The sequence below is a fragment of the Cyprinus carpio genome, chromosome A23 (genome assembly GCF_018340385.1).
Source record: "Cyprinus carpio isolate SPL01 chromosome A23, ASM1834038v1, whole genome shotgun sequence".
NCBI classification, from domain to species: domain Eukaryota; kingdom Metazoa; phylum Chordata; class Actinopteri; order Cypriniformes; family Cyprinidae; genus Cyprinus; species Cyprinus carpio.
The window spans coordinates 2032329-2176507 of NC_056594.1; the positions used below are offsets into that span (position 1 = coordinate 2032329).

The 144179-nt window shown below is 37.3% G+C and overlaps 1 protein-coding gene across 1 annotated transcript; it reads left to right on the forward strand.

Moving 5' to 3' along the window:
* Window positions 1-6999: 6999 nt before the first annotated feature.
* prdm5 (PR domain containing 5) lies at window positions 7000-78593 on the forward strand. Its single transcript, XM_042712587.1, has 16 exons — window positions 7000-7271; window positions 13049-13132; window positions 16147-16269; window positions 22835-23009; window positions 23809-23986; window positions 24064-24159; window positions 24597-24718; window positions 26639-26718; window positions 34571-34655; window positions 34748-34905; window positions 36203-36296; window positions 38166-38326; window positions 45208-45301; window positions 65153-65238; window positions 70869-70973; window positions 77816-78593. The coding sequence occupies exons 1-16, from the start codon at window positions 7173-7175 to the stop codon at window positions 77978-77980; spliced, it is 1905 nt and encodes a 634-aa protein (XP_042568521.1). The 5' UTR covers window positions 7000-7172; the 3' UTR covers window positions 77981-78593.
* Window positions 78594-144179: the final 65586 nt, after the last annotated feature.

Genomic DNA, 144179 nt, shown 5'->3' on the forward strand with positions numbered 1-144179 from the left:
GGTAATGGCTATTATATGGTATTATATGGTAATATGGTAGGTTAAGGTTTTAGTATCTAGTTATTACCCCTGCAGTTATTGTAACTCCTATAATAACTACATAATATGTACACGCGGAACAGGACTGTAAAATAAAGTGCTACCTGCATTTGCATATAATGTATTTACACAGTAAGTATATTCCCATTATCTTTCTCACTGTAAATCTCTCTATTTCACAATCACTTGTACAAATATAGGGTTGAATTTTTGCACAATGCTCAAACCAAACTGTACTTCTCACTGTCAGTCTAGCGTCTTTCCTGAGGAGTTGGGTTTGAGTCCCCTTCACAGCCTATCAATCACCACAGACATGGCAGAACCTTGTCTGTTTTAAATTAGCCTCATTGCCGACCTTCTATAATGATGAAGAGTACTGGGAATGGATTGGGAATGCTTGAGGCAATGGTTTGGGGAATGCCATGGATGGCCCTTTACAGAGAGGCTAATGAGAACAGTCAGCAGGGACTGTGTGTGCAAAGCTCACAGAAAGATGGTCATTTGGAGAGTGAATGTGTTTTTAATAAAACCAAAATTCCCTGGATCCCAAGACAATCAAAAGAAGAGGTGGCCAAAGCATTCACATTTTCCTTTCTTGTTTCTTTTCTTTTTTTTTCTTTTCTAAACCAAACCAAACCCTACTGAGTGGTCTTGTCCACTACTGGCCATTTGCCTTCTAACGATAGAGTCCATAATGAAATAAACCCTTATAATTGACTTATTTAGTTTGGTAGCTACACTGTGCATCACCCAAATAGTGAAGCACATGGTAGACAGCCTCACATAAACCACACCAGAGACTTTAAAAGAGTTTGACATTAGGATGTTGCTAAACGTACCAGAAACATAAAATAGCATACGATTCTTATATATGCCAAATTTGGCCACAATCTGCACATACACATATATGTAAAGGCAGATGTGAATATTTGGTCAGTTCAGCAATATCTAACTTGTATTTGCATTATGAGCTGTTGGGTAGCTATCTGTGTTTACAGCCTTAATAAGCATAAAAATACACTGGACATAAATATTTAATAAAAATGCAATTGAATTAAGCTATGTTTATCAAAACTTTTAAAAATTGAATAAAATATTATCCTATTTATTATAAATGTTGTGAGTATTCAGGTGCTTCTTCGAAATTGGATCTCCATAGGATCCCCAAGTGATCCAATTGGCTTAAATAACTTTTAATGGGTGCTCTCTTTAGCGCCTGGTTACTGTTACAGTTAGAACTACATTATAATGAAAATGAATGTCTGTTTTTGTAAGCTCACATACTAGCATAGTCGGCATACTCTGATAGCTTAGCTGATACTCTGTGCATTTGCATTCATCTGTTCAAAACCATCTTTATTTATTCAAGTATATGAAGTGAAAGAAATTACATTATGTCCAATTCGTTTTATTATGCACCATAGAGTAAGCTAATGTTTTTGATAAATTAATTTTGTAATTAGTAACTATTAATGATAGTTGAAGACCGAGGGAGGACAATATTTTTCACAACACCAGCATTTCTCTCAGCTTTTTTGAATAGATTGTTTTACTGAGCTTGTCACAATGCCTTCTGGAATAGCTTTATTTCATAAAAGATACCTAGCTAACAAGGAACGTTCTCACAACTTCACTTATGTTTCTTAAAACTTATATACATGCACAAAACATGGAACATACATTTTTGATATACATTCTCATAACGTTGCGAGAAACTTTCTTAGAACAACATTCTTGGAACATTCTTATGATGTTGGTGAATATTCTCATAATGTTGAGAGAAAACCTTTTTAGAATGTCATATTTTGGGTAAAAAATGAAATTAGTAGAATGTTGTAAGAAAAAATTTAGTAACAAGAAGACTGGATATTTTAATGTTCTTTGAAAATTAAAAAACTTTGAAATAACGTTATATTTTGGGCGAAAACAAAGTTATTAAAACGTTATTAAAATAATAAAAATACTTATTATTATTAACACAAATACTGGACATTTAAACGTTTTAGAAACATTTTAAAACAATGTTCCCAAAATGTTTTTATCACCTAAATTTGTTACCTGGGTATGTCTTATGCTGCTTTAGTATTTGGCCAAAAGAAGGGGTCTCAAAAGGCAGCATAGTGTAACTGTACTGCATATTGAACTGTCTTGTCATTGGTTGCACATCCATGATACTTTAAAATGCTATCAAATTGGACAGCATAATAGACTTTAGAACAAAGCTTATGTTTGTCTTTCGAACACGTCTCTCTCTCTCTCTCTCTCTCTCTCTCTCTCTCTCTCTCTCTCTCTCTCACACACACACACACACACACACACACACACACACACACACACACACACACACAAACTCACACAATCCATTTACTTTATTATCCAATAAATATAGAGGGATGGAAGCTACCTCTCTGAGTGATGGGTTTCAGATTTTAGCACTGAACTTTGTTCTGCTCTTATCTGATTTTCGGCGTGTGTGTGGGTCTGTATGAATGAATGCATGTATATGCATGGCTTGCGTCCCAGTTCCTTAGAACTCTGTGACACTTTTGAAGATAGTTTGTGAAGAAGGATTCTGAAGTTACTCTTTCACACACACACATATTCACTCAACATCCACATACAAACTCTGTTTATGACACTTGTGTGTGATAGTGCTCATAAGACAGAAATACTGATACCAAGGTCTCACCAACCGCAGCCCTGGCAGCTCCTCTGAGGTCAGACCATCTGTACCTAAAGACCTCCTCACGAGGATCAAAAACCACCATCAAAACTCCCTCTAAAGTGGTTCATCATCATGACAAATATGAGAGAACAATAAATACTGCTAGTTTGGCTGATACTTCACAAAACGCTTCCCAAGGCCACTTTTTGGAGGTAGGGTGATTCCTAATTACTTTAAGCTGACTTGATTTCTGGGTATCATAAATAATCTTTCGAGGTAAGTAAATGTATGTAGCTATAACTCTTAAAAATAAAGTTTCCAATTAGATCCAGATCCAGAAAGTCTGATGCCACAGGAGCTTATTGATGTACTGCCACATTTTGTGTCAGATCTCTAGTCAATGATTTCAAACACCATTGATTTCCATGTGTCATGTGACTAAATGTGTAAATGGTAAGTGATACATGGAGACATAAACTTCAAGAAAAGTCACAATATCAAAAATCAATTAAAATAAAATAAAAAATATTTACATCAGTGGAGAACCTTTAACATCCATAGAACCTTTCCATTGCACAAAATATTTGCAAAATTTATAATGGAAAAAGGTTCTTGAGATTATTATAATCTTCTTTAATCTAAGAAAAAAAATGTCATTTTAAGAACTGTTCACTGAAAGGTTCTTTGGGGAACCAAAAATGGCTCATCTATGGAAACACTGAAAAAAAAAAAAAAAAAATTTGGAAACAGTGTATATGCCACCTTAAAAGTAAAGGGTTTTGCACTTTATTTTTCACCTTTATTTTTAAGAGTTTATACTAGCTATTATTGTCTCTGTCTGAATAAAGGGAGTACAAATGAATAAATGGAGACAGCGTTTTGTTATGCCCTCATAAAGGGTGGTCTGGTGTCTGTGTTGTCCTCCATCAGATGTCTGTTGTTAGTGGCAGTCGTTTTCTCACGCTTTATCTTCACTGTGATCTCTCTGTCTCTCAGGACTATTTCTCTACCCACCCTCTCATTCTCTCTCTATCAACGCTCCCCATCCTGATGGCCCTCAAGAAGCAGCGGGGGCTTGACAAAGTCAAACACAGTAACGTCAGCAGTGCAGGACAGGCCAGAAACAGCTTTCATTGGGATGCTGGTTTGGAGTGAGGTTTGGATGATGGAGACACCTCAAGTTTGAAGAGATCACTCAAGTATCAAGTTTTCAGAAATGTTTCTGCAATATGGTAAAACACTGGGGAAAATCCTCCATGAAGGCCGTTGTGTGAACTGCCAAAATGAGGTTTGTCTGCAGAGAAAATATTTGCACAAAGAAATAGAGACCCTGACTAATGAGAATGAAAGAGAGCTTATTTTGGAGGCACTCAGTGGTTAGGATCTGGTAGCATCCTCAGTCTGACTGGTTGTGGAGTCAGAAAGAGATGCAGAAATACTTCGGTTCGGATGATTTTGTATTATAAACAACAATCTAGATAAAGTTAGGATGAACTGCTGTGGCTACATCTACCTGATAGTTTAAACAAAAGCAAACAAGATACAAATGTATTTGCTGAAGCAACCATGCCATTTGTGCCTGTTTTCTTTTGTGCTTTTTTATCCTGACTTGCATCGAATACAATGCTGTACCAGGTGTGCTACCAAGCAAGTTTACTATGTCAAAAATGCCATATGAAGCTGGCTGTATGATGCAAATGATAAAATGTAATAGTTTTCAAATCATGCACTATAGTAAAAGTCATAAAGTCAGTATTTTGCAAGGAACTGTGCGAAAGTAAGTATTTATTAATTGATAATCTGCCCCTTAATCATAAATGAGTAATAAGTTTTTTTTTCTTTTCTTTTTTTCCCCCAATGAGCCTAGGTGGAATTTAAAGAAATAGTTCACTTAAAAATAAAATTGTGCAACCCTTTTATCATTCCAAACCCATATTACTTGTTTTTAAGAAGGTTGTTTTTTTGAGGCTACTATTTTTTATATACCAGGATCTGTAAAACTCCAAAAAGGATATATAAAAGCAAAAGCTTGTGATTAAAACCCACCATTTTTACTTATTCTGGGAAAACAGACAACATATTAATCACTTTGTTAATCAATATTTATTTTGGTCCAATCAATACTCTTTAACAACAAGCATGTACTTCCCCCAATACCACCTGCCGCTGCCTAACAATAGCTAGTAGCAAATCATGGCTTTGCTGAGCTGAGATGTAAACTGATGTCAATTGGCTAGTTACACACACTGTTGAGCTGTTTAGTTCAAACGTGTGTGTTTGGGTGTGTTTTGTGTGTGTGTGGTCAGCATGTGATCAGCGACTCTAGCTGAGAGAGTAAAAGTTGATGCTCAAGTGTGTGTGTGTGTATGTGTGTGTGTGTGTGTGTGGATGTGTGTAGGGTCAGGTCAAGGGTCACTGATTCCTAATTGACGCAACTCTCCATCCACAGACTCCTCACTGCTGGCATCATGGCAGCAGGGGTCAGCGGGGTCCCGAAGGTTACCAGGGGTCAGAGGACGGAAGAAGATGGGCCACACAGAGACTTCTGTCACTCCAAATACTCTTCATCTCTTCAGTGCATTCAGTAACCTCTCAAAGACCCCATGAAAAGGTCTGACAAGCAGTTTTTTTCTCTTTGTTGACATATTTCCTACTGAAATAGGAAGTTGAGCAGGGATGTATTGATAAGTTTGATGGCCCTTCATATTAGATTTTCCATTCACTTTCGTTCAAAGGAAGTTGAGCAGGGATGTATTGATAAGTTTGATGGCCCTTCATATTTGCAGATTTCTTTAACTATTTTTTTTCACATTATTTTTGTTCGGTTTCCTCAAAAGAGAATGATATAAATATGCGTATTTATTACAAGTTAATTTATCATACTGATGGCCTGAAACTTGACATGAATTAGAAGCCACTAAAACTATTTCTTGGGATGCAGTAGCTACACAAAAAGCATGTTTCCCTACTGATGGTTCCTATTTAAAAATAGCAATAGTCTAACCATATTCTACACAACATATAACCCACATATATCCCAAGTATTACTACAGATCAGCTGCCAAATAGGTACTAAAATGGACTCTACAAATATGTACCTTTTGAATAGGTACCGCCCCAGTGACATCTGTAGTACCTTTATTTCTGAGAGTGTAGGATATGATATCAATAGAAACTGTCACATGACCCTCCAAGCAGGAAGTCCTTGACAAACAACTGGAAAGCTACAAACAACAAAAACTGTTATAATTTGCTATTTTTTTTTTTTTATGTTGTTCCGAACTGAAATAATGAAATGGAATAAACTGCATTTTACTTCATTGACTGTTGCCCATGTTCCTCAATGTACTTTATTGAGGTGAGTCTGGAAATGACCACCCTGTTTCATATTGTACAAACTGTATAAAATATACTAAGAAATCACACAATTTACCCACAGACAGTGGTTTTAGTCTAATGGCCATTGGTCTTAAAAGCCCTGTGTGTCTGTATGCCCATCTTCCTCAGATGTTCTCAGCAGAAACCTTAATACATCCAGGCTGGTAGAAGAGCCATGACACAGCATCTAAACGTGAGGGTCACAAACACTGAGCTGGGATTGTTAACGGCATCTTATATTCACATCCATTCTCCATTCAGTGCATTTGGTTGTAAAACCAGGTTGTTTATAAAGCAATAAATCAAATAGTTTATTAAAGAAAACACAACGTGTACATAAAACAGGGACCACACAGACAGACGAGAGGCTAATGTTCATACTGAGGTACATTAGCTTTGTTTGGAAGTCAGATGTAAATATAACATGTCAGTTAAATGGCAATGTTCATTTAATTTAATGCTGTTATATGTTTAAATCTGGACCACCGCTTACATCAATACTGTGTGAGGCGATTTTGTTATGGGATGTCCCCCCAATGAGTTATATAACAGATATAACAATATAACAGAGGGCATTAGGCCTCACAGAAACTGGATTTCCCCCACAAATCTTAATAAATAAATAAATAAATAAATAAATAAATAAATAACGTATTATAAAATGTATACTATACTGTATTATTATTAGTTACACGATTATTATTTTTGTTGATATTATTTGTAGTATGAGTGATTTTTGTTCAATTTCGTTTTTCTAGAATAATATAATGAAATTTCCCGGGAAAGTAAAATATGTAGCTCACGGCAACAAACTTTGCACCAATCAGATTGCAGAAACCAACTCCGTTACTGCCACTAACGTGGAGTTTCAGAAACTTTCCACCAATCAGAGCGCAGAAACGCGTTCCCTGTACGTCCAACAGCCAATGGGAGCGCAGAGCTAGTCTCCTGCACAGACAGTAACATGGAAGACCAGACTGGACTGAGATTTACAAACACTGCGAGCAAAGAACATTAAAGCAGCTCCTAACCTGTGTTTCCGAGCGCGTTTCGTCGGTTTTATTTTGACGAAAGGCGTTTTTCTGAAGTAATGAGAATGTTGGGCATGTATGTGCCGGACAGATTCGTGCTGAAGTCCTCCAAAGTTCAGGACGGGATGGGGCTGTACACTGCCAGAGCAGTCAAAAAGGTTCGTGCATATAAAACAAACTCTCAGCTTGAAAGATAAAGTATGCGTAGTGCAGTAATAATAAAAACGCTTCTTTTTTCGCCTACTGGTATTACTCTGCACATAATGTATTTAGTATAAGCGCCTGGTTGTAGCTGCATTCCTCTGTGTATGTGCTTACGTGTGCTGCCACGTCCCTTACAAACAATCACCATGGTAACCATCGTTTCCGCCAAAAATTTATCATGCCAACCACCATTTCCGCTATAATATACAGCTACTGGAGATATTAATATTACACTGCATCTGAACTGGGAACGTGTTATTAGCACGCTATTAGCATATTAATATTTGCATATAATTACACTTGTAAAAAGTACTTATTATGGAAAATATACTTTACAATAATATATTTAAGAGCAAACTAAATGTAATGATTTCAGACAGTTTATTGCATGTTATTTAAAGCATGACAAAAGATCATTAAACTATAATGATTTAAAGTGTACTTTTATGTAAAACTTTTTTTAAAAATGTGTTAAGAAATGTAGTCATGAATGTACTTCCTTTAAGTACACTAAAGGGGCCTTTAATGTAATCAGTATTATATTAGTATAATTTAAGAGTACAATAAGTACAAGCACATAGTTTTTTTTTATACTTTTAAGATTTGAAATACACTACAGTTTCAAGTAATGTATGGGAATGTATAAAACAAGAAAAAAAAAAACACTTAGAACTTGTTAGCAAATTTCACAATCATTTATATATTATTTATTTATTTATATTAATTGGACATTAAACAGCCTTCTGTCTGTACAACTTTTGCTTTAATTCTCGGCACTGATTCATTCGCTAAACTGAACATCCAATCAGAGCTCTCGCACTCACCGATGGCCCCGACGCCGATTCAACATGTTGAATTCACAACATCTGCACAAGCCTTTGGAAATGTCATCTGAAGATGTCAGACCATTTTATATATACATTGCATGTTTTGAAACTGTATCTTAACATGTCTGAGACTTGACTGTAGTGCTGGGCTATATACTGGTTCAAACCAGTTTGAATTATGCATTTAAAAAAAAAAAAAAAAAAAAAAAAAAAAACGGCATGAAACGTAGACAGCATTATGAATTGAGAGTTAACTGTTACCCCTGCCAGATTAAGCACCCCCTAGTATTGGTAGGTTTAAAGGTAGACTGCATTATTAATTGAGTATTTTATTATTTTATTATATTATTTTATTATATTACTATAGTTTTTTTTTTAATTTTTTTTTTAAAATGTAGTGAATTATGACATTTTCCCACCCTGTTTCTCATCCTTTGATTCAAACAGTCTGTTTTTGGGTTGTTTCCCCTTTAAGAGTTCAGTGTTAACGCCCACTGTTATGATTGGCTAACGACAGTGCCTATGGATCAATTATTAACCCCCCCAGCCAGAACATTTGCGGATTGAGCGTAACTGTTTAGTAGCGGGTGATGCATTCGAAGCGATGGCTCTTGCAATTATAAAACCTTATATGTTTGAGCACATCTGCGTGGCATTGTAATTTTCCTGTACACAGACCCACTCACTGTCCGTCGACTGAACACTTATGAGGCGCGCGACAACGATACGAAATGAGCGTAGTTGTCTTGTGCTGGAGGCGGTCATATGCAAATGGTTGGAACCTCACTTCGCACCGTGACGTCACTTCTTACCATGGATCCAGAACGAGCTGTATTTAGAGCTTGATTAAATAAATGGCTCATTTATAATGGGGAGGACGTCTTAAGCTATGAAACTTGCAGGCCTTTTTAATGGTACAAAGACCTCTTATATTCCAAAAGATCAAGGCAAATTTGGTTTCTCATTTCATGACCCCTTTAAAGGTAGGGTAGGTGATTTCGGAGAGGCTAGCAATATCAAGCTAGCTTTGAAAGCAAAATCTCACTCTCCCTGCATAATCACGCCACGCCTCCTACAGAACACATGGACATGCACAAGAAGAGCAGAGGCTAACCAGCGACACGATGAGAGACGTTGTTGGTGGAGGGTTGAATGCAGCACTGTCAGATTAGCTGATGTCTCATTCAACATTGAGAAAACATTACAGTACAAAGCACATAATATTACAATAATAACACCTTCCTTTCTTGCTCGATCTGCAGTAGCGTAATGGACCGCGCTGATGAAGTATCATGTCTGGACAGGACAGCCTATCATAGTCTTCAGACCAAACATTTTGATTGGACAAATGTTTTATGGAACTACTCCTTCCACAGACGATATAGCCTGAGCAAAGCATTTTATCCAGCTGAAAACTAAAGGCTAAAGGCCGGGACACACCAAGCCGACTTCAAAGAACTAGCGGTGACGAAAGCCGACAGTGTTGTCGCCTCGCGTCGGCAGCGCTGGACCAAAAAGCTGCGCTGGAACACACCGCACAGACTACACACGATGGCAAACTAACACGTGCGTTCTGTGCATGCGTGAGAGGAATGAGCTATTAATAGTATTCGTCATTCAAAAGGAGAAACCGAAACAAAGATATACGAGATAAACGCAGATATACGAAATGTAAACAAAGTAGCGCTTGCTTACCATTTTGAATATCAGTAACGTTAATAACTTTAATCATTTTAAGCAGCTCATGTTGTTATGAAAACATTTGCGTGTTAGAATGATTGGGAAAGATCACATAACGTAACATTAAACAGCCTTCTGTCTGTACAACTTTTGCTTTAATTCTCTGCACTGATTCATTCGCTAAACTGAACATCCAATCAGAGCTCTCGCACTCACCGATGGCCCCGACGCCGATTCAACATGTTGAATCGGGCAACTGCTGCCCATGTGAGCCCGATGAGTGGAACTCACCAAACAAACTAGCCGGACCGATGATCGGCCGTTTGGATTGGTGTGTGCCGGGCTTTAAAAGTGACAGTGATCAGTGCTGCGTTTTACCCAAAGTTGAACATTCTTTAACTCTCAACGCTCAGAAAAAAACACCCGAGCGCTTAGCATGAAAAAGACGCTCAGCGCTCGGCATGCTCCTGGTTTTTTAAAAAAACACACCACTCCCATTGAAAACAATAAAAAAAGACACCAGCCTCGGGTAAAAACACTTTGGTGGACACGCAGCCTAAATACATATAAATACATTTAGATCACTTAGTGATTGCTAGTATCAGGATGTGAAGAGTCTTTCAACAAGCATAACAAAAAATGTTTTTGAACCAAATCACCTTCCATGCCTTTAAGAGTAGATGTGAGGGAGAGGTTAAGATTGGGGCTGGGGTTAGGATTAGGCAATCAGGTAGTGATTTCAACAAGAGGTTAATAATCTGGCAGGGGTGCAGAATTCCTCATAATACCGGCAGCCTCAGATTATTGTTGTTACTTGATCTGAACAGACTGCGTATCATTAGACAGATTAAAGAATCCAGCTTCGATATTTGACCATTGTTTATGATAAAATTCAGCTGCAGTGATAGTAATTTCTTCATTTATGTCAGGAATGCAAAATAATCAATTGGTAATGCATGATATTTTGAATACAATAACAACACACATTAATATTTAGTCACGTCTACTGCGGTTTATTTGTGTTCACATAGCTTCAATGAACAGCGTCCATTAGAACTAAAGTGTGCATCCTTGTAGAAATATTGAAATATTTACATGTTTACTTAATATTTCTTTAGACAGAATCACAATTTTCAAATAATTTTGCCACCGTGAGGTGTCATACACTTGGTTCTGGAGGGCGCATAAGTCTGAACTATGCAGCCTAAGCACCCGTGGTTTTCTTGTAGGCAAACATCAATTTGATGCAAGCGGTTATTGGCAGCCAGTGCAAACTGATGAAGAAAGGTGTGACGTGGACTTTCTTCGGCTTGTTGAAGTCCACTATGGCATCTGCATTCTGGATCAGCTGCAGAGGCTTGATAGTACATTCTGGAAGGCCTGCCAAGGGTGCATTACCATAGTCCAATCTGGAGAGAACAAGAGCTTGGACAAGGAGTTCTGAGTTCTGTTCTGATAGGAAGGGTCTAATCTTCCTAATGTTTTATAAGGCAATTCTGCAGGACTGGGCCGTTGTAGCAATATGGTCTGTGAGGTTTAGCTGATCATCAGTCACAACTCAGTTTCCTGACTGTCCTGGAAGACGTTATGGTTGACCCAGCTGTGTAGAGAAGTTGTGATGAAGTGCTAGGTTGGCTAAAACAACGAGCAGTTTTGTCTTAGCAAGGTTGAGTTAAAGGTTATGGTCCTTCATCCATCCAGAAATATCTGTCAGACACGCTTTGATGTGAACAGCTACCATTGGATCATCTGGTTGGAATGAGAAGTAGAGTTGAGTGTAATCAGCATAGCAGTGATAGGAAAAGCCATGATTCTGAATGACAGATCCTAACGATGACATGTAGATAGAGAAGAGAAGTGGTCCAAGCACTGAGCCCTGAGGAACCCCAGTAGCAAAAAGTTGTTATTTGGAAACCTCAGCCCTCCAAGTCACCCTGAAAGACCTACCTGAGAGGTAAGACTTAAACTGCTGTAGTGCGGTTTCTGAGATGCCCATCTTCATGAGGGTGGACAGGAGGATCTGGTGGTTAACTCTGTCAAAAGCAGCTGACAGATCCAGCAAGATGAGTACTGAGGATTTGGAAATGGCTCTTATCAGTTTCAGGGCTTCAGTAACCAAGAGCAGGGCAGTATCAGTTGAGTGGCAGCTTTTGTAGCCAGATTGGTTGTTGTCCAGGAGGTTGTTCTGTGCAAGAAACATAGAGAGTTGGTTGAACAAAACTCACTCAAGTGTCCTTGCAGTTAATGTAAGAAGGGATACTGGTCTGTAGTTTTCTAAAAGTGCTGGATTTAGAGAGGGTTGTTTTAAGCCACGCGATATGCATGAGAACAAAGTCGACTTGAGCACACGATTACCACGGTAAACACAGTAAGCAAAACAGAGTTCCCTAGCAATGACAACTCCGTTAAAATCTAATGAGAAAAGAAACAAAACGCTTACAAACTGCTGTCCTCTTCTGTTGCGTGACTGCTTCTTCATATGTCAAATAAATAATGATAAAACAATATTGAGGATTATGTCTCATACCTGGCAGAGGTCGCAATGCAAAGAGGAGAAAATACTGTAGCAGGCAGAATAAGCTCATTATGTGAAAATGGTGCTCACAATGCGAAACACTGGATGAAAATCCCAAACACTGATTTGGGATTGGGGCTTTATATGAATGTATCTCTGAGGCGAGCTGACTGTATTCAGAAAAGTTTAGGTATTTTCTTTTCATGTTAATATAATGCATATTAAAGTATAAAGTAGTGTTTATAAGCGCAGCACTGCTTTGTTTACAATGGTAACCAAGGAAACGCTGTATCACTGCGGGTCTATAAGTGCCAGCTTTTTTTTTTTGCTTCAAAATGTGAAATTATACAGTCTAATTTAAACAAAAAACTGCTCATGCTAGCATATTTCTTTGGAACGTGATTAAAATGCAGTCGTTCTGCAACTGCTTCATGCATTCTGATTCATATAAAGGTCCAGTCAGGGAAAAAGCATGATTAACTGAAACCGCCACAATCCTAAAAAAAAATTACAAATAAAAATCGTGGTATTGATTTTTTTGTCAAACCGCCCAGCACTATTTGACATCTCTCTTAATGTGTGTGAATGGAGAATCAACCCATAGACTCTTAAAGATTCCACAGAGTCTTTCCTTGATCATCTTCAGATACCACACAGAAACTGCTGGATATGACATCAAAGCACAAACACACTCGCTCTTTCTTTACAGGGTGAGAAGTTTGGTCCATTTGCAGGTGAAAAGCGGATGCTGAGTGACTTGGATGAAAGCATGGATCCACGATTGATGTGGGAGGTGGGTGACTAGACTCAACAATCATTCCATTGCTTTACCCACAATGCATTGCTATACGTTTTTTTGAGTTTGTGTCACTTTGGAGCACTTCAGAGGCTCATATCTTATCAAGCATTTATAAAATGGCCGTTTTATGACTGCAACATTTGTTTTTCTGAAGAGAATGTGAGTGGTTGCCCATACAAACTCACCATGACTATGCTAGGCTGTTTGGAGTGATTGTCCGAGTGTTCATAATTCAGTTGCTATGGTGTTTTGACAGGTTTTTAATTTGTGGTTTGCTAGGTAGTCGCTAGAGATTTCTGTCTCTTGAGAGATTGATCACTTTATATGATGAACAAATTGAATTTAGGCTTTTATTCACATATAAACATTAATCAATGCACACATTAGTTATGAGGTTCAGTCTTGCGTATTACATTTGAGCTTCTGTAAGAACCGGTGAGGTTTGTTCTTGCATGTTAAGCAAAAATAAAAATAAACTTCTGTTTATGTTTGCCAATCAGTGTTTAAAAAAGCCTAAATTAAATCTGTTCATCATATAAAGCGATCGAGTCTCTTCAGAAAATTTGAACTGAAATGCTTGATTCATATGGATTAGTTTTACGATCTCTTTATGCACTTTTTGAATCATCAAAGTAGTAGTTGCATGAACTGTCAGTGGAGTGACAGAAATCTTTTAGATTTCATTAAAAATATCATAATTTGTGTTATGAAGATGAACGAAAGTCTTACAGCATTAGAAAATTTCCGGCAAATTTCAACAAACTTTCCAAAACTTTCTGAAAATTTCGAAAAATTTCAGCAAGTTTCCAAAAAACCTCTGGAAAGTTCCCAGAAATTTAACAGAATTTACCCCCCCTCCCACCCTTCCCGCCCTTTCCAGGTGGAACGGCATTAGAGTGAGTAAACAATGACCAAATTTTCATTTTTGCGTGAACTATCCCATTAAATCTATATTTTTAAAAGACTTTTATTTAATATAATATTAAAGAAATTAAAGGACACTTAAGTGACTTAAAGAGTGTTTGCTGTCATGGCTATTTTAATTAATACATAAGTGCACTTTTACCATATTTCAAAGACAATATAAGTAATTCTGAAAAGATTCTGATAAAAATTCTGATAAAGATGTGCTTAAGTCCTACTTAAGTTCAGCTAACTGCGTTTAATATAAATTTAAACTATTATACATTTTCAGTAATTTGCAGTTAGTATCTATGAAATATTACATTCATTTTGCACTTAATTATATTCTGTTAAAGTAAATAATTTCTGTAATAAGTACTCTTTTTAAAGGCCTGCTAAAGTTTGCTTCTTCTTCACAAGGGTGATTTGGCTTAATTCTCTCATTCATTGTAAGTCTATTGCCTGTTTTATTGTTCACCAGACAAAAACACCTCTCAACAAGTCACATGATTTGCGTTTTCATTCATGTCTGTCTAGCACAAAACAGTGCGGGATGAGTTACAAACCAAAGTTTAATACTTGGGGTTAGAGCTTTGTTCAGACATTACTAAAACTAATAGTGATGTCTTTGCAGAGACTACTAAAATGGTTTTCAGTTTGTATCTCTGTGACTGAGATTATTGAGGTCTGACTGAATTTTAACCATCTTGGAGAAGTTGCTGCCCCTCTTGTTCAGACAGATGCATCACTGCTCATCTCCAGGCAACCATTAATTGGACGAGACGTGCCAGCATGAACTCCACTCACGCTGACTCTCCCATGCCAGACACGTCTCCCAGTGCATGCCGTATCTAATATCCCATCAAATATCTGCTCTTGAAAGATTTGGGTTTATTTTCGGCTGCACAAAAGTTATTATAACGCAGACAAGGTTGGGTTCAGCCACATTAGACTTGTGATTTATTAATCTGCCTGCTCTGCTGACACTATTCTGCCTAAAGTATAGTAAGCTTAAGTCTTAAATTACACTCTTGTGCATATAATTATTATAATAGATCATCTTAGTATACTATCTTTCACTGTGCCGCTCTTTCATCCTGCGTGTGTGTTGTGATGCAGGCAATTTCAGGGAATTAACCTTTTAAGATTAGTCAGAATAAGTCACTATTAGTCAGCGTTTCAGTAAGTTGAGAATGAGAAATGTCTCAAAATAATAATTTGTATTCAAAAACAGTGGGACAAAGGTACTTGTAAGATTTGGGAAAAGAGCATTCCTGTGGGAAGTGAGCAATGTTCCCGATTTAAGGCTGAAATTGTGTACACTGCAGCAACTGGTACTCTCTGGTGTAATATTGTTGTTTAAGTAAAATTGTTAGTAAAAAGTGCTTGACAACTGCTGTGTAGGTACATTGAAATTTACAATTTCTGTCTAAAAAATAAGAAGAAATTAAAAAATAAATAAATAAATAAAAAAACACTAAATACTTAAATCGAAGTGAATTTATGCATCAGGACATTACAATGTGCAGAATGAAAAAATAAATCCATTATCAGATTTTATAAAGATTGCAGGGTCTCAAGACACGGTTCATAAAAGTTTAATTTCTTTTAACTGTAGCTCCATGCAGTGAAAGATGCACTGATCAAACACATCTGTCTAGTGCATGTTTACATAGAAAAACAATGCAAATTTAGCAGAATGGAAAAACGTGTGTGAACGGCCCCTTAGTGTTTTTAAAGATTATTATAAGTAAGCCTGCTTTAATGTACGTGGATCTGTGGGTTGGATTCAGTGGATACACAGCCCATAGAGTCTCACCGAAGTCATGTTTCACTGTAAGATTATGGCAGTTATTGATACCATTGATCTTCATCTATGTTTACTGGAGAAGAGGCTATACATGTGTAATTTTGGGTCCCACCTGGACACTATGAAATTCATAAAAGCATCTTGCGTGGTATTTGGATAAAGCTTTGGACTGTTCATTGGACACTATGTTTCAATGACTGTTTAGAGGTTGTTGAGAAGCAGCTTTGAGGAGCAACATTGTCACTTGGATTCTGATTGAATGGCTTGTAACCTTTGAATATGTGCACTTCTGCAGGTTCGAGGGAATAAAGGTGATGTGCTGTATATCCTAGATGCTAGTAACCCTCGCCATGCTAACTGGCTTCGCTTCGTTCATCAGGCCCCTTCACAGGAGCAGAAGAACCTGGCCGCCATTCAGGTATGACAAGATGCCACAGCCTGATAACCACAGAGATCTCTTTACATTCTCTCACATACACACTGCTGCTAGGTACTGACTGCATTGGCAGCTGCCTTCTTAAGAACTTTATTTGAGTGACTGATTTGGAACACTGTGTAGACAAAAAGTCTGCATCAACCTACAAGAAGTGTAAGTACGGTTTGAATCTAATGGTGTGTTCACACCAGACGCGAAGCGAATATGCGCATCGCGTCACTCGCTCTAGATTACTCACGGGATGTTTTTTGTGTCATTGGGTGAATAAAAACAGCGCAATCAACCATGGTGGAGATAACTACAATCACTGTTTTGTACCTGTTGTCAAAAAGTCCCAAATACAATGGAAAGCCAAATGCCGACGTGTCTGGGTTCATAGCACCATCCAGAGGAGGATGAATAACGTTAGGATCCTGTATTAATGTGTGTGTTACATTTTACTACTGTATATATACACTGATATTACTATTATTTTTATTATTGATAGCAGCATCTCTGTAGCCATGCTAATAAAATATTAGAATATTGTGCGTTCACGGCAAACGCATCGCGCATTTTGCATCATTCGCGTTACCTGGGGATCCGATGTCTCCTTCAAAGTGCTGCCTACGTATTGCCTCCAATTCTTTTTCATGCCTGGTTGACCCTGCACCTACTTTCCTCTTGAAACACTGTACCTCTGTTATTTCTGCTCCAATTTCACATTCATGTCTCTTATCTCTGCCACTGTTCCAGTTTCACTCAAAACTGCTGCTGTTACTCCTATTCTTAAGAAACCAAATCTGGACCCAGCTGACTACGCTAACTATTGCCAATCTCCAACTTACCGTTTGTTTCAAAAATCATGGAAAAGGTTGTTGCCACTCAACTGCATTCACGTCTAACTCTCAATGATCATTTTGATATGTTTCAATGTTTTTTCTCGCAACACAGTACTGAAAATGCTTTAGTATATTTAGAAATGACCTCCTATTTTCTGGTGACTCGGGCAGTCTTTCCATACTTTTATTACTTCTTATCTCAGCTCAGCTTTTGATACTGTCTTTCATAAGTTATCAGTCATGTGCCTCTCAGAGATTGGCATCTCAGGAGCTGCATTATCCTGGTTTTCCCCCTACTCGATAGACAGACAATACTACATTACCATGCATAACTACACTGAACAAAATTATAAACGCAACACTTTTGTTTTTGCCCCCATTTTTCATGAGCTGAACTCTAAAATATCTAAGACTTTTTCTATGTACACAAAAGGCCTATTTCTCTCAAATAGTGTTCACAAATCTGCCTAAATCTGTTTTAGTGAACACTTCTCCTTTGCCGAGATAATCCATCCACCTCACAGGTGTGGCATATCAAAATGCTGATTAGACAGCATGATTATTGCACAGGTGTGCCTTAGGCTGGCCACAATAAAAGGCCACCCTAAAATGTGCAGTTTTATCACATCTGAGGGAGCGTGCAATTGGCATGCTGATTGCAGGAATGCACACCAGAGCTGTTGCCCATGAATTGAATGTTAATTTCTCTACCATAAGCCATCTCCAAAGGTGTTTCAGAGAATTTGGCAGTACATCCAACCGGCCTCACAACCGCAGACGACATGTAACCATACCAGCCCAGGACCTCCACATCCAGCATTTTCAGCTCCAAGATCGTCTGAGACCAGTCACCTGGACAGCTGCTGCAACAATCAGTTTGCATAACCAAAGAATTTCTGCACAAACTGTCAGAAACCATCTCAGGGAAGCTCATCTGCATGCTTGTCATCCTCATCAGGGTCTTGACCTGACTGCAGTTCGTCGTTGTAACCAACTTGAGTGGGCAAATGCTCACATTCAATGGCGTCTGGCACTTTGGAGAGGTGTTCTCTTCATGGATGAATCCCGGTTTTCACTGTACAGGGCAAATGGCAGACAGTTTGTATGGCGTCATGTGGCTGAGCGGTTTGCTGATGTCAACGTTGTGGATTGAGTGGCCCATGGTGGCGGTGGGGTTATGGTATGGGCAATCGTATGTTATGGACAACGAACACAGGTGCATTTTATTGATGGCATTTTGAATGCACAGAGATACCGTGACAAGATCCTGAGGCCCATTGTTGTGCCATTCATCCACGACCATCACCTCATGTTGCAGCATGATAATGCACAGCCCCATGGTGCAAGGATCTGTACACAATTCCTGGAAGCTGAAAATATCCAAGTTCTTGCATGGCCAGCATACTCACCGGACATGTCACCTATTGAGCATGTTTGGGATGCTCTGGATCGGCGTATACGAGAGCGTGTTCCAGTTCCTGCCAATATCCAGCAACTTCGCACAGCCATTGAAGAGGAGAGGACCAACATTTCACAGGCCACAATCAACCTGATCAACTCTATGTGAAGGAGATGTGTTGCACTACGTGAGGCAAATGGTGGTTACACCAGATACTGACTGGTTTTCGGACCCCCCGGACCCCCCAATACAGTAAAACTGCACGTTTTAAAGTGGCCTTTTATTGTGGCCAGCCTAAGGCACACCTCGGCAAAGGAGAAGTGCTCACTAACACAGATTTAGACAGATTTGTGAACAATATTTGAGAAAAATAGGCCTTTTGTGTACATAGAAAAAGTCTTAGATCTTTGAGTTCAGCTCATGAAAAATGGGGGCAAAAACAAAAGTGTTGCATTTGTAATTTTGTTCAGTGTATACATCTCCCACTGTTTTACTGAAACAGGGTGTACCACAGGGCTCAGTTCTAAGGCCATTATTATTTATTATTTACATTTTGCCCCTCAGACAAATTATTCTCCGGCATGGTTTTCAGTACCACTGCTATGCTGATGATATTCAAATGTACACTGCTTGCCGACCTGATTTTATTCACTGGACTTCACCTCTATTGTTGTGCGTTAACTAGTTAAAGACCTGGCTTAACTCCAATTCTCTCAGTTTGAAAGTGACTAAAACCAAAATCTTGCTTGTCGCGCCCCCCATAAAAAAAACAAACAAAACAAAACAAAAAAAATAATGTCCCCAGATTAGACCTTGAAGCTACATCAATTATTCCATCTGCCACCGTCAAAAACTTAGGTATCATTCTTTACTCTTCTTTAAATCTAGATGCTTATATTAGTAAACTTCCTAAAGCTGCATTTTTTTCAACTTTGCCGTATTGCCAAACTCTGTTTCTTCATCAGCCCAAAAGATGCTGAATCACTTGACCATGCTTTATCACATCTAGCCTCGACTACTGTAAGACTCTTTTTTTTCTGGACTACCAGTGCGCTCTATCTCCTGTCTGCAATATATCCAAAATTCTGCTGTGAGAATGTTAACTTACACTAAATGGTCTGCTTACATCACTCCTCTTCTATTTAACCTCCACTGGCTACCTGTGTCCTCTCGTATTATTCATAAAATTCTTCTGCTTACCTTAAAGCCACTCTATGGTCTTGCTCCTACTTATTTCTCTGATTTACTTTCTCCATATACTCCCTCTCGACCACTTCGATCATCTGAATGTAAACTTCTCTGTGTTCCGAGATTTCTCCTATCATCTATGGGAGGTAGATCTTTCTCCGGTTATGGCTCCTAAACTTTGGAATTCACTTCCCCTGTCTCTTAGGACAATTACCATACTGCATGAATTTAAGTCTAAACTCAAAACCTACCCGTTTAACCAATAATACCGGTCACAATATGTGTTTTCTTAAACTGTTCTGGTTCTCTGCTTGTATTTGATTGTTTGTACTACTACTGTGATATGCAACTGCAATCACACGTCTTGGACTTGACAGATGTCCATTGCCATTTAATTGATTATGTATGCAATGGTTGTTTTTCTGCTGCTCTCATTGTGAAGTGTCCTTGAGCTTGGGAAAGGTGCTATATAAATTAAATATATTATTACAAATTAAACATATTACGTAGGCCACTCATTAGGTTTTGGTTCAGAGCCATGGAGTATGAGAGCAGCTTTGCAAAAGGCTTTGAAACAGAGGCAGAATCAGAGGGAATGAGATGGAGTGAGTTGTTTGTTATGTCTAGCGGTGTTGATGTTCTTTTGCAGTGCCAGAGATCTGAAAACACCAAAGAGTGTGGAGATAAGAGAAGTGTAATGAGCCTTGGATGAAATACACACACACACGGAGACATGTGGGCATGCACATGTGGGTGTACACACTGAGGTCACATGAGTTGGATATTGCAGCTGAGTAGTAACCAATAATGCAGTGACCTGGCGCCCTACTCACTGTCAGTATTAATGCACCTGTAGCACCTTGTGATTCAGATGAAATGATGGAAATAATACTGTGATTGCAGAATGATTTCACAGCTCATCTCAACACGTAAAAACATTTCTTTGTGCTTAACATGCAATAGCTCGCTGGAGGGTTCCCTATAGAATCAATCACAACAAAAACAGAATGTAAATGCGCAGTATGATTCTGCATGCTAGATGTGTTCCTAGGGTTTCTAATGGTAATGGTTAAACTGATAATTATTTTATTGATTACTTTGCTCAAAAATTATAAACGTGAATATTAATCAAAGTTGCTGTCATTTAAGAAATTTCTTAATAATTTCACGTAAGCACCAATTAAAGGAATATTAACTTAAATGCCTTTTTTATTTGATCTCATCTGTTTTACTGAATTATTTATCATATACATTAACATGCTCTCTACATTGTTAAAACTGGTATAAAGTATTAATATTTAATATTTCCAATTAATCACATAAATAAAATATAAAAAATGTAGTACAATTTCAACAAGTAGCAGTCTTTTACTGATGAAATTGCTGTAATTTTTACAGTCACTTTCATTATCTCAGTAAATATGGCTAAACTCCAGCATAATTAGTTAATCTAGAGAAGCAGTAATTGTGGTTTTGTGGTTAAAATATGATTAAGTGAAGTCCTATGTGTTCTCAAGATCAAGATTTTGTATCTGTAACATTTTGTCTTATGTTTTTTCAATAAACTAAATTAATAATATACTACTATAATACTTTTCTATACTAACTATAAATTATTAATCATTGAAATTTAATAGCACATTGAATTCATCTTTTTTTTTTCCTGATTTTTTTTTTCTTTCACATGGATGGATGCAGACTCATTTGCTTTGCATTGCAGTGTGAACGGGTCTCAGTTTGAGATGTTGGCAAGCTGATGGCCATTACAGCAGAATCAAGAGAACGGAGTCTGTGTTTCGTCACACATGACATTTCTCTCACACTCTCCCTGTGGATAAATCTGTGACTTTGTTCTTAACATAATGTACAGCAACTGTGCTTATTTCTGCATGACCTTTTAGGAAATGAAGGTCTGATAAAGTCATTAAACTGGGTTCAAGTGTTTGGCCTTTGACCTTAATCAGGAAGCGCTGCTGATCTTGCGCTTCCCCTTGTGTGGATGTTTGATTGCGCCTCCCAGCAGATCACTGTTGTGTTGTCTGTTCAGTGTCAGAAGACACCTGCTTGCTTTTCAACACCTAAGTCAGTTATGAGACAGACACACACACACACACACACACACACACACACACACACACACACACACACACACACACACACACACACACACACACACACACACACACACACACACACACACACACACACACACACAGGTCTTTCTGGTCCCTTGATTGGCTGACAGGTCTTTCCAGCCATGCGGTGTTTTACCGGTATCAGCACAGGAACTGATAATATACTGAAAATGAACCAGCGAAACGTTTGCTGACTGCATTAACTCAAGTGTGCAATAAAGTGTAGGTGTTTTCATAGTCATGGAAAACCTGGAAATACTGTATTAGGTGATTTCAAAAGCCTGGAAATTAATACAAAGACCTTAAAAGTTATGGAAAAGTCAAATCCTCCTACGAGCTGTATTTACATCTGAAGACATTTAGTGTTATGGAGTCATTTAAATCTAAGTTCATCTAAGTTGATATGTGACGCCTACAAATGGAAGATCATTCTTTCTTTATGCAGTAAACATCAATACAGTGTGATATAGAAATTTGACTGATACCAAGAGCTTGTACTTATTTTTGTCATGGCTCACACCATATATACACTATCATTGAAAAGTGTGTGGTAGGTAAGAGTTTTAAAAGGTTTTGAAAGCAGCCTCTTCTGCTCAACAGGACTGCATTTATTTGATCAAAAATACAGAAAAAAACAGTAATATTGTGAAATATTATTATAATTTAAAATAGTTGTTTTCTATTCAAATGTTTGTTTAAATTTTATTTATTTTTGTGATGTGTATATTTATTTTCAGCATCATTACTCCAGTCTTCAGTGTCACATGATCCTTCAGAACTCATTCTGATATACTGATTTACTGCTCAAGAAACATTTCTGATTATTATCAGTGTTAAAAATCTTCATATTTTTGTTGAAACCGTGGTATTTCGTTTTGCAGGATTCTTTGAGGAAAAGAAAGAAACAGAAAAAACAGAAATCTCTTCTAACATTGTAAAATCTTTACTGTCACTTTTGATCAGTTTAATGTGAATTAAGTTTCTGACACTGTTTCTTTAAACAGGATGGAGAGAATATTTTCTATCTGGCTGTCGATGACATCGAGACGGATACAGAGCTTCTGATTGGCTACCTGGACAGTGATATGGAGGAGGAAGAGGAGGACCTGGAGGAAGACCAGGACATCAAAGATGAAGACGGGAACAGTAAAGAGAGCAAACACCTCAGTGCAGAAACAGGTATGCATGTTTAGGGTCTTTCGAAAAGGGATTATTAATAATTTACACAAAAATAACCATCTAGATCACAATAATTAGGCATACATAGCATAAATAACAACAACAGTAGTAATGATAATTTGAGTAAATGCACAGTTTATGTTTTTGTTGTGGTCTAATGGTCATGTAGTCATAACTGTGTCAAAAAGCAGCAATGAAACACTAATTACAAATCGGTTCCCCATACACATTATCAGGCACTTAAAGGATAGTTCACCCAGAAATGAAAATTTGCTGAAAATGTACTCACCCTCAGGACATCCAAGATGTAGATGAGTTTGTTTCTTCATCAGATTTGGAGAAATGTAGCATTACATCACCAGTGGATGCTCTGCAGTGAATGGGTGCCGTCAGAATGAGAGTCAAACAGCTGATAAAAACATCACAATAATCCACAAGTAATCCACTCCAGTCCATCAGTTTACATCTTGTGAAGAGAAAAGCTGTGTGTTTGTAAGAAACAAATCCATCAAGGCATCAATTTTAAATTTTATTTCTTTCTAAAGTGCGAGTATTCATTTTCCTTTTGTACTTTTCCTCCAGTTAAAAGTACATATTAATTTAGAGCTGTTTTCTGGAGTAAAACAGTGCTTGATCTGTGCAGATTTCTCTCCTGATTCACACAACATACTATGTTGTTGTATTATGTTGTATGATAAATATGCCAGTGCAAAACTAATATCACTGGTTTATAACGTGTGTGTGTGTGTGTGTGTGTGTGTGTGTGTGTGTGTGTGTGTGTGTGTGTGTGTGTGTGTAGAGCTGGTGATTAAGAAGGAAGATTACCCGTGTCTGCTGTGTGAGAGCAGCTTCCCCAGTGAAGAAGTGTTAGCTGAACATCTTCAGAGCCTTCATCAGAGAGGAAGTACAGAGGACAAAGAGTTCAAATGTCACTCCTGCGGAAAAGAGTTTCCTGTCAAACAGGCCCTGCAGCGCCAGTCAGTACCACACACACACACAATATACAGCTTATCAGTGTCTCACGTATTAATGCTGATGTCCTGTTGATTTGCAGTGTTCTTCACTGTACAGAGAGCTCCGCTTCATCAGGAGACCCTTCAAAAGCTCATCAGTGTGTCCTGTGTCACAGCACCTTCTGTTCAGAGTCCAGGTACATCAGTCTCCAGTCGTTTACATTCTCATATGGCCACTAGGGGAAGTCGTGGCCTAATGGTTAGAGAGTTTGACTCCTAACCCTAAGGTTGTGGGTTCAAGTCTCGGGCCGGCAGTACCACGACTGAGGTGACCTTGAGCAAGGCACTGAACCCCCAACTGCTCCCCAGGCGCCGCAGCATAAATGATACCCACTGCTCTGGGTGTGTGTTCACGGTGTGTGTGTGTTCACTGCTGTGTGTGTGTGTGTGTGTGTGTTCACTGATGTGTGTGTGCACTTTGGATGGGTTAAATGCAGAGCATGAATTCTGAGTATGGGTCACCATACTTGGCTGTATGTCACGTCACTTTCTGTTTCCCTTTGAAACATGCCACATTACAGAAGAGAGCATTTCCTGTTGATTTTAAGTTAAAATTGAATGTTTGTGTGTGCAGTTTTGAGCAGCATAAAGAGGTGTGTAAAGGAGACGGTCGGTTCATCTGTAAGGTTGAGAGCTGTGGGAAAAGATTCCGGAGTAAAGACGCCCTGAAGAAACACAAAGGCAACGTCCACACAGGTTGGTCTCACACACACACACACACACACACACACACACACACACACACACACACACACACACACACACACACACACACACACACACATGCCAGAGAGAGAAATTTCCCGTCTGTAATGAGAGTCTAATCAGCGGCTGTTTAACATCTTCATTAATCTCTTCATTTCTGAGCCGCTCTTCATCCCCTCTGTCTGTCAGATAAACGCTAAGCGCTCCCTCCCTCTCTACACTCATCTTTTCACCAGACTCTCAGCGCGTCTGTCTCTCTGCCAGAAGCGCACACATCTGAGAAAACGAGTCGAAGGCCCCTAATCGGCTGATGAAAGCGCGTATCAGAATGTTTTCAGTGTTATTGTCAGTAATTATAATTGGACCGTTTAGCCACATGCAAGTAAATCAGTCATTTGCAAATGAATCCAAACAGCAAGCTAAACGATTAACTGAGCGCTTGTGGAAGTGCTTACAGCTATATAAATAATTATGTGTGTTTTGCTATAGTAAGGGTCTTTAAAGTGGACATGGAAAAGAGGATTTTGCTGTTTTGAAATAAAGCTTTGACATACTATGTAGATGTAAACGTTACAACATAAATCTCTCTCCCTAGTCCAACCAAACCTCTTTTTCATTGTTTTGTTCTGTGCTTTCTGGGCTGTAAATATCAGCTCTGGATCGGCTCCTCAGACACACAAGTTGAAAAAAAACTTAAAATTAAGCTAATTGGTACAAAACAAGATATCTCATATTGTAATTAACAAATCTTTCTACACTTTGCATGCTAACAACTTGTTTGTTTGCAGTGAAGTTATTTTATTTGCAATTTTTGTTTGCTATGAATTTTATGTTATTTATCGAAGTAACTTCTGACTGTGAAGTTATTTAGATAAATAATTATTAATTAATTATAATTATTAAAGCCAACAACCACACAACCACAACCAAGGTCACATTTACCTTTGTGGGATGAAATTCAGTGGACGAAATACAGTCATTTCAATAGAAATCCATGCAGTCTGGAAATTCCACACTCAGACTTTGCACTGGTTTTATGTTTTTAAACTTTGAACATGTAAATTTGCTGTGTTGACTGTTGTGTACCTGTTACAGAGATAATAATAAAATGAAAATCTGTCATCATTTACTCACACTCAAGTTGCTTTAAACCTGTATAAGTTTCTTCTGTTGAACACACACACACACACACACACACACACACACACACACACACACACACACACACACACACACACACACACACACACACACACACACACACACACACACAATATATTTTGAAGAATGTTAGTAATCATAATCAAATAGTTGCTGGAATCCATTGACTTCCACTCCAAGTCAATGGCTAGCAGCAACTTTTTGGTTACCATTATCTTCTGTGTTCAACATACTGTAAGAAAGAAAATCATGCAGGTTTGGAACGACTTGAGGGTAAAAAAATGATGTCAGAATTTTTATTTTTTGGGTGTACTATGCCTTTAAGTTTCAACAGTATGCCAGTATGCTGAAATTAACCAATCACATGAGAGTTCATTTACGGATTGGAATCTTAAGGACACGCTACCAAAAACAAACAAATAAACAAAACTAAAACACTAAATTCTGACTGTTTTTGCTGCAAGAAACCTTGACTAACATTAAAGTGTATTACCAAATAAAGTGTAGAATATGAGCTTTAAAATTATTTTCAATAAACCAGCGCTTTAAGAACTGTTATCGAGGGATATTGTATCTTCCTTTTCTACAGGAAATACGTGTTAGCTGACCTTTCACCCCTTTTAAATATTGATGTTTTCGTCTTAGTGTTGTACTTCATGCTGATGCAGTGTCTCCATTAGCAGCTCCTCATGCCATCAGGATGTGTCCTGCTGCTCATGTGATGTATGATCTGTGTGTGTGTGTGTGTAGGGAGTGCTCGCAGGAAGTTGGTATGCACCATCTGTAATAAGAAGTGCTCGTCCTCACTCAACCTGCAGGAGCACCGCAAGGTCAGATCATCCCTCCATAAATCTCCTCTTATCGTTCATCCAGTCCATCTCTTCATATTTCTTACCTTTCGCTCGTCTGTTTTGGCTTTAATCTCTCTCCTCTGTCGAGCCATCTATCCGTCTGTCCTTTTTCTGGCCCTGTCTCAAATGGCACGCTCAGCGCTTGCTGTGCTCCATACTTTTAGTCCGCACTTTAAGCACTAAAGGAATTACACAAATCAGGTAATGGAATAAACATTTAAAAACATCTAGCACTGAACACACTTTGCACCACGCAGTTCTCCATCTTGCAGGCTGGATCTGAGTGCTTGGTTGTGAAGGATGTTGCAGACGACTATGATCTGAAATACTTAACTGTCTACCGTATAGCGTCTATTTTGAGTAATTTTGTCTCTGATATATGTAAGCCCGTTTCTGCCACTGAATAAAAACTTTATAAAGTTATTGCTACTTTTTATCTCACAATCCTGACTGTTTTTCTCACAATTCCAACTTTTTTCTCAGAATCGCACGATATAAACTCGCAATTGAAAGTTTGAAAGTTTTATATATACCATTGAGAGTTATGTCGCAATTCTGACTTGTTTTCCTCACAATTGCAAATTTCTGCAATCTTAAAAAGCAAACTCAGAATTGCGAGAAAAAAAATCAGACTTGCGAGTTCACTTTATAACACAATTGCGACGTATCTTGCAATTCTGAGAAAAAACAAAATGTTGGAATTGCGAGATATAAAGTCACAATTGCGTTATAAAGTAAACTTTTTTCTTGCAATTGTGAATGTACATCTCACATTTCTGAGTTTGTTTTTTAGAATTGCATGATATAAACTGACAGTTCTGACTTTTTTCGTTACAGTTGAGAGTTTATATCTCACAATTCTGACTTTATAATGTGCAAATTTCTTGTTATAAAGTCAGAAAGTAACCGTGTCACAGATAAAGATCACAAGAGCAAAAATCCATGTCAAGTTCACCATTTAGGACCTCTTCTCTCATATCTTGCTTAAGTTCTCAACTTCCTCTTTTTTTATTTCTTTGGCTGCTGTCTGATCCATACATGTAATTCTGTCCTAGTCTGTTTCATTGTTTTTGAAAAGCTGGAAAAAAGAAAGAAATGTAGCCATCTTAGACTCTGGTCCGCTCTTGTATGCCGTCCATCTCTCTCTGTCTCTCAGCTTTCTGTTGATGTTGTAAGGTTTTCCACTGGTGTGAGTGTGTATAGAAAGGTTGTCTTTCGTTTCACAACTCATCCCCGTGGCCCTTGTGAAATTTAAGAGCTGGGGAGTCCAGACTGCCCGACCTTCCTGCTGGCGTCAGGGCTCCTCTGCAAAAAGACCCGAGGAATATCAAACAAATAGCTTCATCATCATCTCCAAATCACCACAAAAGTCTGTCCCTGCTCCATTTTTTCCTTTGAAGATTCATGGTTAGAGTGTGTGGGCATCCTTTTCAATATATATTCCACTTTATAGATGCTTTTCAATGAAACCGCAATGCTAAACCTTGGCAGAGCGAGTTGAAAGCGACAAATGAAGGTCATTTGATTTTCTGACTGAAGGAGGTAGGTGTAGAACCACAACGCAGGTTTAATATTCTTATGATTGGAATGCATCCCGAGCTGTTCCCACTGCTCCACCAAACCAACATCCCGCTCTGTTTTGGCCTGGAAAATGCTATTGTCACTCTCTTTGCCTAAACTTAACGTAAAACAGGCACTTCCTCCTGTCAGCGTTCACTCCTCAGCGGTTATCAGCGCAGCCGTTCTGAGAGCGAGCCTTTCCAGTCACAGCTGTCCGTTTGCTGCTGTGGTGTACATTTCTGATTGCTCGGAAATGCTAATGTTTCTGTAAAATTCATCCCAGGGGTAATGTTAAATTCAAACCTGTTTGCAGCTTCTATGTTGTTTTGTTTTATTGGACACTTTCCTGCTCTGAATCAAAGATGCATTCAAATGATTTAATATTATTTTAGAATGTTTTTATAATATTGCTACCCAGGCTCATTGTAAATACGCACCTCTACCTATACTTCTTTAAAACTCAAAAAAATGTACCTATACATATGAATGGCTGCACTAGAGGCAACTTTTATTCCTTTTCACACAAAATATGATTTACAGGGCAGAGTTGATTAAAGAAGCCTAATTTCTTGCACAATATTGCATTATGTCTTCAAAATAATTTTAAGATGCTGCGAGATTGGAAAACTGGTGCTTTTGATCGTTAGCGTCACATATCCAGCTTCATACGTATGGGTTTTCTAATGCAATAGGTTTGCTAAAATAGCTCAGTTGCATCAGTGAATGTGTTTTTATATCACCTCTGCATTTGTGGATCATCTACAGAATCAGTTCGTCAGAATTATCTTCTGCTGGTTTCCATGCCACTTTTAGGAAATGAACGAGCTGATGCAGCAGCAAAGTAGGCTTTTAATCAGGAAGGAAATGAATGTCAAATTCCTAAATCAGATATCAGACCTGTTATTAATCGTGATATAATCAATAAGTGGCAAGAAGAGTGGGATACGTGCACAAATATTAAATCACATGAAATCCACCTGGAAATCTTAAACAGATTTTTAATCTTACCTGAAACCAGATTTGATCAAGTAGCCTTTACCAGATGTCATATAGGTCATACAAGACTGACTCATGCATTTTTGCTTAAAGGTGAAGACCCAACTCTGTGCGTTTTATGCAGGTTTGATCTTTCTATGAAACATATTCTTTTGGACTGTCTCGGTTTTAATGCAAGTAGAAAGCTCTTTTATGAAGTTAGTTTACTTAAGCACTTATTTAGTAAGATTTTGCCTGAAAAGGTTTTTTTTTATTAAATAAATATGGTATAATATGTGATCCTGGAGCACAAAACCAGTCTTAAAGGGGTCATATGATGCGATTTCAAGTTTTCCTTTCTCTTTGGAGTGTAACAAGCTCTTGGTGCATGAAGAAGATCTGTAAAGTTGCAAAGACTAAAGTCTCAAATCCAAAGAGATATTCTTTATAAAAGTTAACAGTCAACCACACCCCCTTAAAACGTCTCGTTCTAACACGCCCCCACATCTCTACGTCACTATGTGGGAAGATTTGCATAACACCGCCTAAATGTTCACACAAAGAAAGAAAGCGTAATGTTATTCTCTCTGTTGCCGCAGCTGCCGTGTTGTGGAGTTGCTGTGTGTTTCGTTGTGAAAGCGACACTACTTTGTTTGGCCTTCCAAAAGAGGACATGACTAGAAATCAGTGGTTAAGTTGTACTTCAACACTGTTACAGAACAGTTCAACCCAGATATTCAGATGTGTGCAGCACATTTTATAGAGGATGAGGAGTGTTTCCTGAACCAGTAGTCTGCAATGTGTCTGTGGCACAACAGCTGTTTATATAAAGTTGGGCAGTTCAAACTTTGCAAGGACAGTCTGGTGCTTCTGACTTTGGGGTTTTAAGTACGTTTTTTATATTTAAATAATTTGCCAATGATGATTCAAACGCGAGTTTTGAGCAGTAGAGTAGGTTTGTTGTTTGTTGTTTCTCCGATCACAAATGCAGACATGGTTTAATGTTTACGCAGCGCGATACACAATGCAACGCAACGCGTAAAAAACACAGTATAAGTCATTATAATCAGTAATTATGTCATCACTGGATGTAACAAATGCCTCGTTTGTAATGGGTTTTATTGGTTTTGTCTCATCTAGTGATGTATGGATCTCAAACAAATCTTCTTAGTGAACCAGTCGAACCAGTTCACCAAATCTATCTGAATCGTTTGAAATGGTTCGTGTCTTCAGTACGCACTAATCCACAAATTACATAAGTTATTCGATTTATAAACATGCCTTACACTTCCTCCAACACAAAATAAACCAATACCCTGAGTTATTCAGTTACTCCTAACAGTACATTGACTGAACTGCTAAAAGAGAACCGATGATGGGATGTGCACGAGCAGCTGGACTTAAGTCTCGTGCTGCTGGGAGACAACATAGTATGTTGAGGGGCGTAACATTTCCATCACACGCTTGAGGCATTCGGCCAATCACAATGCACTGGATAGCTGGCCAATCAGAGCACACCTTGCTTTTTCAGACTGATGAGCTTTGTAGAAATCGACGCGTTTCAGAAGGCGGGGCATAGAGGAGAAACAATAATGTACATTATATGGAAAATAATGTTTTTTGAACCTTAAACCGCATAAACACATTGAATTACACCAAATACACCAAATAATGTTCTTTTTAGCAACATCATATCACCCCTTTAAGTCACTGGGGTATAGCCAGAAATACATTGTATGGGTCAAAATGATTGATTTTTCTTTTATGCCAAAAATCATTAGTATATTAAGTAAAGATCATGTTCCATGAAGATATTTTGTAAATTTCCTACTGTAAATATATTAAAACGTAATTTTTGATTAGTAATATGCATTGCTAAGAACCTCATTTGGGCAATTTTAAAGGTGATTTTCTCAATATTTAGATTTTTTTTTTTTGCACCCTCAGATTCCAGATATTCAAATAGTTGTATCTCAGCCAAAAATTGTCCTAACAAACCATACATCAATGGAAAGCTCATTTATTCAGCTTTCAGATGATGTATAAATCTCAATTTCCAAAAATTGATCCTTATGACTGGTTTTGTTGTCCAGGGTCACATATTACTTCCTGTGTTTGTTTGCTTGGGCTTTATTGTATTTTTGTCTTTGAGTCTTTGCCTTGAAAATAGCCTAAGATGCTGACATGGCATTAAATAAAAATATACTATTTTTATATATTTACTACTTTTGCATTTGTTAACACTATTGGGTAGTGTTACACGTCGCAATACGTATCTGAAGCAGTGTAAATGCAAAAATATGTGCCTGTAGCAACGTAAAAAAATAAATTAATAAAGTGCGGCCACAGTCACGTATTGAATGCACGATTTAGCAACATTTACTGAACATTTGACTTTAAAACTGCCGTGAAACGTGCAGTAAGATACATAATATTGTGTTGCAGAAACGTCGCCACAAGCACATATTTCCAATGAGCCTGGGTTGAAATATTTGCTAGTGGTGTAAGTAGGTTGAATAACATCTATCCATTTAGTATGACCTTTATTCTACGTCAAAAGAAAGTTAGTTTAGTGGGAAGCTGATCTATTATCATTTTTGGTAATTAATGCATATATAGCACGTGTACTTTCTCAACTCATCGATGAAAGAGTTTTATCATTAGGTCTAATAAAAACTCCCCCACAGCGTGATGAATTTATGTTTCATTTCAGCAGAATGAAGTTTCAATCTCTGTGGCCTTCATTTCCTGGGCTGCCCGTTATGCAGACACAGTTTGGTCACATACCTTTTTCCTGGCTTTCCATCCCTCTCCATCTTTGTCTTTGTAATAGATGTCCAGCCTTCCTTTTTTGCACCAGACTGTGTCCATCTGACTGCAGACCGTTCGTACCAGCCGTGTCATTTGGAAAGCCTGCGAATATGATTAGCTCTGTGAGAGTGGAGACTTGAAAGCTTTCTGCAGAGTCTCTTCCACATGCAGACAGTTTCTCTATACGTTTATAAACTGGCATGAGAAGATTACAAGTGCCAAGCATTTCACAGAAAACTAAGCCATCAGAGCTGTGAATGGAGCTTGTAGCTCTGCTCTCAGTACTTCAAGACATTAAAAGAAAATGTTAGAAATTACTTTCAGAGCATTAATAGAATGCCATTTCAAATTAAATGACCATACAAAATCAGATATATTCAAAGTAGAGTGGGGTAAGATGGGCCTTTTTTATGTAAAAGAATAGTTCACACAAAAATTAAACTTCTGTCATCATTTATTCACCCTCATGTCGTATCAAACCCATAAGACTTCCGTTCATATTTGACAAATTAACAAATTAAGAAATTTTTCAACAAATATTTTTCAAGATATTTTTAATGAAAACATAGCCGTATCTGCTGTTCTACTGCAAGTCCATTAAACCACAACTTTGATGCTTCAAAAAGTGAATTAAAAACAGACAAGTACAGTTGAGGTTTATGTGTGTTTAATGTTTACACGTGAGCACTAGCCTACATTAAATTTGTTCATCATATAAAGTGATCATGTATCTAAAGAAGACTTTTTACAATGTCTTCATTAACTTCTGGAAGCATTAAAGTTTTGGTGTAGAGGACTTTCAATGGAGGGACAGAAATCTCTCAGGTTTGATTAAAAAATAAAAATCTTAATTTTTGTTATGAAGCTGAATGAAAGTCTGGTCCCACTTTATTATTTGCATTGAACCAATTGATTAATTTAAATGTAAGTACATGGTAGTTAAGGCCACTTCATATAAAGTGGGGCCGAAAGTCTTATGGGTTTGGAATGACATGAGGGTGAGTAAAGAATAACAGATGAATTAATAACAAAATGAGTCCAGGTCACATATGCATCTTGTGATACCACTTACCCACTGACACATCTTACCCCACCCTGCCCTTTATAAGTCTTTATAGGTGCTCACACAGATAATGTTTAAACATAATATTTACTTGACATCTTAACATTTTAACAAAACAGAATTAGAAGCAGCCATCGCTGCAAAAAGGGCGCTGGAAAATCCCTCAGATTTATAGTTAGGGCACATTTTTGACAGTCGTATAAAACTTGAGTGAGTGTTTAATTGGGCGATTACTTTGTGTAAAACCACTACATAGTTTCTGAGCAGGACTGTCATCGCTTCTTTATACAGTGCTACTAATTTTACTAGAATGACAGTAACTCTCAGTTAGCAACTTCAAGCATCACAGCTTTTCCAGTAATAACCTGTTTGATATTAATAGAAGTAGTTAGTACGAAACACGAAAATAATAGCACACACTCCTAGAATGCTGTAACACTCAAGTTACTGAAGTATATTGAATCGGCTCATTCTTACAGTTTCTTTCTAAAGTGATTCAGTTCAATTGAGTTATCACTCAATAGTGTTCATGCCTCTTTAAATGGCTTCAATATAGGTGGCAACTTTATGTTATTAGTTTGTAGTGTAGCCAACTACGTTTCAAAAGAGTTAGAAGCTACAAACTTCTAATAATTTAAAGTAGTTAAACAAAATTATTAGAAGCGTGCAGCTTGGGAATATAGTGTTTCAAAGTACTTCAACACTGGTTTTACATCAAGTTCTGTGACACATGTGGCGCCTTGTTTTCATCATACTAGATGAAGTAGCAGAGACAATTTGACAGTTTTATTATGGAGCGATTGCAGTTTTAAATGGAAACTGACTGGAGAGAGTTCACAGTAATTTGTACCTCCTGATTCCCTGTGAGAAATCGGACTGAAACGTTCAGACGGAATGAAATGTGAACATTTTTTAGCTGACTTGTGTTACTCAAAACCGCTCAGAAGTTTAATTACATTTCCGTCTGTCCGTGTGTGTGTGTTTGTGTGTTGTCCTCTGTGAATTGGGTTAAGGATATTTTCAAGGTCACACACCAAGAACAGGCAACTAAATCCCACCCAAGAGTTCAACAATCACCCTCAACGGTCCATTAAAAGACCTCAGAGGTGTTCTGGTCATTACGTTCTTACACTGAGCGCTCGGTTCTGGTCTGGGCTGTCAGTGTGTTGTACTTTGTGGTTACTAAACACAACTGGTGACACTGAAAGTTCACCGTTTGAAATTTTGCTATTGTTCTGAGCCCTTAAAGGGGCCTCATGTCATTTCAAACCTTTTTTTTTTTTTTTAGAGGAATGTCTCAATGTTTTAGTTTTTAGTTTTGGAATTAAATGGTAACCAAACTTGGTGGGTTACCAACATTCTTTGAAATATCTTGTTTGGTGTTTCAGAAACTGAAAAAACTGAAACTTGGTGTATTTTCAGGTTCATGAGATATTTGACTGTACTGACTGTGATAAAAAGTTCATCTCCACGAATCAGTTGAAGCGACACATGATTACACACTCTGGTAAAGAACATGCACTCACATACAAATAATTCCAAGCGTAAAAACGAGTATAATAAGATGGTGTTGGTTTGTTATTTCTGACGTGTGTGTAGAAAAGCGTCCGTACACCTGTGACATCTGCAGCCGGAGCTTCAAGCGTCTGGATCAGGCCACGGCTCACAAGATCATCCACAGTGAAGATAAACCATACAAGTGTAAGCTGTGCTGGAAGGAGTTCGCCCACCGCAACGTCTACAAGAACCACAAAAAGGTACTGATCAGTGTGTGTTCTTGATGTCTCGAGAGGGCTTCGTTTGTTCCAGTTCAAAGCCACGCTGAGCGGAAGAATTAAACAGGAAAGACAGATGGTTGGATGGACAGAGAGGCTGACAGATTTTTGGCCAAATAAACTGCTGGCATTTTATCTTAATGGAGATCTGGAGCCCAATCAGCCACTGTGGAGCCTAATCAGAACCTTCAGCCTAACCATGACCTGTAATGACCCTGTGTGACCCCTGACCTTTACACCCCGCAGATAGCATTAACCCCAAAACCCCACACAGCTCTGAGCCGAGATAGTGTGTGAAATAAAGAAAAGAGATCTAGAAGGATAATATTTACTTTCTTAACAAATGACTCCAATATTTTGTTTAGAAAGTAAATATGAAAACCTTTTTTCTTTCTGCTGATTTGAAGGAAACATTACATTCACTTTTTATTTTTTTAACTAAATATGAATGGTATTTTAATTGTACAATTTTGCTGATGCCATATCAGGAGTTTTCAAAGTTTTTGATGCCATTGTCTCTCAGATATGATGAGCACCTAGCATGGGACCCCTTCCTAAAATATAAGGACTGCTTTATATATTCATATGTACAACTCTTTATAATACTGTTTGTAATTAGGACCATTTATAACATTTATATTACTTTTATTTATTTATTTATTTATTTATTTATATTTTACAATTATAATTTATAATTTATATAATATAATTTATTTATATTTTACAATTATAATTATAACAACTATTTATAATAGTTGTTATAATTATAATGGTGGTTAAAGTGTGATATTATAAAATCAACAAAATGTAAATTACAATGGAGGGGCTGAAATCTGTCAGGTTCCAATCTTAAAAATCGTAATTTGTGCTTTGAAGATGAATGAAAGTCTTACAGGTTAAGAGCAATGTGAGGGTGAGCGAATGATGACATTTTTTTGGTGCAGTAATCCTCTAAGTGCACAACAAGTTTGAAAGCCATAAAAATACATTTTGTAAGTTTTATTTTTTTTTCTTTAACCTAACCCAAATTTACGGCCCACTGTTTTGCAAACCGCTGTTCTAGGTCTTTGCGCGCTGGTTTCTAGGGTGTTCTGGGTGGTTAATTTGTGGTTAAAACAACCCGAGTCAATACCGTCCACCAAAGAAAATCTGAAGTATGAAAAGTTACCTCAACCTCAACAAGCCACTGAAATATGTCACATTATGGAAGTTTAATGTATTGTGAATGGTGTTTCATATTATAATAAAACACTTCTCTGACCTGTTTTTCTGTCTGCAGACTCATTCGGAGGAGAGGCCTTTCCAGTGTGAGGAGTGTAAGGCCCTGTTCCGCACCCCGTTCTCCTTACAGCGCCACCTCCTCATTCATACCAGTAAGTGTGTGTGTGTGTGTGTGATATCAGACACAACTCTCCAAACACACATGCAACACAAACCGCTCAAAGCATCTTGACGCTCAAATCAGACCCCGTCCAGACAGACAGTGCCCCCTGAACCCTGGGCTCTGTGTCTGCGGGTGCAGGGGCTCATGGAGCCGACTGCTCAGGGCAGGATGGACCTCAGCGCTGCTCTGCCCAGTCTAGACTGATCACACTGAGATTATTGAGCTAGAGGAATTTCCTGCTGTCCTCCCCAGAGACTCTCTCTCTCTCTCACACACACAAACACACACACACACACACACACACACACACACACACACACACACACACACACACACACACACACACACACACATCAGTGAGACCTACAGGGCTAACACTCTTTTATGTATCTGTAGGCCGGGGTTAGGCAGAGAGAAACAAAGTGTTGTGTGGGTTTAGATTTGTGTGTGGTTACTCTGATATGTGCTGAATTTACAGTGTGTGTGTGTGTGTGTGTGTGTGTGTGTGTGTGTGATCACTTACAGCCCACTGTGACATAATCTTAACCATCTGTGTCAATATTTGGTTATGAAATAAAGCTGTTTTTGTGACCATCTATTAAATACACATTATCGTTTTTAAAAGACCCAAGTGGCTCAGTAGGGTGAGTCCTCCACAAATATTTTACACACACCCCCCCGTGTGTGTGTGTGTGTGTGTGTGTTTATAGTTTAGGTCTTCATGAGGGCCTTTTGGTGTAGCATCTTTTACACTTAATCAAAGATCAGTATTTACATTGCAGAGGCTATTGACAAATCAACCAATCTTTTGTTATTATTGGCATTGTGCTTGACCGATCTTGGACCAGCTGCCAAAAATGTTTTGATGCAGAATGCTATTGGTGGTCGTAGCTGCTCAGTACCAGGAGCGCAAATACCTCAATCACCTTCAGAGGGAATTCAGAGATCAACAAAGATCTGAAATGACATCTTACAAGTGGAGTTTTGGTACACACCGAAGAACTCTGCAATTGTGGACTAGAATCAGTCGCTCACCGGACAAGACCTGCTACGTGATGGAGCTACAGAACGGCATACCCAGTTTCTTCTAAGAAGACAGCACACCACCTAATGGGCTCTGAAATGTGTCCAAATACCAGCAAAACCACCTCAAGAATAAAGAGATTCACTGGTATGGAAAGAAGGAAGATTAACATCTCATGTGATGACAAGGCTGGTGTAGCCTCCTGTGTGCTCATTCAGTTAAAGACCCTGTTCTTAGTCCAGGTTTTTATAACCCTGTGTTCAGTCTGTTCTGCTGGTGATTAGATGCGGTGACGTGTTGGACTCGATTCAACCATTTATAGACCAGAACTAGAGTTTTGGCACAGCCTCTGGATGTTTGTTACAGAAGGCATTGTTCGAGCAGCCATAGAGGTTTTCACAGCACATATTTACGTTTTTTTGGTGTAGGATTTTGTGGGATTTGAAGAAGACTTTAGAAGAGCAACAGACTCCCATCTTCTGAAAAGAATAGTGACCTCCTCTGAGAGAAACTTTTAACCTGATCTTTTACCATTCCTCTTTAAACCTCTCCATCTTCCAAAACAACAGGAAATAGAGGGTTGACATCCTTTTCTTCTAAAGCAAAAAGTGGCTCATAAAAGGATAATGGGGCCATTTTTGACTCTCAGGGCAGCAAAGTGGGTTCGGACACAAAGCAAGTCCCTGTTAAGCTGCGCTTTTAAATGTGGAACAATGACGGTGGGCATTTTTCTAAAGTTTGGCATCTCAAAGGGAGTCCAGGTGTGATGTTAGAATGGGATGCTTGAATCACTGTGACTGCAATCATATGGCTTTTCTGCTCTTCTCCGTCCAGGTGAGAGAACGTTTAAGTGCGACCAGTGTGACGCCACCTTCAAGCGCAAGGACACTCTCAACGTGCACATTCAGGTCGTACACGATGGCCACAAGAAGTACAAGTGTGACCTGTGTGAGAAGGCCTTCGTCACGCCATCTGTGCTCAAGAGTCACAAGAAGGTGAGTTCAGAATCAGAGACGTTTGGTACTCACACAGAATCTGACACAGATCTCTGCAGAATGCGTTGACAATTTGAAACTCTATTCATAGTTCTACATATGCCCTGCCCTGTTATTCAGTATTTTTTGGCTAATTTGACAATGCTGTCATCTACTAATAAGAGTTTAAATGTGTGGAATTTTCGCAGTCATTTCAATAGGAATACTTGCGTGAGGGCAGAAGATTTTCACACACAGATTGTGCAAGGGGTTAAAAATAGAAAGCTGCTTGGTTTGAAAGTGACTTCTGTTTGAGTTGTGCTTCATATATCGTTACATTATTGACAGTAGACAATTATACTGTTTTGCCTAAGAAGCGCACCTAAATAATATCAGCTCTGTGCAACATTTAAATTTTTTTTAATCATTTCCACCGAGTGCCAGATATTCCCCTCAAATCAGTCTGCAGATTTCATATTGATCTGGTCACGAGTTTACGTGCTCACACTTTTGGATGGGTGGTCCAGAAATGAAATGTAAGAAAAAATAATCTGATTTTGTTTCATTTTTATTTATTTATTTTATTTTATTTTATTTTATTTTATTTTATTTTATTTTATTTTATTTTAATATTCTGATTGGTTAATCATGACATCCTGTCTTCAAAGACCACCTATTTATGACGTAGCTGAGCTAGTTTTACATCTCTTTTTAATCACTCTGCATGATTTTTCACATAATACAATAACTCAAAACGTTATGTTCAGTTATTTATTTTGGAAGTAGCAATATAATAAGCATATTGTAAAATCAGTCAGTCAATATCACAAAAAGAGCAGAGCAATCAAGACGCCTCCACTTAAGTTTTGGGGTGAAAAATGGCATTTTATGAGATTTGCCTAGTGTATGTTTTATGGAACAATTACGATTTCAATATAAAAAACAGTTTTGCTCTTTTCTAATATAAGGACTTTCATTTTGAAGTTGAAAAACCTTTATTTATTTTCCAGCCGAAGTTAGCTCACATATAATCCAGCACAGTAATGTTTCCAATATGTGTTTTCTCACACACGGTGAAACTGAATTCCATAATCATCTTATATCCTGCACATTGTATAACCAGCAGTCCCTCCAATCATAGCTCGATTATGATTTATAGCCCCATTCACACAGAGGATGATTGTATTCACATGTCATCAACTTCATATTCAATTTCATCTCAGATTCATACTTCAGTTAAAGCACTTAATATGAACAGCGCACAGTGACACCAAACTCCTATACAGGTTAAAAGCCGTGTGTGTGATTACAGTTGAGATAGCATGGGCTGAATTTGACATTGTGTTCTCTAATTTCAGACAGGACTGAAATGTGAGCTATTGCTGGCACAAGAGTAAAGAAGCTTTATCATATTCAATTACTTTCTGACAGAATGAGGAGAATAGAGGCCCAGCCGTATGTCAGATACCCCATCAATGATATGATACTCTTAAACAGTAGCTATTGTGATCATGAAATCAAAATCGACCCTATTTTGTGAATAAATGTCCCTTATTGTGCACAATTCATCAGTGAACATTATTCCAAAAAAAAAAAAATGTGAATGGGTGCCGTCAGAATGAGAGTCCAAAAAGCTGATAAAAACATCACAATAATCCACAGCACTCCAGTCCATGAGTTAATGTCTTGTTAAGTGGAAAACTGTTTTTTGTAATCCATTGTAAAGACATTTTTAACTTCAAATCACTGCTTCCAGCTAAAATATGAGTCCTCTATCCAGAATAATGCTTTCTCCAGTGAAAAAAAAGTCCATTAACTAGGGCTGCAGAGGTGTGATCACATTTACCATTGTTTGGGGCATTTTCGCAGATCTAGCCAATCTAGCCATTTTAATAGGAATCCACACAATACAGAATGGTGTGTGAGGGCAAAAGATTTCCAGATGCAGATTTTGCAGCGGTTCAAGCTGCTTTATTTGAAAGTGACCTCTGCGTGTACGATTCATCAGTGCACATTATTCTAAAGACAAAATATCTGTTTTCATAATCTTTCAAACAAACGTAACAACATTCTTGCCATCAGTAAGGACTTTCGTGCGAGCATAACCAAGAACACATGGGTGCGGAAAATGTTTAAGCAAAAATAGCATAGCTAAACACATTTCACTTATATTACAGTACAATATGCACTGCGTTCCAAATTATTATGCAAGTGATATATCATTAGGATTTTGGTACAATAAAGAGTCAGATTTTTGTTTGTGTGGTTTCCACATCTTTTTAGATTTATATATATATATATATATATATATTTATATATATATATATATATATATAGTAAAATTTTATTTATTCCTGTGATGTAAAGCTGTATTTTCAGCATCATTACAACAGTCTTTAGTGTCACATGATCCTTCAGAAATCATTCAGATATGCTGATTTACTGATCAAGAAACATTTCTGATTATTCTCAATGTTGAAAACAGTTGATGCTTTATATTTTTATAAGACATCTAGTGGCTATACAGTTTAATATTACAGTTTTATTATTATTATTATTATTATTATTATTATTATTATTTTATTTCTTTAACATGTACAAGTATAAATATAGTTTATACAATATAAATGCAGCATATTAGTCTGTTTTAAAATAAGCCTACATGTCGAAATGTATGTGAACTGCTATGATCTTTCTTTCTTTCATTGACTGATCCGGGGTGTGGGGACTCTACATTTCCCAGCTCATTTTCCACTATAAAACTTACACACAACTGCATTTATGCACACCATGGAAAGTTAAATCACTAACAAACACTAAATTTTAGCTAACATAATGATTTCCATGCTAGTCATGCCTTCACATGTTCAAGTTGGTTGAGTAGGCTTTATTAAAGCAAGAGACTTCATGCGTATTTCCTTTATCCTCTTTGAATCAGAATAACTATGAATTTCCAGACATGTAAAGGTTTTTTTTTTTCTTTTTTTTTTTTACACATACATACAAACCAGATTCCAAAAAAGTTGGGACACTGTACAAATTGTGAATAAAAACAGAATGCAGTGATGTGGAAGTTTCTAGAATACAACATAGATGACATATCAAATGTTTAAACTGAGAAAATGTATCATTTTAAGGGAAAAATAAGTTGATTTTAAATTTCATGGCATCAACACATCTCAAAAAAGTTGGGACAAGGCCATGTTTACCACTGTGTGGCATCCCCTCTTCTTTTTATAACAGTCTGCAAACGTCTGGGGACACGTTGCTCAAGTTTAGGAATAGGAATGTTGTCCCATTCTTGTCTAATACAGGCTTCTAGTTGCTCAACTGTCTTAGGTCTTCTTTGTCACATCTTCCTCTTTATGATGCGCCAAATGTTTTCTATGGGTGAAAGATCTGGACTGCAGGCTGGCCATTTCAGTACCCGGATCCTTCTTCTATGCAGCCATGATTTTGTAATTGATGCAGTATGTGGTCTGGCATTGTCATGTTGGAAAATGCAAGGTCTTCCCTGAAAGGGACGATGTCTGGATGGGAGCATATGTTGTTCTAGAACTTGGATATACCTTTCAGCATTGATGATGCCTTTCCAGATGTGTAAGCTGCCCATGCCACACGCACTCATGCAACCCCATACCATCAGAGATGCAGGCTTCTGAACTGAGCGCTGATAACAACTTGGGTTGTCCTTGTCCTCTTTAGTCCGGATGACATGGCGTCCCAGTTTTTTCAAAAAGATCTTCAAATTTTGATTCGTCTGACCACAGAACAGTTTTCCACTTTGCCACAGTCCATTTTAACTGAGCCTTGGCCCAGAGAAAACGCCTGCACTTCTGGATCATGTTTAGATATGGCTTCTTTTTTGACCTATAGAGTTTTAGCCGGCAACAGCGAATGCACGGTGGATTGTGTTCACCGACAATGTTTTCTGGAAGTATTCCTGAGCCCATGTTGTGATTTCCATTGCAGTAGCAGTCCTGTATGTGATGCAGTGCCGTCTAAGGGCCCGAAGATCACGGGCATCCAGTATGGTTTTCAGGCCTTGACCCTTACACACAGAGATTGTTCCAGATTCTCTGAATCTTTGGATGATATTATGCACTGTAGATAATGATAACTTCAAACTCTTTTTTTCTCTAAGACACTCCTTTCTGATATTGCTCCACTATGTTTCGCCGCAGCATTGGGGGAATTGGTGATCCTCTGCCCATCTTGACTTCTGAGAGACACTGCCACTCTGAGAGGCTCTTTTTATACCCAATCATGTTGCCAATTGACCTAATAAGTTGGAAATTGATTCTCCAGCTGTTCCTTATATGTACATTTAACTTTTCCAGCCTCTTATTGCTACCTGTCCCAACTTTTTTGGAATGTGTAGCTCTCATGAAATCCAAAATGAGCTAATATTTGGCATGACATTTCAAAATGTCTCACTTTCAACATCTGATATGTTTTCTATATTCTATTGTGAATAAAATATAAGTTTATGAGATTTGTAAATTATTCCATTCCATTTTTACTCACAATTTGTACAGTGTCCCAACTTTTTTGGAATCGGGTTTGTATATTATGTAAACAAAACAAAACAAACAAAACATATATATATATATATATATATATATATATATATATATATATATATATATATATATATATATATATATATATATATATATGAAATATCTTTAGAAATATCTTTAAAAAAATATATATTTATTTATTTATTTATTTATTTATTTTTTCATGATTAATGATGAATAGAACAGCATTAGTTTGAAACAGGAATCTTTATTACAATGACTTGTCACTTTTGATCAATTTAATTTGATCAATATCCATGATGAATACAGATATTAATTTAATTTGCTTTTAATTAATTATTATTACATGAGAAAAAAAGAAAGATATGAAAGATATGAAACTAGTACGGTATATTACAATTCTTTAACTGCAAAATGCTATGATTGGCCAATCAGAATCAAGTATTGCAGGAAGCTGTGTAATGATCAAAGATATCTCAGTCATAGTACAGTCATAAATATGACTGCTGAAGTGTTTTACGTAATGTTAAGTGCTGTGTGCAGCTCCGTGACACAAACAAACCCCAACCTAATGCTATGCAGACGCATCTGGTGGACATGTGTGAGCGTCTGTGTGTGTGTGTACAGGTTTTTATACAACATCACAGGAGCATTTTAAAGGATTTGACAGAAAGAGTAATGGTGTTTTAAACTGTCTCTCTACACATTATGAGTGAGTGATGGGGGGGTGAAAAGAGGAAGTGATGGAGGTGAGGAAGTGGAGATGGGAGGGGAGAGATAAGAGGCAGGAAAGGAAATGAGAGGGAAAAGGGAGGAAAAGAGGAAAAAGATAAAGAGATGGAGAAAATAGTAGGAGGTGGAGGAGCTGGTTCGGCTATTCTCTCCAGCGCTAAAAAAAAAAGCCCTGTTTACAGCAGCTTTATTGGAATACGGCCCAAAAATTATATGATTCATACGTTTTCCTTAAACGTTATCAATAGCGCTCATGTTAATGCTATGAATAAAGATTGCGTGAGAATGTACATGCTCAGCGGTTTAGATGGAACCCAAATATGAAAATTATCTATCTATTTTACATTAGTCGTACCAGTTTAGAATTACATTTATTGTCATTTTAAACTACTTTGCCTTTATTAAAAGTAATAATTATAACAATAATAATAAAAAATCACATGCTCACAGGTCTTCACATGGTCTACACACAACATTTGGCCATGGCTGTTCAATTAAATGGCAAAAAGAGAAAAACACCAAAAAAAGTGACCCATGTAATCATTTTTTTTCAGTCTTCGAAAGTTATAAGACATCTTTGCATGTGAAAAAAAAATTCAAAATGTAAGTAAGAGTTATGACAACGCTGCTTTTTCTCAAAATATACATTTATTATCACATAATTTTCCAGCGATTCTGAAATGATTCGTTCGAAACAGTTCTGAGATTTGGCCTCTCTAAACCCTCCTTTCCGTGAGCCTGCTCTGCTCTGATTGGTCAGATGGCCCAGTCTGTTGTAATTGGTCTACCGCGTACAGAGCGTGTCGGAAACGATACACCCACTGCCTCAGATCCGTATTTTGAAAGTTTGAAAGAAAATGTAAACATCTATTATGTATTATACTTACAGTAGAGCCAGCTCAAGACAGGTCAAGTAGTTCACAGCTGGCCAGTGTAGAACAGAGGCGGGCTTTATGCAAATATGTTACCTTGTGATGTGTAGCCATCACAGAAGTGGGATTGGAATTACTGACGACTCGTTTACGCTGTTCAGAGTTGATTCTTTCTTTTGGGAGACAATAACTTTATTTATCTTGCACTGTATGCTTTACAACTTTGCAGTTTGTATTCGCAATACTGCTACAGAACACACTGCATGAAAGGCAATATGGCATAATAAGGGTACTTTAAGTGATTTCTGCGATCTATCGAGTCAATGATTTGAACTTAAGAACTAGGTCAATGAATTGGTTATTTTTTATTCAACCAGTTGATTCAGTAAAAAAAAACAAAAAAACAATTGCATTGTTTGAAATGTTTCACATCAGTTCAATTCAAATGACATCAGTTCAGATCTCTTCTAGAGTTCTAGAGACGTATATCAGTTCAGTAAAAACTCTAGAGATCTGAACTGACGCAATGAACTTCAGATCACTTCAGTTTGCACAGCTTTTACTGTATATTACAGAAATCAGCAAGAGTAATGACATCTAGGGTATTCTCACTGACAGTTTATTTGAGACGACAAATAAAACTGCCAGTGTGAGCAGCCCAGATGCTGATTTCTCATCAAAGATGAATCATAGACAATTTAGAGGATTGTTCTCAAATGTTAACACTCTGTTGTACTGTGTTTCTCTCTTTTAGACCCATACAGGAGAGAAGGAGAAGATCTGTCCATACTGCGGCCAGAAGTTTGCCAGTAACGGCACACTGAGAGTGCACATCCGTAGCCACACAGGTCAGTACCTCTTTATCCAAACATACACTGTATGCTGACCTTTCATCATTTATCCTGAACTTATCGATCCCCAGAGGGTGGCTAAAACTCAGTATTAAACGATAATTTAGATGCTTATTTCATGGCATGAATACAGACAATGAATTCAAGAAAAAAAAATTGCCTTTGGCATGATTCTCTGTCTCCGTCTTTCTCTTTTTGAACATCTCAGTGTGGACATGGTGACAGAGAGCATGTTCATTAAAGAGCCTTTATAGTGGAGAGCTCAACATTCCAGTGTGCTGCCATAACAACAGACTACCACACACACACACACACACACACATACACACACACACACACACACACACACATATACATATATAAGGACTTGTTTTCTAACCCCTAGCCCACACATGCATACACACACAGTTCAACAAGGCCAACACATGCCCAGTGGAGTAAAAACACTGTATGTGTGTGCTGGAATGCAGTAGACATGATGAGAGTGAGTGTTATGCCTGAAAGAAAAAAAACACTCTTTGTAGGCATCCAGCATTGTGACCCCTGACCTCTGCTGCCTGTAAATCTGACTTTCAGTTTTTTTCAACCGCACTAGTATTATTTGCTCTTCTTTTTGTAAAGAGATGCATGCTGAGAAACTTCAGTGTTGTGGGTTATCTATGTCTACCTGGTCTTGACCAGAAGTAATAATAATAATAATAATTCAATATACAGCTGGACATCAGTGTATTGATTCAATATAATATAGAGCATGCATTTTACTAAATTAAGAAGAAAGGATTAATTGGTTTTCATTTCTATAAATATTTATATTTACATTTTTTCTATTAAGTTGGCATGAAATGAAATTTCACCCTATCTGTTTTTTAAATGCATGCTATAACCTCTTTTTTTATATTTACATTTTTTCTATTAAGTTGGCATGAAATGAAATTTTGTGTTATCTGTTTTTTTTGGTTAAAATAATAATAATAATAATAATAATAATAATAATAATAATAATAATAATAAATCTGTTTCGTCCAGTCAACAACTGATGGATAGAATCGGGTCCCCGGCCTTTTTTTTTTTTTTTTTTTTTTTTGATAATCTGTTTTTTTTTTTTTTTTTTTTTTAATATATGAAAAAAATCTGGGATTTTACTTTACATTTTTCAACTCTGAAGGCACTTTTGCTACTGAAGTATCAGAGATGCTACTATAACACCTCTGTATTAACACTCATACTTGCAAATGAAAACATCAACATGACTGAGATGCTTAGTTTTTATATCATAGGCAACTTCATTGTGATTATATCATGCTTATTTAATATATCACTCAACACATTAGTAAATAACAATACATGCCAAAACCAGAACATCCATCAAGTTACATCAAGTTTGGTAAGCAAAGTAAATTTTTGTGGAGTTTAAAAGACATCATTGCATTATATATGTTGAAGGACCAAGCTATAGAACTAGCAGGAAAACAGATTTCTGTTGCAGTTGTGTCTTCCTCTGTCCTTCCCCCAGCTCACCTCTCCTCAGTGGGGTTAAAACCCCATGCTAACAGCCTCTCTGCTGGTTCAAAGGGTTAATCTCAAGATGGTTTGTTTGGTTTACCTGCTTGATTAGAAGCTTGATTCTGTGTCTTTTGCCAAAGTTAAACTCAACCCAGTACTTCCTATAAATGAAATCATACCCAATTAAAACATCTAAACCTAATCATAAACCCGACCATCTGTTTCTCAGATCCGCACTTGAGCTCAACTAAACACAAAATGTTCATTCCACCCACCCATTAACATCCAAAAAGCTGTGTTTTTAGCTCTTTTTAATTTCTGTGGTGACAGCGCGCCTTTTCAGACAAAGCTGAATGTACTATGCGTGTGATCAAGGCTGTTTATTTGGTAATGCTGGGTTTGGACGTGACAGGGCACAGAACAGCTCACGCCACGTCTGACTGCTGGAGAATAATGCAAATCCACCTTTGCTGAACTCAACGTGTTGATGATGTCATCCTCTGGCGCCACACGGCATTTCGCTTGTTAGCCAGCGCGGCATACAAAAACCAACTCTAAAAACATACACCCTCACCTCATTCCCATTTTATAACACCACAACTGTACCTCTAAACAGCGCTATGAATGATTTTATTCTCTTCAGCTGATGTATAAGTACCAGAAAATATATCCATATGACTCGTGACTTATATTTGAAGTCTTCTGAGGACTCAGAAGAGCCATTTTTACCTGATTTAACCCCCACCAAAACAGTTTTGTTGGTATAACTTAATATATTTAGGTTAATTCAGTGATACTAAATCTTATTTTTCATATCATAGTATTCATGAACACTTTGGAATACAATCTTTTTTAAAGAAGATAGTCAGCAGATTATTGATGAAGTGAAATCATTTCAAAAGAAAAAAAATATATATACAAGATTGTTTACTGATAAGAAAATGTACTGTACTAAAAATATATATTTTATTTAAAATAAATATCTTAGAAAATATTTTGGAATTTAAAATTGCTATCAAATCAAAGCCATAGGTCTAACTAAGTTAATTTCCAAAAACCGAGGTTCCTGAGATTTTGTTTAGGTGATATACCACAAATTGCCACTGGGTGACACCCAAAATAATTAATTTTCACCTATTTGTACACTTCTGTCACAATACTCACACAAACTCACCAAACCTCATGAAAGAACAGGCAGCGATGAAAGCTAACTGTGGTGTTCACTCACGCCGCTTGCGTCAGGGTCAAAAACTTGTGCTTGAAAATGCTGCAAAGACTCAGCCAATGGCCAACTAGCACGTACGTTCTGCTCCTGCATGAGACGAAACAACTCTCCATACCAGCAGGTGGCAGTAGTCTGTATTTGTCATTCAAAAAGAGAAACCAGAACTAGGACTGTTGATATGGAAAATGAGAAGAGCCTACTTTTGTGCCATCTTGACACAACTTGTTTGATTTTGTCACTTCCATTTTTTTTTTTTTATTTTTTTTTTTTTGTGCACTGTTTTGCTAAGCTGAACAGCTAATCAGCGCAATCTCTCTCATTGACAGCCTCCACTGCCGATTCAACATGCTCAGTCTGCCAAAAAGCCTCCGACAGACTTGTACCATTGGTGCAAAACACACTGCAAAAACAAAAACGCTGACCTAACATTAGGCAACCTTCGGCATGGTGTGTCACGGTCTTAACTTACAGTACGGGACGTCAAAGCACATAGAGACTGGGCTGTTTTAAGATGGAATGGGTGTTTCTCTTTAAAGGTTGAACTAAAAACACTGTCCAAACAGATCCAAGGACTCCGGCGTGAATAGATGTTCTGTTTACATGTATGCATTAGTCTTGGTTTGCACGCTCTGCTGGGTCAGTGTGGTGCCATTGGTGGGAGGAATGCAGGAGGACCTAAAGGAAACACTTACAGAATGTGAAGGGCTGAATGACATCGGTGAGGTGTCAAGGCCTGGAAGAGGCTAAATTGCCTTGGTTTTACATCTTATTTACACGAAACTGAAAAGAGCCATTGTACAGCCACGATGTGCAAGGTGTGTGTGTGTGTGTGTGTGTGGAAAAGCCTATGTGTTTGCCCTCAGGACAGATCAAGCCACATTAGTCTAGTGCCCTCATCAGTGAAAGTAGTTCAGCCATGTGGTCAGTGCACATGCTATTGAGGGTCGTAGGTGAAAGTGACACAAAACATTAGCCATGATCTGAACACACTTCTCTAACAATAACTAGAAACCTGAACTGTGATTTTTTTCAAGTGATCCTGAAGACCTTGATTAACTGCTTCAGGTGTGTCTGATTAGGGTGGTAGCTGTGTTTTTTTGGGGTTTTGGTTAAAATGTTCAGGATTTTGGGTCCTATGTCTTAGACTTAAAAAAAAATAAAATAACTTGATGAAAGGCATTATGTTTTCCTTATCCACATTTCTTTTCTACCAGACGTCTGTATCATTCACTTTTGTATTAGAGAGCAGAGTCGGGGAGGTACTACAACAACAATATTGTTGGATTACAGTCTATTTTAAAAAGCAGGAGTTTGGGGTTCCACGCTCCACCCAGCGTCGCTCACTGACCAACTGATGGATGTTGCACACAATAATGACAATAGCTTTCTTTAAATCCAGTCTGATTCCAGTTTAATGGGCTGGCTTTACATAATTTCCGTTGGTCAGGATGCACCGGCGTGCACAGGTTTGAATCATTCCACTGGAAAACATGGTCGTGTTTACAGGATACTGGTCTCAGAAAGAGCGTTTCTCAGGAAAAACTGATCCCTGGATTTGTCAGAGATTGCGAGGTTCATGGCGTGAAATGAAAGGTATTTCTTAGTTACTGTTTCTTTAGTCACACAATATATCCCACATTGTCAGACAAATGTCCATAAAGTAGACAGTGCTTACTACTTCTGGAAAGATGGAAATTCTGCCCACAAAGTTTAAACACAATTTCCGATCATTTCCTTAATGTTGTGTGGAAAGTCATGCGCAGAAACTGCTATAAGTGACATTTGTAAATAAGCTAAGCTCTAAATAACACTTAAAACTAATGGTGAAGTGTTGCTTAACTACCATAGGATCCATTGTTGAAAACTGGCCCATGAGACACTGATAAGTGGTGAAATGCAACATTACGGCCAGTGAATTGATTGAGAAGTGGTTTAATTGCCGTAGTCATGGAGCTGTAAAGTGATTAATTTAGTGATTCAACTTCTTTGAAAGGGTTTCAAGATGTTAACAATTACAATTGAACATGTTAAGCCTTGTTCATAAAACAGTCACACTTTAGTTTGGGGACCGATTCTCACTAACTAACTGAAAACTATGACTTTTTCCTCAATAGAAGCCTAATTTGCTGCTTATTAATAGTAGTAAGGTAGTTGTTATGTTTAGTTGTGTGTAGGATTAAGAGATCTAAAATATGGTCGTGCAGAATAAGACACTAATATGTACTTTAAAGTACTAATAATAAAATAAAATATGCATGCTAATATGCAGCTAGTTAATAGTGAGAGTTTGTCTTTAAACTAAAGTGTTACCAAGCAAACATTTGGTGCAAAAATTCGGTGTAATAAACAACTATTAAACTTTGAGTAGGCAAAGTGGTACTATCTCAGGGCTGGAGTGACATGTTTATGGTGCTCAGATGTGGAAGGATAGAATGAAAAGTTACAGCACAGCTGTAGGAAGTTCTGCACATGTATCTTGTAATGCTAAAGGAAGCTGAGGCACGTGCGTATGTGTGTGTAGTGATGGGTAATTCTTTGGGATGTTCTCGCTGCAGGAGCCTGTGTCCTCACAGTAGTCTAACAGTGCACGCTTAGATAATCACACACACACACACACACACACACACACACACACACACACACACACACTGTCCGTCCACATCTGGAAAGTGAAACCCATCCAGTCCAGTAAAATTATGTATGTGTGTGATATAAACATCTCTACTGAACTGCCTGCTGCTGGATCCAAACAACAGAAGAAGAGCAGCTTTTTCCACTTGAATGAATTCAGATTCAAGATGTGTTTAGGAAATATTTTTCCGCAGTTACTTTATCTGCCACTGTTGATTGATTTGATGACAGCACTGGGAGTAGGACTACGCAAAACTACACTTTTTCAACACTGATTAGTTGGAGGGTTGTTTGAATTAGGGGCTCACAGGGTTTTCATGCTAGAAAACATAGTGGTCAATTTCAAACCACCAAAGACATATCATAAGAAGAAAAAACAAACAAACATGCATTTGTTCTCATTTTCCTTTAATTTAATAATAATTATATATATTGCCTTTTTATATTGATGCATAATACTGATGCATTAACAAAGAAATTGCAGTTCAGTAAATGAATCATATGTTAAATCAGTAGAAGTAGGTCAGGATTGTCAAACTGTTTAACATATAATTATGCTGGTTTAGGAAAATGTCCAAAAGAGACACATCAGAAGTGTATTGACAGCAGTTCACACAGCTGGATGTAATTGAATGCAACGAGACTCCTGTAAAATCTCATGAGACGCTGAGTGGCAATATGCAACATTACAGCCAATTCATTTAATACTTTTTTATATTAAATGGTTTATTTGCCATAGTCATAGAGCTTTAAAGTGATTTATTTACTGATGCAACTTCTTTGAAAGGGTTTCCAGATGCACATGTAACAATTGCAATTGTGTCTTTTAAAGGGATAGTTCACCTCAATTGCTTTGCATAGTGCTTTTTTTTTTCTTGTTGACAAAATGATAGTTTGGTGTAATAAACTTTTCCATTTAAATGAACAGCTGTCAAAGCATCTGTTCAGACGGGCACAGACATTCGATTGCTGTCAGTGTGACAGATTTTTTATTATTATTTTTTTACAGAGTGGTTTTCTAATCTTTTTTTCTTCTCACTGCAGAAAAAGTTGGCCAACCATTAAGATTTACTCTTCTGGTCACTTGCTCAAAGCCACTGCTATGGCAGCTTGGTGATGCTCACAAACATTTTCAGACTATTTTGCACAGACAGTGAATAGCAGAGGAAGAATCCAGAACCTTTTCTATTTATTTATTTTTTATTTTTTGTTCACATTGGTCGGAACAGACAAATCGCATGTGAAACTTATCACTTAAATCACCTTCAGCCAAAAATGATCCCACTAAACATCCGTCCTGAAACATCTCTGCATGCGTGTACATGAACTTATCACAGCGCATACATGGTAACGTTTAAGCCTGTGTGGCAGCCACAAAATTAGTTGTGGAGGTCTGTCAGTAATCACCAGGTCAAGTATGAAATGAAGTCAATCAAAGTCAATCTCGGTCAAAACCGATCAATATTGTATTGCTGCCCTATTCCAGTCTGCCGGTCCATACTCGGCGGCGTTCAGGCCTATATTTACTGTCCGTGTGTGTATGAATGTGTTAAGCTGCTTTGAATGTTGAAATGAGAAAGGGGAAGCCAGGATGGAGTGTGTGATGGACAGGCCTAATGGCTTTCATACTGAAGGTGCTGAGCTACAAAGATCTCCCCGTAACACCAGCACAATGCTCGGCATGTGACAGGGACAACCATCTGTTCACCAGACACACACACACTCACTCACTCACTCACTCTCACACGAGGGGGGTGCCAAACGGATCGATTAGCAGATGGGGGTATCTGGGGCCACAGGGGACCGCCGGGGATCTGGAGAGAGAGCAGAGACACTTGGGTCACACAAAGTCGGTGTTGCATTACAACACATGCTAAATCAGTTAGCGGCATTTCCACACATACACACACACACCAGGGGCTCAGATAGTGATCCTTTCAATAAATCAAAATAACAAGTAGATTTTCAGTTTTTGAAGAAAATGCATCAGTTCACAACCACAACAAGGTATTCTTTTGTGTGTGGTATTATGTTATCTGGCTGTCAGGCCACTTTTAATAGTGGCAGTACACACTTTTGGAGCACTTAAAGGAATATATATATATATATATATATATATATATATATATATATATATATACATATGTATATATATATATATATACATATGTATGTGTGTGTGTGTGTGTGTGTGTGTGTGTGTGTGTGTGTGTTGTGTTTATTTATTGATGGATGGGGTTTGTTTATTGATGGTTATTGAAGGTAAAAATAGATTGATTTATAGATAAATAAATAAATAAATAAATACTAATAAAATAAATAAATAAAAAAAACTGGGAAATATGTGTTGTACATAACGAGTATAGCATATGCTAATTTGCATCTCAGGCTCCTAGAAAGGCCCCTAGGGGAAAAAAAAAAAGGAAAAAAAAAACTTTACATTACATTACCCTACATTACTAATTATATATGCCCATACATACTTGTACACAAACAATAACAACCATCAATAAAACGAATTTACCCACTCGGTTTACTCACCCTCATGTCATTCAAAAGCTGACTTTAGGTGCAGTCATATTAGTAGAATTTAAGTGGCACTTCGTTGTCTGTTGTGAATAGCATATGGAGAATAAAAAAGACACTTTCAAACCAAGCATGCTTTTCTGTTGGTCAGTGCAGCAAATCTGCATGACCAACTTGAACATGAGTGAAGTGGGGAACTTTCCCGATCTTTTAAGATCGACAGAAGTAAAAAAAAAAAAAAAAAAGAATTCATGTAGTTTTGCAATAAAATTAAATTGAATAAATAATGAAAAATTATTATTATTATTATTATTATTATTATTATTATTTTAGGACTTACTTTATATATTATGTATTTCTAAAATAAACAGTAACCAGTAAGAGTGCTAAATATAATTTTAGTAGATCTCAAAATGAATTTCCGTTTTTATTCTGCACATTACAATGTTGTGGCGTCTGATTTAGATGCTGATTTAGAAGTTTATTAGTGCAGAATTTTATATCTGCCATTAATCTCTTATCTGCCAAAACATGAAAGGGCTTAAAAGTTTATCAGTGCAGCACTTACGTAAATTCATTCAAACAGGACCATTCACATAGGATGCGTCCTTGCATTCAAAAACAACTAGAACACAAATTAAACAGAATGAAAGTTCTTTAAAAACTGAGCTGCAAGGACCTGTACTGTATGAACACCCCTGTGCACTATTTAGTGGAGCTATATGCTGCTCTCGCATCAGTGTAAACCAGCATCCTAAGGGAAGGAGTTGCCTTGTGTCTGATAAGATTATATTGCATCAGACTGTGGAAGAAGAGGCAGAACTTCAGTCAGGAACGGTCCTCCTCAATACCATCTGCTCGTGAGAACACAGGCTCTTTTTGTCCTGAGCTAATCCCTGTTTTACAGACCTGACAGATGCTCAAATCCCTCGACCCAGGGCCCAGACTGAACACTATCTTGCTGTATCCCTCTTCTAATGTCTTCTACAGAGACTAAGACAAGCTCTAACCCAATACCCTACTTGTTACATAAATGACGAATCTCCTCCCAAGAACATCTGTGAAGTACATTGACTTGTTTGTCAATACGCTGACCTGTAAACCGACACTGACATTCTTCATGAAAGTTGCAAACATGCATCAAACCATGCAAGACACATAGACTTGTCTGCAACAGACGCAGTGGTGATAAATAGCTTTACAGGGTTAGGATGTTTCCTAAAGGCAAAAATACACACCCGAATGCAGACCAAAACCAAAGGAGAAAACCACTTCATCTAAGAGAGATAGATGGGGATGTGAGATGTGGTTTTAAGATGCAGCTGGTGAAGACCAGTTTCAAGATTTTCTTGCATGTGCGTGTTGTCCTCAAACCATTTATAGAAATGCTCTGAAGGATGTGGAATGCATCATTTTTCCATTACGAAGAACTGTGCTTGGTGGACTGCATGGATTGCTGCATTGTATCCAGATTTTGGAAGTATTAGGTAAGCATGTCACCATCAAATCAGCATCATAACGGATCATTTGTAATGTCTCAGCAGACTCGTTTGGAGAGCTGTCTCATGTTTAATGAACATCTTAAATGTGCATTCCCCTTGAAGCTGAGCTAATTAACCTTATTATTCAAAGGGCAGCAAAAAAGTTTTCCTCGCCAACCTCTTCGTTTATCTAATTAATCTACAGTACATACGTCTTTTTGAATCCAAGAGTTATTCCCTCGAGAGACAGCATTAACAAGAAGGCGAAGGCGAATTAGAAACGGGATTGTTGCACAATCAGGACACACACACAAGAACACAGCAGTTGGCATCCTTCTGAAGACAGTGTCTTATTAAGTTATGCTTTGCCATTTCACGTTTCTCTGTGGGGCTGCCCCAATTGCCAGGCGCATTACTTATTCCGAAGGGAGCCATTCTCCATCCAGAAAACCCTTATTTCATTAGCCCAGAAAGGCCCGGAATGAGAATAGAGCTTTGTTTCACGTGCCTGGGTTTCGCTGCACTTCCTGCTGGTGACGGCTGGATCTCACGGTTATGTGAGCCTGATATTTTAAATCTTTTCCGAAACTCTCTTAATAATTCCTACGCAACATGCCAGAGCATCAGAAGCTGTGCCAGTGAGTTGACTTTTATCTCTCACTGTTCCAGTTCTACAGAGCTCTGTTTTATCTGTTTTATATTTTATATGACATCATGCAAAACTTGATTTGTATGCTGCGTAGTCTTGATTTTAGAAAAAAGTCTGTCAGACTGCAGTATGTAATATATAATGCACAGTGTATTTATTCTCAGCTTGGTTGAAAGGGGCACTATAGGGTACTTGAGCTTAAACAGTTTTCTATCATAACAAAATGTAAACTTTATGATCACACAGCTCTATATATACAAACTTATTTGTATACATACAGTGCACTCATGTAAAGCAACAGATACTATATAACATATCTCAACTGCCGGATTTTTCATTTTATTGCAAAATATTACTATATTACTGTATACTGTAGGGGTGTAATGGTACACATATTCGTACCGTTTAACCACTGCACGATCTGAACTTTATTGGAAACTTCCAGTTTAATATATTGTTAGTTTTGATAACAAACAAAGTCTCATCTCTCATATTATGTCCTTTTTTTCAGGAAATTCAAACAATAAATGCCGTTTTGACGGTCTTTGAAATGTCGCGACAGATCGCTGTATAAACGGCTCTGTTCAACTCTTCAGTGCGATCATCTCTTCCTCTTTACTAGCTACTAGTTTGTTTGTTTTTTTTGTGATAAATTTTTTTTTATATACATACAACAAACATCACAAAAACAAAATACATCATCGGTATATTTTTAACCATTATACATGCTCCATGAATAACAGAAAACAGATTTGACGGAAAAAAAGCATTGTAATGCTATCAACAATTCCACCACACACTGAGGAAACAGGTGGTCGACCAGAAGATGGCGCAATCCAATCCCGCACAAAATGAGATCTCCTTAAAGTAACTCTATATGCCAAACCACCTGAGTGTGCAATCCTTTTAAAATTCAAATGAATTCAAATAAATAAAGATATTAATGTCTGTTGTATAAAATAAAAGTAGCACAGAAAAAGGTACGACAAACAACTTTGAACAAGAACCAAAACAGACCGCACATTACCAAGAATAGAAAAAAAAAGAAATATATATATATATTTGGATACGTGACCGATCCACACCAGCGCAAAACCTGTCCCCAAAAAGCCCAGTGTCAAGAACTAGTAATCAAACCTTCTCTCCATTAGCTCCAAGAAAAAAAAGATTTTAAAGCTTATCAGTCATAGACAAGATTGCAGCATAGAAGATCACAGCAGCAACTTAAGTGTCCATGTCCACCTGGTTATTCTGTTCTCCTGGGCAGTTAAGATGCCTTCTTCTGTGGCAGTGAGCTAATAAAATCTTCTGCTTTCTGAGAAGAGTTGAACATCATCTGTTCACCATTGTGTCGTAGTTTAATTATCGCTGGATAGATAAGAAACGGCTACAGACCCAGTGCTGTCATCCTCCTAAGGACTGGGTTGAGGTTCCTTCTCCTGGCAGACCTGGCTGGACTGAAGTCAGGAAAAAAGAGCAGCGTGACATTATCCTGCATAAATTTCAACGGGTATGCCTGTGGTGCACCCTTCAGGATCGCCGATCTGTCTTGCCATCTCAGCACACGAAAGATAAGAGTACGCGGCCGCTCTGAGTTACTTTTTCTTCCATCATACATGCGATGAGCCTGCTCAGTCTCAATATCGCGTACTTTCAGTGCAGGAATCCACTTGAAAAGATTATCTCTGAGAAAGCTGGCTGCATCGGAGCCTTCCGCCCCCTCTGGCAACCCCACCAGTCGTATGTTATTTCTCCTGCTCCTATCCTCCATGTTCGTCACTTTATCGGTAAGGTGTTCTAGCTGCTCTCTCAGGTTTGGGACTGTTCTCCTATCCTCACGTGCAGCTGCTTGAACAGAATTGACCCGGTCATGTGTTTCATCAGTTTCATCGCCATGGCTAGCTTTTCAACTTCTGCTTTTAGCTCTTTTACAGAATTGTTGGTCGCTAGTATGTCCAGATGTAGGTCACGCAATACTGGGGTCAGTACAGAGTCTATCGCATCTCTTACTGTCGAGCCCACAACCGAATCCAAAGTACTTTACTCCTCTTTATGTGCTAGCTTGATACCATTAGCAATGCCACCGTCAAGCTATTCTTTAGTGATGGTGGAATCTTTGATTTTTTTCTTTATTGGTGATTGCTCACCAATATATATCCTTTATTGGTGATCACTCTTTTCTGATTGTCCTTGACCATTGAAGTACTCATGATGGAGTAAATAGAAAGTGGTTTGAAATTTACTATCAAGATTGTAGAATATTTGACAAAGTGAGCAGAGCGAAGGACCATACGTGCACGTCCGTCGAAGGGTCACATGATCTTCTCACTAGCTACTAGTTTTAACATGAAATAACCATAAATGAACATCTCACGACTCAACTGCATTTCAACCGCGGAAAGAGGCCAATAAATCAGCTTGTAAACAAAATGTCACGTAGCATTTCATTCACTTCATTCAATCATCAGTGTCCACAGCTCGTTAGTGCGCTATAAATGAGGTCAAGAGAAGAGCAATTCGCAAAATATTAGACTTTATAATCATTATATTTCACTTACCTGTCAGTGATGTCTTAATTATTTAATGTAACTCTGTAATGAAACGAGTTATGAGTGGCACTGTGTAAATTAATATATTTCAACAACAAATATAATTTTTATAATTTAGAAGTTAATTTTTAAAACTACATTATGTGCAATTTACATGTTTGCATATTTTTTTTTTTAAGTTAAGTGTTGCTTGTTATATTTAAAAATAAATAGTAATTAAATTTAAGTTTAGGCTCTGTTGTTAATTATAACTTTATAGTAATGTAAATGTGCTCACAATAGTTTAGAGCAGTGCTTCCCAAACCTGTCCTGGAGGCCCATCTGCCCTGCACCTTTTGTCTGTCTCCCTTATGAAACACACCTGATTCCACTCATCAACACATTAGTAGAGACTGCAAGAACTAAATTGGGTATGTCTGATTAGGGAGACATACAAAATGTGCAGGGTAGGGGGTCCTCCAGGACAGGTTTGGGAAGCGCTGGTTTAGAGCATAAGCAGAGGTAAATTTTTATACCTAAGAACATTTTAATTATAACTGAATTTATTTAAAGAAAGAGCAATTTGTTCAGTAAACCACTGTTAATTATTAAATCTTCATCAAAGAGATGATATTAATTATATTTTTAGTTTTGTAAATAATGAATTGAAATTTGTACTGAATTTGATGTCACACCGAGGTACATACCGAACCGTCGTGTTTGTGTACCATTCCACCTCTAGTATACTGTGAATACTGTATTCTGTTAATATGGGCACTGAAGAGAATAAAGCGTCATTTACCCATGCTGCAGACACCCGTGTGAAACAGGCCTTAATCTATTGAGAGATGTCCCATTTTAATTTATTGCAAATTCAAGAAGATTATTTAAAGTATGACACTGTCTGATCACACTTTACATTGTAGTATCCATGTTGTAATTACACTTATAAGCAATGACAAAATCTGTGCATTTTTTGCATGTTCTTTACTGATTATTGGGGGGGGGGTATTAAAAATAAATAAAAATAAAATAAATAAATAATTAATTAGACAGGGCATGACAATTACAGTATGTTATTAACTTGGCAAATTGCTGGGTTTTTGCAGTTCATGGTAATATTAAGAATTTGGATGGTTTATGATCAAAATAATATGGTCATTATTTATTTATTTATTTATTGTATAATAGGCAAGGCAAGGCAAGTTTATTTATATAGCACATTTCGTACACAATGGTAATTCAAAGTGCTTTACATAAAAGAAAGTAAAATAATCATGAAGAAAAATTATAACAAAAATAAAACAAGCAATTTTAAAACTTTGGAAATGATTTAAAAATTGACTTATTTAAAATGAATTAAACAGATAAAAATAGAAAATGTTTTTACATAAAATACAGTGAATAAATAGTATATGGTTTAATCAGTTCGGACATCGCACAGTGCTCATTCAATAAATGCACAGCTAAACAGATGAGTTTTGAGTCTAGATTTAAATGTGACTAATGTTTTAGCACATCTGATCTCTTCTGGAAGCTGATTCCAACTGCGGGCGGCATAGTAACTAAAAGCGGACTCCCCTTGTTTTGTGTGAGTCCTTGGTATCTCTAACTGACTCGATCCTAATGATCTGAGTGCTCTGTTAGGTTTATATTCAGTGAACATATCTGCAATATGTTTTGGTCCTAGGTCATTGAGTAATTTATAAACGAGTAAAAGTACTTCAAAATCAATCCTAAATGTAACTGGAAGCCAGTGTAAGGACCTGAGGACTGGTGTGATATGCTCAGATTTTCTGGTTTTAGTCAGAATCCTGGCAGCAGCGTTCTGGATGAGCTGCAGCTGTCTAATGGTCTTTTTGGGAAGGCCGGTGAGGAGACCATTACAGTAGTCCACGCTGCTGGTGATAAAGGCATGAACAATGAACAAAGTCTTGACTGGAAACAAAACATCTAATTCTTGCAATGTTTTTTAGATGATAGTATGCTGATTTAGTTACTGCTTTGACATGACTACTGAAACTAAGGTCTGTCTCCAGAATCACACCAAGATTCCTGACTTGATTTTTAGTTGTTTGTCCCCTAGAGTCAAGGTATGCATTCACCTTGAAAACTTCATCTTTGTTTCCAAATGCAATGACTTCAGTTTTTTCCTTGTTTAACTGAAGAAAGTTCTGACGCATCCAACTATTAATTTCATCAATACATTTGCAGAGGGAGTCAATGGGGCTGTAGTCATTTGGTGATAAGGCTAGGTAGATCTGAGTATCATCAGCATAGCTGTGACAGGCAATTTGGTTCTTTCTCATTATCTGACTTAGTGGGAGCATATACAGGCTAAACAAGAGCGGTGCAAGAATTGAGCCTTGTGGGACTCCGCATGTCATGGACGTCCACTTATAATTTATAATAATAAACAGTTTTGTGATATCCAATGTGAATTGTATGTCCTTAAGAAAAAAGAGTTAAGGACCACAGCATTTATTTATTTATTTATTTGTATTTTGTTTTGCATATTTTAATATTATTTATTTACTATTATATAGTAAGTCATATTATTTTTAATTTCATGTTCATTTTATTTTAGGTTTGTGTAATTTTGTTATGCATTTTGCCTTTTTTTGTTTTGTTGTAATATTTGTATTTAGCTTTAATTTATTATTATTGTTTTAGTTTTAGCTATTTTAGTATCTAAAATAAGTTAAGTTAGTTGCCATTTAAATATTTCTAACTTTTTAGAATATATATATATATATATATATATATATATATATATATATATATATATATACGTTATATTTTAGTAACAAGGTTCATTAGTTAACATTACTTTAGTTAACATGAACTAAGAATGAACAATACTTCTACTGCATTTATTAATCTTAGTTACCGTTAATGTAAACATTTATGAATGAATTATTAAAATCAAATGTTGTGGTTGTTAACATTAGTTAATGCACTGTGAATTAGCATGAGCTAAGAATGAACGATTGTATTTTTTTTTAGCTAACATGAACAAAGATTTAAAAAATATTGTAATAAATGTGTTGTTCATTGTTTGTTAAAACATGAACTAATGGAACCTTATTGTAAAGTGTTACCTATATTTTTAATAAGTTTTAATTAAATATTTGTATGTTTTATTTCAAATTTATTTCAATTAATGAAAATGGTTTTTAACAGTTTTAAATTTAGTTAACTATGACAACACAGTCTAGGACATTGTTATTGTAATAAATTATCATAATGTAAAATATATTGACCTTGCAATGCAATTTTCATTTTATGTTAATTAGTAGCATTTTTCTAACTAAACAAAATCAGAAGTACTGAATTGGGCTTCCAGTGCAGCGGTGTTTTTTGCCTCACACTGCAAGATTGTAGCACTGCAATCATAACCGCTCTGCTATCTGCAGCCAGGATCAGCTTTATCTAAAACAGACACACGTGTTTGTCCTCTCTCTGATTGACAGCTTGTCACTCCTTCTTTGTGGTAATACTGAGTGTGCTCAGATAGCATCTCTCCCATTCAGCTCGGCCATGCTTTAATCCATGGAGGGTGGAGCTTAACTGGCTCCACCCACTTCAGGTCTCTGCGGTTCAAGATAGTGGATATAGAGACACAAAAACCCTGTGTGTTTGGTTTTACCTTTCTGGAGAGGAACACTGGTAATCTGAAGACACACAAAGTATTGATTTGGAAATCCTGTTTTATATTTTAGATTCCTTGTGGAATGTCTTATTAAGTTATGCTTTGCCATTTCACGTTTCACGTTGGCCCTCTATGGGCCACATCATATATATATTTGCATTCATAAAGATCAAAGCCTGCTCTGTTTGCATATATACATATCTGATTGAAATATCAATATGCAGTCAAGCTATACTTGATCTTGGGCATTTGTGATAAAAAAATATGGAACAAATTTTTACAAAAGACATCCAGCCTGAGGGTGCAGCATTTAAACCCTCAAATGCCGTGTTTCCACCGAAATTACTCGGAACATTTGTACCAGGAACTTTTTTTCCCAGGAACTTTTTCCCCCCCAGACCTGTTGCTTTCTGCATTTCCACGGCGTTCTAAAGTACCGTGAAGATTAGGCAAATAGTCTGGTGACGTAGGTCTGCGTGCGTTTCTCAATACAAAGTACGCTGATTTTGGACTTGCGTCCTCGGTAGTTCGGACTTTGCGCATTCGTCTCGTGAGTGTGATGACCGCAACGACACAAATCTGGTAATTCTGCAAACAGCAGCATTCTTGATAATATCAGTCAGCTCGCCTTGGCTACTGCAATTTTCCACAATGTATATTTACAATAAAACAAAATAGGATATCAAATACCACTGCCTCCTTTCGTTTTCATTTGAAGATAATAATAGCCGCAGAAATGTGCTTAGTTCGGGGAAATGTGTATATATACAGCCTACATTACAATGAAATGAAATATTATATCAATTTGCCTTTTTTATTTTCATTTTAACATATAGATAAGTTGAATACAGACCAAAGATTACCTGTTAGATTTACTCAAAACGAATTATATTTTATGTTTAACCATTAAAGAGCCAGCGGCACATGTCAGAAGGACTAGCCGAGGTGAGGCTGCTCTCGGTGGATACATGATCACTGAGCTCCCGCTGATCGCGTGGAGCTGATCGTCTCCGAAATCGGAGAAACACATTTTTAAATAGGCGCTGTCTTTATAAATAAACCAAAGATTTGAGTTTTAAACAACTATATTCTCGACTGAAATACTTTTTTAATTATATTTCATGACATAATAACAGTAATATTTTGAAAATGATCCGAATAAATGGTGGTTGAAATCACAGTGCTGCGTGAACTCAACCAATCAGCATGTTTAGCGCCCAAGTCCCGTCCCCGAAAGTTCCGGACCTTTGACAAAGTACTACCTCGCCAGCAGGGACTTTCTGAGGGGCTTTTTTTTTTACCTGGAACTTTATTTAGTTCCCGGTTCCTGTGGTGGAAACACACCGAGTACCAGCCCAAAGTCCCTAGTTCCTGGGTAAAGTTCCTGCGGTGGAAACGCGGCTAAAGTAAGTCATCAAATACATCTTATTTTGCAAGTTCTGTGCATGACACAGTTACTTTCTGCATTGAATCCTTTAGCATATTGGAGCATTTAATATTATGCAGATTCCTGTGCTCTGTGCCAGGTTCTCCGTTCCAAAGCTGAATTGTGCCTGGCATCAAAACATTCTTGATCCAAAGAGGCAGAAGATTCCATTTTTTCCAAGCTTTGATTCCAGTGGTACAGAACCTTAGGAGTGATTATGAAGCCATAATGTGCCTTGATCACCAATTAGAGCGTTCATTTTCCATTTAAACAGTCCTGGCACTTTTGGTCGGATGGAGATCAGTGGCTTTACTTCAAAACCAACGACTTGAACAATGACTTAACTGTATCTGAGTTACTAAAAACAGCTCACAAATAAACATGCCACATCGCAGTCTTTGTTTACGATTCTTGCTCCTAGCTTTTATAATGGAGCAAAATAACTGAATTTAGTATCTTTTTTGCCATCAAAATAATGGATGCTGCTTCCTAGAAAACTGAACTCTGCTTGGTGCTCTCACAGCATATTGCTGTAATCCAGCACTCTATATACCATGAAGTAAAATGTTTTTCTTAATCTCCGGACATTAATTATTAACCCTATAAAGTCTACTATATCATATATTATATTCCAATTTCTAAGATCTCTAAGTTAACAACATGACCAAAACTTTGCTGAAAAACACAATCTACTACATGCTATCACAACTTGATTACAAAAATGTGGAAAAATGAATCTAAATGACAATTCTTGGAGAGTTTATCATGGTAATATATATGGCAGTGTTAATGTGTTCAGTCTTAGTGGAATAGATCTGCTATGCTGCTGCAGATCAAGTACAGAGACTTGCTATTGCCAGTACATCCACAGACATGCTGCTGTGAGCATGTCGGAAATACTGCTGCTACACATATAATATACATGAAATCACTCCCATATATAACATACATGAAATCACCCCGTAGCAGATTTATACAGGTGGAGCTGGGGAAGGTGGAGGGTTTCTGAAGTGCACTACAACTGCTACAGCAAGCACTAGCTGAGTATTTGAATGTTGAGCAGCAAGCTCATTGGCTACTGATACGAAAAGAAACCAATCAGCTACACCATGTGAATTATAATTATGTGATTATATAAGATTAAGTTAGAACCTATCGGCCTGCGCCATCTAGAGTTTAGTGACAGAATTTTCCACGAACTCAGGAATGGAAAGAGAAACAGCAATGAAGAATAATGCAATGGGAACAGAAGAATAACTGAAAGAAACATAGGGCTTAAATAGGAAGACCATACTAATTAACCAAATGGTCAACAGGTGTGCTAATTCAAACAATGGAAAACCAAGGTAACTAACAGAAACACATGAAACTGACCTAAAACGCGTGACCAAACCACCCAAAACTGAAACAAACACAGATAATCCCTCACACATGCCTTTTTAAAGACTTTTTTAGCTAGTAAAAGTCTTTTAGTGTGACTGTACAACCCTCCACAAACCTTCAACTTATGGTTCAAGTGTCTTTTTTGCTGTAAAATCACACAGAATTTCATAAAGTTAACGTAAGAATAATTGATGTTGTTAGTAATATTTCAAGATGAACATTTACTGGGCTTACTTAAACATAGAATTGCTCCATAATCCATCATTTTCAGAAAAAAATCATGTTAAAATGTGAATATCAATTATGATCATCAGGCTTTTGAGGAACGTTTATTTCTTCACCTCTCAATTATCACTGTATTGCATTGATTTATGTGTTTTGAAACTTCAGAGCTTTGATCATAAAGCTAAGCATATAAATATCATTTTAGTAAGACATTATTGGGAGATATTGATACTTTAAATAGATTATATTAATCTAATATATATTAGTATTGTATTAGATACTGATATTTATATTATTTCATGCAAGTTATACTGTTATAAAGATCTAGATGTGATTTACATTACAACATCTTACTTTTTGTCCATATTAATATCAACATCTGCACCAAACTGCATATTTTTGTTCAGTTTGGGCCTCTGAATTTTTTTTTTCTTTTTTCTTTTCTTGAATATGAACTCCATATTATATGAGCCTAATGTATCAAATGTGATACAAAACATGTAACATTTAGTTTTTTTTTAAAAGCTATTTTGTCTAAAAGATGAATGAACCGTTCCATTTGAGAGTATATATTTATTGTCTGACAGTCTGATGTTTGTTTGTGTTTGTCTGTCTTCAGGTGAGCGGCCGTATCAGTGCCCATACTGTGACAAGGCCTTCAGCAAGAACGACGGCCTTAAAATGCACATACGCACACACACCCGGGTAAGACTACACACATATGTGCATGCATTTATTTACAGATAATTTACTGTACATTCACCTCCCCATCTCTTTTGTTTTTCCCATTGCCATTGCATTGCTCTGCTTCTGTGTATGTGAAAGTTCTTTTTAGTGCACAAAACCACACAAACTTGGCTGTAAAATGCAGCACTGTGTCTCATTAAACAGTGTTTTCAGCATGTCAAAGTGACATTTTCAAATGATTATGTAAATGATTCCAACAATGATTGGGCGGAAAATCGCTTAGTGGGAGGTAGTTGAGACTCTTAATGAAATCTGCTAAATCGCAAGAAATGAAACATGTTTTTGGAAAGCTGTTCTCTGATGATGGATGACGTGGGTGTTTGTTGTGACATAATTTCCTGAAATAATCCTATCACATCTCCCATCTTTTCCCCAGTTGTTTAGAATAGCAGTGTCCCTCATATTTGTTGCACAGACAGAGTGGGAACATCAGCGAAAAACCTAAGAAATCAGAACAGATGCAGCACATCATTGGAAAACTTTGCCAAATTTGGAGCGTGATCCTGCAGTTCTGCAGCATAACGAATGAGCTGTGGACTGACACACAACAGTAACACAGCCATTAAGACATCAAGTGAAAATAGAGCGTTGGGGATGCAGTAATGAGAAAAAGCAGTGACAGAGCTGTGCTAATCCTCTTACGTGACAGATATTTCTTTCTGTTTGGGCCTCACTAAAGAGTTGTCCACTTTATAGGACTGTATTCCAGCTTATTCAAATACTGCTTGCACTCCAGGTTGATCAGATGCTATGTGTGCTGAAATAGAGATGCACCATGTGCACTCAAAAGTCATCGCCAGTCTTTTCTGAGCAAACATGCCTTTCTGTGCAAATGAGGTTCATTATACACTTAAAAATAAAAGGGAGTTTTGCAGAGATGCAATTAAAAGAAGCATTTTGGGTTCTTCAAAGAATATTTCAGTGAATATTTATTTATTTATTTTTATATTTATTTTTTGAATAACATTTTAATAATCTGTAGAACCTTTTTCCACTATAAAGTGGAATGGAAAGGTTCCATGGATGATAAAGGACCTACATTACATGGAACCATTAATGCCATTAAAAAATAATAATAATAAAAAATCAAATACATTTTTAGTCAGATTCCACTTTTTTCAGCAGCCTTGTTTCGGAAGTATTTTTTTCCATTCATTTTTCCCATAGGGATTTACAAAATGTCTTTGTTAAAGAGTTACAAGCCATGAACCAAACCAACCAGCTATGAGGCAAATAACAATATCACAGATGTTAATTTTAGACAAAACAGTGGGAGAAAACTTAAATAGTAAATAGTAAAACTATTGATTTGAAAATGCTGATTGTGTATACAGAAACAACATATTTTGTTTATTGCAAAATATGCATAAATATGCAAATATTTAAGTAGTTTGAAAATGTAGGAGACTGAACATATTACGTAATTTGCAGGCCTTAATGGGTGTGTGTGCTAACGGGTTCTTTTGGTGCAATTTGCTTGTTCTCTGATTGGTGGTAGTTTTTGCAGAATCATGGGTAATGTAGTTTTTCATAAGAAATAATGTGAACGGACAAATTTAACAATAGCATATAGCATTGATTAACAACCTCAGAGCTCACAGTATGTCTGTCTTTAGAACTTTACAAGTTATCATTAAAAATCTATTCCCCTATGGAGAAAACAAATGGAATTTCTGCTTCTGAAACTGACTCTGACGCTGCTATCTCCTGCACTACTTTTCAACAGCAGTGTGGCACTTATACTGAATCGTCAGAGCTAGATACTGTATTAAATTGGTAGTCTCAGCCTCAGACGTCACACCCACGGACCATTGGCTGAACGTCTGATTCATACAGCACACAAAACTGGAAATGTTTCAGGAGTCATCGGATTGGTTGAATTATACAGGATTTCCAGGAGACATGTGTTTCATTCTTTTTTACATTTCACCTGCAAACAAAAGATGCCGTGATGCTAAACCCCCTCATGTTTACAACTGTGACATTGAGCTCTTATCAGGATCAACTAAACACTACATTTTCAAAAGTATGTGAAATATGTAAAGTTTGCGGAACAGACTCTTTAAAATACGTACAATAATTTTATACACGGGTCTGTTATTGTGGGGACATTTCCACGCCCCTAAACATGACACGGCACAAACACGTGATTTGTTGCTTTACCTGTCAGTCATATGGCCTCTTGGGCGGTCCTTAGCCATTCAAAGCCGCCAAGATTCCCAGTCCTTATCAGTCTGAATCTCTTGCTACGCAAGAATATTAAATTGGGACCAAGCACCAAAGATGTGTATGCACCTTCTTGTTCTTGTTCTTGTTCTTCTTCTTCTTCTTGCAAATCTTTAAAGGGTTAGTTCACCCAAAAATAAAAATTACCCATACATTACTCACCCTCAAGTCATCCTAGGTGTATAAGACTTAGAGTTATAATACTAAAAGTTATATTAAAAGTTGTCTTTGATCTTTCAAGCTGTTTCATGGCTTTCAGCGGGTGTTGCAGTGCTTTCGGATGTCAATAATTGCGTCATGAGGACAGTGTGTGGACCGTTGCGGAACACTGACAGCTGAAGTATACTTTGGGCTTTAGCGTATACAAACCAAACTTGATGTATGTTATAACCACTATGACTTGAGGGTACCTGAACAGTTTCAGCACAGTGCCGCGTAGTGGTAAGGAGATGTGCAACATGGTTATTTATTTATTTTATTTTATTTTTTTGCTTATAACTTCAGAACCGTTTTGCCAAAAACCACAAGACTGTTTTTTTTTTTTTTTTTAGATTCGGGGCAACATACAGAGTTGTGCAATTATTAACTTTTTTCATTTTTTATTTTTTTGTTGTAATGTTGTATTTTTTAAATATGCATTGGCGTATAATCACGAAACTCGGTATGTGTCTGAAGCCCTGAAGGTACTCAAAAAAATTTTGGGCAGTGCCACCTTGTGGTCAAAAACCATAATAAAATTTCAAAAGATGCTAATAGCTATTGATTAGTTTTGCCTATTGTCATAAAACTCATGAGTTCCTTGGATCATGCTGAGAACATCGATACCTATTTTGCCATAATCGGCCAAACTTCCTGTCCTACATTTTGATTTTTGAAAACCTACTTTTTCGAACTCATCCTAGACCATCGGTCTAATTTTGATCATTTTTTTTTTTCTTATTTTCAAATCATGCTGACAGAATGTTATGGATTTTGTGTTGATAGACAAAATGATTTTTGTTTACTGCCGAAATTAATTAATGTGTCCTCAGTAAAATAAATAGTAATCTTTATTAAGAATGCGTTTACTAAAGGTTTAGGGTTAGAATTTGGTTTAGTCTTAGTTACTTGTAATTATACCTAATTTACTTTTATTGCTGTAGTAAATACATGCAAAATCCATAACAAGGACACTTAAAATAAAGTGTTACCAAAAATCGATTACATTGTCTTAATGGCTTCATGCAAAATCAGGATTATGGGATTTTTCACAAGCAGCGAAGGATACATGCTTTTAAAAACAGACTGATGAAGGTACATTGGTAAACTGACAAAGCTGCAAAGCATTATGGGCTATCCCCTGTTGTCCATCTGTGCTAATGTTTTTCGTAGTGCGTGACTCTTGACCTTTAAATATTTTTGTGCGGGTTGCATTGCTGACGGTCCCAGCTGACTGCTGATCTGATTCAGTGATGGAGCCTCACAGCTACACGCTGGATGTATTATGCTCTACAAACGCCAGAAGTCTCATCTTACACTAAATCTGTTTGTCTCTTTTTGTCAAACACACGTGTCCACGCTGGCCCAGGCCCATACTAATTACGTCTGTTTCTGACAAACACACACACAATTGATCCTCAGCACCTTGCATATCCTGTGTGATGTGACCACACCTTGCCCTGCTCCATTTCCCAGGATCCTCTCTTCCTGTGTCCACCCATTTCCGTGATAGCTTGGTGGTGAAAGTGTGAGTGGACTATCAATGTATGCATGTTCGCCACCCTGCTCAACACACACACACACACACAAACATATCCTATCCTACGCACATCTGCTGTCACACACTTCTTGGCTAGTCAGAATTTTCCATTAAAAATGGTTCATGCATAAAAGCAAATATTTATATGAAATAATCAGTATGTACACTTTTTGAGGTCAGTAAGATTTTTACTTTTATTAAGCAATGCATTGAAGTGAGTAAAAGTGAAAGTAAAGACATTTATAGTGTTACAAAAAAATATATATATTTCAAATACAGATTTAAATTCTATTCATTAAAAAAAAATCATGATGCTTTGTGTGTGTGTGTGTGTGTGTGTGTGTGTGTTGTGTATTATAATTATTATTATTATAAATTATTAAATTATATATACAAAATTTGTGCCGTTGGAAGGATTGTTGGTTTGAAATATTGCAGAAACACTGACCTGTAATATAGATAATATCATATACTATATAGAATGTACATATACTGTATAAAGATCAGTGAGCAGAAAAGCAGGTCTTTGAAGTGAATGTTTTCTTAATCACTGAACTTTCATGGTATTAACTTTCATTAATAACACATAGACTGGCGCATCATCATCCTGCACATGCAAAACTAAATCTATCTAAATACTGTATGTTACAATTTAAAAGAAAACTCACATTGTGTGTATTATAATTAATTATTATAAATTATTAAGTGATTAAAATGGGTTGGTGTGTCAAAAGTGTGTGTGTGTTTGAGTGTTTTGAGTTTTATTCAGCATGTATGTATGTGTTTGTGGTGTGACAGCAGTGCTGTGTGTTTTCAGTCTGTTATGTAAGTAAATGTGTGCGTGTGTCCATGTAAAATGAGTTCCAGGTGTGTAACACATGAAAGGCACTTCAATTTTTTTTTATTTTTTTTTTTATTATCCCAGACCATCTTTGGTGTGTGTGTGTGTGTGTGTAATGAGGATCTCTAGTTTCTGTAAACAAACAGATGTATGTTCATGCCTGAGGAATTATTCTCTCTTTCTGAATCTATCAGTTCTTCATTAGTCTCTTCAAAATCACAATAACTGCAGTCAAACCCTCCAGCAGAACTTACTATTACACACTCACACGCCTTCAGAATCTAATTAGGAAAGTCCTAATTAGGGTCCAGTCTTGTGTCTGAAGGGCCGCCTTCCTGTAGACTATCAGCCCTTCAAGTGGAGTCACACAAATATTAATCATTGTAAATAACCAGTGAAGTCATATTTACATGTGTGAAACAATGATACAAAGTATACAAAATTTGTGCTATTGGAAGGATTGTTGATTTGAAATATTGCAGAAACACTGATCTGTAATATAGATAATATCATATACTATATAGAATCTACATATATAAAGATCAGTGAGCAGAAAGCAGGTCTTTGAAGTGAATGTTTTCTTAATCACTGAACTTTCATGGTATTAACTTTCATTAATAACACATAGACTGGCGCATCATCATCCTGCACATGCTAAACTAAATCTATCTAAATACTGTATGTTACAATTTAAAAGAAAACTCACATTGTTCCTAAGAAGGGCATCTGTATTACCAATATTACCATATTTTCCTGTGTTCACTGTCTCTCTCTCTCTTTCAGGAAAAACCATATAAATGCAGTGAGTGCAACAAGGCCTTCAGTCAGAAGCGTGGCCTGGATGAACATATGCGCACACACACCGGAGAGAAGCCCTTCCAGTGCGACGTGAGTTACACACGCAGACCGCATTGCATAATGCTACATTCTAACACACAAGCACAGTCTGATTCTGGCTGAATATCACACAACTGCTCTTGACGCACCGCAGCCACATCCCAGTGGAAGAGCAGAGAAAGAGGTGGCTTGTGGGTAGTGTGTGACGTTCAGCAGGGGTTTAGTCTAAGACCACTGGAAGAGCTAAAGCCGGTCTTGAGTTTAACCTTGCGGCCCACGCCGAGTCCACATAATCAGCACCGTGACGCGCATCAGACCACGAACCAGAACGCCCTCGTGGCACATACACCAGCACACACTCATAGTGTGTCTGCATGAGTCTGTGTGTGTGAGGCTGTTACTGTGGTGTCAAAGCCACAGTGGAAGGACGTCCTGCCAGGCGGACACAAGGACGAAACCGCCCTGTGCAAACTGGCCCATCTCTGACCCTTCAGCGCCTTAAGACACACACAATCAGCTCCAAACCACAGCAGTTTTGCACTCCTCTCTATCTTCTCACTGTCCCTGAAAAGACGTTTGTGTCCATCGGTAAATCCTGCGTCATAGTCTCCAGCTCTTAGTACACACATACGGTCCAGCAAATCAGGGCTTAGATTAGTGTTTAATTTTATAACATCCTGTGTGAATAATGTACTTGACACTTTTTTCCCTTGCAATTACATTGAAAGACAACAGAGGCTTTAAAGATACAAAGAGGCACCATAAAAAAAGCATGATAAAAGTGGTTCATATGAATCAGAATTCCATGTCTTCCGAAGTCATGTGACCGTGTTGTGTGAAGGACAGACCAAAGAGAAGTCATTCTTCACTGATAATTTCCCCCTGCAGTAAGCTGTTAACCAGTGAGGCCAGATCACTGAGTTTGACACATGAACCGGGTCATTGTGACTCATGAGTGAATCATTTTAAATGCTTCTGGTGAACTGGAATAACCAGTGCAATTCAAAGATTTGAGTTCTGGTCTTACTGAGCATTATTCATTAGGGCATTCATTAGTAGAGCTGTCATCAGAAGGCCAAAATAATTCATAATAATAATTTTGCGATATTGAAATTTTGAACGTTCATAAATACACATGAATGAATGAATGAATATGTAGGTTAGCAGTCTTATTCATTCATTCTCATTTTTGTCACATTTTGTCGCATTCAAACTATAAGTGTAGGCCAGTGGAAAGAGTTTGTAACCATAAATATATAGATCAGGCATGATCAGCCAATCAGGAGTAAGTCCTAATCCACATATCCATATATATTTTGCCGTGCAAAGGCAAAAGACCGTAACTTCGATTTTTGTCGAAAATTGTCTTGTATCTTGTAAGTATCTTGAGTGAATTTCATTGTTTTTCAGAGAAAATAATGGGTCATTTCAACCGTGACTTCGAAAAGCCCTGGAGAAACCAAGGCAGAACACCGTATAACACCAGTTACCGCTCTTTTACTTTGTTTGGAGCGCTCAAATTGAGTTACGGCGTTCTGACTTTGTTTAGCCGTGCCTCAATATGAAGTTACAGTGCCGGTTTGGAGTTATACAGTGATTGCCTTTGTTTTACTGACCATTAAAGACTGTCGCATTGTAATTATGGTGTAGACAAATTAATTAAATAGATCGCGGTCTACCAAACAGCTCCATATAACAAAGCACTGTAAAGACTATACCTTGGCAGCAATACGTAATCGTGAATAACCTTTAAATATTTTTTTCTTTTTCTAATGCAGATTATTCACCAGACTGTCACTTCTAGTTGGACGCGTGTGGACTTGAATGACATAGCTACCATGATCAATCATAAAATCAGTAGCCTACTAACAGTTCGTGATTAAATCTATATCCTACCTTTTCTTGTAACCTGATAAAATCAATCCATGGCGATGAATGTCATCGGGGATGTTTAATCCACAAGCATTCTGAGCATTATTCCTGCTTGCTGGCGTTCAACATCAATCCATTCTTTTTCAAAGTCGTTCTTTTAGGTTAGGCTATTTCATACAAGTCAATATAAAAGCAATTATGCCATGTCTAGCATTCTTTTACGTTACTGAGCATAACAAATAAATTGGTATCCACTCACATGTTTAACTTTTAGTCTGCTTGTTACAGTAAAAAAAAAAAAAAAAAAACATTAATACAGTCACATAACTATATGCAATAGCCTATACGACACAGTCTATGATCACTAGATTTTATACAGGTGTTACTATAACAATTTTGTAAATGATTATGATGATGATCACGATGATGATAAATGATGATCAGCAACCAAATATTGATAACTTGGAAGTTACTGCCTTTTGCCTTGGTGTGACTCCTCGTGTTTTGCAGACAATGCAAAGGCAGAGTACATTAACTTCAAAATAGGGGTAAAAATCAAGTTTGAGCTCACAATTTTTTAGTGTAGATAATTTTCAATAATAAAGCATCTAATTGTTAAATTTCCAGTGTCCTACCTATAATTAATTTTGCTGGACAAGTAAACAACTTTTAAGTAATTTTTCTCAGTTTCACACTCTAGTGAGTTAAGGTCTTTTGCCTTTGTAGGGCAGTATTGTATCCTAGCCTGTGTTCGGCACGTTGCACGATTATGAAAGCTCATTTATCCCTCCTCCTCCCCAGCAAGTGGTGTAGAGTTTTGATGTGTGGTTCTGCATTTCTTGCAGCAGCCTTCCTTTGTTATTTTTGACTAAGCTGAACAAATGATTGTATTTGCTCAGCAGCAGCATAGCAGATCTCATCCGACAAAATCATGCTTATGTATATTTCATGCCCATGCCAATAAATGCTAGATACAATAAAAATCACTTCCTGAAGCCTGGGATATCTAACAGCATGTTTGATTGTTTTATAGGTGCAGGTAACTTTATTTTTTTATGAATATCATACATACAATTTTTCATCCATGTTTTAATTTAACAGTAAACCTCTGTTTGCCAAAAAAAAAAAAAAAAAGGAATTGTTAAAATTTCTTTTGATTACATTAAATAATGTTTTATGGTTTAATTTGATTGCCACTGTTTTTAAATCATAAATGTGTATTAAATCATAAATCTAGAAAAAAAAAATTGAACAAACAACACAGTATTTCTGGAAAAAAAGAAAGAAAGAAACACATTTCATATGGTTTGTTTATTGTAGAAATTGCATTAAATTATTCAATTTTTAAAGTTTTATAAAATAAATTGATTAGACATGCTTTTTAATTTTTAACATTTAACTAAACCATTAAAATGGAATCCAGAAATATTAGAATTGGTGGTGGGGTGGGGTTTTGCAGTTGCTAAATTGTTCTAATTGTTTTCTTAAGTAGCTGCCTGTTTTATATTTTTATACATCTGTCAGATGAATTGTAAGTGTGATCACGTACAGTAGATGAACACACCTCACCTCAAAAAGAAACAATTTATTTGTGCTACAGATGTGAATCATTCCTCAAATCGCATAATTGATTGATTCCTCAAATAATGTTGAGGAGAGGAGTGTTGTTACTATTCCTCAACATCAGACCTACAATTTTTAATGCTTTATTATTGTTCTCTCTTAGGCCCTGTGTAAATCAAAAGAGTGATATAAAGATACACACTCACACATATGCAGCTTCCAACTTTGCCAGCAGTGAACACACTCTGCAGGAGATTCTTGAGATATCTAAACACACACACACACACAATTCACTGAGGAAAATGAGAAACATTCCCCCTGTATTTATTTGATTTCTATGGCAAACTGCAAACATGTCTTTCTAAGTGTTGACTGTTTTAAAGAGCATAAGCGAATGAAATTGGCTGTTTCCTCAGTGTTTTTTTTTTTTTCTTTCTGCATTTGACGTGACAAGTCTTTTAAACCTGGAGTGATTTGGTCTGAAATCTGGCACTCTGATGACAGTTGTTAGAATGGCTTCCATTGATGATGGCAAATTATCCCGGGACTTCTTTCATGCGCAGCATTTTTGAAGTGCAGCATGCCAGAAACCATCCATACTCCAAATTCATTTATTTTTGACTCGCTTTCCCTGAATTTTTGACTGCATTTGAAGCGGTTTGTGGGGTGGTCATGCCTGTCTTTCATGGCTCCCGTTGAAGTTAAAGAACACATAATATTGTGTCAAAACGAGGATTTGAACACTTCAGCCTTTTATTGCCACATTTTTGGCCAAAAAGGAATCGGCTCAGATCTCGTTATTCTGTTTTAGATTGTGAGTGATCGTGTTTTAGATTTACTAAAACACACTGAAATTCACAATATAGCAACAACTGACATGAAGGACCATTCAGACCTGTCATAAATAAATCACGTTTAAATGCATTTAAACAAGCTTGCAGTCATTAAGATATAATTAAATCTACAGGCTGTGCTGTGATTCAGAGTATTATAAAGTTTACTGCTTAGTGTTTATATATATATATATATATATATATATATATATATATATATTGTGCAATGGATACATCAGTGTATATAACAGTTTAGCATCTCTGTAGCAGCGTTTCTACCGCCATATGGCCAACATATCTCCATCCACGGCCATTAATAACTGCACTTCATGTGACAGTGAGAGACTGAAACTAATAAGTCGTCTATCAAGGCATTAAGTGAGTTTTCATGCTGTTTAAATAAAAAATTACATTCATTTTATGAAGAAAGTGACAGCTGCAATATCTCTCACTGTCTCTTCATGGAGATAAAGAATATTGAGTGTTCTTGGAGAGATCAAGTTGATATATCATGTGAAATTGATTTGTGTGCTATTTGTAATGCATATTGGATGGTGTGTGTGTGTGTGTGTGTGTGTGTGTGTGTGTGTGTGTGTGTGTGTGTGTGTGTGTGTGTGTGTGTGTGTGTGTGTGTGTGTGTGTGTGTGTGTGTGTGTGTGTGTGTGTGTGTGTGTGTGTGTGTGTGTCGTGGCACCGGGCCGCTGCTCTGACTGCAGGATTTAACTCAATGCGATTTACTGCTTGGTTTGGCTTCACTTTGCTAACTGGCTGTTTCTGAGTGTCTGTTTTGTTGGCATTGTTGTGTCCAGTGGTTCTGATGTGTGTGTGTGTGTGTTTGTGTGTGTTTGTCTCAACAAATAGCATGTGGCAAACTTTAGAAGATTTCTCCCTGGCTTGCAGTTCTTTGGTTGTGTTTTTATTCCTTCAGTTATTGGTTGTTTGTGTGTCTGCTCTGATATATTGAGCATTGCCTTCACATCCTCTCTGTGGTCGCAGGGCATGAAGTCATGCTAACACACACAACATTACAGCATGAAGTCTGTAAACCAGAGCTGTTTCGCAATATGTGAAATGCCAAAATAAAAACCATCCTCTCATGGATCTTTTTCATGGGTTATGTAACATAAATCCACTTATGACTACTAGACTAATTTATTATGTCCTGTCCTACAAAAGTCACAGCCACAGTGTAGGTTTGCCAGGCCATTGCTTATGTAGTGGCTAAAGTGCTTTTCAGCATGTTGCTAAATGGTTTCAGGATGGTTGCTTGGTGAATGATTACTAGTTTGAGTCAAAAGCTCACTCCAGTGGCCTTTATAAACAGGTATGTTAAGGGTCTTCAGCATTTATTTTAGTTTATTTATTTCCATTCAAGAAGAGAATGAGTGATAATTTAGTATTATTATATACTATTATAGTTTTTATGAATATTTTGAATTAGCTCAAATACCTCTATTTTTTTTTTTTTTGGGGGGGGGGGTATTTAAATATAATAATAATAATAATAATAATAATAATAATAATAATAATAATAATAATAATAATAATATTATTATTATTATTTATAACTAAAGATATATTATTAATATATTAAAATATTATTATTATATTATTATTAATATATTATTAATATACTTTTTTACGTTATGAGTTTAAAGTCAAGAAGAGAAGAGATTGTTATTTTCTTATAAACTATTGTAGTTTTGTATTAATATTTTGAATTAGCCTTTATTTATATATTTTTGTTTTTTATTTAAATTTTACTCAATTTTTTTTGTAATTTTGCTGTGTGCTTTTGTCATTTTTATTATTTTTTATATTACCATTTATGTTAATTTATACATTTATTCAGGTTTAGTTTTTATTTATTTCCATAGTAGTAACTTCAGTAATATTAGTGCTTCAACATTTACTTGACATTACTAATTTTCATATAATATTTTATTTCAACTTTATTTTAATTAACAATAATAATGATGGTGTTATTTATTATTATTATTATTATTATTACTATTATTATTATTATTATTATTATTAATTTCAACAATAATAATCCTTAAGGTAATTAAATATTTCATTATCTGTTCCATATCAAAATATATTAAGTACAATTTAAATATAATGTACAAGTGAATGACTCTTCACATCATTAATAATCGTTATAATGCCTACTTTGAAAAATATGATATACATAACAGCCCAAGCCAAAAGTGCAGCTCTCAGTTTTCACAGTATGTGACTGGAAGTAGCTGCTTCATCTTTCTTCCCACCTCACCTGGATAAGTGTTATGGAAGTTTTTCACTCATTTGTCTACCAGACGGAAATTTATTAAGTCGCTTAGAAAAATAATTGAACATACATGGAGCAAGAGGTTTGGAAAATGGAAGGATGGCTTAGAAAAATAATTGTTATTATTCATGTCCATAATATAAACAGTGCAGGATGAGTGAAACTAATGTGACACATTTGAAACAGAGTATTCAATAAGGAAAAATGTAGGGCAGGACTTTTGGGCAGTGAAGAGTAAGTTTTACGTTTGAGAATGAAGCTAGGCTTGAATGTGAATTGGGGGGTGGGGTTAACCATTGTTATCGTTAATTCTTTGTGTGTTTGTGTATTTCTAGGTGTGTGACCTGTCCTTTAGTTTGAAGAAGATGTTGATCAGACACAAACTGACCCATAATCCCAACAGACCCATGGCTGAATGCTCCCTGTGCCACAAAAAGTTCACCCGCAACGACTACCTCAAAGTCCACATGGAGAACGTCCACGGAGAGACAGAGGGATAGACAGTCATGCACAAACTTATTCACATCCACTCAAGCCATATATAAAACCATGACACAAACAATGCATACATACACAGGGTAGAAACAGCAGACATTTTCACAAGCATTAGTGTCCTTTAAGTGGCCACGCTCATGCCAAAGATCTGCATTATCTACATGTACAGAACCTCTTTATTTGCTTCAGACATTTAACACTTTATCAGAAGACTGATCAGTCTGATTAAATGGTGTTTAATCATGGCTGCAAGTTCAGATTCAAATAAGAGGAAAACATGAAAATGTGCAGTTGTACAGAGCAAAGTGTAGCCTTCATATTGCCATTTCATTTTTCTGTTGATGTTTGTCCTTTTGTATGTCAGTATCAGATCTCAGATGTTTTTCACAAATGTTAAGAGATGTTTCGTGACCAAAGAATATGGCATACCAATTTTCTACGTCCTTGTTGAGAGTAAAGTTTGTTGTTTGCATTTAACTGTATTATCCAATATTTATCATTTATATATTTTCAGCATTCAGGTTCACATGAGGTTTGTGTTTGATTGCCAGATTAACATCTTGCGGTTCTAAGTTTGCATTTCATTTGGATAAATGAACGATTGAATCACTGATATCACTAATCTGGTCAGTCTGTTTTTTTTTTTTTTGGTTTTTTTTTTTTTGGTTAAATAAACATTGTTTCCGACCCTGCCCTGTCCCTCTGCGGGAGACATGTTGCAGTGCTCTGTGGGATACCGAAGACAGTGCTTCTTCCCTGATCACATTTGCTTTAGTTAATTATAAACATTTGATTCTAGGTAAATGGTTGGAGTCGGAGGAATCGGATGTGCTTTCATACTTGATTATATATGCTCGGTTAATGATTGTTCTCTAAATCTGGTTACCATTGGTTATAGCATAATTAAAGCCTCCGTATGGATTTAGTTAGAAAAGTAATTACTCATTAAGTCAGAGATCCAGAGCCAAATGCACAAATTCTGCTTCTGAACTCTAGGAACAAAACTTGAAATTATGTAGGATTAATAGTTTGAAAATTATTATGGGTGGGATAGTAGTTTTAAATAAACTTCAATAAACTTCTAATTTGCTGCTTATTAATAGTTGGTAAGGTAGGCCTAGTTGTTAAGATTAGGTATGGGGTGGATTAAGGGATCTAAAATATGGTCATGCAGAATAAGGCATTGATGCATGCTTTATAAGTACTAATAAACAGCCAATATGCTAGTAATATGCATGCTAATAAGCAGCTAGTTAATAGTGAACAGTCAGAGCCGGCCCAAGTTAATAAGTGATGTAAGCTGTTGCATCGTGCCTTTGTGGCCACCAGGGCCCCCATGTCAGGGTTCAGACAGTAATGCTTGGTAATAACAAAGTCCCTTTAAGGCAAGTCATGTCACTCAGAGCGGCCATCTTTGAAATGCCTCTCGGGCATGCAAGTGCAGCTCCTCTCTCTTTGAATGGGGAATCAACAAATTCTCCAAAACTGTACACCAAATTTATGATTAAATTTCATATTTGAAATCACCAATGAAATCTGACAACAACTCTCTAATAAATGTTGTTTATTTTGCTCCAAAGGCATTTAAACAAGCCTATTTTACAGGCTAGACCAGCCAGTGTGCATGCGCAGTCCTGAGCATACGTCTCTGTTTCTAAAGCAACCGGGACTTCTAACGGCAGCTGCAGTGATGCACTGACTTTACCGATTAGCGATTGGCTCTTTTACTCAGAAGGCGGGGCTCAATAGAGCGGCCATATTGAGCGTTGCATTTTTTCAAAACTATACAAGTGACACTTCTTGGGTATTCTATAGTCTTTGGTAATAATGACTTTAATAAAGTTTCAGTCGAGTGTGTTAATGTTTGAGAATAGAGAGGCGGCAATATAAAACTGGGGCAGACTGCAGAGAAGTGGGATAAGAGAAAAGAAAGTGAGCCAGTTAAGGGTAAGTGATGGATTTTGAAAATATATTGTTGAAATGGTGGTTTGCATCATGCTGCGAGCGCTTCGAGGATTTGCTGTGAATGTAACAACAGTAATAAACATGAACAGTATAGTGGTCTTGGGTGCTTCAAACTACATGAATAAATCTAGGTATCTTATTATTATTATGGCTTAGATATTTAGAACGCTCATGAGCTTGTTTTCCATCGACCAGTTACAGCACTGCGCATTTGTTGCGTAAAAGTTCAGTCAGACTTTCTCATTGATCTAAACCAAAGCAGCAGATGTGCTGAATAAAGATGCAGTTCACTCTCTGACAGCATGAGGCACTTTAGGAACAGCAGAAACTTAGCCGTTACCATGGTTACCTCTGTTCACACAGCAGCACCACGCAAGCGCAACTCCTGACACCCGCTTGTTTGTCACAGAGGTCAAAGGAAGTCAGACAGTATTTCATGTTTTCAAACAGCCATTCAGAATTTTTATTCACTTTGGTATTTATCAAATAAAGTTTAAAAATACTATATCTTTATTCAAACATTTGTTTACACTTATACATTTTTGCATTTTAATCAGGAATAAAACATGCCAGTCCAGAAAATAGATTATTCTGGATTATTATTGATAGGCCTACTACTACTACTACTACTACCACCACTAATAATAATAATAATAGTTCAGTTAAATTCAATTCAAGTTTATTTGTAAAGTGCTTTTTACGATACAAATCGTTGCAAAGCAACTTTACAGAAAATTAAGTTTCTACAATATTTAGTAGTAGCTTATCAGTGGTGACTGTCAGTTTATGTACATACGGCAGAAATGTATGGAAAAATAAATTAAAGATGTAAACAAACAGACGATTAACACTATTAATAGCAATTATTATATGATGCAATCAAACTTATAGCAAAATGTGGTAGTTCTGTATGTTGTCTCAGGGTTGGCATCATCTGAGGTCCTCTGAGGGGTTGTCATCAGGTGTTCTGGATTCAGACTGGAGCTTCTGTAAATCCTAGTTACATCCCATGACAAAACAGTGAAACAAATAGAGACATAATTAGCATAGCTGCTGTTCCAACCAAGTAAAATTGTTTAACCCAAACTAAAAAATAATAATGTGCATTTGATCAGATATAACTACAGTCCAAGATTATGAGATGCATTATTTGAATTCCTGGCCAAAGAGATGTGTTTTTAATCTAGATTTAAACAGAGAAATCCCCGAACATTATCAGGAAGGCTATTCCAGAGTTTGGGAGCCAAATGCAAAAAAGCTCTACCTTTAGTGGACTTTGCTATCCTAGGTACTATCAAAAGTCCAGAGTTTTGTGACCTTAGGGAGCGTGATTGATTGTATTGTGGTAGAAGACTAGTTAGGTATGCAGGAGCTAAACCATTGAGGGCCTTATAGGTAAGTAATAATATGTTGTAACTGATACGGAACTTAATAGGTAACCAGTGCAGAGACTGTAAAATTGGGGTAATATGATCATATTTTCTTGACCTGGTAAGGACTCTAGCCGCTGCATTTTGGACTACCTGATGTATATGTGTATGTACATGTATACTGAAAATAGCAGAGGACCTAGGACAGATCCTTGTGGCACTCCATATTTTACTGGTGATAAATGAGATGACTTCCCATTTAAATAAACAAAGTGTTAGCAATCGGACAGGTAGGATCTAAACCATCTTAAAGCCCACCCTTGAATACCTGTATAGTTTTGTAATCGATCTATAAGTATGTCATGATCTCTGGTGTCGAATGCAGCACTAAGATCAAGTAAAACTGGCAATGAGATGCAGCCTTGGTCTGACGCAAGAAGCAAGTAATTTGTAATTTTGACAAGTGCAGTTTCTGTGCTATGATGGGGCCTGAAACCCAACTGAAATTCTTCATAGATATAATTTTTACTTTTTTTCTTCTTTTTTTTTGCAGGAAGGAGCACAATTGAGCAGACAACTTTTTCAAAAATTTTAGACATAAATGGAAAGTTTGAAATGGATCTGTAATTTTCCAGTTAACTAGGATCTAGTTGTGGTTTCTTAAGAAGAGGCTTAATAACCGCCAGCTTGAATGGTTTTGGGACGTGACCTAAAGATAGCGACGAGTTAATAATATTGAGAAGTGATTCTTCTGCCACAGGTAACAACTCTTTCAGTAATTTAGTGGGTACAGGATCTAATAAACATGTTATTGATTTAGATGCAGTGATAAGTTTATTTAGCTCTTCGTGTCCTATAGTTGTAAAGCACTGCAGTTTATCTTTGGGTGCGATGAATGAAGCTGAATTTTTGTTTGCTCTAGAATCTACATTTGTTATTGTATTTCTGATGTTATCTATTTTATCAGTGAAGAAATTCATAAAGTCATTACTGTTTAACTGTGAGGGAATATTTAGATCAGGTGGCGTCTGGTTATTTGTTAATCTAGCCACTGTGCTAAATAAAAACCTTGGATTGTTTTGGTTATTTTCTATGAGTTTGTGGATATGCTCGGCCCTGGCAGTTTTTAGAGCCCGTTTATAGCTGGATATACTGTTTTTTTTCACACACTTCTAAAAACTTCCAAGATAGTTTTTCTCGATTTGCATTCTAGACTATGAGTTTCTTTCTTGAGAGCGTGGGTATTACTGTTGTACCATGGCACAGTTCGTTTTTCTCTTACCTTTTTCAATTTGATGGGGGCAACAGCTTCTAATGTTTTAGAAAAGATAGTGTCCATGTTGCCAGTCATTTCGTCTAGTTCATGTGTATTTATGGGTACACAGAGCAGTTGAGATAAATCAGGCAGGTTATTTCTGAATCTGTCTTTGGTGGCTGGAACAATAGTTCTGCCCGGACGATAACGTGGACCCATATAGTTAATATCAGTAATATGCAGAATGCATGATACAAGGAAATGGTCAGTAACATCATCACTTTGAGGTACGATATCTATATAAGATTGATTCCATGCTATATAATAAAATCTAGTGTTTGATTCAAATGATGAGCAGGCATGGTGATATTTTGCTTGACTTCTAAAGAGTTTATTAGGTCAGTAAACGCAAGTCCTAATGCATCATTTGTATTATCAACATGAATGTTAAAATCTCCAACAATTAGCCCTTTTTAATGGTAACCAATAGGTCTGAGAGGAAATATGCAAATTCTTTTAGGAATTCTGTACACGGCCCTGTTGGTCTATACACAGTAGCCAGAGCAAGAGATACAATAGATTTCTTTTGCATATCTGACAGTGTAACATTAAGCAGAAGTATTTTGAATGAGTTAAACCTGTATCCTGTTTTCTGGGTAACATTGAGAATATCACTATACAGTATATTGTTGCAACACCTCCCCCACGAACATGATTAGACGGGGCTCATGATACGTGATAAGAGGACTGGGATTGGGAAATGCTGCCTTACCATACTGTGATGCCGTGTGCCAGTGTGACAAGACAAAAACAATATAACCCATTATAAACAAGGCTTTTGTTGCATCCAGTGGGGACAAAATTTCTGATTATAATGACATATACTGTGTTTTAACGCGTTGCGTTGCACATCACGCTGCCATAAACAAAACCATGTCTGCATTTGTGATCGGAGAAGCAACAAACAACAAATGCTACTCTACACTGCTTACTGATGGGGCTCATGCTTATAACAGTAGTTTGGTGGAGTAGACTAATTTAGAGCAATATAATCATTTGGTTTTAGCCAGGTTTCAGTCAAGCAGAGTACATCAAAACTATTATCTGTGATCAGTTAATTTACAATAACTGCTTTAGGTGTGAGTGATCTAATGTTTATGAGCCCAAACTTTATTTATTTATATTTTTATTATTTATTTATTTAACATTTTTATGGTTTAATCATGATCAGATTTTTTCTAGATCCTACAGTAAATTTATATTTTGACCTCATTATTCGGGGAACAGACAGACTCTTAATAGACTGAACAGCAAGTAATTCTCTCATTTAAGTGGGTAGAACACAAGCCATCACATCAGTTATTTGAGAATTGGTTTACAATGGAGCGTAGAGTCCTGGAGATGTTGACTGCCAGGAGTTCTGCTCTGACTCTGCTGCGATGCAGGCCATCAGCACGAAAAAGCCTAGGACGCTCCCAGAAAAGATTCCAATTATTAACAAAGAGCAGTTTCTTTTCTTTAGATCATGACAATAACCATTCGTTTTAAAGCAAAAAGTTTACTGAACATTTTGTGTTCTCGTCGATACATTGGAAGCGGTCCTGCCATGATGATCTTCGCCCAGGGCGATGTGCTGCGCACCGTCTCGATCAGGCTCCTGAAGTCTCTTTTCAGTGTTTCTGTCTGCCGCAGCGTGGTGTCGTTAACCCCCAGCTTGAAGCACGACCGCTCCGGGGTTCTCGTTGCCCTTCAGGATCATATGTATCTGCTCAGAAACATCGAGAACACGAGCACCAGGGAAACAGTGAGTGTGCACTTTACCTTTGGCTAACGTAGCATGGACGTGTCGGACGATGGAGTCTCCGACGATCACATCGTCGCATTCCATCTCGCGGAGGGAAGCAAAGCAGTTCCGTGTGGGGATCGCGAAGACCGGAGGCAGCGGAGGGGGAGAAGTCGTCGCCCGGGGCCTGGCTGTGGTGTCCCGGAGCCAGAGTGAAGGACATCTGGGAAGCCATTAAAGCAAGTAACAGTGAGTAAAGCAATGGTAATGTGTGTGAATAGAGTATTAGCAATGTACGCAGGATTAGCAGCAACCACGCTGGTGATGCTAATGGGCTATAAGCTAATAGCGGACTCGGGAAATCAAACTAGTGATAACAAGGCACTCTGATTGTTGTATGTTGTAGAATAGGATAGAGGATATATTAACACGTTATAGAAACAAAAAATATGGTGTATAAAATTTATTTTAAGATGAAAAAAAAAAGACGATAAAGATTAACTTGACGGAGCTCAAACTCAAAACACATGGTAGCAACAAATAGCAACAAAATAATAGTAATAATAATAAATGATTCTCTTTAATTTTCATAACCCAGGTGTTCTTGCTTTATTAAAGCATTAATCACACTAAATATTCATATATTTTTCTGAAAGCAATGGTTAAACTTTTAAATAGTTAAAAAAATGGTTAGAAATGTTAAAAGTACTTGAGTAAACATTTCTTCACATTTATGTATTGAAAGATTAATACTGAGTAGATTCTGATTAAGGCAGTTTGGTCATTTGTTTACACCAGGGTTATTAGAGTTAACTAAAATTAAAAATACTAAAAAAACATTTCCGTTACTTGAAATAAAATACTATTTTAGCTAGTAGACAAGGCAAAATTTCCCATTTTCATTTAGTTTATCTTAATGTTCTAAAATAACTCAAACTAAAACTGAAATAAAATGTAATAACTATATAGTCTTTAAAAATGACAATACTAATTTAAAAAAACAGACAAAAATTTAAATTACTAGAACTTTAACTAAATGGAAATGAAAGCAGAAAATATAAAAATAATTCAAAATATGAACAAAAACTATAATATCATCTGAATGAAATAACATTGCTTTACAATAAGGCTCTTTATGTCTGCAACATACTTTGGTTATAATTCATTAATGGTCATGTAAAACAGTGCCCTTTTTACCTTGTCAAAAACAGCTCTGTTCACAGTGAGCCGTTTCGGTGCATGTGAGAGGAGGAAAGGCGATTAGCAAATAATTATAAAACTAATCCACTGCGTCCTTAGTGGCTCTTATGTCGGGAGAAAATAATGACTTGTATGTTCACTTTTATCCAACTACAAAACACACATCTATATGCAAACAGCATGTAAAAGTGAATTTTGCATGCAATGTCTCCTTTAACATTTTAAAGATAAAAATTATTCAAAAAAATAAAAAGTTTTCGAAAGCATTATATCAGATGAGCATAGTTGTAATAATGAAACATTTAAAATCAGACCTTTCCTCTACAAAGGATGTTGATTCAAGGACCATGTCCTGCCCATGAAAATTGCATAACATAAGCAATATGCCATTTTATTAAACACACATACTGAAAAGTTGTAGAGCCATGAATTAGTATCTTAACTCAGGTTGAATATTAAACTTCAGAGCTATTTAATTCAGGCTGAGCTCAAGAATTGTCTTCTCTGGTTACTGGATTATTCTAGGACTTTAATTCTTCTCTTTCATTATGAGGTGGAGACTGAATTTCTTCCTGCACATGACGTTCCTCTTGTCATTCCTCACTTTTTTGTCTCTTTGTGTTATTGTGACCTCTAGAAGCATGTGGGAGAGAATTCTTGTTGGATTAAAAGTGTTGAGTTCAAATGTTCTTTATCCCCGAGAGAAAAAAAAAAGAAAAAAGAATAAGACGAATGAATCACACCTGAGGATTTTGTCTTACCCACTTTTCAAATCATATCTTCTCTCTGGCTCAGTCTTGTTGGCTGAAATAGTTGTCAGTATCTAACTGGGCCTAAAGTATAAGAGCTATAGGCTAGATAATCTTTGCACACTATCCTACATCCTTGTTTTGTCTTCTCCTGTTTCTTTTTTCGGTTTATTTCTACTTTCTATCCTTTGCCCTCTCTTGACCATGGTAACATCTGCCTGTGTTGTAGTCCAGACCAGCCCAATTTGAGTCCAAGTCCTGGTTAAGATCTCAGTAGTTCGAACCAAGACAAAGACTAGAAAATATAGTCTGAGACTTGGACTCAAGATGGACTCTGCCTCCAGTGCTTCAACAGTGACATCTACATTTTGTAAAACCCTAAACAAGAACAGTGTTCATCTGAGGAAATCCTGCAGGAAGCCACTGCTGTTTAGAAAAAGCATTAGTGCACATCTAAATGTGAGAACCTGGATGTTTCACCATGCTACTAGGAAAATATCCTGTGGACAGATGTAACTGAAGTTGAGAGGTTTGGAAAAAACTAAGCACACCAACATCAAAACCTCATCCCAAGTGTGAAGTATGTTGGAGGAACCATCATGGTTTGGGTTGTTTTGCTTCCTTAAGGCCTGGGCAGCTTGCCATCATTGACAGAAAAATAAATTCCCATGTTCAGCAAGACATTTTGATGAAAATCTCTCTGCCAGTCACAGTTCAACAGACTTTGAGTGATGCAACCAGACAACCACCGAAAGCATAGGAGTAATTCAACAACAGAATAGCTTCAAACAGAAGAAAATACTCCTTCTACACAGCCCAGAGTCCTGACCTCAACCTGATTGCGATGGTTTGGCATGACCTCAAGAGAGCAATTCACACCAGACATCCCAAGAATATTGCAGCGCTGAGACAGTTTTGTTAAGAGGAGTGGCGCAAAATTCCTGCTGACCATTGAGCAGGATTGATCTGAAATTGCAGGAAGCTTTGGTTTCTCTGGTTTTGTCTGTACAATGATAAGCGGAGGCTGCTGAGCATTTTTTATTTTTTTTTATTTTTTTTTAAGTTGTTTTTAGTTTTTTTTGGGATTTGATTGTTAATTATATTAAGTGTGGTTGGACGTTTTAAACGTCGGTCAGATAATTGTTTCCTGTTCAAGTGGGCATTTCTCTGACCAAAATAAGCTGCATAGTTGACCAGTTGACCATATCTTCTCTCTGGCTCATGTCTTGTTGGCTGAAATAAAGAGTTATATGCTGAAATATGAGATATTCTTTGCATACAATCCTCCATCCTTCTTGTCTCTCAATTAAGGTTTTTCACTTAATGTTTTTTAGTATTCTTTCTTGTGTTTTCTACCATGAAGAATCATAAAGCACCTACTAAGTGCTCTTAGAAAGTCTTTTCTTTTAGAAAATCTCTTGACCAAGGTAACATCTACCAGAATTGAAGTTGAGTCCAGCTCAATTTGAGCCCAAGTCCAGGTCAAGACATACTGTAAGTACAGTGATTAGCGAAGATAATTAAAAAAGTGTGGTCGGCCTTTCAAATGTCATTCAGCTGATTGTTTCCTGTTCAAGTAATAATTTCTTGGTCAGAATAACTTGCAATTTGACCACTTGATCATACTGCACTTTCTTTCTGGCTCATGTATTGTCGGATGAAATAAGTTTTTGGTATGTAACTGGGCCTGAAGCATAAGAGAAATCATGCTATAGGATGAAATACAGGTGCTTCTCAATAAATTAGAATGTCGTGGAAAATTTAATTTATTTCAGTAATTCAACTCAAATTGTGAAACTCGTGTATTAAATAAATTCAGTGCACACAGACTGAAGTAGTTTAAGTCTTTGGTTCTTTTAATTGTGATGATTTTGGCTAACATTTAACAAAAACCCACCAATTAACTATCTCAACAAATTAGAATACTTCATAAGACCAATAAAAAAATTTTTTTTAGTGAATTGTTGGCCTTCTGTAAAGTATGTTTATTTACTGTACATGTACTCAATACTTGGTAGGGGCTCCTTTTGCTTTAATTACTGCCTCAGTTCGGTGTGGCATGGAGGTGATCAGTTTGTGGCACTGCTGAGGTGGTATGGAAGCCCAGGTTTCTTTGACAGTGGACTTCAGCTCATCTGCATTTTTTTTGGTCTCTTGTTTCTCATTTTCCTCTTGACAATACCCCATAGATTCCTCTCTGGGGTTCAGGTCTGGTGAGTTTGCTGGCCAGTCAAGCACACCAACACCATGGTCATTTAACCAACTTTTTGTGCTTTTGGCAGTGTGGGCAGGTGCCAAATCCTGCGGGAAAATGAAATCAGCATCTTCAAAAAGCTGGTCAGAAGAAGGAAGCATGAAGTGCTCCATAATTTTTTGGTAAACAGGTGCAGTGACTTTGGTTTTCAAAAAACACAATGGACCAACACCAGCAGATGACATTGCACCCCAAATCATCACAGACTGTGGAAACTTAACACTGGACTTCAAGCAACTTGGGCTATGAGCTTCTCCACCCTTCCTCCAGACTCTAGGGACCTTGGTTTCCAAACGAAATACAAAACTTGCTCTCATCTGAAAAGAGGACTAAGGACCACTGGGCAACAGTCCAGTTCTTCTTCTCCTTAGCCCAGGTAAGATGCCTCAGGAGTGGCTTAACAAGAGGAATACGACAACTGTAGCCAAATTCCTTGACACGTCTGTGTGTGGTGGCTCTTAAAGCCTTGATCCCAGCCTCAGTCCATTCCTTGTGAAGTTCACTCAAATTCTTGAATCAATTTTGCTTGACAATCCTCATAAGGCTGCAGTTCTCTCGGTTGGTTGTGCATCTTTTTTCTTCCACACTTTTTCCTTCCACTCAACTTTCTGTTAACATGCTTAGATACAGCACTCTGTGATCAGCCAGCTTTTTTGGCAATGAATGTTTGTGGCTCCTTGTGAAGGGTGTCAATGATTGTCTTCTGGACAACTGTCAGATCAGCAGTCTGAGAGACCAATTTGAAGACTCAGGAAACCTTGGCAGGTGTTTTGAATTGATTAGCTGATTGGCATGTCACCATATTCTAATTTGTTGAGATTGTGAATTGGTGGGATTTTGTTAAATGTGAGCCAAAATCATCACAATTAACCCCTTACCAGTATACCAAAATAAAAAGGTTTCTGCTAATGAGTCTTTCTAAAAGCTGGCACTTCAAAGTTTACTGTTCAAGAATCGGAATAATAATAATATTAACGGATAATAAATATATATAAGCTCAAACATAAAAACAAAAATTAAAATATTAAAAACATATATTTTTTAAATGTATTAAATAAATTGTTGATGTAGGATATGATTTTAGAAACATAATGAAGCTAATCCCACAAGTCTACTAATGCTTCATTTGAAAATTCATAATATAATCTGTAAAACTGTGAATTTTCTGAAATCTTTTATAAGGCCTTGTCATGTGTGTTTTTAGAGAAGGCTAATAAAATTGATTTATGGCCCCTGTAAACTCTCCTGTAAGCTCTCCTGTGTGCCGTCTCCATATGTTTGGCTCCGAATACTGCCTCATTCATGATTCTATTGTTCTTACGAAACAAGCCTTTCACACATCAGCCAGGTATGAGACATTATCCGCATTATTCTTTTATTAAGAATTATTAGCCATTGTTCTGGTATTTAAAGATTTAGCAGGCCACATTGCTTCAATCCCAGTATACATTTACCCAACTATTATCAAAAGTCTTACTATAAAAATACAACAAAACATTTCTTTACGACCTTACATGAATTATTATGACAAAATGCATTATGAAGAAGAACCTCACCTGTTATGTAGCTGCATTAGCACTAACAATAGCATCAAGCTACATAAGACAATTTATGAGATTATTAGTACACTTTTACTCAAAACTCACTTTAAACCTACATTGAGTGTTTGTAATAACTTCCTTTTGCAATCTCATGTGGAATTTGAGCATTTACTTTTGTAAAAATATGCTATTTATAGACTTTTATATCGCTGCACAAATTAGCATTACATATGTGCAAAATAATTATTGTTATATAAATGCCCCAAATCTCAAGAAATCATATACAAACCATATACTATCGTAATCGTGTGTTTATTATTTGGATATCTCGTGGGTACAGAGGTTTCTCTGTGTTTTTGTGGTCAGATATCAATGCGGAAGAGTGAAGGAAGCATGTGACACAATGTGACGTTGTCTTGTTATGAGACACTAAAGATTGACAAGGTGAAGGACGAATCAGAGTTTGTCTGAGTCACCGCACGAACACGGAGGAGTACACACACAGAGACAGCGCTGGAGTGGCTGATTATCATCAGATCGCGTAAATTAGTGGAAAATGAATAGAAATTATGATTCTGTCAGAAGAAATATAAAGTAAATATATCCATATATCTCCATGTACATGCATATTTGGACTATAATCCCTTATTGATGCTGTTCAGTGAATCTATGTGAACACAAATAAACCGCTGCTGACGTGACTGAATATGAATGCGTGGTGAATTTCTATTCAAAATTTTACATAAAAAGGTCTTATTATTTTGCACTCCTGACATAAATTACTGTAACTGCAACTATGTTTTATCAACAATGTTTTATTAAGTGGTAAAATATCGAAACTAGAGTCTTTAATCTTTCTACTGATTGCACAGTTTGTCCAGAGTGTGATGTTTAACTTGCTGTGAAAGTGAAACAACAATAATCTGGGGCTGTCGCCGATCCTTGAACACAAAGGTGTTAAAAGAATCAAAGACTTAAACTACTTAAGTCTGTGTGCATTGAATTTATTTAATACACGAGTTTCACAATTTGAGTTCAATTACTGAAATAAATGAACTTTTCCATGACATTCTAATTTATTGAGAAGCACCTGTATGAAATATTCTTTGCACACAATCCTACATCCCTCTTCTCTTTCAATTTCTCTTCCTTTGACTTTTTTGGTTTATTTCTAATTCTGTCCTACTCCTGAAGGTCTCTTGACCATCGTAACATTTCTGGTAACATCTACCAGAGTTGTAGTCGAGACCAGCTCAATTCAAGTCCAAGTCCAGGTCGAGACTTGAGTAAGTTGAGCACGATGATTAGTGGAGATACGTTGCTGCTTAATTTTACATTCATACATGGGAAATTATCTCTTAAAGTTCATTCAATTGGCTGTTTACCATTTCCAAACCACTTCAGAGTATGGACTGTTTCTCTCACACCCTTTCTACATTTCAATTGGTCCTTGATCACAGAGTTTAGTCCACACACAAGAGTGATTTACTCAACATCATCTGCATAGCTGTGAGGGCGTGTGTGTGTGAGAGGTTTTTGAAGTGGTGTGTGAGGCTACTGAATCAGTATCTGCTGCATCTATTCCAAACTGTGGGATCCGTCGCTATCTCGTGTCCTCTGTTTATCTCTCCCCGGCTCCTCAACCTTCCCAAAATGCCTACATTGACGCTCCAAGCCTGGCAGCATTCCCTCTGGAAAAAGGAGTTCCTACGGCAACCCCCACGGGCGTGATGGAACATCCCGGTCCATGTCAACCCATGCTGGCAGCCTAATCCACGGCACAGGCTGACCACAGACTGCAAGAACGTCCTGGAATTTTTTATTTTATCAGCGGTGATGGAGAACACCACGTCACACAGAGTATCACAGTGAGTACATATGTGTTGCTAATTATTCTCTTTATGAGTCTGTTGGTTTCCTGTGCCCCTCGGTGGATGTGTGTGTGTGTGTGTGTGTATGGATGGTGACACTGGTCTCCACCCTGACTTCAGGAGTATCATTAACCTCTCACCACACAAACCTTCCAATCAGACGGGACCGCCGTCACCACAGCAACAGGTAGTGTGGGATGCCTTCCTGACCCTTGGAATGTAAAGTATGGCTGTCCAGATTGAATCCTGTGGCTCTGGAATCTAAGGAAAAGAGTGAGTTTAGTGTTTGTTTGCGTGGAAAAGAGGGAGCAGTACCAAGAAGGGAAACCCAGGCCCATAACCACAGCAAGGAAGAGAAAACGAGGCAAAAAATCACAAAGAGACTGTAGTTGAAAGAAAAGAGGGTAACAGTGAATTTTGTGTGCTGCCTTTACCTGATAGCTGAAGCCCCTGCTGGCAGGATAAAGAATGACCATTTAAAAGGTTAGTCTGAGCAGACAGAACATGTGTAATGTTCAGCCCGTACCTGACAGTGCTTACTCTACTATTATTCAACAGATCGTTTTGTCTCTAAAATCTGATTGGATGTTTCTAAACCCAAGGGTGCACAGCCAATTCATTCTATCACACAGTCACCTGAATTCTAGATTAATGTGCAACAATTTTATTTATTTATTGAATATTGGTCTAATTTATCACATTGTTTAATTTTTAGAAGAATTTGCTGGTGTAAAAGAGAGAACAATAACACTGATGATTCAGTCAGTTAGTTTATTGACTTAATATTGGTCTATTTTAACAGGTTCTTTAAAATAAGTTCTTTAATAAGTGCTATTTTATAATGGGTAATAGTTCAGATTAAATATTTTAGAAAAATTGTTTTTTGTATCTTGTATCTTTAACCAACACTTTTATTATTATTATTATTTGCTGACCCAAGAGAAAGAGAACAATTACACAGATTAATTGTTTGTTTATTTATTTATTTTTTTTCATGAAGTATTTAATTTATTTATTGAATATTGGTCTGTTTTATCACATTATTCTTGCTACCATTTTAAAAGCTTTTTTAATCTTATCACTAAAATTTCTCTCTGTCTCTCTCTCTCTTTCTCTGACCTAAAACAGATAACTTAGCCTAATTTCAGAATTTGCTGCCCACAAAAAAAACTTTCCTGGGTGGAGATGCTGCAGGGATGAGGTATTTGTGTAGGCCAAGACTACAATGTTAACAACTTAAGTGTGAAATTACAGTGTATTCCAGGTTAATAATTGCAATACTTTCACAGTAATTTCACAGGGGCACTTCTCTTGTATCTAACTGCTCTCTCAGAAATTTCTTGTAAACAAACAGCGTCTTTCTGTTTCTACAGTGCATATGTTCTTTAAAGGCACCCAGCATGCAATGCAGCATGAATAGATCATGTTGAAGAATTTTATTTAAATTCTTGCTGGTTTTTATTTGTGCTATTGAAATTGTTTTTGGTTCACGTTTTTGTTTTTGGTTTATTTTGTAAGTGTTATTTTTATTTGTTGAGTGTTACCATTATTGATGTCACATCTTTCAAATACGAACCTCAGCAGTTGCTTCACTATTGTAAAAGATCAATCCACAAAAAGTTATGAATATGAAATAAGTTATTAATCTTAATGCTTAAATAATTCTATATAATAAAGAATAGTTTGACTATCTTAAAAATTAAGTAGTTGGCTTATTTCATATTGTAGCTTGTTATCATTTTAACAAATGTTTTCACTGGTCAGACTTCTGATATGACTAGATCAGAAATTTGAATATGAACATGCAAGGTCAACGAGCCCAAACAAATGGGGTCAACAGTCACCAGTATGGTGACTTCAAAACAAATTAGAGTAGTAAACAACAAAATTTCTCACAGTGGCACAGTTAAAGACAACTTTATAATGTGAATACACAGTAAAATACTGTGATGTTAGCATCATTCTGCTGTTCATTCACAGTCATTTGTAAGAAAATGACCCAGCATGCATTGATTTCACAGCAAATTTCCGACAACACTTATATATGTAAAAAAATACTCTTTAATCCTGTAAATTCCTGGCAATTTTTTTTTACAGTATATGAAACAATTTGCATTTGAACACTTCCACTTCCTTTATCCTGAAGTCAATGAGTTTTTTTTTAAATGTTTTTTTTTTTTTTTTTTTAGTATATTTTTTATTTATTTATTTTTTTGGTTAAATGCCTGAAATAAGGCCTGTGGTTCACACATTTAAGCTCAAGATATTTTTTACAATTAATTCTACAACATAAAATACCAACACTCCCTTATGATTTTAAAGGTTTTTAATATTCTTGAACACGTGTCTAAATGGGACTACATTGTTTGTCGGGGACCTTAAACATCATCACGTCAAACAGATAAACTCATCTACTCAACAGTTGCTTTTGCTGCCTCATTGTGTTTATAATCATGCTCTTGAAAACTGTTCTAACACAAGATTTGAGAGAAAATTTTACACATATAGACTGAAAGAGTTGTCTGAAGTTTAATGGTGGCAACATTTTAATATGGTGTAGTTCATTTCTGGACTGTGATTAGCTTTTTACTTTGTATATGATGGTATTTAGGTGTCAAAATTAATAAAAGCCAAGTTAATTTAACAAAATGTATAAGAATCAGAACATTTGGTTGGTCACAGAACTTATTTTCCGCAATTATATAAAACTCAATTGCAAAATCTTGTTGGGTATTTGTTGAGTTAAACCGGTTGATGGGTTGGATGACATGTTTACAGCTGAGATAGTAGAGTCCCTCATACCCGTGAACCTCATCTGGTTACTCAGTAGAACTGTGCGTGCGTTTGTGGATTGTGATCAGACAAAGTAACAGCTGAATGAAAGCTATAGTTCTCAGGTCTCCTTATTACCTCCACATCAAATTTCTCCTCCTCAGAACTTTCCAAAAAGATAAAAAAAAAACTGCTTCAATCATACCTGCTAGGACAATTACATCAGCAGAGACATAGAGAACACACACTGCTAGTGTAAAAAAAAATTAATACAGGACAAAAAGAAGGCCCTCGTGATGTTTGTCTGAGTTCTCTAATACAGAATGATGTCTTAGTGGCATTGTCTTATTTCCAAGACTCACAAACAAACAAAGACTAAAACCTTTGGTAAGAGGTAATGCCCAGCTAAAAAAACAAAAAACAAACAAACAAAAAAAAAAAAAACTCAAAGCAAATAGACCTATTAATAAATGCTACTAATCCTAAACCAAGCCTTAATCCTAAATATGTATTAAGTATGTTCTTTATAAGAAGTGCACTGGAATAACAATTATCATTTAGAATCTGAAAATATGTTATTTCTTATTTTATGTGTTTAAGGTGAGGTGTTCCACAGGGTTAGCTCCTGGGTTTTCTTAAATTCTCTTTTTCTCTGTCACATTTCTCCTTTTCTGTCTTTATTTCCATTTATTTGTATTTTTTTAACAGGGTGATGTGTTGGATGACATGTTTACAGCTGAGATAGTAGAGTCCCTTGTACCAGAAAACCTCATATGGTTACTCAGTAGAACTGTGTGTGCGTTTGTGGATTGTGATCAGACATAAAGTAACAGCTGAATGAAAGCTATAGTTCTCAGGTGTCCTTATTACCTCCACATCATCTTTCTTCTCCTCAGATCTTTCCAAATAAAAATATTGCTTCAATCATGTCTGCTAAGACAATTACATCAGCAGAGACATTGAGAACACACACTGCTAGTGTCCTTCATCCAAACCATTCTAAAGGCATTTTCTCCATGGCTCTATGTCAAGCCAAAGCAAACATTTATCCTAACGTTTTCCTATTGCTGTGTGATTTTATAGTGCCTTCGTGTCTAGCCAACAATCGGGGAAATTTGTGAATTTTTTTTTTCTCATTCAGATCCATTTTTTGTCTCATAAAGAGGTGGAAGCTTGATTACTGTTTTTTTATGAACTAGGCAGATTTGAGTAAGTTATTTGAATTTGTCATGTTTTATCTAGGGCTGTCAAATGATTAATCACGATTAATCACATCCAAAATAAAAGTTTTGTTTACATAATATATGTATGTGTACAGGGTATATTTATTATGTATATATAAATACACACACATAAATTATATATAGAGAAAATATTTACATGTATATACATTTATATATTTATATTCTTATATTTTATATTATATATAAATATATTTAATATATAAACATAACATATTCTTCTTAAATATATACATGCATGTGTGTGTATTTATATATACATAATAAATATACACAGTATACACACATATATTATGTAAACAAAACTTTTATTTTGGATGTGATTAATCGTGATTAATCATTTGACAGCCCTAGTTTTATCTCTTATGTCTTGGGTTGCCAGGCCAACCCAAGAATTCCATGCTTGGAATGAGTCAGAATTCCATGATTTCATCCTTCTGCAAAAGAAAACAGAGCATATTGGAGTTTTCTCCATAATACCCTTGTCAGAAAGCTGAATGAGGGAGGGATCGAGAGGCTGCGAGGACATGTGGCCACCCCACCGCTCTGATGAGAATTATTAGTGGTTGCTGGAGAGCCCGACATTCCCATTCTGAGGAGAATCCAACTCCAAAGAGCAGCCATTAAATTCCAATCATTTGGTATGTCTCCAGCAAATGCAGGGCGGTTTATCCTAAACCTACAAGCACATTTCACAACATTTTTCCACAATAAGGAAAGACAGAGAGAGAGAGAGAGAGAGAGAGAGAGAGAGAGAGAGAGAGAGAGAGAGAGAGAGAGAGAGTGTGTTTAAAGTATCAAAATGGAATTCAAAAAGAGGGAAATGATAGAAACATGTTGATTGAATTTATAATATGACTGGTAAAGTCAAGAAGGAGAAATGGAGACACATCAGCACGGTGTGGTGCAAAACCTTTAGGTCTGTCAGTACACACATCACAAACACCTCAAAATATATTAGTACTCCACCACAAATCTTTTCGCACTTGACACACACGTGCATAAACATATAGCCTTTCACACACTCTCCCGCACATGCACACACACTGACCTGTCCTCACTCTGCAGGCGAATGCTGACAGAAAAACATACAGGGAATGATGGGAATTGCATTTCAGTGAAAGAACCCAGTTGGAGTATGAATGGAAGACATGTATTTTCATACAGTAAAAAAGATTACAGGAAATTATAACAAAATAAACAATTACATTTAAACTAAAAGATTACACTAAAATGTGTTTGTGTTAACATTTTGTTTCATTATGTTTCAAGGGCTATGAAGATTTTCTTCTTATCTTCTTGATTACGGTCATTTTTTACATAAAAGGTAAAAAGAAAGAAAGAAAGATTTTTATTTTTTTTTGGATTTTGTTGCTGTGTTCTGTGATGGATTGATTGATGATGTGTGATTTCAGTTACTTTTTAATGTTTTTGATCAATTTTTGGACTTACTACAAAACACATTAGCTACCTTTAGCAGTCAATGAGGTTTGTGTAAAAAAAAAAAAAAAAAAAATTGGTAACACTTTATTTTAAGGACCAATTCTCACTATTAACTAGATTGCATATTACTAGCATATTGGCTGTATATTAGTAAATAAAGCACATATTAAAGGCATACTCCACCCCAAAATGAAAATTTTGGCATTAATCACTTATGAAGCGGCGGGAACACTTTTGGTAAGCGAAGAAAACAAAAATAATGACTTTTATTACTTTGTCAACAGTCTCCTCTGTGTCGCTCCATATCACCGTATGCTCTTCTGTATCAGCTCCGCCACAAGGATGCGCTGTTTTTTTTTTTCAAATCAAAGCTCAATACACGTAGAAACAGCGCATCCTTGCATCTTATTTTTGTTTTCTTCACTTACAAAAAGTGTTCCCATTGCTTCATATAACCTAGATTGCACGCCTGATGGCAGATGGAGTATTCTGACGATGACTTTCATACCTTTTATGGACCTTGGCACTGTTATTTATTTGGCAGTCTATGGGACAGTCACAGGCCTCCCGGTTTTCATCCAAAATATCTTAAATTGTGTTCTGAAGTTTTTACGGGTTTGCAACGTCATGGGGGTAAGTGATTAATGACAACATTTTTATTTTGGGGTGGAGTATCTCTTTAATGCCTTATTCTGCATGACCATATTTTAAATCCCTTAACCCTACCCTATAAGTAAACGTAACAACTATCTTACTAACTATTAATAAGAAGAAAATTAGGTGTTTATTGAGGCAAAAATAATAGTTTGTTAATAGTGAAAATTGGACCTTGAAACAAAGTGTGATCAAAAATCTAGAAAAAAAAAGTTCTCAAAATTCTTTATATTGTTAAAGCCATCTAATGCTACTCTTAGATAATGAAAAAATATTTACATTAATGACATTTTAGAGACATTTTTAATACAGAAAAAAGAAGGGCCTTGTGACGTTTGTCTTAGTGGCTTCATCTTATTTCCCAGACTCACAAACAAACAAAGACTAAAACCTTTGGTAGAAAAAAAAAAAAAAAAAAAAAAACTCAAACCAAATGGACCTATCAATAAATGCAACTAATCCTAAACCAAGCCTTCATCCTAAATTTGTAGTATGTATTTCATATCAACTACACTGGAATAACCATTATCATTTAGAATCTGAAAAGATGTTGTTATTTCTTATTTTGTGTGTTTGAGGTGAGGTGTTCCACAGGGTTAGCTCCTGGGTTCTCTTAAATTCTCATTTTCTCTGTCACATTTTTCCTTTCTGTCTTTATTTCCATTTATTTTTATTTTCTCACATAGACAGCCCCTTTTGTGTCACTCATTGTTGCTAAAACTGTGCATAATCATCTTCCCCCTTGATGGATGGATTCAAAGATAATACCCTCTAGTGTATGTGTACATGTGTGTTTCTGAAAAGGGGGGAAACAGAGTACTTGTCTGAGACCCCTCAATTAGTCACACTGAACCTGCTGGACCACACATATGCATGTGGACATACACACACACACACTCAACAAAATCAATGGCCTTGGTGTCAGTGCGTATTTGGTGCTGTGCTAATATACCACAACACATATCTGTCAGACAGGAAATCACAATTCATATGTGGCCATCAGAGTTTGTGTGCGCACGCACGCACACACACACACACACACACACACACACACACATTTCTCATTTTCTCTGGTGTGGGACAAGAACTCTGTGTCCATGTCTGTCTCAAGGCTACACCCCTTGAGCTGAGCCAAAAAACACTCATACAAACACGATGCTGTGTCTTTGCCTACAGTAAACAGGTCACTTTATAAACTGCATCTGCTCAAACAAATGGAAGGACAGGTGATTCTGAACCAGCGGAAACATCTCTCAATGCTTCTCTTCTTCTGTTAAGCCTGTGATGATAAAAATTTTCAGTCCAAGTTTTTAGGATACAGAAAAATAATGATGTATGTACGTATTATGTGATACATACTTTTATTAATAAAGGATGCATTGAATTGATAGAAATAAATTTAGTATATTAGAATGATTTCTGAAGGATTATGTGAGTAATGAAACTGAAAATTCAGATTTGGTCACAGGAATGAATTACATTATAAAATGTACTAAAATGGGGGGGGGGCATAGAAAAACACAAGATTAAAAAATACTTTTTTCTTACAATTGTGAGTTTATATCTTACAAATCTGACTTTATAACTCGCAATTGTGACTTTATGTTATGTAATTCTGATCAAACTTTATATCTCGCAATCCTGAAAAAAAAAGAATTGCAAGATGTAAACAAATAAATGTTGCAAATTACAGTGGGAGAAACGGGCTTCTATTTTAAATTGTAATAATATTTCACAACATTACTGTGTTTACTGTATTTTTGATTTAATAAATGTTTGGTGATCATAAGAGATCTATTTTAAAAATGTTTTATATACATATATATACCAGTCCTGGCTGACTACAGTGCCTGCACCATGAGTCAGAGAAGAGCACATGTCACACACTTACAGCCCAACCTGATAAAAACATCTTGTCACGATCTGACGTGACCACATCAGTGTGAATCTAGGCTAGATCTGGGCTGCATCAGGACATTGGGCTGAAAGGGACTGTGTCCAATGGGACAGACATGACAATGTGTAAATATCAGGTTCATTCTGTGTTTTGTAACTGCTGTGAATGCTGGGAAATCAGCGGGATAGACCATCATGTGAATCACTAAGACTGAATGAAAGAATCTTTCTTTCTGTAAGGAGACACTTACAATATTTTCTTTTTCTTTCTTTCTTTCTTTCTTTCTTTCTTTCTTTCTTTTTTGGTTTATCACCCTTCTTGTTAGTCACTGCTCAGACTGGAACCTGACATAATTCTGTATGGAAGACAGAGGCTTTGTTAGGAACTAAATACTGCATACTGCACAGTACAGTTTTAAATTCATAACTGTGTATGGGGATCTTATTCGTAATAAATCTGGTTTCACTTTTTTTTTTTTTCAATTATGAGTAAAATGTATACACGCATTCATACATACATAAATGTGTGCATGTATACTGTACATGTGTGTGTGTGTGTGTGTGTGTGTGTGTGTGTGTGTGTGTGTGTGAAATTAAGAAATAATAAAAATTGATAATTAAATACATAATAATTAAATAATACCTCTAAATAATACCTTGCAGTTCAGTTATCACCAGTGTTGTTACTGTTACTGTTAACTAAAGCTATTAAAAAAAATCATTAATTTAAATAAAGCTGAAATAAAAATCTAAATATTAGAACTTAAAAAACATAAAGGAAAATAAGGAATATTTAAGTACTAAAATTGCTAAAGCTGAAATAGAAAAATAAATAAACTAAATAGAAATCTTTGTAAAAAAAAATAAAAATGAAAAAAGCACATAACTTTCAAATTAAAAGTTAAACTAAAATTAAAATGAAAAACAAATAAACGTTAATTCAAAATATAAAAAATAAATACTATAATAATAGAAAATAATAATAAAATGACAGTCACACTGCAAATGGAAAGTTAGGTCAGCACATTTCATTGTGGGATAAAGTAACTCATACATTGCTCTCTGTTGAATACTGTAAGATTTAGCAAACGTTTAGGTCATCTCAGTATTCCATAAAAAAAAAGGATACTGTCCACTGTATTTGTACAACATACTACATTCTTCCAAAAACAGTATGGCATAGCATTCCATTTCAAACAAGGAAAGAGATAGGATTCATGTGCATATCTGAGTGTTATATATGTACTGTATGCAGATCACCTGTATATATCTCTTTTTCAAACACAGGAACTTCTTTAAACTTTTCCTTCATCACCCGCTCATCTGCTCTCTGAACTGCTCCATTGAGCCATGCGGTGTTTAGTGTGATAGGATCTCACTACACACTTACACAAACATTTACTAACACACACACACACACACACACACACACACACACACACACACACACACACACACACACACACACTAAATCCATCTGTGGCTCAATTAAACTTTTTTCTCCTTTACCCAGAGGAAATATTAGTGCTCAGAATTGCTCTTTCTTTGCTCAAGGGACTTCACTGAAATCTCTCACTTTGTGTTTCTTTGAAGTATTAACATTGTCTCAGTTTCTTATAAGGAGAGATAAAAAAAGAAGACATGAATTAATCTATTGTTACATATAGTAAGAGTATAGAGGTATTACAATTTGCATATACTGTACAGCAATTCTTGAAAGATTCTGAAGAGGAACATATTAAATAACATATTATTAGAGTTCATATTAAAATTTTGGACTATAGACTTTGGTATCTGGTCAAATTGGAGCACAGTTTGAGATATTGTTGAGTATACATAATACAGTATATCATCTAAAGAGATTACATTAATTATTATTTTATGTATATGAGGCAAGATGTTCCACAGGGTTCACTCCTGGGTCCTCTTAAACTCTCCTTTTCTGTAACTTTCTCTTTTTTCTGTCTGTATTTCCAATTCTTTCCTTTTAATTTTCTCACACAGACAGCTACTCCTTGATGCTATAAGTGAATGTCATTTGTGTGTTTTCCTTATGAGTGTCCTTCTCAAAAGAGTGGTTTTAAGTGTGCATCATTTAAAATGTAAGTTATTCAAATGTAGAACCACAGGAAACAGAATCTGACACGCTTTGGCTGCAGTTTTGCCTCAGTGATCTGGGTAATTCTACAGTCGTCATGTATAGGTTTGCATTGTGTTAATTTCTCCATTTACATTGTATTTACATTGGAGTGGGCAGCAATAATGTGGCACCATACATTTCCGTTCTTGAGAAAAAGGAAACATTTCTGTGATTTATAATAGTGAGAGATGTTTCATTTCCCAGCAACCCTTATTTTCTTTCTCACTGCAAATGTTATTTTCAACAGTAACAAAAGCATGTTTTAAATGAAGTTATAAGGCTTCCTCTCCAGTCTGCTGAAAAGTCATAACTTATATGCAGACAATGAATGTATTGCTTCACTCTTTTTTATTTTGCTTCTTTTTATGTGCGCCCTGAGCTCTCAGTAAGTCATCAGCGCTGAGTACTACGGAGAACATTTGCTCAGGATTAGTGTTCGTTTAACAGATTTAAAAAAAATACTTTCTCATCTTCAAAGGGTCGCAGTTGCTCCGGTAGCCCCATGTACCACTGATGCCTCACTTGGGGAGGCCTGTGTCTCCTAACTGTAATTTATGTTGATGTCATAGCATTTTTAAAAACAACTGGTAACTCGAGAGATCTTGTGTAAAGTTCTTGGCTTTCATTCACCCACCTGTTTGGAGTCAGATATAAACAGAGACCAGGGTTGTTTGGGGTTGTGCTTTGGATAAAAAAATGTTTTACTTAAGATCACACAGACACACACACACACACACACACACACACACACACACACACACACACACACACATGCTGTCAGGTTTGAGGCGTAATCTTAATTCTCTTTAGTGTGGCGGATTGAGTTTCATTAGAAACAGGTTGAGGAGTGAGAGGGAACTGACTAACATGAACTGATCTGAGGTTTAAAGGAGAGATGTGTGTGAGATTGTGCTCTACGTCATGACTTTGATACTGGTTGGTGACCTCAAATGAGTCACATTCACAAATCAGAGAGACACAGCAGATCTATCAATCTATACATTCATCATCATCCATCTGTATATCTATTTGTCCATCTATCCAAAGATTTATCAATAATTCATTATCCATCATCATCCATCCACGCATTACCATTCTTACTTCTGTCATTCATCCATTTGATTGACCCATCCATAACACATAGATCCTTCCATCTTTGCATCAAAATATTCACAATTCATCAACACCTCAGTACCCACTCATCCATCTATTTGATGGTGTATTCATCTATCCATCTATCTGTCCTTTAATCAACCAATTGATCCATCCATCAACCCATTCATTCATAATCTACATTAATTAATCCATCCAACATGCATGCATTTATCCACCCACCCATCCATCCATCATCAACCCATCACTCATAATCTCCATTATTTAATCTATTCACCCATTCATCCATCCATCCATCCATCCATCCATCTATCAACTCATTCATTCATAAGATCCATTAATTAATCCATCCAACATGCATGCATCCATTCATCAACCCATTCATTCATAATCTCCATTAATCCACCCAACAATTAATTCGTTCATTCATTCATTCATTCATTCATTCATTCATTCATTCATTCATTCATTCATTCATTCATTCATTCATCTCCATTAATTAATCCATCCAACATGCATGCATGCATGCATGCATCCATCCATCCATCCATCCATCCAAACATTAATTCATAATCTCCATTAATCCATCCAACATGCTTGCATGCATGCATTCATCCACCCATCCATCAACCCATTCATTCATAATTTCTATTAATTAATCCATTCAACATCCATCCACCTCTTCATCCATCCATCCATCCACCTATCAATCCACTCACTTATTCATTCATAATCTCCATTAATTAATCTTTCCAACATGCATGCATCCATCTCTTCATCCATCCATCCATCCAGCCAACCAACCAACCCATTCATTTATAATCTCCATTAATTATTGATGTCTGAAATTACTGAGAGAGAAAAAAAAAAATAGAGGAAGAGATAAGTGGGAAGGATAGAACACTGCAGGTGATGCAGGAAAGAAAATCAGAGCAGAATTCCCAGATGGTGAGCGAGAATCAGTGAAGGATAAATAACCCAGTGACTGACAGCCACTCAGAGAGGAGTGAGACATTACACTCACACAGCAGCACAAAAAACAAACCTGTGAGTGAGTGTTTTATTAGCATTTGAGTGTATGTCAGAGAGCAGAAAAGGAGGCCAGTGTGCATGTGTGTTTTTCTAGCTCTTCATATTTACTTTCTTTTCATTCAGACTTGGTAAATGATTGTATAGCGGCTTCTGGATCATGTGTGTAGTCGTAAATGTGCATGTAGGTGGGTTTGTGGTGTACACACACATAATTATATGTTAATGTGAAAAATCCTGACTTTTGCATGTCCACGCTTGTTCTGCCTTATAGCAATACACTATTTATTGGTGTATGTGTGAGCCAAATCTTATAAAAATGGTTGTCTCAATGTCAGAGGCAGGTCTCATGAGGAATGTATAATCAGACGGGGAAATCCAGAGAGCTTCTGTACATTCCTCAAGCTTGCACTGCAGGTCCAGACATCCATTCCATGCAGTGAGACTTCACCATTAGCTCCTTATATTCTCCTTCAAGGATCAACAGACCTGGACCATGTGGACAGGACGGATTGCGTCATGTGTGCCATGTTTAGATGGATCATGCCTAATTGTGTTTGAAAAGAATGGAGTGCAGGACACCTATTCCCTGTGGAGAAACTTCACAATTCCCACTGAGGGTATTAGCGCCTTACTTTCACCATCAGGGTCAACAGGTTGAGTTATCCCAGAACCCTCATTCCTGAAATGGCAGCACGTTGTAGATCTGAGGGGGGGCCATGGTTCCATGCAATGTTTATCATCTAACCAGGGTCAAAGTGTCACAATCCAAACTGAAAGAGATTGACCATGCTCGCTGCTGATTTGCCCCAAAGGGGGCAAGAACAAATTTCCCGCTGGGTACAAAGTTGCCCTCTCATAAGCGTTTGGAAGCATGGCTCGCCTCAAGGATGCAGGACATGTGTCAGCCAGATGTCCTGAACACTTCAATCTCCTTTAAAGAAACAATTTGGGACAATTATCGCAACATATAAATGAATTTAGTCCAAAATTACAAAAAGTGTGGCATGTGGAGATGCAGGGAGTAGGGCGGTTAGAAAGGCCACAAGAACAGGTGGTTGCAATCTCAGCCAAAGTCTCAACGGTGTTCAAGAAGCAATGAAGGGGAGAATGCAAAGACAAGAAACCTGACAAGCTGTTTGTTCAAGCACTTGTTTGTGTGAACAAGTGCTACCACTAGCCATACATGCATGCTAATAGCTAGTGCTGCTTTAATGGTTGTCATTGGATTTAATAGTGGCTCATTTTCCAAATGCAACTATTTAACCAAACCCCTCGTGTGCATGATAAAGGGACACCGAACTCTGCAAACAAACACCCACGGACATCAACCACAGTTCATGGTCCCTAATATTTATTTGCAAATCTGAGAGGGTTTCTGGAGGTTTTAAGGATTGAAATGAGATCCGTGCTAGTTTTAGATGAGAAGCACATTGGACCATGTGGATGCGATGGATTGGGCCATCCGTAGTGTGTTTATATGGATCAGGCTTAATTGTGTTTGAAAAGTGGGGAAGACTGGAGACTCTGTCCAATGAGAGTCAACAGTCTTTGAAAACACAAGCCAACATGTGGTTCTGTGTGTGCACTGTTGGAAAGAGCAACTTAGACCAGTATAGCCATACTGTTCACCAGAAGAAGAACAAAATAATAATCAATCAATACAGTATTTCAAATAAAGCAAGCTGACCCTTACAAAAAAAGTTTATTCAACTATGCTATTATTTAGTTTAAACTAAAAATAATACAGTATACTCTTAATCTACATTTCATGTACTTATCAGAGATATTGTTAACAAATTTATACCCAAGTATACTTGGCTTATACTTACAAGGGGGCCATGACTGCCCACTTAACCCACACAGAAACCTGAACATTTGATCATTTGAACATTTTATTGGCAGCTCTTCAATGCAACCCTTTCATAGGTGCTGTAGAAAATAAAAACTAGTTGTGTACTCAAAGTCTACTACCATTATATTTAAAGTACACATAAAAGAATATGTTTATAAACTAAAAGTCGGCCAATTCAGTACCAAGAAGTACTAAAATAGTATACAGTACTTAACAAGTCTACTAATATTAAATTCATTTTATTATACTAAAACATAAACTATACTTGTACCTTATAGACTTTAATTTTGCATAATAAAATGAACATGGAGTACACTTTTTGTAAGGGGACCAATGATGACCTGTGTGTGTGGTCCTACTGCTAATCTCAGAATCTCAGTGGATGATTTACCCAACATGGTACATTAAACAAGAAAGTGGAGAGGTGAGCTGAGTGAAGAAGAAAGAGATTATTTTCAGTTTGATTAAATTTAATTAAAGATTATAGCTGGTTTTGGCAGATAGTATAATCTACAACTGCATACACACACATTGCTTTTCAAAGTATTGCCACCTGCAAACCCTAAAAGAAACCTTTCCTGGGGACAATTTTCAGCTCATTTGGCTGCAGAATACAGCTAGGTTTGACACTCACATAAACAGATATGAAGCAACTACAAAGCTACAAACATATCAAACTGTGTGTATAGCTACTCACACAGGTGACTCTCATAATCACACTTCCATTCCCAAGGCATGGTGAGTAATGGTGATGTATGAGGTGTGAAGTTTATGTGTGTGTGAGTTGACCGTGACAACAGTGTGATGATTGTGTTATCTGTTCTGGTGAACCATAAACATGTGCTAGAGACTCCACTTGCCCTACTGAACTCCTGATAAAAGAACCCAGAGACTTCATACTGGACAATACACATTAATCACACACACACACACACACACACACACACACACACACACACACACACACACACACACACACACACACACACACACACACACACACAAATGCATGCACGCACGCACACGCACACGCACACACATCAATTCCAGCATATAGTGCATTCATCCATGCATCCTCAACTCAAGTACTCGTTTTCCTTCACACATGCACACACACACTACAATCTCTCACAAACTGAATCATGGAAAGTTTAGTGCAGTACACATGCAAATGCACAGATAATCAGACTACATCTGTCGTTCCGCAGAGCAATAAAGAACAGGACTAGAATGAAAGAATAAGGAGATGGTGGGAGTAGAAAATGAGAAAATATTACAGGAGATCAAATTCAGGACAGATAAAGGGAGGGGTGCCCCTTGTCTTCTGGATGAAAAGACCTGAAACACACTCTATGCAAGTATGTGGGCACAAGTCCTTCTATCAATGTGAGTTTGATTTCATGTTGTTGTGCTCTGTAGAGTTTCAAGTAGGCAAGTATGAACTGCATTATCCGTGTTGCCACAAAGGGCAGCATATCAGACAATAAATTAAATTGTCGTCTTCTGTTGTAAAATTTTATGTCATGACAACAATTTGAGGAGAATCTTGTTAAACAAGTATAAATGTTAAAACAATCTATGAATGTATGAAAAAGTTAAACAATCTATGAATATATGAAAAAGTATGATTTTTAGGAAAAAGCGTGGAGGTCCACCCATAACCCCACCCCTACGCATAACCATCACTAAAGCGTTAGCTATACAAAAATTTACAAATGACATTGTACAAATTCATTCGAATCATCTATTAATTTGTCAAAATGTAAAATAGTTACAAATTGCCCTGAGATTGTGTTGTTTCTGCTGTACTCCACATGCTTGTGCATACTTCCGACAACAGGACAAATGGATTAGAAACTTTCTCTTTGACTCGTTCAGTGTAGACAGCTTAAAACTGTTATGGCATGACGGAACAATATTCATGTCCCAGTGTAGACATATTGAGATTTTATAGACACATCTATGACAGTTCATCTCTGCTCCATTTGAATAAAACAGCAATTTGAATAGCAGAGGTGCGACTACGATGGTAAATTTTTTTGTTAACTATTTTCACTTGTATATTGTACTAGTGACATTTTGGGAGAAGAGGTAGACCAAGAGCAATTGAACTTTAATCTAATGAACTAATGAACTTTAATCTTCTTGCAGATGTTCTTCAAGGAGTCAGCCTTTTATTAGAGTCCCTGAACGCTGGCCAGGAAAACCCTGTTGAACTCATAGAGGGTTGAGTAGACGGCTGAGCAGGTGTCAATCCAGAAGAGTTTAAGGGTCAGGCCGCATTTCAGGGTGGGACCTCATAATATGGGCCATAGAGCTCAACCCTGACTCTCACTCCACATATGAGTTCATGATTCCTGACCTTTGGAGAACAATCACCCTAATTCACAATCCCAGGACACAAGTTTTCCTCAGTGATTTCCTGATGGTGGTTAGTTGATCTCACAGCCTGTCCAAGTTGGTTAGTTGGTCTGTTTTGCTAGTTTAGAGGGGATTTAATCACTGGACTCTTTTTTATAGTCATTGTCATAGTTGTGTAAGCTTCTATAGTGGTGAAAGGGAGACTACAACAAATATATTTTTTGTTCTCATTTGCCCCAGTAGCTCAAAAGAGAGAAATGTCACTCGTTCAGCCGTTGTGTTCAGAAAAGTAGTTTTTTTTGTACTTTAATGCCGTGGTAAGAAACTCAAACAAGGTAAGACCAGTAAAGACTTCATTAAGCTGTTTTTTTTTTTTCTTCAAATGTTAACACTGCAAATGCTGTTCAGTGGTTTGGTTTGCACGCTGAGTTTTCTTTTTAGTGCCTAAACTGCAGATTTTGTGAAGGCCTGAGAAACTGTGAAAATCTAATACCTCTCAGGAGAATAATAAAGGTCTCCTTCTCTTTTCTCCATCATATGTTCTTACATTTCTTCTCAATTTCAACTCCAGAACACTTTCCACACACACACACACACACACACACACACACACACAAGCACATGCATGCATGTAAGCACACGTAACTGGCAGCGCTGGGGAGGTGCAGCTGCAGATTGTAAAAATAAACACAGCGTGTTTTAAGAACTGGGAGATTAGCTCTCTTTTATAGGCGGCTCTTTTATGTGCGTCTCCCTGAGTGCTGGCCATGGAAAGAGAGAACAGGTTGGAAACAGAGAAAGGAAGGTGTGTGAAGTTTGTTCGGAGTGAGGCACGCTGCCGGAATGTGGTGAAGTCTGTTTCTTTCTTTTATTAACATTTTTTGTGTTCTGTTTGATGTGCAAAGTAACAGTAATTGAACAGAAATATGTGCAAGAGGCATTTCGCCAGTTTGAATAGAGTGTGTAGTGATGGATAGGTATTAAGGTGACCTGGACTACTGAACTTTTTCTTGATGAGTGTTTTGCAGTGAACCACATCAGAACTTGAATTACTTAATCTATTTTCCTTTTCTGGCAGGTTTGTCATCAAGTCGTTTTAAGCACCTGATTGCATCTGCAACAACAGAACCTGTTCATTATCATATCCATTATATAAATATAGTGACTTAAACAGAACTTGAGCCTTATTTAGTCTGAATTAATTTTGTAATAGATATAGTGCATTAGCACTATATATATATATGTGTGTGTGTGTGTGTGTGTGTGTGTGTGTGTATTTGTATTTGTGTGTGTGTGTGTGTGTGTGTGTGTGTGTGTGTGTGTGTGTGTGTGTGTGTGTGACACACAGATATGAAGAATTAGCATAAAAAAACTAAAAAATGCTTAATCAGCATACATAACTTTAACCCTCTGAGGTCTAGGGGGTTTTGGGGGCCTGGAGAAGTTTTGACATGCCCTGACTTTTGTGCTTTTTCAGTTGCTTCTAAACATATACATGGCTAAAGTCTGAAAACACTGTGATCAGTACAAACTGGGCTACAATAATATGTAAATAACATGTATGTACATGGTTGTGTTTTTGAGAAAACAACGTTTATGCATGGTTAGTGAAAAACTACAATTTTGAAGTCACTGAAATAAGGTCATAAAACACATACAGAACATTTGTTCACAAGACTGTCAAACATGGAGCTTGTAGCATAGAATTTTTGCTTCAGAATGATGTGAAAATCATCTTGTTTACTCTCTCACAGAAAACAACAGATTGATTTAAATTTTCTAAGACACTTTTTTTTTGTAAAGGGCATATGCTAGTAGGCATCAACTATCATGAATATTTGTGTGATTCACACCTGAGAAGACAAAGGCCCGCATATTGAGCTGCATACTGAGCCTTTCAGTCAGGTGTGTGACTTAGAGGGAAGAGTTACAAGAAAGAATGTGAGGACAAAATAAATGTATATATTTTTATGTTTGTAGTTTATTTAGAATATATTTAATTATCCCACAAAATAATGAATGCATAAAGAATGCATATGTTGCACATTACAAAACAAATAATTTAAAGAGACCAAAAGAAAGAAAGAAAGAAAGAAAGAAAGAAAATAAAATAAAAGAAAAGAACACTATTGTAGAAATTATGTAAATATTTTTAAAAAATAAATAAAGTACTGACAATAGTTGCCAGGAATATACTGCAAATTTATGCTGTTTGAGTTGAATGTGATAATTGGCATGCAATTATTGCATCCAGCTGCCGCTGATCACAGTGTGAGTATAAGAAGGCAGCAGGTGCAATGCATACCAGGTTTTCGCTGAGGAGCCGAGCCGGCGACCCGGCCGCTCAGCTGCGGTACAGCAACCATGGCGACTAGACGGGACATCTCCGTTTCCTCCTTCAGGGAAAGAGGGTTACCATACGTAACCAAGACATTCCCTTTCAGTTGGTCACTCTCGACGTCACATTGGTGACCAACTAATTGGGATCCCTACCAAAGCGCCATGGGTGCTGCCCCTTCCTTTGCCCTGTGCGAGCCGCCTGTGCCCCTATTAGGTGTAGGCCGACGCTCGGAACAAGTAGTTCCACTCACCATTGTCAAAGCAATACCTCACTGGGTGAGATTGGATAACACTGGGAAAACGTACCCGTTACACTTGGAACAGGGACGCTGCGGAAGCCCCATGCTTCCCGAAGGAGTTTTCGGAAGCAAATACAAATGCATCAGTTTAGGTGTATATGGAGAAATGTGAGGTGATTCAAACCCTCTTGGAAAGGCAGAAGTCTGCTGGGGAAACATGGGCTCTAAGGCTATACCGTGGACTATACGCATACGAGTACCACTTAGTTCTCAAAATGGAACCCAGCCTTCCACGGTTCTCACGGATTCTTCATGAAGGCCTGGCGCCGGATGTTCCGCCGCGTCCAGCTGCCTAGGGTGATGGAGGATCTCAACAGGGTCTACAGTAAGGACACTCTGGAGCAGTTTTAGCAAGCCGACACTAACCAGGGCCTCTCGGTGCCACTGCCCGTTTGAGGTGAGAACACAGGAGGATACCGGCTCTACACGAAGGCTATAGAACCTAGCGAACGTGTTAGGGGTCGCCCAGCCCGCAGCTCTACAAATATCTGTCAGCGAGGCGCCACGAGCCTGCGCCCAGGAGGATGCAACACGTGTAGTTGAGTGAGCTCGCAACCTGAACGGGCAGGGCACACCCTGTGCCTGATAAGCCAGGGTTATGGCATCCACAATCCAGTGGGCAATCCTCTGCTTAGAGAAGGCATTCCCCTTCTGCCGGCCTCCATAACAGACAAAGAGCTGGTCTGAGGTCCTGAAGCTTTGTGTCCGGTCTACATAGCATCTCAATGCTCGGACGGGACAGAGCAAAGCCAGGGCTGGGTCTGCCTCCTCCAGGGGCAGCGCTTTCAGGTTCACCACTTGGTCTTTGAAGGGTGTAGTGGGAACCTTGGGTACATAGCCGGGCCGGTGCCTCAGGATTACTTTGGAGTCAGCCGGCCCAAAATCTAGGCACGAATCTTCAACCAAAAATGCGAGCAGGTCCTCTACCCTCTTGATGAAGGCCAATGCAAGCAGGAGCAGAGTTTTCAATGAAAGAAACTTTGGCTCAACTGAATGCAAAGGCTCGAACGGGCCCTGCTGTAGTGATTTCAGCACCAGAGTCAGGTCCCAAGCGGGTATGGAGGGTGGCCGGGAAGGATTTAAACTCCTGGCCACTCTAACGAACCTGATGACAAGGTCATGCTTACCTAAAGACTTCCCATTCACGGGGTCATGGTACGCAGCAATAGCAGCAACCTGGACATTGAGGGTGGAGGGAGACAGCCTTCGCTCCAGCCCTTGCTGCAGAAAGGAAAGCACGACTGCAATCGGGCATATTCGGGGGTCTTCTCGGCGAGAAGAACACCACTCGACAAACAGGTTCCTCTTCAAGGCGTAAGCGTGTCTCGTAGACGGTGCTCTTGCCGAAGTGATGGTGTTCACTACCTCCTGGGGGTGGGTCACCTAGAACCTCTGCGTCCCATCCAGGGACCAGACATGGAGTTTCCAAAGGTCTGGATGCGGGTGCCAAACGGTGCCCTGTCTCTGAGTCAGTAGATCCTTCCTCAGAGGAATCGGCCAAGGAGGGGCTGTCGCGAGGAGCACTAGTTCAGGGAACCAGCTCTGAGTGGGCCAATATGGCGCCACTAGCAAGACTTGCTCCTCGTCCTCCCAGACTTTGCACAGTGTCTGTGCGAGAAGGCTCACTGGGGGAAATGCATATTTGTGTAGGCCCCGCTGCCAGCTGTGTGCCAGTGCATCTGTGCCAAGAGTTCCCTCGGTCAGGCAGTGAGAGGTCTCTGGAGAAGCAAACAGGTCTACCTGAGCGGCTCCGAATCATCTCCAAATCAGCTTGACCGTCAGGGGATGGAGTCGCCATTCTCCCAGGAGCATTGCTCGAGACAGCTCGTCGGCTGTACAGTTGAGCAGGCCCGGAATGTGAATGGCAGAGGAGGTGGCGGGCGAGTTGTGACATGCGACGAGAGTGCAGACCACCTTGTTGGTTGATGTACGCAACGGTCACTGTGTTGTCCATTTGGACCAGCACATCCTTGCCTCATAAGCGACCTTTGAGACGGTTCAAGGCAAGGTGCACTGCTAACAACTCTAGGCAATTGATGTGCCACTGCAGCTGTGGGCCCGTCCAAACCCCTGAGACTGAATGCCCGTTGTACGTGGCCCCCCAGCCGGTGGTGGAGGCATCCGTGTAAACCACAGCATGCCTGGAGATCTGCTGTAGGGGCACCCCTGCCTGGAGAAATGCAAGATCTGACCACGGGGTGAGGGTTTGGCGACAGGCCAGTGTAACTTGGACCCAGTGAGTGCCACGCTTCCATGCCCACCTTGGGACTCGGCCATAAAGCCAGTGCTGGAGCGGTCTCATATGTAACAGGCCGAGTGGTGTAAGTGCTGCTGCAGCCACCATATGCCCCAGGAGCCTATCTGTCGGATCGCCTCAGTCTGCTTCTGGGTGGCCGAGAACTTCTGGGCAAAGCTCTCTACTGCGTCGCCGAAGAGGCCGGTCTGGGAGAAAGGGGCATTGAGGAACCGGACCTTGTCGGTGTCCCTCATGTCTGCCAAACACAGCCAAAGATGGCGCTCCTGGACCACAAGCGTGGACATCGCACGATCCATGGAACTCGTGAGCGTGAGGTCAGTGGCGGTTCGGAGTTCTTTCAGAACTTCTGGATTGTAACCACCCTCATGCAGGTCCTTCAGTGCCTTAGCCTGGTGCACCTGCAGTAACGCCATGGCGTGTAAGACGGAAGCAGCTTCCCTGCAAGCCGCATAGGCACTGCCGGTCAGACCAGACGAGTGCCTACAGGCCCGGGAAGGAAGCACTGAGTCTACACACCAGGAGGAGGCAGACTTAGGACACAATCGCATCGCTACTGCCTGCTCCATTGACGGGATTCCTGAATACCCCTTCGCTGCACCGCCATCGAGGGTGCTGAGATCGACATCTGGTCAGGGGAGGCCCACTGGATACCGCTGGTACACTCCTTGAAGAGGGCCCAGCGCGTTCCGTGGGCTGCTCCACTGGATCAGAGGTGCAAGAGGAGTGGTGGTCCCCAGAGGGTTGGTTCCCTGCGGGGTTTGCCACCACTGTGACCCTCAAACCACCTGCGCTACTGCCGGAAGTGGTTCTTGTCTGTCCGCCAGAACGAGCCCTAGATCGCATCAGAGGCAGTGTGACTCGGCCTCCCTGAAGGTAGCGGAGCATGGTTCGCAGCTCTGAGATGGTCATCTTCCCGCTGTGAGAATATGACGCATCCACGAAAGCCACCTCAGTGTTCTTGACGCCCAGACATGTGAGGCAGCGATCGTGACCATCACCCGGTGCCAGGTAACGATCGCATCCCGAAACGCACGGGCGAAACAGAATCCTTATAAGTACGATCCGTCGTCTTTATAAAGACGCACCCGTGGAGCTCTTTTAGAGGAAATTCTCTCTTAGGAAATGCTCTTTTAGTGCTGAGGCGCACAGGGGAGATGGCTGCTTGCAACACAACAGGGGGAAGTGCAGCCTGAAGTGTGCAATCCACTCGACACAGGAATGACCGCCGCTGAAATACCGTCTCGCCAAAACAGGATGTTTCCCAGAGCGTGCTGAACTCGCAGTTCACTGTAGGTACAGTTGAGGTAAGCAGAACGATACTGTCGCTCGGATTCGAAGCGAAAAGCTGGTATGCATTGCATCTGCTGCCTTCTAATACTCACGCTGTGATCAGTGGCAGCTGGATGCAAAAATTGCATGCCAATGTGCATTGGCTCATTTAGTTTACACTCGAAGTAGATTGGTCTATCGAAGTGATATCCCAATTAGTCGGTCACTGACGTGACGTTGAGATTGACCGACTGAAAGGGAACTAATAATCACTATTTGCATGCATGTAACAACAAACATACATTGTGCCCAAGTGTGGCCCAATTAACAACAAATGACTACATTTGTGTAAACAATGGTTAAAAATACTCACAGTTCAGCATATATCATAGACATGTACTGTGACTGCATCTTGGCGACTGCAGAATGTCATTTTCGGCAGTGAGATAACAGCAGTCCTTTGTTGAAGACTGTTTTGATCAAGTCCACCATCAGCGAATTCAGCTTGATTTGAAACAGGGGATTCCCACCCACAGAAACCTGAGCATCTTGCCATGCGCCCCTATCATATCTCATATTCTTGTCTTCTTACTATCATCAGTTCAGGGTGAATAATTTCTTCCATATCTGATATATGAACCAAAAAAAAAAAAAAACTTACAGATCATATCTGATGTGACTGTGGTGATGTGCCACATACATCAATTGAAATAATAATAATAATTAATGATAATAATAATAATAATAATAATAACAATAATATATATATAAACATCTATGCTGTACTTATATGGAGAAGACAGAAGTTTAAGTCAAGTTAAGTCACCTTTATTTGTATAGCGCTTAATACAATACTGATTAGACTCGTCTGGTTCCTGTGGTCTTGTGCCGATGGTCATCAAAGTGACGAGGTCTTCGCAGGGGTTCTGTCTCTAGGACGCTAGTTGACATGGTCTCCGCGTACATTCAGGGCTGTAGAGGTCATCTCTAGGTGCTGATCTGATCTGGATCTGGGTGGCTAAGGTAACCTCAAAATAAGAATGAAACAGATGCCATTCTTCTTACGATGTAGCGAGTACATCGGGTGTTATAGGAAGTGTTCCCGGTTCTGGTTTACCTAATTAATGCAGCCTAACAATCCTATAACAAATTTAAATGATAGAAATGTGATAGTGTGTTATGTGTATGCAAGGTTAAAGAGATGGGTCTTTAATCTAGTTTTAAACTGACAGAGTGTGTCTGCCTCCCAAACAAAGCTAGGTAGATTATTCCAGAGCTTGCGCACTAAATAGGAAAAGGATTTGCCGCCCGCAGTTGATTTTGATATTCTAGGTATTATCAAATGGCCAGAGTTTTGAGATAATGTGAAGGAGTGTGATATGAGCTCGCTCAAGTATTGAGGAGCTAAACCCGGGTGTCAGTCTCAGTTCCTGGAGGGCCGGAGCCCTGCAGAGTTTAGATTCAACCCTAATTAAACACACCTGATCTAACTAATCAAGTCTTTCAGGCTTATTTGAAAACTACATGGTATGTGTGTTGGAGCAGGGTTGGAACAAAACTCTGCAGAGCTCCGGCCCTCCAGGAATTGAGTTTGACACACCTGAGCTAAACCATTCAGGGCTTTATAAGTAATTAGCAATATTTTAAAATGTATATGATGTTCAATAGGGTGCCAGTGCAGTGTTGACAGAACCAGGCTAATATGGTCAATATTTCCTGGTTCTAGTAAGAACTCTAGCTGCTGCATTTTGGACCAGCTGGAGTTTGTTTATTAAGAGTGCAGAACAACCAACCAATAAAGCATTACAATAATCTAACTTTGAGGTCATGAACACATGAATTAACGTTTCTACATTCGACACTGAGAGCATAGGTTGTAATTTAGATATATTTTTAAGATAGAAAAATTAGGTTTTACAATGCTAAAAACATGCTTTTCAAAGGAAAGATTTCTGTCAAATAGCACACCTGAATTCCTAACTGATGATGAAGAATTAACAGAGCAGCCATCAAGTGTTAGACAGTGTTTTAGGTTATTACATGCAGGCGTTTTTGGTCCAATAATTAAAACCTCAATATTTATTTATTTTTTTTCTTTCTTTTCAGAATTTAGCAGTAGGAAATTATTAGTCATCCATTTTTTTTTATATATCAACTATGCATTCCTTTTAAATGAGCTTGCTTCATTTGCTGATCATCTAACTCCCCATTAATCCCTGTCAACCTATAAAACATTTTTGCTGAACTATTCCTTTAATGCTCAATGCATAGCACATGAATGTGAGTCACATCCAGACCAGAACTAAGAAAATAGTGCCCTGCTCATGTTCATTGTTCCAGATCCTGAGCTGCAATGCTCTAGCAATAGTAAAGCAGTAGTAACTGCCTTGGAAAATAGTAATGCTAAATGAACTTAAAAAAAAAAACAAAAAAAAACAAAAAACAAGCAGATTATGTTACAACAACAAACAATAAAATGTGAAGTTTTGTGGGCTATAATGTGAAGAATCAGATTCTTTTGCCTCACACATTTCTTTCAGAAGCTGTAGACCGTAGTGTGAACCATAATTTTCATTCCTTTTCAGTTATGCAGCCATGCAAATGTGTTAATGTTTAACATGCAAAATAAAGGGTCAGTGTAAGGTCTGATGGATTTAGACAGAAAAAGAGTTTTCCATGTAAGGTGCAGTGAAATTGAGACAGAGGCTCTGGCACGCATGCTTAGCTGAACTTAGTTAAGGTGTTGTCTTTATGAAGCAAGCCTTCTGTAGCTTGAAGCTTTTTTCTTCAACATAAAACTTTACCTAAATTGTAATACAGTTTAATTTTTAGGCAACAGGTTGATGTAATGCTCTATAAAGTAACCCAACAAATGCTATTTGGTCAAAATTTGCCAAGTAATACAATTTGATAGCCAAACTGAATCTGTTTACGGTTGACAAGATGTTTAATTTGGCACATTAATAGAAAAAAAGTGCTCAAAGGTACATTTGCAATAGGCTCATCCAATCAAAATTTACAATCAAAGCTATCAATTTTACAATATAATACTATAAATTTCCAAAGGCAGGATCCAGACTCAAACCATAAATGTCATGCATTTGTCAGAGTCTTTGGGATATGAGTGAGGTGGTTCTTGGCATCCTGGTGTGAGTGATTGGGTTGCATTGTAAAAGTGTAGTGAGGGTCAGTCTGTGTTTATGAGTGTCACTGGACTGTGGACAAGAGCTTGTGCTGTCTATAAATGTATAAAATGGGTGATTTCATGTCTTTTTATAAATGGCAGTAACACACGGGGAACAGCTGTAGGTTCCTTTCTATAAAGGAGAAGGACGCAATCACTCATGGGCTTGAGCTGAAAGTGAGATAACTGTTGTGTCAGGAATTAGTATCAATAGGTGTTGATCCAGGTGTACTGTATAGCAATAAATGTAAAATATGAAGGTCAACAACTTTACATTTCTGCATTTATCTGCGATTTTAATTTAGTACTGTCATTTGCAGCTTAAAAGGATTGTATCTCTTTCTCTCATAAAAGCCATTAATTACACAGTCTTGTACCTTTGCCTTTTTGTCCGATTTTCAAACAGTTTTTGAAAAAAAAAGTGTTTTTTGTATGCAGTCAAAATATAAAATATCCCATAGTGAAAAAGTCCACCCAAGACTCCAAGAAAAGTGAGAGAAATATAGGGATACACTTCATTACAGTACAGTACTAATAATAATAATAAAAAAATAATAATACAAAATTAAAATGTATTGTTTATATCTTCACATGAAGAGAACCTATATCCTATATATTTCCTATATGGTGGACAGCAAGAAAGAACAGATCCACTGCCTCAGTAACACCAACACAGCATCTATAAAAATAAAAGAGACAAACATCCTGTTCTCTATGAATTCACTATTCAGACACAGAAGGTTTTCAGGAGCTGATGAAAACAATATGGCTTTGAAACATCACCTGAATCATATCAGAGGAAAAATAAACATGGAAAACACACTGTACTTCTTTGTGTAAATGATGTGTCACTGTAACGCCACACCAGAGTGTCAAGATGACACTGGATACTGGATTCTACTTCATCCTCTTACAACAATACATCCCATACAATACTGAATGTGCAAAATACATCAAACATGACCATGACACAAACCTTTACCACCATATCCACAAGCATTAGATAAGCTTAAATATCATTCAGCTTCAGCATAACGGACATACCTTAAAATGAAGTTAGTCTGATGGTTAGGTAAACATCAATTCACAATCTATTTAAGAAGAACAGAGAGCTCTCTCATGTCAACATTTTCCAGTGATGTCATTTTACCTTTCCATATTTGGAAAGGAATGTCTTTAGATTTTCAACTGATTTGTGAACTCCACCCACTGGAAACCCCATGAAAACCAGTGACTTGCTCCAAAAAAAATAGAGGTCAGTGACATTTCCTAACAATCCTGTCAGGGTGCCAACATGAAGACACTAAATCTAGGCTAATTGCTGACAAAGTGCCACATCAAATTGTGTGTGTCAGGCCCTGAGTCCTGACAGGCTCCACCGGCTCTTCATCACAATGAGATACGCACCAGCGGTAAGCAGTCAGGTAAGACATGTCTCTCAGCTAACTAGCCAATTAAAAACAAACACCTGCACTTATGAGCACGTCAGTGAGTGGTGTGTGTATGTTAGTGATGTGTGGGGCTCTAGTGACATGGCCAGAGGGTGCCAGACAAGCTCTGTAAAACTTCCTTAACACATTCTGTAAAAACACTCAAACCTGACACCATTTCCTCCCAAATCAGAACAAGACCAGGAAATCTGGAGAGCACCCGAAGTTAAAAATAAATTTGAATGTATTTCAATGCATTGACATCAGAGGAGTCAGTTTTAGAATGCACGGAAATAAATCAGAATACATATAACACTTTTCCATGGATAAATTGAACATTTAAGTCGATTCTCCACCATTGAGTCAAACTGTTCTCATGGTTTAACTGTTCCATTCCGTGCCAATCCGGCCAAGTCGGTGCATGTATGGTTTAATGTTCCACTGTGGGACTGATAACAGTCCTGTCCCATCTAACAGAGTTTTGTTATAAGAACATTCTCCAAATATTCAGTGTTGTTTCTGGGAACATAAAAAATGTCCAGTTTTCTTGAAGTTAGAGGAACGTTTTTAAAAGTTATGATGTTTCTCAAGCATTCTTTCAACTTAATTTTGATTTAAAATTCAACATTCTAGGAACCTTGATTTGTAACATTCCAAAAACATAAAAATATCCAGTTTCCTCAATGTTAGTAGAATGTTATTTAAAGGTTAGTATGATGTTCCTGAAACATTCTTTCAATCATTCAAACATCTGCTGTGAACAAGCGCTGAAAGACAGAGACATAAGAACACAAACTACAATTTTCTTCAGCCACAGCCTAAGATGAACTAAAGATAAAATACATTAAATCTCGCAAGATGTGATTAAACAACTCCACAAACAGCATTACCAGCTTCAGTTATTACTAATCAGACTGACTTTACTTCTGTCACACGTCTACAGAAGTTTTAGATGTTGATGTCTTATTGAAAATGTTTCATTTGAGGTCACCGTCATGGGGATCAGCTTTATTTGGGCTCTTGACCCTTGATTTTGTTGAGTTGCTTGTTTTTCAACAATTGCAGGTGTTTTCAGAAAACATTTCTGCATTGATAAAGCAGATCAACATGTGTTTTAATAACAGACAAATGATTACATTAACCCTCTGGAGTCGATTAACGCGTATACGCGTTTTGGGGTATTTTCTCCTGATAACCCCGAAAAGAACTTAAATTACACTTTCAGTTTTGATCGTACAGATAAGAGCAATACATCAATCGAATCTGTAAAGGGTCTACGTTTTTTGTATACAGACATAATAACCACAAAACTTTGTGCATTTATAAAATAAAGATAACAAACAAGGAGTGCTGTCTGCAGCCTTTGTCTGCGCTGATCTTCAGTTACAAACACGTCATTAAAATGAACTGTAACTCAGTGAATACTCAACACAGAGACATGAGAGAGATATCTATAGAAAGCCTGACATGTCTACTTTTAAACTAAATAAGTGCTGCCGAAAACAAATATTCTGTGATAAAGTAATCCATATGAAAACAACGCGATGTCCGTTTTTCACGTCTCCCTTCATTATCTTCTAATGCGATCACGCCCCCGCGCTGAACGCGCTTTTGAGATGATAATGTTTCACTGAAGCGCGCGGCTTGAATACGCCCACACAACAGAAGACAACGCAGTGAGACTGTTCTTCAAGTTTTTTTTATTTTACTGTTTGCTTCGCGATGAGAGGAATAAGACATAATCCACCCCAAAAAGATGTGATGTGGTTGAGGATTTGAGATTTGGATTTTCAGAAAAAAAGAATGAAGCACTTTATTCAGCAGAGATCATAAACATGAGTAAGTCTCTTATTTATTTATATACTTGTACTAGTTTTCACATAACGTGTAAACATTTTACTAGTTAGACTTTTTCCAAAGACTGACTAAATGTATAATCAAGTGAAATATTATGAAGTTTCAATAACAATATACACTACTATACCATTCAAAAGCTTGATGTAAATAATATAAATGTACCAATAAATGCAACTGTAACAAATGTAATAAACAATGCTGTTCTTTCAATTTATCCCCCCTAAAAAACCTGAAAAAAAATATTCTCAGCTCTTTTCAACATTAATAATAATAATAATAATAATAATAATAATAATAATGATAATAATAACAATAAATGTTTTTTGTTTGTTTGTTTGTTTTTTTGTAGAAAATAAGATTGTTAAAAGGATTTCTGAAGGATTGTGTGACTGGAGTAATCATGCAAAAAATTCAATTTGAAAGTCAGCTTTGATTGTTCCTAATAAACTGTTTAACTGCACTCACAAGTGAATATTAAATTATGTTGTGGGATAATTAAATAAATTCTAAATAAACTACAAACATAAAATTATATACATTTATTTTGTCCTCACATTCTTTCTTCTAACTCATCCCTCTCAGTCACACAATTGACTGAATGGCTCATTATGCAGCTCATTATGCAGGCCTTTGTCTTCTCAGGTGTGAATTCATGATAGTTGACGCCTACTCGCATATGACTTTTACCAACAAAAAGTGTCTTAGAAAATTTAAATCAATATATTGTTTTCTGTAAGTGAGTAAACAACATGATTTTCACATCATTTAGAAAAAAAATTCTAGGCTTCAAGCTCCAGTTATCAAAAGTCCCGGGAACCAATTTTCTATATGTGTTTTATTGCCTTATTCAAGTGATTTAACATTTTTAGTTTTTCACTAACCACGCATAACATTTTTTTTTCTCAAAAACACAATCATGTACATACATGCTGCTCACATATTATTATAGCCCAGTTTGTGCTGATTACAGTTAGACTTTAGCCATTTAGATATTTATAAGAAACTGAAAAAAGCACAAATGTCAGGGCATGACAAAACTTCTCCAGGCCCCAAAAATACCCTTAGACTCCAGAGGGTTAAGTAGTTTAAATGACAGTAGTTTCTGTACTTGCAGTCTTAAGGAATTGAAATGTTATTAAGCTATATAAAACTCCACCAATGTGAAAAGAAATAATTTGCAACACTTTAGATGCTTAATGTTGATGTCGGTTACTCTATAAATAACACTGTCAGTTAACTTTTTGTTTAAAACATGTTTTGTGTCATTAATACACTCACAGACATCAACATCCGGCATTCGGCATCGACATTTCAAATGTTTTTGAAACACAACAATGGTAACATGCTTCATGTCAGCATACAAAACCCATTCATGGCTCCCAGCATGCATTGCTGCTATTTATTTATTTATTTTTGTCACCATTGTTGAGGTTTGTATGATGAGTGCCAAGTGTGTTAAAAAAATGTTTTGGACAATCTTACATAAAAAACTGAAATGTATAATAATAATAATAATAATAATAATAATAATAGTTATTATAATAATACTGTGTGTTTCATAGATTTTTTTTTATTTATTACTTTGTGTTTAATATTTTTATTATAAAAGTAAGGAAAACAGCAGAAAAAAAAACAGTCATTTAAACTACTTTAATGTAATAATTTGTCTGTTATTAAAACAGACATGTTGTTCTCCTTTATCAATGCAAAAATGTTATTTTGAAAACACTTGCAATTGCTGCAAAGAAGCAACTCAACTGCAGTCAAGGGTCAAAGGCCCAACTAAAGCAAACACTGATCTCCATTATGGTGACCTCAAACTAAACATTTTCAATAAGACATCAACATCTAAACCTCTGTTAGTTCTCAATAAGAACTTCTGTAGACGTGTGACAGAAATAAAGACAGTCAGGTTAGTAATATCTGAAGCTGGTAATGCTGTTTGTGGAGTTATTTAATCAGATCTTGAGAGATTTAATGTCTTTTATCTTCAGTTCATCTAAGGCTATGGCTGAAGAAAATTGTAGTTTGTGTTCTTATGTCTCTTTGTTTCAGTGCTTGTTCACAGCAGGTGTTTGAATGATTGAAAGAATGTTTCAAGAAAATCATACTAACCTTTAAATAACATTCTACTAACATTAAGGAAACTGTATATTTTTGGAATGTTACAAATCAAGGTTCCTAGAATTTTGAATTTAAAATCAAAATTAAGTTGAAAGAATGTTTGAGGAACATCTTGCCTTTTAAAAATATTCCTCTAACGTCAAGAAAACTGGACATTTTTTATGTTCCCAGAACCAACACTGAATATTTGGACTGTCTACATTAAAATGTATTTGGATTGGCTTTGCCAAATATGATCCTTATTTATTCTGAAACAACATTCCTATTATACTTTCTAAATCTTACCCTAGGCCAAACCTAACCCTAAAACACATTAGAATTATCATTCCAAATAACAGTACAGTGTCAAACCCCTGTCCACATAGAAATGGTTTACTGAGTCTTATTTACTTGATTGGCCTGCACAAAGCCCAGAGTTCAACCACTATTAAGCAACTTGGAGCAGTAGAACTGGAATAATGGCTGCAAGCCAGATCCCATCACCCAAACACAGTGTCTGATGCCCTTGTGTCTGAAGAGGAGCCAATCCCTGTATTCAAGTACCAACATCTAGAGCAGTTTTTCCCAACCCCATTCCTGGAGTCACATCAACATTAAATATCTTGGATGTCTTCCTTATATAACCCATCCATTTCAGAGTTTGTATTCTCCACTAACAAGCTAATAAGATGAATCGGGTGTGTTTAATAAGGAATAGTTGTGTGATCTGTTATTGTGTCTTCAGGTGCAGTGCTTAAAAACAGATCTAGAGAAAAACATCTCAGAGGAGTATGATGTTTTATTGAGGACCAGCTCCTTATCAAACGTCATGCCCATATGGGGGAAGTATGTAAGTCAGGAGTGTCCAAACCTGTTCCTGGAGGGCCACTGTCTTGCAGAGATTAGATCCCACACCTGAACCAAATTAACCAAGGTCTTCAGAAAATCTGAAAATCTGCAATGAGCTGGAGTGTATACCCCTGATCTAAGCATACTTACTTTTGGTGTAGTGTATTATGTCAAAGGTACCCATATGGCATACTATGTCCGGTGTTTTTTTTTTTTTTAGAAGCATTGCCACCCTCTGATTCACAAGAGAATTGATTTGTGACAATATTATCCTAAAATGCTGAACATTTGTTTACTTTATACTCAGAATGTCTTACTTTACCAGTCAGAATAATGTGTGCTTTCTGTAACTGGTAGAAATGGAATCAAGATATATATAAATATATTCACTAGCTATCTCAGATGAACTTCATCATCTTCAAAGGGACATGAAGGTTTCAGAACACAAATTGTGGCCTGAAAGGAAGAACTAATAGAGTGTGTTGATTGACACTGGTGTGTTTTGATGAGTGTCCCTTCAGCAGGCATCTGCCAGTCATGTTCATGTCATCTTAAAGGCTCCCAGTGTAAAGCTGCTAGCATGATTCTGACAACATAACCTTTTCTACTCACTGTAGGTGCACATACACATCTATTTAGTCACCGTCATCTACTAACAGATGGAACTAAGATGAGAAACCCTCAGAGAATATCCAGAGTCTGTGTCACAAGACAATTTTGAAATTTTCACGGTCTGAATCAAATCTCCTTATGGCCTGCGGCTCAGGAAACAGCAACATCAAATTGCCACAGAGGCTGTCCCAGCATCATTTGCTCCAAGAGTGTGTCGAAAGTTCAGACCTTTCAGTCGTGTGTTAAGTGCGTGAGACCTTCTGTGAAGAATTGAAGGGTCTATCGATGTGTCTTTGATGAATTATCAAGGCCTTTCAGAAACTCTTCCTGGTCGCCTTCACAGGGGGTTTCTTCATTCATCAAAGATTTTCTGCTGCCACACGCCGAGACGCAAACGATTATGGACATTTACCTGTAACGTAGGAAGGGATGCGGGAAAAGGCACAGGAGGTTTTCATGGTAAACACCTTTGAACCAGAGAAAACCAGTGAATGGTGGGTTAGCCTACACGCTGCAGGTCTGCAAAGAAGCATGGGGATTGGATTTCCTTCAGGAATCATTTAACGCTTCTGGAATGTTTCACGTCCAACACATGGCCCAAAGTTGGAGTCCTTAGAGAGAAAGTTTTTTTATTTCACGGTCTGTGTAGATATGTGTGTGTTCTGGTGTGTGTGTTTCCTGGTGCACTTTTTCCTTCCTGTTTCCATTTGAAACATTGTCCTGCACAACTCTTAAAGTATAGCCGTGACTTGGTAAATATTTTAATGATTTCTGGAATGCAGTATCTGTTCATTTTAATCCCTGATTTTTAATGTTTGGTAGTTTGCTAACCAGTATTTAAAAAGAACCAACAATCAATTTGTGAACAAGACATGTATAAAAATTCCATATAATTCCTTCAGAGCGGCTGTATGAAACATTAGCCATCATGCTAACTTCCACCAGATTTAGCCACTAAACTAGACCTTCCATCACTTCAACCACACGTCCTCTCCCCAAAACCCTCCAAAGACATTTGAGAAAATCCAATGTAAGCAAACCTGAATGTGTGAAATGAGTGGCAGTGAATGGCAATACCAAGATTAGCTAACTTGTTGGAGATGCGCTCAGATTATATTTATATAATTTTTTTTATTTTTTTTATTTTATTTTTTTTACAGAGCACAGTGCTGTCAGAGGACCAGGCGTGATTTCTCAGGACACCTATTTTAGTGATATATGTCTGGCAGTAGGAACATTTTATGCATGGTATTCCAAAAAATGCTTAGGGCAGCTTCAACTGTCTACTTGTGAACACAAAGCCAGGGTGTCTCTTGCACTCGCAAAGCCAGGGTGTCTCTTGCACTCGCCCTGGTTAATTCTGTATGTTCAGCACTGTGCCGCAGGTGCTGATGATGCGATAACCAGCAAAAAAATTCCCACGAGCCTGACCATCTCAACTATGATGAAATGTTGTACCGCTTCTGTATTTGAGGAAATGAACCCCAAACGTACACATTCTGCCTGTCTCTCCGTATAGAAGAAACACACTCTGTTCTGTACACGCTGTTCTCCATTGATCCTTAATTTACCTTCAAGAGGAACATTCATCGTGCAGTAGCTGGGTTCATGATGTGGCTGTCCAATGATTGTGATTTGCCAAATTGCACATGTTCCTAGATCAGCATTTCTGTTAGGTATTAAAGTTCGAACTGGGATTAGGGGTTTGAAGAAAATGTTTTCAAACAATAATTTCTTTCTGATATTATGGGTTGTTTATGGTTTGGATTGGGGTTTATGGTAACGACAATATTTGTTTGAGGGTATGTTTACACGACAATGAAAAAAGTTTTTCCTTTGTGTTTTTTATGTACAGACAGGAACGTTGTCAAAACGTTCCCTGTTCACATGGAGCCATGAAAACAACTTAAAATGCTTTATAATTTATTCAAGGCGAGACGATACCCTTGTTTTTTTTATTGCAATTTAAAACCCATTTTCAAAAGGTTGTATTTTCAGGCCCGTTGGCCCCCCACCCAACGCAAAATGTCAGCAAAATAGTCTCAATCGTTTGTGCTCCGTTTGTGCTATAAAAATATTCGTTTGTGCCACTTTGGTTTTTTAGATATTAAAATAATATTAATAGGTCATTCTGAGGTCACTCAGCCCCCCACATACTCCAAATTCACCCCAAATAGACTCGTTTGTTTGTGCTTCATTTGTGCTGGTTTGTGCCGGTAAAAGTTTCGTTTGTGCTGCCTCGGTTTTTAAAATATTAGACATTGAATTATAGGCGATGACGTCACTCAGCCCCCCATGTACTCCAAATTCACCCAAAACAGGTTCAATCGTTTGTGCTTCGTTTGTGCTGGTTCGTGCCGGTTCGTGCCGGTAATATTTTCATTTGTGCTGCTTTGGTTTTTTAGATATTAAAATAATATTTATAGGTCATTCTGAGGTAACTCAGCCCCCCCACATACTCCAAATTCACCCCAAATAGACTCATTTGTTTGTGCTTCATTTGTGCTGGTTTGTGCCGGTAATATTTTCATTTGTGCTGCTTAGTTTTTAAAATATTAGACATTGAATTATTGGTGATGACGTCACTCAGCCCCACCACATACTCCAAATTCACCCCAAATAGACTCGTTTGTTTGTGCTTCATTTGTGCTGGTTTGTGCCGGTAATATTTTCATTTGTGCTGCTTAGTTTTTAAAATATTAGAAATTGAATTATTGGTGATGACGTCACTCAGCCCCACCACATACTCCAAATTCACCCCAAATAGACTTGTTTGTTTGTGCTTCGTTTGTGCTGGTTTGTGCCGGTAATATTTTTGTTTGTGCTGCTTAGGTTTTTAAAATATTAGACACTGAATTATTGGTGATGACATCACTCAGCCCCCCCACATACTCCAAATTCACCCAAAACAGGTTCAATCATTTGTGCTGGTTTGTGCCGGTAATATTTTTGTTTGTGCTGCTTTGGTTTTTAAAATATTAGATAATGATTTATAGACGATGACATCACTCAACCCCCCACATGTTCCAAATTCACCCAAAATAAACTTCTTTGTTTATGTTTAATTTGTGCCGTCAAAATGTTTGTTTGTGATGCTTTGGTTTTTTAGATATTTTTAGTGATCATTCTGAGGTCATGCTCCAAATTTACCCCAAATAATCTTCTTTGTCTGTGCTGTATTTTTACTTATTTATTTATTGATTTTTGTGCTGCTTCGGTCTTTTAGATATTAAAATAATATTTAGTGATCATTTTTGAGATCACTCAGCCCCCCACATGCTCCAAATTTACCCCAAATAATCTTGTTTGTTTGTGCTTCGTTTGTGCTGGAAATATTTTAGTTTTTGCTACTGTGTTTTTTTAAAGATTTTTTTTCCTAGTCAACTAGTCCCATGGTTATATTAAATTGATTAATATAAGAACCTATTAAACCATCCTTTAATATAAAGGCATTTATACCCTATTCCATTTGAGATTTATATAGATTTATTTCTTGTCTGTGAGCCGGTTCATTGTTGTGACGTGCTCCATTCACGGAGACTGCATTAGACGACAGAAAGCACATCCAAAAAAATTATTTCCACAGGAAAAAAAACAAAAAAAGAAAAAAAAAATGTGAGGGATGATGCGGGCGCCTCCATTTCATACAGTAGCCGCGATAATACTCCCACACTCCTCATAAACACATGAAATGCGCCTATATAGCGGTTTTATTATTCATATAAAAATAATAATGGCACCCTATTTTGGTCATATTCACTATTAATTGCCCAGCTCCCCATCAATAATCTAGTATAGAGATATATTTCTAATATTATTAAGTAATAAATAATTACAATGTCTTCTTTTTCCCCTATGAATTCAATCAATACTTTCTCCAGTGCTTTGCGGCAAGCTTTATAGGCTATAAATGCCTATATATTAAAAGGATGGTTTAATAGGTTATTATATTAATCAATTTAATATAAACATGGGACTCGTTGACTAGTCCCTACATATGACAGTTTGGAAAGTGGATATTGGGACACCGCCTATAACTGGCAAAGTTATAGTATGTCTTTTTGTCTCGTGTAGTATTTGTGCTGATCAGTCGACAATTTATCAAGAGCTCAGAGATCTGTGCATCCTCCATGAATTATGGCCCATGTTGTGGCTGAGCACTGGAAGAATGTTATTTTTGCAATCTGTGTCATAAATGGAGTGAATGAGCCTTGGCCCTCCCTGCTATCTGCTCTCATATCACCACCCAACCAGAGCAATAAATCAACCAGTTTTACTGCTGAATCAAAGGCGATTCTCGTCCTTAGTCTTGAACCATTTTGGGCTGTGAACAAAGTTAAATTCTGCTGGTTTTAATCAAAACAAGATGTGACTTTACATGTGCAGCAAAACACGGCTAAACAAACTCGGACAACATCTCTCGCCTTTCCTGTAAAAAAGGCTGTTTAATGCTAGAAAAAAAAAAGTTATTAGTTATGAAGTTATCACTGAGAATAATAGGTACTTCAAGTGACTGGGAATCAATACACCAAAGAACTAAAGAGAGAGATCATTTTACACTATACTGTACATTACAGAAGAATTATTTTTTAACATTTACATTTAGTCATTCTGCAGAACATATGGAATTTTAATTGCTTCTTCTTTCCCTAAAGGTTCAGGTTGGTTTTACAATGAATGGCTCTGGTATACAGTATATGCAGAATCTCTGAAATATCAGAAGCATAAATCATCATACAACTCAACAGACTTGACAAAGATAGACAGAGCTGAGCTTATGTTAAAACGATGTATTTATGGACCATGTTGAGAGTTTCAGGGGATTATTCATAGATTAAGGGACACACATACTCACAGAGTGAGGATTATGATTTGACGAGTGTAATTAAAGGCTCCCAAAGGCAACCACAAGGGGTTAATTAACTTCACACACACACACACTGAAAAAATAAATAAATGCAATGCTTTAATCAGCTGTATACATGTTTTACTTTTGTGATCATGTGTTACGTGAAGTTCTCACAGACGAAACTGTGTTTTAATCTCACATTAATAAGTTATCATGTCTGACTAATTTACTCTCTGTGTCTCTCCATTCAATTCAATACCCATTTTTTCATCAAGTATAGAAAGATTTGATTGTAATGTACTTAGTTACGGCCCGAGGACTGATGGTGCGAAGCCCCTTTTGGAATTGCTCCATGTTTAGGCCTTTAAAAATGTGATTCATTTCAGAGGAGAAGAACAAATTTTGGTCTTCTCCTCTGAAATGAATCACATTTTTAAAGGCCTAAACATTGAAAACACATTAAACTTTGCACATGTGTCAGAAGTGGTGAAAATTTACATCTGAAATTTACATTTTCAGAATTCACTGTAGCAAAATGGTCAAAAATTGCCCTACTCTGAACATTTTTCGTGCATGTACGAAATTTGGTAGACACATGTCAATACCTAAAAAAAGCCTCTTGGAGCAAAATCCTAAACCCAGTAGGCCATTTTTTATTTTTCCATTTTCAGGCATTGTACTTTAATGTCCGTGTAAAGGCAATTCAGAGAATTGTTTCTAAACACATTATAAATGTTAAATACTAAAAACACTTTACAAAGCGGCAGCTTTCCTGCGAGTGGCCGTGGTTTCGGCTCTGACAGTGGACACGCCCCCAGCATTTGAGACCAAAGAATACTGCTTATTTATTCAAGACTTTGAATAAATTATTTTATTTACTTGGCTTTTTTTTATCATTCAAATTTGGCTGGCTGGTTAACACATTTTTCTGTTGTGAGACAAACTCTCAACACATTTAACATTGCTTTACATAGACTTTAACAAACTCCTCTTAGCAATTTAATCCGATCGACATCATATTTAGTCAGTCTAATCTAAAGGCCTTCATTATGTTAAAAGGTGAAGTTCTTGAGTTTTCATTGAAGTGCCTGTTCGTTGCGACCTGACAAATAAACTGACAAAAAAACAAACAAACAAAAAAAACCTCAAAAGGCATACAATGTCAGTCTACCCAAAACTTCACATGTTTGGGTCCTGGCCTGAACACATCTACATGCCAATATTCAGTTATAGTGCCACCTACTGGCAACAGGAAGTTATATATTTTACACTGAGATGAACTTCTAGACTTCTAGCAACATATTAAAATATGCCAGCAAGTGCTAAACATGCTAAAACATGTTAGCAACTCTTAGCTAAGTGCCAATGTAAGCTATTACCACCATGAAACAGGAAGTTGTTGTAACTCAAGCATACAATGTCCAGTCTGCACTAGATTTTACAGGTTTGATTACAGGTTATAGTCATAGCATCACCAGCTAGCAACAGGAAGTGTAATATATATAACTTTGACATGGTCCTTCTGAATTTCCCTGCTTACAGTACATGTATATTGCCCAATGTGCCTTGTTTTCTTAATGTCACCATGGTGGCACAGGTGCCAGGGCCCTATCATCGCTGCTTGCAGCTTTAATTTCATTTTAGGTTTTGATTGTGATTTCAAAACCACCATTTCTTGTTGAGAAAATTCAAAGAATTGAACTAGACTGAGAAATGAAATATAATTTATATGCATGCATCTCTGAATGTTTTGAAAATATTTTATCATTCTGATAGATATCAATATATGAATATCATATATAATAATAACAGAATAACATAGATTTTATAGGCAATTGGACGAGTTTTTGGGGCAGACCTGATCTGTTGAAAAGAGATGGTCTTCATCCCTCCAGGGGTGGTGCCAGTCTTCTCTCTAGAAATGTGGCACATAGTCTTAGAGTTTGTACTTGACTAACCGGGGCCCAGGTCAGGAAGCAGACAGACTGGCTAAACCGACTGTCTGCTAGCCGCCTTACGTCACAGAAGTCAGTAAATTCTCAGTTAATTCTCACCTAGATATCATACTATAGAGACTGTGTCTGTTCCTCGAACTAGCAAATAAAAAAAAAAAAAAAAAAACATCCAAAACAATTTAAGTGTAACAATTTAATTGATGTTCAACAACTAAAAAAAAAAAAGATGTAATATGGATAAACAAATGATAAAGCTTGGCTAATTCAATATCAGGTCCTTTTCTAGGAAAGCACTTTTTGTAAATGTTATGATCACAGGCCCTTTCTAACGGAGCATGCTGCACAACTTCTTGTCCAGACCCTTGCCATTTCTAGCCTGGACTACTGCAATGCTCTTCTGGCTGAACTTTCATCAAGCACAATCAAATCTCTACAAATGATTCAGAATGCAGCGGCTTGACTGGTCTTCAACGAGCCCAAAAGAGCCCATGTTACACCTCTCTTTATCTCCTTGCACTGGCTACTGGTTGCAGCTCGCATCAAGTTCAAGACATTGATGCTTGCTTATAGAACAGCCACAGGCTCAGCTCCCGCCTATTTCCACTCATTCTTACGAGTGACGATTACGATTTCATATTGCATGGCGGCAAAGTACTTCTACTTATAGAAAAGCTCTAAAAACCGCTAAATCTACTTACTTTTTCATCTCACTTAGAAGAGAACAAACACAGCCCCAGGCATGTATTCAATACTGTGGCTAAATTAATCAACAGACACAGAGATTTCCCAACAGCACAGCAGTAATGACTTTATGAACTTCTTTACGTCCAAGATCGATTATTGATTAAAATTAGATGTAAAATTATAACCATGCAGCTGTCAACCACAGTATCACAACAGATAATGCACTATAGATCCCCTGAGGAACAATTCCCATCATTCTCTGCTATAGGGCAGAGAGAATTTTATAAACTTGTGCAACCATATTAGCCCGGTTCTGTCAACACTGCACTGGCTCCCTATTGAACATCAAAAACATTTTAAAATCTTGCTAATGACCTTTAAATCCTTGAATGATTTAGCTCAGTTTTCAGCAACAGGCGGCCCGCGGGCCAAAACTGGCCCACCAGCAATAATATATGGCCCGCGCCCGCAGTGAGATTAATGTTATTTTTTATAGCAGCTGGTTCTGAAATAGATCTGTCATGACAGAAACAGTTACTCACAATCAAAGTATGTGAGCGGAGTGGAGCGCAAAGTGGAGCGGTGTGATATTGACTGGAGCGAGGAGTGGATTTTTTAAAAGTCGGAGAGTTGTGGTTTTCACTTGCTCCAAGAGCGCTCCACCACTGCTCCATCACGAGTACAATTCATGTCAATGGCCCGTGATATAACTGCATATTTAGCAAGATTTCACATTAAACATATTTAGCTAGCTTGACAGAAAAGGATCACTCAAGTCTGTGATGACGACAATAGACATGAGCGGGAATTTATAGTTCTCAAGGAATTCCTTTGTTCCTTCTAGATGTGCTACTGAATATTTTCAGCTGAAAGCATGATTTAAACAAGTACAATAACACTTATTCACATGCAATCACTCTCTCTATAATGCATTACAAATGTGATCTTACAGTGCTACTTCATCTGTATCTGATTTTGAATGAGCAGAAATCTGTAAGAAATGCATCGATCCATAGGTAAAATAACTGACGAAAATGTGTTGTTATTTTCATCGCAAACAAAATTTACACCACAAAAAGCAGCAATTATACCTTTTAATGCTGAGAACCATGTTATTAGCTTGTCATGTGGTAGGAAAAAAGTTTGCACACTAGTGTTCCAATAAGCCACTCTCCTGTTATTATTATTTTTTTTTAAATATACGTTATGAACAGAACTGTGGTATTTCAAACATACTGAAATATTTCAGTCACGGAGCGGTGTTTCTGATATCAGTGAGCACGGAGTGGAGCGGGATATTGTGAAACCGGAGCGGAGCTGGAGAGGAGTGATTATTAAATGCTTGGAGCATGGAGGGGAAATTGGTAATGCTCCACTCCACTCACATACTCTTCTGGACACCGCCGCACAAGTGTGGCTTTTTGTTAAGTTGACACTCCACACCACTCACATACTCTTCCTTTTTTTCAATTGAATTTTTTAATAGAGGATTTAACGGTGTGTCACAGGCAATTCTAGTTGCGTTTTTCATCAATTAATTTCTTAAATTATCCTTTGACTATGTTCTGGCCCGCCAGCTAGTGGCTAATTTTTTTTTGGCTCGATGCCATACTTACTTGCCGACCCCTGGTTTAGCTCCTCGGTACTTGAGCGAGCTCATATCACATTATAGTCCTTCAAGTCCGCAGCGATCTCAAAACTCTGCCCAGTTGATAATACATAGAATATTAAAATCACTGCGGGCGGCAGATCCTTTTCCTATTTAGCGCTTAACTCTGGAACAATCTACCTAGTGTTGTTCGGGAGGCAGACACACTGTTAGTTTAAATCTAGATTAAAAACCCATCTCTTTAACCTTGCATACATATAATACACTATCACATTTTTATAATTAAAATCCCTTAAAGGATTGTTAGGCTGTATTAATTAGGTCAACCGGAACCGGGAACACTTCCCACAACATCCGGTGTACTTGCTACATCGTTAGATGAATGGCATCTATGCAAATATTGGACTCTTTCATTCTTATTCTGAGGTCAATGTAGCCACCAGATCCAGTCTGTATCCAGATCAGATGGTCACCGTAGTCACCCAGATCCAGTCCATGTCCAGTCCAGATGGTGGATCAGCACCTATAGACAATCTCTACAGCTCTGAATGTCAGCGGAGATCATGTCAACTAGATGAGCCCTAGAGACAGATCCCTTGCGAAGACCTCGTCACCTCAATGTCGAATCGGCACAAGACCACGGGAATCAGACACGACCTCTGCACCTGTGTTGCAGCCTGGAATTAAACCACGCCATGATGGTTTCATCTGGTCAGAGGAGAACTGGCCCTCCGACTGAGCCTGGTTTCTCCCATGGTTTTTCTTCATTTCTGTCACTGATGAAGTTTTGGTTACTTGCCACTGCTGCTTTTGGCTTGCTTAGTTGGGGACACTTGACTGATTGCACAGACACTATTGGAAGAGAGCTGAACTGGATGAGACATCACTGAATCATCAATGAACTGACTTTAGCTGAAAAATTACTCTGTTATTGTCTACTTGCATCATTGACAATCTATTTTTCTGTTTGACACTGTAAAGCTGCTTTGACACACCCAGTATTTTATAAAATGCTATACAAATAAAGGTGACTTGACTTGATAATGCGTAAGTAGCTGTAGCAGACTTAATTATGTCCAGAGTAAATTCCTCTTCATAATGAAAAGTACTATGGTTCACAAAAACCTAACCCTGAGTTGCGCCCGAGTTTAGATGATGGCTTTCACACTATTAAAACATATCATTTACAAGATAGGAACTTATCAAATATATAAGTTTTAAAACAGAATTTTAGTTTAATAGAAGTTTTAGTAGAAGTTTTAGACAAATGCATTTTTTTATTTTATTATTATTATTATTATTATTATTATTATTATTTTCATTCTGTCACATTTTTGCATTCTGTCACTATTTTTTAAGTGTTGATGTGCACATGATGAGATGGACATGTTTGGCTACTGCATTATGTCTCGCCAAATTTTAAGGACTAATGTTTGCAGAACTATGAGATTGAAGAGCTGTCAGCATTTCAGTTCTCCTCACTGACATCTGTGTCTTCACTCAAGTCACAATTAATTAGAGTTATAACTGCCATCACTGAGTCAGAGATCTCAGAGACATAACATTCAATATCAGTTATTCTGTCAATGATAGCCAACAACTACAGCTGCACTGAGCAATCAGAGTACTGAAATCAGCTGGCAAGAATGGACCAGATATTACACATATCCTCTCACACAAGCCAAGATATCTTTGACCAGACCAGCAGGTTTTGATTTTAAGGATAGTTTCACCACTGTAATAAGCTTTTTTCTTAGATGTCAATAAAATTATGTATGTAATTTTCATAGTTTAGGTTTTTTATAAGAGCTCATTTTGGATATGACTGCCATTTGTATGTGTTTTTTTTTAACTATTAAAAGTATGTATTATTATTATTATTGTTATTTTATATGTAATTTACATTTACATTACATTTACATTTAATCATTTAGCAGAGCTTTATCCAAAGTGGCTTTTAAATGAGGACAATGGATGCAATCAAAATCAACAAGAGAGCAATGATATGCAAGTGCTTTAACAAGTCCCAGTTAGCTTAACGCAGTACACATAGCAGGTTTTTATTTTTTTTAAATAATATGATATATTTTATATAACAAAAAAGTAATAATAATAATAATAATAATAATAATAATAATAATAATAATAATAACAAATATGAAAAAGACATGAGAGACAAAAACAAATGGTCAATTTTCTCATAAGCTACTATGGTGGTATTTCAATTTTAGTAAAATATACTCTAAGAAAAATGGTGTATAAACAATTTTAACTCAGAAATTGCTAGTAAATTTCACAGACGGCAAGAAACATAAAGTACGATAGAACTGAATTTTACATTTTTAGGCAGAAAAACTGAACAGTAATTTTATTATTATTATTTCCAACCCATTTGAAAACCCATTTTGAAAGTCGTGACATTTGCCAAGTATGGTAACCCATACTCAGAATTGGTGCTCTGCGTTTAACCCATCCAAGTGCACACACACAGCAGTGAGAAGTGAACACACCGTGAACACACACCCGGAGCAGTGGGCAGCTATATATCCAGCGCCCGGGGAGCAAGTGGAGGTTCAGTGCCTTGCTCAAGGGCACTTCAGCCATGGGTATTGAGGGTGGAAGAGAGCGCTGTTTATTAACTCCCTCCCCCACCTACAACTCCTGCTAGCACCGAAACTCGAACCTGCGACCTTCTGGTTACAAGTCCAACCCTTTAACCAGTAGGCCACAGCTACCCCTTTTTGGTGAACATATATATATATATATATATATATATATATACATATATACATATACATATATATATATATATATATATATATATATATATATATATATATATATATATATATATATATATATATATATATATATATATATATATACATATATATATAAACTTAAATAAAATTAATGTATTTAAAATGTATCTTTGGCAAAAAAAAAAAAAAAAAAGTGACTTAATTAAATGAATAATATGTTATGGGAACTCAAAGGGAACAGTTTCCTGAAAATGATGTAAATTAAATGAAGGGATATATCTGTTATTACAGTGGGCAGAGTGTGAGTTTCTCCAGACACCTGATTAGAAGGACAGAGACACAGAGGCTTCATTACACTTGCTGGTTCTGACAGACAGCAAATTAGCACCTGAATCCTTTTCCACTCACCTCTGAGTTACAGACACAACACAGATGCAGCGCAGCAGAGCAGGGAGGCCAATACTGTTGGCTTTTAGTGTGAGTGTGAGTGCGCTGCGGTCACAGGGTCATAGTGCTTGGCAGAGACTTCAGACTATGAAGGACAGACCTTTACCTGACCCTTCACACATAGATTTCAAAATCCATCTTCCTTTGAACTTCTTCAACTGATGTTCAGGATCTGACAGAATGAGATTTATTCTCTTTGTTGTGTTTGGAAAACCTCAGTGTGCAAGGATTTTTGGGAAGTAAATTATCTTTCATGATGTTCTTATTCTAGAAAGCATTTAATTGAAAAAAAAAAAATTAATAAAAAAAAAATAACAACATACACCTGTGCAATTATTATTTTATTTTATTTTTTTGGAATACACTAGCATATTGATAAAATGTTGGTAGACATGGAAAGAATACAAGAAAGTTTTGAATTTATGGGATCTTTAAAAAAATTCAGCTATGCTGTCTTTATGAATGACATTATAGATGAGGACACTAGGATACATGTACTTCCTGTTATCAATCTGTGCATTGTTCATTCCCGCTCCCAGATAGATTTTAAGGTCAAGGGTCAAACTGTGTAACGACAGATTAGAATGATTTCTAAAGGATCATAGGACACAGAAGCCTGATGCTAATGATGCTTAAAATTCAACTTTGATCACAGCAATAACTTACATTTTACAATATATTTGTCACAGAACAGAAGAATGCAGACAGGTGGTTCCAGAAAATAGGTTTTATTGCAGGTTGGTAGTTTAATGCAGACATGAGTTGAGTAAATGGTAAATGGATCAAGGCAGAGGTAATGGTATAGAATAACAGTCTTATCTTAAACAAGTTGGACGTAATGGAGGTGGTGAACCAAATTAGGTAACTGGATGCAGATTTGTTAAAGACAGAAGAGATCGTTACATAAGTCCATATGTGAAAGTAGTGAGGTAAGTGTCCAAGTGAACGATGAGACCAGACAACTGTGAACTGAAGTGAGCAGGCTTATATGGTGTGTGTTAATTGGCATAGGTGCAGGTGATCAGAACTCTGGAGATTGGGAACGAGTGGGTGGAGTGTAGGGACCTGGTGCTTTGGATGTTGCTGACTCTGTGACAATAACACACACACAAAGCATCAGCCATCTAACTGCTCTCTCGGTCCTCATACATTTATAGTTTTAATAAGGCCACTCATGAGTAGTTTGACTGCGGTAAACTGCCTACATAAACACAAAGGACTTTTATGAAGTCTTAAAATATGCATTGCATAGATATTACATCATTGAGAGAGATCAGACAGATATTAAAATCTCCATGGGCAGAGGTCAAAACCTCTCACACATTTTGAGTTACAAATATAAAAGATGAGCCCGAGTGTGTGTGTGTGTGTGTGTGTGTGTGTGTGTGTGTGTGTGTGTGTGTGTGTGTGTGTGTGTGTGTGTGTGTGATCCTACCACCACAGAATGTTGTTTGTAGTCATACACGTACACAAACAAATTTACATATGGTTTTAATAAAATATGAGTATTTTTATGAAAAAAAATGAAGTTTTTTTGACAATGAAAGTGGATTGACAGCAGGAAATGGATTAATGGAAACACGTTTATGTCCATACAGTATGGATCACTAACTTTAATGAAACTTTGTGTTTCTTTTCTGTCCTTTTTTTTCAGCTTTTCAGTTCCTGGTGGATAAATATACTTTTAATTTATGGAAAAGAGCAGCATGAACATCTATCTGTATAAAACAATAACAAATTGTTCATTTTCCTTTAAGGAAACTTTCCTTTAAGTTACTTTTGATAGATAGATAAATAAATTTTAAAAAATAAGCAAACACTTTTGTAAAAACCTACAGAATAAAGATAGGAATAAAACTGTAAGTTTGACGTGTGTAGGTGCTGCTGAAGTGGAAAAAAAAACAAAAAAACTCACAGCCTTTAAAGATATGCATTTTAATTCAGACAGAATAGATTCATTGTAATAAAATAAACATTTACATGTGCATTTTGGATGTTTTCTATCCATTAGTCTGAAAGACGACAGGCTATGGAAGCAAAATAGCCTAACATCTCCAAATTGGCCACTAGTGTTTAAGAAAAATAATAACTACATAACACAAACTCCTATCTTTTTCTTAGTCTCTGTCACTTGGCATGCCTAGATTGTTTATTGCTTTAAAGCTTCCCTTCACAGACGGACAGCACAATAGAGTATCTCTGTAGAGTTCTTCTGTGGTTCCTCAGGACTGTGTGTTTTCTCTTGCTGTCCGCTGCTGGAGTCTGTCCGTCAGGCTCATTGGTCTCTGCTCTTGCTGTGTACATCGTTATCAGCTTCATTAATGGCCACTTGTTCTCAGTGAATTCAATTAGCGCTGCAGGCCGGGCCAAACAGCAGGGGGGAGACAGAGGGTCAATAAACACACACACACACACAAGACCCCCTGATGCTCAATGTATGCAGCTGTATGTGAAAGTCCCTCCCAAACACTACCATTTCTTCTGTCTAGAGAGAGAGGGTGGCTCATGGGAATGAGTGATTAGTGTGAATCATCAGAGACTCCGTCTCCACATACCTTGGTTCATTATTAAATTATTGCAGATTTGCATTTCCGTGTTGGCAGTTCCCATGCATTTTGATGCTATTTGAGCGATACAGGATCTGCATCTTTTGTGCAAGTGAGATTAGTAAAGTTCACGTTTTGAGAAAGTAAAAAAAATAATAAAAAAATTTGTCCAGACCAGTGTATTCATGTTGATATGAACATATATATGCCCTTGTGAAAAAATAAGTACACTTTAGCATGCTTTTAAAAAGACTACTTATTAAAAAATAATATACTTATGTCCTTTTTTTTTTAACCTGCTTACATTAACTTCATAATTACTTCTCTTTGAAATATAGTTAAAATGTATTGCTGAATCCACTGTCAAGCATTTATGGTAAACTAAAATATACTTTAATGTAATTTCTATTGAAACCTGTTTGTCATGTATTTAAATATATTTGTAATTACACATTTATAATAATGGTTGCAATTCAGTTCATTAATAATATATGAACCTTAAATGTAATATCAAATTGCACACTACAGTTAAAATTATAATCAAGTCCTTTACATGTGCTTTAGTTTGTTAGTCAACACATCAAAATAAGTAATTCTTGAAAGCATGACAAAAGGTTATTAAAACAATGTTTTAAATTTAATTGAAAGTAAAACGTTTAATATGACACTACAAAGCACACTTTTTAAGAGCACACTCATGCTGGAAGACATAAAGTGAAAGTGAATACTCAAGAATACTCATGAATCCTTAAGGTACAGGTTTTACATTACATTATATACATTTCATTTTTCAAAATTCAAATTCAAAATGGTGTTGTTGGCATGACAGTACAATACGGCCAAACCTTAGAATGTATAAAATCACAGAATAACTAGTGATAGTAAAAACTTCTCCCCTAAAACTGTTCACCTTTCAGTGAACAGATCTTAAAATAACCTTTTTTTTTTTTTTTTTTCAAGTGTGAAGAACATTTTATAGAATGGAAAGGTTCCATGGATGTTGAAGGATCTTGATGAAATCATCAATGCCAATAAAGAACCTTATATACCTTAACCTTATATATAGCGACAAATATGAGACTTACTTGCTCATGAAGTTTTTCCTGATGTGTTTTGTGTTCAAGAGAGAAAGAGAGAAGATAGTTGGGGTTATGTGTAGATGTAATGACAGCCTTTAGTATTGCTTGATAACAGAACACAAAGTAGAAATAATATTGTATGATAATGTGAGAAACTGCAGAAGCCACTATGACCACACACACACACACACACACACACACACACACACACACACACACACATTCTCATCACACCCAGCCCACCCCTGAACAAATGAAAATACTCGCACAATTCACAGCGGAGTTGTGAAAAATGATACTGAAGTTTGTAGTTTTATTTCAGGCGCAGATGCCAAAGTAAATAGTGGGAGTGTTTGGGTTAAAACATTGAGTCCAAAGCTGAGGGTCAGTGTGAATATGTGTGACTGTCTGACTGATTGCAGGGATCCAGAGACACTACAGCCTTCACCCAAACACCCATCACCAATACTGGAGTCAAAACACTGATCATGCAGCTGAGGAGTGAGATCATGAACACACGATGATCCTTGACTCTTAAACACACACTGAACTGACTCTTAAAGCACAAAATATGTCTTCTATTCGCACATTTGTGTTGTTTGTTGTATGTGCAAAGCTCACCACTAGCTAGGATGTTGTAGGTGGTTATCAGGGCATTGCAATGTGATTTCTAGTGTGTTATGAGTGGTTTCCAGGGTGTTAAGGTTGCTAGTGTTTTAAATGTGTTTTTAAGGTGGTGTGAGTGAATTTAGTTTGTTGCACTTTCAGAAAAAAAAGGTGCTGATACTGGGGCAATACCTTTTCAAAAACACTTTTGTACCTTATTTACCCCTAAAATGAGGCATATTGGTATCTTAAAGGTACACACTAGTACTTTAAAAAGTACATGTTAGTACTTCAGTGGTACACATTTGTAACTTTTTAAAAGGTACTGACCCAGTGACAGATTTTGTACCCTTTTTTTTCTTCTTCTTTTTTTTATAGCGTGTTGCTATGCAGATTCTAGGGTGTTACAGGTGGTTGTTAGGACACTGAGTGTTGTAAGTGTGTTTCTACGCAGTTGATAAGGTGTTCTGTGTATTTTGAAAGTGTCAGTTTGCATCTGCTAGTGTGTTCTAGGTCTTTATTTGAAGACTTGTGCTTACTAGGAGTGTCTGTATTGTGTATCACCGTGCAGTTGCTAGGGTGTTATGGGTGGTTGCTAAGTTAGGGATAATGTACATTAATCCATTGACAGGGTGAACTTGATGCCAAGTGGAGGGGTCTTCCATTACCCTAAAGTTGTTTATTCTGCGATAATTACATTAACCTGTTTATTACACAGGGACTTGCCACATAAATAACTAATTATACAAGGAATAATTTGAGCTGAAATGAGATACATTGAGCTGTATTTTATTCGGCATTGTTAATGATGATGGTTGTTATCGGGGAATAACACACCTTGGAATGACATGACTGACCAATAAGAATCAAGTATTTCAGAGAGAATAATACATTGATATTTGATCGCTAAGGTGTCTTGAGTGTTTTACTGTAAGTGTGTTGCTAGGGTATTGTTATGCAGTTAGTATGGCGCTCTGAGAGTTTTTAAAGTGTTAAAATGCTGTTACTTGGGTGTCCTGGTTCGTTTATCTGAAACAGTTTGTTGTTACTAAGAATGTCTTAAAGTGTGTCACTGTGCAGTTGCTAGGATGTTGTGGGTGGTTGCTAGGATGATGTTATTTGGTTGATTTGAGTGTGTAATAGCATGTTGCTATGCGGTTTCCTAGGTGTTGTTATGCAGTTGCTAAGTTGTTCAGAGTGTTTTTTTTTATGCTGTTGCTGGGCGTTGCAGCATATTTTGAGTGTTTGGTTGTGTGTGTGTGAATTTTAAAAGGAAAAGTCATTATGAAAAATGATGTGTAAAAAACAGCAGATGTGCTGACAAGTATTCCAGAGCAGAATTCCAGAGCTTCTTGGACTGTAGTTTATTTAACTGAAATATAAAACAAGCCAATGTATTCAACAATGAATAGTTTAAGAAATTAGTTTATTTTGAATGCAGTCTATGTAGATACACCCGGGCAGAAGTCTGCTCCAGGACAGCCATGTGTTTCGTTTTAAACACAACCACAGGATCACACAACGTTTAAACAGGGAGTCATTTACAGAGCACCAAGAACTTACTGTAAAACACGCACACTCTTTCTCACTGCATCTGAAACCTTGAACAGCAGACACGAAGAGGTCAGGGATGTTAGTGCAATGAATTAGCGGTCAGATGTGTCTGTGGTGTAGAGTGAGACTACATAGTCTTCCGACTCTTTCTGCCTCACACACACACACACACACACACACACACACACACACACACACACACACACACACACACACACACACACTGTGAGTTACGGTGCTCCCTGAGGTGTGTGATCTGCTGTAGTCGGTGTCTGGTCTCAGAGGAATCTGAGGAATCGCTTGTATCCCTCCTGAACTCCCATGAATCACTGGGAGAAGCAGGGTCGAGCTGAGGTCACGGTCCCCTGGCTTACAGGAAAGATACATTTTATGGGCACATTCTGATGTCACCTGTGGAGATGTCAGTAAGGGCTCGTGGGAGATGAAGTTTATGAGTTTTAGAACTGCAACGCTGTTGATTTCACTAGACATGCTTTTAAAGCACTAAAAACATGCAATCAGGTGGTCAGATCTGATTCCGAAGGTGGAAGTGAATGCCTATATGAAAACATTCTCTTTGTGGGGAAGTCGTGGCCTTGTGGTCAGAGAGTTTAACTCCTAACCCTAAGGTTGTGGGTTCGAGTCTCGGGCCGGCAACACCACGACTGAGGTGTCCTTGAGCAAGACACTGAACCCGTGAGTTGTCCTTAGGCGCCGCAGCATAAATGATACCCACTGCTCTGGGTGTGTGTTCACGGTGTGTGTGTGTATTCACTGCTGTGTGTGTGCACTTTGGATGGGTTAAATGCAGAGCATGAATTCTGAGTATGGGTCACCATACTTGGCTGTATGTCACGTCACTTTCACTTTTTTTCACTTTCACTCTTAAAGGGATATTCCATCCATTCTTTCAATATTTATTCATCCTCATGTTGTCCAAAACCTCTGATTTTCTTTCTTTTGTTGAATGTGAAAAGAGAATTTCAAATGAATCAAATGAATGAGTTGACTACAATGAATAGGCTTTTCAATGCTACCTCAGCAAGAATCTTAAAAGTGTATTTTTACAAAAGTATACTTGCAGATAATATAATATAAATTAACAAACTTATTTAAACACTTAAATTTACTTAACAAGAGCACACTGTCATGACAGTGTCATATTTTTATTCACTCACTGAAGAACACTTTTTAAAAGTGCACTTTATAATAATTTCAAATTAAAAGTGTCACTTTATAGTACAATTTAAGTCATTATGCTTGAGTAATATTTTGTTGCTCTTTTAATTTAGGACACTCATTTTGATGTGTTGACTATCATACCTATGCATGTAAAGTACTTGATTATAACCTTAACTGTAGTGTTGCAACTTAATCATTACAAATTCATAATTAGAAAAATACTTAAATACACAACATAC

Coding starts and splice junctions, on each gene's coding strand:
- prdm5 (XM_042712587.1), top strand. CDS start 7,173: ATGAGAATGTTGGGCATGTATGTGCCGGACAGATTCGTGCTGAAGTCC. Junction 13,133..16,146: donor ATCCACGATTGATGTGGGAG/GTGGGTGACTAG, acceptor GCACTTCTGCAG/GTTCGAGGGAATAAAGGTGA. Junction 38,327..45,207: donor TGCTCAAGAGTCACAAGAAG/GTGAGTTCAGAA, acceptor TCTCTCTTTTAG/ACCCATACAGGAGAGAAGGA.